Source organism: Micropterus salmoides, unplaced genomic scaffold (assembly GCF_014851395.1).
Source record: "Micropterus salmoides isolate LMB-PRFRI ecotype aquatic unplaced genomic scaffold, ASM1485139v1 Ms_hic_scaffold_14, whole genome shotgun sequence".
Lineage (NCBI taxonomy): Eukaryota > Metazoa > Chordata > Actinopteri > Centrarchiformes > Centrarchidae > Micropterus > Micropterus salmoides.
In genome coordinates this window covers 14,709,069-14,850,826 of record NW_024040485.1, presented here as the reverse complement: position 1 = coordinate 14,850,826, position 141,758 = coordinate 14,709,069, and the positions used below count along the sequence as shown (strand labels likewise).

The 141,758-nt window shown below is 40.2% G+C and overlaps 9 protein-coding genes across 14 annotated transcripts; 3 read left to right on the top strand and 6 right to left on the bottom strand.

Moving 5' to 3' along the window:
- Positions 1–51,492: 51,492 nt before the first annotated feature.
- Positions 51,493–62,377, bottom strand: mylk4a (myosin light chain kinase family, member 4a). Of its 3 annotated transcripts, none has more exons than XM_038717915.1 (15): positions 61,288–62,377; positions 58,779–58,916; positions 58,423–58,519; positions 57,725–58,148; positions 56,700–57,043; positions 55,725–55,830; positions 55,130–55,223; positions 54,651–54,760; positions 54,275–54,416; positions 54,094–54,164; positions 53,866–53,994; positions 53,640–53,792; positions 53,454–53,532; positions 53,105–53,159; positions 51,493–53,014 (listed from the first exon to the last, which is right to left on the bottom strand). In XM_038717915.1, exons 1-14 carry the CDS (start codon positions 61,816–61,818, stop codon positions 53,106–53,108), a joined length of 2,472 nt encoding a protein of 823 aa, XP_038573843.1. In that variant the 5' UTR covers positions 61,819–62,377; the 3' UTR covers positions 51,493–53,014; position 53,105. The 3 variants fall into 3 exon arrangements, with proteins under 3 accessions (XP_038573843.1, XP_038573842.1, XP_038573844.1); XM_038717914.1 differs by having other exon boundaries at positions 51,493–52,857; positions 61,288–62,375; XM_038717916.1 differs by lacking the exon at positions 58,779–58,916 and having other exon boundaries at positions 51,493–52,857; positions 61,288–62,375.
- An 11,063-nt stretch (positions 62,378–73,440) lies between these two features.
- On the top strand, positions 73,441–83,519 carry LOC119902035 (ATPase WRNIP1-like). The gene is made up of 7 exons (XM_038717912.1): positions 73,441–74,118; positions 75,369–75,563; positions 76,746–76,984; positions 78,161–78,381; positions 80,291–80,446; positions 82,595–82,674; positions 82,814–83,519. Exons 1-7 carry the CDS (start codon positions 73,465–73,467, stop codon positions 83,096–83,098), a joined length of 1,830 nt encoding a protein of 609 aa, XP_038573840.1. The 5' UTR covers positions 73,441–73,464; the 3' UTR covers positions 83,099–83,519.
- A 53-nt stretch (positions 83,520–83,572) lies between these two features.
- LOC119902036 (chymotrypsin-like elastase family member 3B) lies at positions 83,573–85,422 on the bottom strand. The gene is made up of 7 exons (XM_038717913.1): positions 85,288–85,422; positions 85,001–85,172; positions 84,654–84,779; positions 84,284–84,420; positions 83,989–84,131; positions 83,752–83,904; positions 83,573–83,642 (listed from the first exon to the last, which is right to left on the bottom strand). Exons 1-7 carry the CDS (start codon positions 85,325–85,327, stop codon positions 83,625–83,627), a joined length of 789 nt encoding a protein of 262 aa, XP_038573841.1. The 5' UTR covers positions 85,328–85,422; the 3' UTR covers positions 83,573–83,624.
- A 1,300-nt stretch (positions 85,423–86,722) lies between these two features.
- Positions 86,723–95,876, top strand: LOC119902034 (ATP-dependent RNA helicase DHX30-like). The gene is made up of 19 exons (XM_038717911.1): positions 86,723–86,909; positions 87,119–87,255; positions 87,346–87,456; positions 87,566–87,835; positions 87,924–88,073; positions 88,164–88,316; positions 88,606–89,067; positions 89,514–89,894; positions 90,023–90,104; positions 90,232–90,333; positions 90,441–90,616; positions 90,753–90,959; positions 91,066–91,147; positions 91,268–91,461; positions 91,576–91,735; positions 91,853–92,010; positions 94,761–94,864; positions 94,953–95,089; positions 95,205–95,876. Exons 1-19 carry the CDS (start codon positions 86,738–86,740, stop codon positions 95,462–95,464), a joined length of 3,498 nt encoding a protein of 1,165 aa, XP_038573839.1. The 5' UTR covers positions 86,723–86,737; the 3' UTR covers positions 95,465–95,876.
- Positions 95,868–111,888, bottom strand: LOC119902033 (alanine aminotransferase 2-like). Its single transcript, XM_038717909.1, has 12 exons — positions 111,750–111,888; positions 105,331–105,507; positions 105,159–105,248; positions 104,907–105,015; positions 102,467–102,600; positions 102,117–102,360; positions 101,948–102,027; positions 101,707–101,843; positions 101,264–101,438; positions 101,006–101,161; positions 100,745–100,857; positions 95,868–96,056 (listed from the first exon to the last, which is right to left on the bottom strand). Exons 2-12 carry the CDS (start codon positions 105,394–105,396, stop codon positions 95,966–95,968), a joined length of 1,395 nt encoding a protein of 464 aa, XP_038573837.1. The 5' UTR covers positions 105,397–105,507; positions 111,750–111,888; the 3' UTR covers positions 95,868–95,965.
- Positions 105,515–117,015, top strand: LOC119902032 (ranBP-type and C3HC4-type zinc finger-containing protein 1-like). 3 transcript variants are annotated; one of them, XM_038717907.1, is made up of 9 exons: positions 105,516–107,528; positions 111,756–111,930; positions 112,329–112,421; positions 112,524–112,665; positions 112,773–112,863; positions 112,947–113,232; positions 114,055–114,158; positions 116,016–116,114; positions 116,208–117,015. In XM_038717907.1, exons 1-9 carry the CDS (start codon positions 107,037–107,039, stop codon positions 116,259–116,261), a joined length of 1,536 nt encoding a protein of 511 aa, XP_038573835.1. In that variant the 5' UTR covers positions 105,516–107,036; the 3' UTR covers positions 116,262–117,015. The 3 variants fall into 3 exon arrangements, with proteins under 3 accessions (XP_038573836.1, XP_038573835.1, XP_038573834.1); XM_038717906.1 differs by having other exon boundaries at positions 105,517–107,528; positions 116,013–116,114; XM_038717908.1 differs by having other exon boundaries at positions 105,515–107,528; positions 116,016–117,015.
- A 494-nt stretch (positions 117,016–117,509) lies between these two features.
- Positions 117,510–123,932, bottom strand: gpaa1 (glycosylphosphatidylinositol anchor attachment 1). 2 transcript variants are annotated; one of them, XM_038717904.1, is made up of 13 exons: positions 123,809–123,932; positions 123,310–123,427; positions 123,043–123,222; positions 122,631–122,742; positions 122,397–122,544; positions 122,207–122,308; positions 121,920–122,116; positions 121,585–121,781; positions 121,322–121,475; positions 121,077–121,148; positions 120,782–120,978; positions 118,432–118,602; positions 118,067–118,310 (listed from the first exon to the last, which is right to left on the bottom strand). In XM_038717904.1, the coding sequence occupies exons 2-13, from the start codon at positions 123,381–123,383 to the stop codon at positions 118,067–118,069; spliced, it is 1,848 nt and encodes a 615-aa protein (XP_038573832.1). In that variant the 5' UTR covers positions 123,384–123,427; positions 123,809–123,932. The 2 variants fall into 2 exon arrangements, with proteins under 2 accessions (XP_038573833.1, XP_038573832.1); XM_038717905.1 differs by lacking the exon at positions 123,809–123,932 and having other exon boundaries at positions 117,510–118,310; positions 123,310–123,383.
- Positions 123,933–124,873: 941 nt separating this feature from the next.
- exosc4 (exosome component 4) lies at positions 124,874–126,863 on the bottom strand. The gene is made up of 3 exons (XM_038717903.1): positions 126,658–126,863; positions 125,500–125,706; positions 124,874–125,398 (listed from the first exon to the last, which is right to left on the bottom strand). Exons 1-3 carry the CDS (start codon positions 126,826–126,828, stop codon positions 125,039–125,041), a joined length of 738 nt encoding a protein of 245 aa, XP_038573831.1. The 5' UTR covers positions 126,829–126,863; the 3' UTR covers positions 124,874–125,038.
- Positions 126,864–128,408: 1,545 nt separating this feature from the next.
- On the bottom strand, positions 128,409–139,079 carry prkacbb (protein kinase, cAMP-dependent, catalytic, beta b). Its single transcript, XM_038717902.1, has 10 exons — positions 138,736–139,079; positions 134,851–134,912; positions 134,640–134,768; positions 134,280–134,378; positions 134,100–134,182; positions 133,860–133,986; positions 133,675–133,770; positions 132,740–132,862; positions 132,417–132,581; positions 128,409–129,959 (listed from the first exon to the last, which is right to left on the bottom strand). The coding sequence occupies exons 1-10, from the start codon at positions 138,779–138,781 to the stop codon at positions 129,834–129,836; spliced, it is 1,056 nt and encodes a 351-aa protein (XP_038573830.1). The 5' UTR covers positions 138,782–139,079; the 3' UTR covers positions 128,409–129,833.
- Between the last annotated feature and the right edge of the window lie 2,679 nt (positions 139,080–141,758).

Below are 141,758 nucleotides of genomic sequence, written 5' to 3'. Positions count from 1 at the left end.
AATCATTATATACGTTGTTGTCCTGTTTTAAAGCAATGTCTTGCCTTAAATTTCTCCTTGAGGGATAAATATAAGTAATTAGAAGTGAACTGAATACAAGGAGGCCTTTTTTGTGTGAAGTGAGCCACAGAGAAGCAGAGAAAGAGAGAAGGAGAGACTGATTTTTTACACTTTCTGCACAATTTCCTCTCTATTTCCTCCCTGAAGACCCTTGTCTGCAGAATGTGCAGAGTATGCTTTCCATGGACAGAGGCTATGGAACCTGCCAGAACAAAAAAATATGAAAAAAAGGGAGAGAGAGAGAAAAACGTTCCTCCTCCCTCTTTCACTGCAATACAGAAAGATGGAGTTATTACCCAGAAAACCTCACCGCCTTGTTTTTTCACTTTTTATCCCAGAGTTCCCGGAACACTGAGCTACTATTACGACCAGAATACTTGGACCGCACACCGGTTACCCGCTCTGACGTTGAGGGAGAAGAAAAAACAAATGCTCCTCGTAGCAAAGTGCAACAGCCTTTATTTCTGTCCTGCATCACGCCTAATTGGTATTCATGTGACACAGCCAATGGTAACCTGAGGCTGATGTTCAACTGTGGGTAGAAATATTAGAATAAAGGGATAAAGTTCCCAGCCTGCCCCCTCTTAATGGTCTTAAACATTCGTCTTGTTTTTAGGTAATGACAGTGAGGAGGCACAATTTGACTGTACACTGTGAAAATATCCATGTGAAGTTAAGCTAGTCCTAATATGAATCCCAATCAGGAGCTTTTGGAGAAGTATAATCACATAAATGTTTGAATGTTACAGAAAAATACGGATCATGGTCCATATATAGGCCTGTTTTGAGTGAGAGTGTTTAGAACATTACTTCTGTGAACAAATGTTAACAACATGTGAAAGCATTTTATGTTGTGGGGCCACTATCTTGTTTGTATTTCAACAACAAACTGTACCTTCAAAATTCTCTCCCATATTAAAACATTTGGTGAAAGAAAGCACTTTCTTCTTTCAGTGGAGTGATATTTTCCGCCAATTTGCGATACTGGCCCTTCTTGCTTGATCATGTCTTTAAAAAGTGCAGTTTAACGCGACACTATTGCAGTGTTAATAGTTCAATAGTTTCATATTATTTGACCCTTAAAAGTCAGGATGTTAAAAATTGCTGTAGACCAAGTTGTTCATGCTAAAAAAAAAACAAATAAGCCATGTGCCACAATCTATCCAATGAAATATGATGAAAAAGCATGCTGTCTTGCCCATCAGGTACCACAAATTTCGTTTCTGTATACTTTCCACTATTTACCACAACCAAGTTGTTCAACAGTTCTTGGAACAACATGTTTGCCCTTGTGACAATCAGTGAAATAATATTTGTATTCACTGAAAAAGCAACATCTAACTTGGTCTTCTATCAGTAAGTTATTATCCATTTTGGTCCATTTTGGAGGACCTATCCCAACAAGGACACAAGTTTTCACTGACTGATTCGTCCTTTAAAGCCATGGTCAATGACGGCTCTCGGGCCAATGTTTTCACCCTCACAGCGCTGTGTGTCAGGACAGGTGGTGAGAACGACTGCAGTTAGTGGCCATTTGTCCTGAACAAATTAAAGCCGAAGTCCAAGGGCCTCTTGAAGCACCTTCTAATATACACTCGGAGAACCCGTGAAGCATTGCTTTGCAGATGGGTGTTACAGAGAAGAGGAAGTTTGAGTTAAAGAAGGAAGGATGCCCTCTTAAAAACCAGGAAATGGGACTCCAGGATGCCAACTGCTCACCACCAAGGATCAGGTCAGAGAGTGAGATACTTATTCACTCTGCAGTGTCTATTTAACCTTCTGTGGTGGCAGCACACCTCATTTTAACACACGTCAGACAGCAGCGAACCACAGGAATGCCACATTTAGCCATCGAGGTAAAAAAGTGCTTAAGGTAATTAATATTTTTAAAATAGAGTTTCACATGTCATCATGCTGTGCCTCAGGTTATGACAGGTGTGTTTTTATTTGGATCACCTTTGTTTCTCAGACAACATAAAGTAGCCTATATTTTCCTCCTTTTGTAATGAGTCATCAACCACTGCTGACCCTGGCTGTCAATAAAAGATTCAGATGCTCTTAAATCACACAATCACCGCAAATTGTAAAGCAGCTTAGTAATAACGTACTCCCATCTAGTATAATACAAACATACACACACACACAAATGTAATGACAGAACTCAGCTCTGGATATTTGAACAGTGGGAGGATGCAGGAGCAAGGCCAAGGGCTGGGAAAAGGGAGAGGAAGGAGAGGGGAGATGGCGAGATAGACAGAGTCATTAAGATAGCTTGGGTGTCAATGTAATTCATCAAGTCTGATAAGGCCTTGGCCCACTGCCAAGGAGCAAGGTGTGGCACTTTCCCTCACCAATCATTGTCAATGGTAGCGTCCCTCGTAGCCAGTTTGTTGTTCTTACTCTTGCTATTAATATCAATATTGATTGATTGGAAATAAGAAGGCATAGCAGGCACATCAGGATCATTGATATTATTGTTATTGTTAATACATTTTTAGATAGTTCTCTTCATACTTTAATGTCCCATAAATTTAATCTGATTTATAGAGACAATTTTAAGTCTTTATCACACAATACCCCATAAACCCTCTGGAGTCCAGGTTAATTCTGGTTAATTTGCTGACTTTCTATGCATTCTTTTCTGTTTAGCAGCTTTGAAACTGTTCTTACCCGACATGCATGGTATGCTTTTTCTCAACATGAACTCGGCTATGAGTCTGACTTATCATTTTGTCAATTTAACAGAAGTATAAGGCTGCCAGAAACCCAAATAAACAAGGAAAATGACACAGGCTCCTAGTAAAAATCTTCAGTAATAATCAAAACATTATTATTCTGTAGAACAGTTCGAGGTTTTAAATGATATTATTTAACTGTTTATATATATAAAAAACAAAAAAATGTAATAAACTATAATACAGTCTATTTACATGTAAAGTGCTCACCCCTGCTTGTTTTGTGCCTGCTTTATTGAAAGTCTATGTAAGCCTGTAAAACACTGAAAATTCACAGTTTAACATTTTCCTTCAAAACAATGTTTTATGGTTGACAGACAAGAGATACTGTGTGAAAGCCCCACATTGGCACTTCCAACTGGTTTCCTCAGCTTGTCTCTACATGATACATAAATAAGTTTGTTACTATAAATAAAACATGCTCAGTGTATTCACCAACGAATAGACATGGTTTTGAAAGAAAGGCAAACATGCACCAATATAGGGAGTGTATGAGATATGTACACATATTGTGACAGACATTTTGCATTTTTGCCTTTCCACTCCTTAAATCTCTTGAAACAATGAAAGCAATGAAACACAACCAATGTAAAGACTGAACTGTGCCTCCGCACTTGACTTTCCACCCATGACTGAGATTTTTGGAAACCAATGCAGCTTCGTTGCACCTGAAGCAAAATCTTGGTTCAGATTGTTGCACAATCTGTCAAGTACACACACACGCGCCCACAAAGTCAAACCCATCCAAAAACGAATCAGTCGAACTCTTACGTGCTGCAACTTAAAGGACGTAGCTTAACGGGGTGGGCTCCGTGTGTTTTTCCTCTTTAAATTACCCAGAAAATGATGTGCGATCCATCGCTGTGATTACTGTCTTTCCAGGCGATGATGGATGGATCCATCAGCCACACTGTCTGCCGATTAAGTGGCTTTATCTAAACACAACCTCCAATTTGCCTATTTGACTCAGTAGCAAACCACATCTGATTGATCTCTTGTATAGTGTTTTCTCTCTCTTCATTCATCCATTTCCTCCCTTTCTCTCTCGTCGGCTTGTTCCACCTCCGTCCCGTCTAGCACCACATGACCAAGGTGCACTACTCCCAGAGTGGCCTGGCTCTCAACAAGTTCTGTAGAGTGAAAAGCCACACAAATGGTCATTCATATCAATCACTAAACACCATCAAACAGGCCCTCTGTTTCCAATGGCATTGAGGCAAACACACCCAGTCCTGTTCTTAAATGAAAAGTTGCCTATGACCGAAATTCAAGGTGCTAAAACGGTGCTCCAACAAACTCAAAGGCCAGATTCTCTCTGCCAGTTTTTTATCAACGCAGCGGAATTGAAATTTCAGCACCTTCTTGATAAAGTTTGCAAAGTATTTCATATGGTTTGTGATGCGTTGGTGAAAGAGAGCATTATGCTGATCTCCAGGGGTGTGCTGAGGAGGGAGGGGGTGAACAGAGGGTTTGGAAATTAAGTGGAGGAGAAAGCTAAGGCCTCCTGCTACATTTAGGAGGTATGAAGGGCTGTCCAGGTTCCAGTGATCAGCATCTGTCCCCTGAGCAACAAGAGAGGCTATGTGGGGACCAACTTACCTCGTTCCACAAAGGATGTCCTGTGTTTTCCACACGCGCGCACACACACAGGACCCCGAAGTGTTTCTTTTTGTCAGAGGTCACATGTTTCTAAGCCCCAGCTTACAAATACTTGTTTGCTGACAGTATGCTGGTTTTCTGAGAGTGAAGAGCTTTAACCCACATCTCTTTCCCTCAGGCTGATAAAGTGCTCTGATAAGCTGCGAGGTGCTGGTGAAAAAGTGTCTGGCCCCCAGCCCCCAGGGCCACAATATGAAAGAGTGGCTTGTCTGGAGCAACGCAGAACAGAAAAGATGATGAGGCCAGATGAAAAGCATGTAAAACTGGAAAAACAAAAAAAAAGTCCAGAAGAAAGGAACTGGATTAATGATGAAGTAGTCTGGGTACAGTGTGTGTATCTGTATATGCGTATGTGCAAGTATGCATGCATGTGTGTGTGTGTGTGTGTGTGTGTGTGCATATATTTGTGAGAATTTACGTTCGCCACCAGCTGTGGGCGGTGAGGGGGGGGCAGGGTGTGTAGAAATGGGGGAGCCCTACCATGTGTTTATGTTGACTAATGAGCTAATTACCCAACCCCTAATCTACCTCAACTTGTGTCATTTCACAGGAATGCTGCAGCAGTCAAACGCTTGCAGATTATGGGTCATTTCCTGACAGTTAAAGGCAAACTACTAAAGCAGTAATTCCTCCACACACCAGGCGTTAAACCACAAGTGCTGCAGCCTCTCCATTTGCCGCTTCATGAATTTGTTGTCCCAAAATGTGACTACAGAATTTAAATTTACCCACGCAAATTTTTTGTTAGAAGTTTTGGCTCTTGGTGTATTTGTTTTAGCCATATCTGTCTTTGTTATCCCTACTTTGTATGCATTAGCCAAGACTCTCATCATTTGTACAGTTAAAGGGCATCATAAGGTTTTGGATTATTTCATCAAAACTGGCTCAAATCCATGCAATGCAGATATACTTTAGTAACCCAGATGCAAGCATAAGCATTCTACCCAGATTTAACCACTTACATGTATTTTGAAACTCAGATTGTACTTGTTTTGAAAAGTAGTACAAAAGTTGACTTATTTTTCTTTGCTAACTTCAAGAAGCTCTTGAAATCTCATCTCTTCCGAGAACACTTTCTCTTATAACACCTCCAACCCCTAACCGTCTCTATGCACTTCCTGTGCTCTCCTTCTTCTTCTTACCCCTTACAATTGCCTTGTATTGATTGCACTTGTTTGTTAACTCATACTTATTTCCCTTGGTATTTACCCCATTGATGCCATATGTGCTATTAACTCTTACTAGTATGTATTGATGCTCTTACTAGTATGTATTGTCAGTTGTAGATCTTGTGTTGTATTGATGCTTTGTTGATGCTTGTATCGTGTTCCTCAAATGTAACCCACTTAGGATAACAGCGTCTGCCAAATGAGTAAATGTAATGTGATTTTTCAAGAGTGAAATCCTTTCATATTTTTGCTGTGACCTGTTAACAATGTAGCATACAGGGACCAAACATATTAATTTAATTGGTTTAATTACTCAGTTAGAAAGTTATCTGTGTGTAAATGCATATCATCGTTGTCCAGTGAAAACCAAATATCTCCAGATGTGGTGATTTAGATTTCTTTTTTCTAAAGGAGTTCTAAAGGGGAGGAAGTCATCTCCTTCTTAAGCTATATAAACCATTTAAAAACTTTTTGGATTAGCTAAAATGTCATAAAGCTGAAAATAGGGCTGTTTTCGCAGGACAGCAACAAACTGCGAATATATATTAAAGGGAACTGCACCGATTTTACACATCAAAGTCTTTTTACAGGTCTTGGGGAGTACTACTGTGACTTGAATCAACTCAGGTTGGGGCTGAAGGTACAAGTGTGAAAATTTAAAAATCTGGAGGTGTGGAGCTCCGCATCTCTGCTTGAGGCTAGTGACTTGAGGCTACATTTACCGCTGCTAGCAAAACACACCTGAATCTCCAACCTCTCTGGTTCTGCTACATTGATTTTTTAAACTGTCCATCATGAGTTTGACAGTGTTATAGGAGTGCAATGCTGAATCAGTGCAGTACTGTTTTAACTCAAATAAGATATCATCAGAGTACTGTATAGCCAATAGCTATTATGTAAACATAGCTTTTGAAAGCGCTTCATGGCTTCGCTGAATAACTGCCAATGTCAGGATGTTTCAGGTTTTTGAGAAATATGAGGTAGCTTGACATTTAACAAATTACATTACATGAAACTGGAAAAGCAACATATCGGGATAAAAGTTTTCAAGTGGGTCAGGTGAGTGTTGACTAATCCGCTCAGCACAACATCTTTTGAAGTATTGCTTGCTTTCATCTAAGATGTATTAAGAGAAAACATAACTGAAATATCTACCGCTGTACACTGCAACTGCCAGTAGTAAAGTAACTCATTTTAACATATTAATAACCTCTAGAAAGTCCATATTTTTCAACTGAAACAATGTAGATGAAAGCAAAAGATTTGAGCAAAAACAAGCAAAAGTTTAAAGACCTTTAGAGGACAGAATCAATCAAATTTCTAAGTCAAACAGCATGGGAGGTCTCCACCCACAGCGAGAGAGGTGTGAGTGGGGATATAGTGAACTCTCCCTGCCCACCCCCCTCTGTTCATCATCCCCCTCCCCTGGGGTGTATACTGCTCTGCTCCCCCTCAACAAGCTCCCATCCATCACTCCTAAGATTTCACTTTAATAGGTGGTCCTCTTCGTCCACACACCCTTATGGGAAAATTTGTCTAAGAAGAACAAGACAGCAAAGGGTGAAAAGTAGGACTTTGTGTTGATTAAAATTTAATTCCAATAATGTTTGGTGCCAATACAAGACCTGAGTTTCAGTACTGATGCTAAAACAATGGCTGTTGATAGCTGTTGATGTATTTTTTTTTATTTACATATTTATCCATTAGACATTTTATCATTTTTAATGAAAGTGAGACACATTCTTTATTTGTGTTTTTGATACTGTTTTTTGTTTTTCTGGTACGTGTATCTGTTCATACACCGTAGCACAGAAGGAACGCAATTCCCCTATATACCGAGTAATGCATATGGAGAGATTGAGAATACATTTTACCTTGAACAATATGTTCTGATACCTTAAATCAAAAAATATAAAGATATATATATATATTTAACAAAATAAGCCAAACTTGTTAAATGTGTTGCTGTTTAATTTTGTCTTACAGTGACACAAAGCTAGAACTCTGCTGTAATAAAATTTGCAACATTTAAATCAGGAAATATTGAATCAAAGAAATGAGTCAACAATAATAAGACTCTAACCAGGTATTCAATGCCAACTTTTGGCACTTTTTTGATACCCGATGCTGCGAACACACAGCTTTCTGTTTTTGGCGTGAACAACTACATACATTATATTTTATTTGCTGAAATAACCACCACATTGGTCCACATTCATAGTTCAGAGGGCTGTGCACGTAACACCAGCATGCTGGACGAGCCCGGGCCGAGCTGTGCAGTAGCTCCTCCATTCAAACAGAAGGCAGGTTGGTTGATATTTAAATGGCCTCTGTTTGTTTTTCTTCAGGTCCCGTGTGTGCATGTGAGCCCAGTATAAAGGACTGTGTCCTTTTGAAGGGGATAGCACCAGGAAAGTAAGGGGGAAGGAAACTTTGCTTTGGTGTTTTATATATCACCGGAATGACTTCCCTCAAATAAAGACGTGCTCCGTTCTGCCGGTCGGGCTGGAACAAGCTGCTTGTTTCCTGTCCTGAAAACTCGCAGCGTGTTGGAACAATGCGCCCGGCCAGAATAGAGGAGATGTCACGTCTTGAAGATGTGGCATGGTGCTTTTGTTTGACCCAAGGTTCAGGCTGAATCATATGTTTACAGTATTCGTGACATTTGAATGAACCAACACAATTGTGCCATTTGAATTATTTCAAATACTGAAACAACAGACAGCAGCTTTTGAACTGTCATCTGGAACAAAAGGCAAAGATGAAAGTATTTCCTTTGGGGCTGTGAAGTGTCTTCATACTCACTTTGCAGCCACAAACAGTAGCCACCCACTAAATGTGACGATGGGGATAAAGACAACTCTACTAATTCATAAATGAATCTTCCTCTAAATGTTCACATTTCTGCCAAATGCCATGTCCACCCTACAGACAAAGGCTTCTCTTTGCCTCTCTCCGCTGGGAGCTGGCCATGCAGAGTTTCTCACTTGCGCTGCCCCCTCATCAAATTACAGCCCTGCTCCCTCCTGTCATGTTGGCAAACAAAGGTCTTAAAGCGCACTCCCAGTGTAATTGCCTCTAATCTCAGACATAATGTGGTCTTTCATGTCAACTGCTCGGAGAGAAAAGAGAGCTGTTGTTCTGTCTGCCCTTTTTTTTCATCCCTTGTGCTCTCCCACTTTCACTTTGAGGAGCACAGTTAAATAGTCTTGCTGCTCTTCTTTGTTATCCATTATGAAGAGGAAGGAGACTTTTATTGTGATGCTGTGTAAACATTTTGACAATGAAAAAGTTTGCTTTAAATGACTGGGACTTAAATACTTGCCTTACAATACTTCCTCTGTTGGTACTGGGATTAAAATAAACATGAGAAATGTATATGGTAGTGCAATAGTTCTTGGTGAGCTCCACCACCTTTGGCCTGGATTCTCTCCGTGGTGAGCATCAGGCAGTCTGCAGCTGGAAGTGTTTCTGCGGTTTGGCCAGGTGTCTCTCTGCCCTGCCTGGGACAAGGCCTCAGCGGGGCCTGGGACTGGATTCTGAGATCAGGCTGGAGGCGCTGAGTGAGCTGGCTGCCCCTCCGTGATCTAAAATGTCCCGCAGACCCACCTGACTGGTGGTCAGCTGTAATTGATACAACACGATAGCAGCGCTGGAGGGGGAAAAGAGAAAATTAAGATGTGTGTGAGCATGTGAGGAAGAGACAGGGAAACATAGAGCTGCGGAGAAAAAACGAGAGAAGAGGAAAGAGGAGGGGAGAGGGGATAATGGAAATTTTGGACAAATTCAACTGAACCTCTTCAACTAAAGAGGCTTTTTGGTTAAAAAATATGGAACGCAGACTTTAATATGGTTTCCAGGGGCTTTGGCAAGCAAAGATGAACGTATCAAGTAAAAAACACAGTATCTGATATCTGCGCTGTGCTAGATTTTAGAGCGAGTGCAGGGAGAGTGCAGGGTAAGAGGAGATGCAGTGTTTCGAAAACCATTCCGCTAGGCTTTTTTAAGGGACCCAGCTGTGCGCCCTGGAGGTCCTGAGTTCTGACTGTGGCAAAAATCAGCACAGTGAGGCCAGGCTGTAGCTTCAGAGTCTGGTTAGCCATGACCTGATGTTCCAGGAGCCTCTGTGAATTGATGGGGCCCAGGGGAGTCGTCAGAAGGGTCCTCGAACAATCACGCATTCATCGCTGCAGCCACAGCAAGAGGGCAAACACTTCATTCTCACAAATGTTGAAAAAGCTGTTTTTAACACTTTAAATGTTACAGGGTCTTGTTTTAGATTTGAGAATTTGATTTTGAAAGAAGTTGTCATGTGAAAGACAAATATGGATCATTTGTGCTCCACCACCTACACTGAGATCCTCAGGAGAGCAAACTCCATTTTAAGTTGTGAAATTTTAAGAAGAACATCAAATAAGAGTATTCTCCCCAGTGAATATATTTTTGGATAATGTGGCTGAACTGGCTCAAGCCCATCACGCCACATCTGCCGGTACTACACATGCTGTTACATAAGACAGCTGAGCCAGTCCAGACATCTAGTCCCTATGTGTACAAAAATGGGTGTGTTCACTGTGTCCCCTAGCCCAAATCCATTTACCATGACTGTATCAACCATCTTTTCTCCAGAGTTGCCTCTTTTTCAAGTCCCTTTCACTCTCTAAGATTAGAGGCCTGGAGGTCAACTGCACATCAGTTACATTTTTCTGTGAGTTACCGGCCAGTTATTTATAGAGCAAGAACAAATATACAATGGAAGGAGGATTGTGGTTTGGGTAGGAGGCAGGTTAAGCCCGGGGAACATCTGTCCTTTCAAAGGCATCTCTGCCTTGGTATGCTCAGAATCCACTCCAGGGGTGTCGACGCTTCACTGGTAGTCACAGAGCTGGCATGCTTGTCAAAACAGAGGTGAAGAGGGGGGAGTGAAGAACCTCATCCAAGCCCAATCTCCCATATCACCAAGCACAGTACATGTTCCCAAAGTCACCTGACTTCTGACAGTTGGTCTTACTGAACAGAAAACACTGACCATTGTCTGGGCAGAAGAAACAGAAAAAAACAGCAATATTTCTGCAAGGAATGATAGTTCAAAGCAGAAAAGAAACCTGAATTATTGTTTGATAATGAGGTGTACGGATCCTCAGTTCCTCAGGTGGGGAAGATTCTCACAGTGTACAGCCTTAAATTATTAAAATGTCCTATAGGCATGTTTTTTTCCCCATGTTTAATGGAGTTTTACCTTATTATTTACGGATTAGAGGGCACCCAGCACCGGCTATATAAATAAAATTCCTGTTGCTATCCTTTTAAGATATATTTGGTACTACGAAGTACGCAGCCGATAAACAAACGTATAACTGGACAACAGGTACAAATATAATTTATTACAGGATTTATCTCACTTATTCATCAGTTGGCCTTTGTGTTATTTTTTATGTGGACAGTCACATGACATCTTCTCAAGGCTAGAACAGGCCTGAAGAGTTATGTGCATGTGTGTGTGTGTGTGTGAGAGAGAGAGGCTGACACAGTCTCTGTTTAGTCTGTCGGCGTCAGAGATGCTTCGTTACACACTCGTAAATTCAACCGCGCCAACACTCCGTGTCCGACCTATCACTCTCTGTTTCTCTGATTCTTTCTGACATGCATGGAAACAAACATGCACACACAGACAAATGTACACACAAACACATGGTAGGACAATGTCAGCACTTTTATTTACCTCTTATTTTACACTAAAAAAGTGACACTTTTGGTATTAAAACGCTTGCACATTACAGTGTAAAAAAATGTAACAATCCTTTTTTGTTAGAAGACAAAGTTAGAAGACAAAGTCAGAACATGTACTTACAGGACAAACACGCTACAGTATTTCAAGATGACATAAAATACAAATGATAATATTTTGTAAATATCATTAAATAATTCTTCAAATTTTAACCTTTTCAAGTTATATTTAATTCTGAAGTACAATAATACTGTTTGTTATATTTATATTACTCTAACTAATCACTGGTTACAATTATTATTGTGTTGTCTGTAATTTGTCAGTAAAATATTTATTGTTTCTACTTTATCTTGTGTGGGATTTTGTGAATGTATGACTTTCAGTAAGATTGTGAAACTACAAAAAAAATTTAAAGAAAATATTTCTTTCTTTTCTTGTGGACCTGGTGTGTTTTACTTTCTCAGCCTTGCTTTGCAGAACAAGTAAGGAAACTTTGAGGATGAACAGCAGACTAAATAAACTTACTGAAAGCAGAAATATCACTGGCTGATAGATGTAGTATTTCTGAAACTTTTCTAGGTTTCTGGGTATTATTTTGCACAGGAACCTGTTTCTATTGATATCAAATGTTTATTTTTTTATGTAGCAAAACAATTACTGATACATATTTCGAAAATATAACCTTTTCAATCCCATTATTTCATCCATTGCAAAGTTATCATCCATTACAAAGACAGGACAAAACACTTTCAGAAACATCAGCATTTCATTAAAATTTTTAATAAATTCCACATTTTCAAAAATCCCAATTATGTCAGGCTCAGTTTTATGAAAATCTGTTTAAATTGATGCGCAAGACATGAGAATATTACTATTAGATCTTCCTGCTTTGTTTAAATCTTATGACTAATGATCAGAATGATCAGAATTTCACATTGACAACTGACGTCTATAAATAGGTAACATCACAACAAATAAGATTATTATTTCTTTGGTTATGATCAATTTATTTTGACTGGTTTATTTTTTGTACTTTTTTATATTGTGCAGCTATCTTTCTATTTCAAAGGTAACTTTATAATCTAAATACCTTGAAACCCAATTCACCTCATAATATATTACATATTTTCATATTATTTTATGTAATAGCCCATGGTTGCTTACCTAGATACTTTGGTTTGTGCAGAAATGACAGCAGCGAGGTGACATGGATCAATTAGTGACTGAATAAAATTCTGGATCTGGATCAGCGTTCAACGTTCAGGTCTGACCTTTATGGAGAGGTATCCTTGCTAAATGTGTCCAATCCTTAAAATATGGATGTTTTCACTGTAACAACATAAATCATAAAGGAGAGAGATAGTTAAAGAACTTAAACATAAAGGAAATATGTAAATAAAAGATCAATGCTATCTTGAAACTAAACCTTTGCTCAATCAGGTCTCTTGGGAGTTTCATTTAAATTTCTTAATTGTTCAAATACATGAAAAAAACCTATGACATTTCAATAAAACATATATTTGTTCAGAGTGGGAGGTTTTTGGTTTATTAAATAGTCCCCACAACTTCCCAGCATTGTATAGGCCTCTGCCTTCTAGGAGGAAATTAGTTATAATTGTTCTTGAACAGTAAACCACAAGTTGCATCATGGTTGTAATAATGTTCGTTATTTCCCATGACAGACTGATTACACATACAGTACATCCTGTAAGTCTTCAGGCACAAATTATAAAAAGGTTTGTGTGGGGTCACAAATGCAGTGCATGATGGGAAGTCTACAATATTTCTCTTTCAAGCCTTCAGTTTTCAGTTTGTTGGATTGAATCTTCAATTATTGATTTGATTTCACAAAAGATAATCACTTGATTTGAAGTGATAAAGTTTCACTTTATTGTACAGAGGGACTGAGATAGTATTTATTTGCTTAGGTGACCTGTATAACATATTAAAAAGCTAATAATTTCACCAGAAAAAATGGAAAATATTAGGTTTAACCTGGTAGGTATTTACTATGCATTGATAATCGGCGTATCATGAAAAGAGAAACGTTCAACAAAGTTGTCCAACGCCTGTGCAGGAAAGGAATCTCCCTATAATTAGATTTTAAGAGCAGAGGAAGCTGTAGGCCTGAACCCCGTCATTTAGCCAGTATTAAATAAACACAAGCCCCATCAGCGTCAGATATGCCCTCACAAATTTGCACTGTATCTGGGGTCATGATCAGGGTATGTGAAGAACAGTCATGGTAGTAAATGCTGATATATTAAATGTGGGTAAATCATTGAAGCGCCTAACTTTTTTTTAACATATTATCAATTTAGTGTGCCATCAATCCATATTCATCTGTCCTAAAGAAAATGTAAAATCAGTCCTGATCAGAGTATGACACCAGCAATAAAAGATGCCAATTATTCAGCGCGGGAAAATATCAGAAAGTAACATGTTGCTACTTGTCCTAATATCTGTCTTACTGTGAATGATGGCAACCGCTTTCTTATAACAAAAACTTTACTTCAACGGTGTAACAGTTATATATATTGTCACTGATACAAAACAATGGTAATTATTGGAGGGAGTAATGTGTTTTTCACAGAGAGGTTTGCAGGATTTCCACAGAACTGAAATTTGATATCTTACACATGTCATGGAATTTCTATTCTTCATTTTCCCCGGCTCGCCTTTGATGCCGTGCCAAAACCTTCAGCATAATAAACCTCTAAGAACCTATGAAGATATGCATTACCAGGGGATTACACTGATTCAATGACAACAACAATTATTGTGAGTGAATTTAAGATCAAAAGCTAAAAGTTGTTCAACAACAGTGTCAGGCTGTGATTCCTGTCTCTATCAGTATAAACAAATCATTAATTTTTGAGCATTATTTTGATTTAAAAAAAATGGATGACATATTTTTGTGATGTCTTACTGATTGCCCATTGTTAACCATCATTATTTACTATTTCATCTATTTTACTGTTTAATTTCTAATGATTAAATTCATAAATCATGTCAAATCAATAATTTCCACAGCATATTAATTTAAAGAGGTGGTGATAAAACAAACAAATTTAACCAAAAATAAAAAAACACGCTCATAAAGGTCAGTTTAGAACAGGGAAATAAATGTTTTAATATGTGTATTTTTCCAGTGCTAAATGTTGACGTACAGCTCAATCACACAGACATTAGACGCCCTTGTTGAGCTCTGTCCCTCGCCAGTTGTAGCCTCATGATTTAGGATGACCTTCATAACCTTAAGGTCAACATCAACATTGTTTCAAGGTGTCCTTGTGTGGGCGAACGGTGTCGATGCTCTGTGACACAATAAAGCATATTTAAATTGGACATGAGAAAGACTGCAACTTAAAAAAAATCTCTCAACAACTTTTCTTGTCTTATCACAAAAGATTGTCTTCTCTACAAAAATGCCACCACAAACAAAAGGAAAAAAGACAGGACAGATTATAAAAGGAATGACACAAAATATCTGTAGCATAGATTCTATTAAATTTCTACCTACTCTACACATTAACTAGATTGTGACTTGTTTTCAATTTTCCACCCACTAATGTGCCTCCAGAGATCCCACGCTTACAGCCTCAACTGTGCAACGTACCAAATATTTAGAGTAATAGCCGGTTACTGTGCTATCTCTACCTCTACAAGCTGTCAATCTTTGCTCTGGAGCTAATTAAAAAAGGCCCTGGCGCTTTATTTGTTTGCACACACTCTGAGGGCAGACTGGAACAGTCAGGCGTGGGGGCATGACAAGCACGCCATGCCCCCTTAAATCACTCCCCTGTGCCAAAATGCTGACACCACGCAAGAATCTTGACAAAACATTTGCAGTGTCCCAAGTGTGGGTGAGACACCGGGAGAGAAAAAAAATCATGATGAGGATGATTTATGTGCACTTTGTTCAACATGCAAGAAATTTGCAAATAATCTGCCTTTCTTTATATTTCTTTCCTTCTCAGCTCCAATATCACCCAGTTCTCGTCCTTTTTTTCTTGTGTTATGTCACACAGAGTCATACCCTGCTTGTATTCCCTTTCCACAGAAAGTACAGGAGACTTTTACAAAGTACAATTGGTAGAAAGCATGCTCTAATTACTTACCATATTGTTCCAGTCCTGCATCCCATCCCTTCTTCCTTTTCTAGTCTATATGTCTTTTGTGTCACTACTGCTGTCGCTGAAGTGGAATGCTACTCTCTGAAATCTGGACGACCTGAGAAGTGACACAAAGATGGAGCTGGCATGGTATAAAAGACACATACATTTTAATTATATTGCAGTGGGACCCTGGGGCATCAGCTGCTGTTGCCTCATGGCTCTCTGCTGCCACCTGTCTGTCTGTGGAGGAGCATGTTAGGACCTGCTCTGAAGATAGACCTGCAGAATTTGCTGAGTAATGCTTGGGGATCGTGTTAAAATAGCTTAACTTCTACTAGAATCCTTTTCATTTTTGTTTGATTGTTATATATGCAAAGCCTTCTTAAGTTCAAAGAACAGCATGTTTCAACCAAAGTGAATAGTGCACTATCATGATGTCAACTATTCGTGTATCTTTCCTGGAAAATACCAGCATGAAAGTGATAATGTTGAGTGGCTAGACTTACTTAAGATAAATCATTTGATTGGCATTCCAGAGGACAGCAGTAAGATTGTCTTGATCCTGATCAAATCTAGTGTTTGGAGAGTGACCCCCTGTTTTGTATGACTTTACGGCTCAACAGGAAGCTGTTGAAACTCTAACATAAATAGCAATCAGGTAGCGAGTAAACCAATCTGCAGCTTTGTTTCAAAATATGCAGCAATCAATTAGCAAATGGCTTTCCTTCCAAATTAACAGACCGAATCAAAGCATCTCAGGAAACACGTTACGGCCAATCTACAGTTTGTTTTGCTCAATTGAAGACCTAGTGGCAATTTGTAGTCTCAACTTTCTAGATTTTTATTCCTTAACATGTCCATGCATAGCAGAGGTTTAATCATTTGATCGATCATCCAGCAGCTATTTCGTTTCATGAGAATATTCCTAAGTAGCACCTGTTGAACTGATGTTGAATTGACATTTTATCTCATCGTCCTATACAATGTGATGTGTGTGATGAAAAACAATAGCTGGTGTTCTCTTGTCCATTACCACTCTTTGATTAACAAAAAAACTGTTAAGTTTCCTTACAGGCTTTTGAAGACAGCCTGTTGGCCTCATATGTACTCCAGTCCGACTCACACAGCTGTCTCCCAGGCTACAGGCAGAGGTCCATTCACCTGCATCCAGCTGCAAACCACAAACAGATTGAAGTATTCCCCTAGAGGGGGATTTTGTGCAGTCAGGCCATCATCGTCACGGAAGATGAAGAGGCAAAATATTAAGTAAGACTGGCCTCATTGTCCATTAATAAAGGACAGTTTGCATGACTCTAAGCTTTGGTGCCAGCAAGGGCTGATACAGTAGTAGCTAGGAATGTTGTCTGAGCATGTGACAACATTTCCCAGACCACTAAACATTGAAAACAGACCAAGGAGGCAACATATTGCATTCATTTAGTCATTTGACAAATAGCTTTGGAATGAGTATCCACGTCCAGTCGTTTGTGAGTGGCTGCCATATAAGTAGTGGATTAAAGGAAACATGGTCTCTTATTTTAAGAACAGGAAATGAGACAATGAAAGGAGACAAACTTATCACATATTGAGATGATTGTGGTAACCGTGGTGAGAAATGCTCTCTGGATGGTGTCTTTATTGTCTCTCCCAATGCTGAAGCCCTGATGTGGTCGTCCCATTCACAAGATTTTCATTGTATCTGGTATACTGCTGCAGCTCATGTCCACATGTTTACAGTACTGAAGAATTTTGTAATAACCTATCTGAAATAGATAACATTCTGTTTTTTCTTCTCTGATTTTCTGCCACATTTTCTCATGTGCGAGACCATTGTTGAGTCTGTGTTTCCATTTTACCATAGCTGTTTTGAATATAGCAGGTTAACCAAGTTGTCAGAGTACTTCTACTGAAAGAATGAGGGTCAGCTTTCTGTGGCTGTGAGAACCTGAACTTTTAAGTATCCGTGAGCTCTGAATCCTTATACCAGTAGTTGGGACTTTGGTGTGTAGCCAGGCCTGTACTCTGAACTTGCTGGAAGCAAGCAATGGAGCAAGAATTTCCTTGTGTGAATCACTGTGTTGTTTTTCTTTTATCTCCCTCAACATGCAGATACTGCTATGCCGATTTTGGATAAACATTCACATATTGTGTGAGATTTCATGGGAATTATTCTTAATTTTACAGCTATAAACATCCCATATTTGAATTAAAAAATTGTATATTGCACCTCCCACACCTGCTCTAAAGTACGTAAAGTAAGATTAGCTCTTACATTCTGCATATAGGCAATCAGCACCAAACAGCCATCGAGGCTTGCAGAGTTTGGCTTGTCAAAACACAGTGATTGCTCTCCATTTAATTTTCCTAAACCCTGCAAACTCCAGTGTGGAACTTCTGTCAGCGAGAGCAGTGCAGTTGAGAAAACAGGATTACTCGCTATGGCAACACCTGGAAGCAGCACGTGCAAGCAGGAGAGAAAAATGATCCTGGTTAACTGCCACAGATAATGACACTGCTATATTTATATTTGTCTTTGGCAAGGGACGACTCAGCCATTCCGCTACTAAACACAGCCAGCTTTTCTTGTCTAAACAGTGCCAGTGTGACTCTTAACTCAGTGCTGGAGAGAAGTGTAACAGAAGAGTTTCCAAATACTAACAGGGTCAATGGTGTCAAGTGACTCTGAGTCCTGAGTTTTTATAATTACTAGGGCTGGTGTTCAACAGCATGTCAGTGAGTTAATGCAATAATGTGGTTGACAAAGAAAGACTTGGAAAGTGAAGACAATAGAGGTGTTTCATTATGTAAGTGACATGGTCCATGCTTTCTCCCAGGGTAACACATTAAAGACACATTCATTGATTGCACTACAGCACCTACAGAACATCATGTTTCTGCCGGACATCACTGTTTATGTTTTTTTTTAACTGCCTGACATTAACTTTAGTTTGATTTGTTAGGTTTGTCTGATATATTGACATTTTTCGGGGGAAGGACCCAGCTGAAGAAAAGCTGGCCAGGAGGTAGTTAGTAAGTGTGTGGGTGCAGAGTGGGAACACAACCTGATGCACTGATGCAAAAAGGCATACAAATGCAGGAGAAGCGTGTCCTCCTATTTCCACATACACCAAAACAATAATTTTTGAGGCACAATTGTGCTCGTATTTATACTGTAGTAATAGTAGTAGTAATAGTACCGCAATTCTTTGTTTCATATCTTAAGTATTTCTCTACATCATTACATTTGTGTATTTGTGATTAAATAAGTGATGACAAAATTCAAGATCCCCTCCAAACATGTGTTCTGACATAAAAATACTCTGCTTTTAAGAAAGAAAGAAGAAAGTCTTCATGTGCAGGAGTAATAAAAGTTTGGATTGTACAGCAGTTTGATTTGTTGCTGCATATTAAACACTGCAGACATTAGAGCTGTCTTAACAAGGCTAATTCTGTAGAAAATCAATGAAGCATCACACATTTCATCACAGATTTCTCCAGAGGACGACCCTCCTGATTTATTTATCACTCCCATTCAGTGCTACTGATAATGCCTGTCTCTCTACCCTCCCAAGGCCTAGGTCACTCTTAGGTGGAGCTTCTGTTTGACGCCATAAGGCCACGATCCCAACCTGACAGACCTCTTTTTTAAAATAACTCTGTGGCTCACAGACCCCAGACAGTACGCCAGGCTGTGTACTGGGGCTCTGTTTCCAGTCCATCACTGTACGCATTGTGACAAAAAGATGGCAACTATCAAAAGAGATGGAGAGGCCGAGGTGAGAAAGGGCAAAGAGATGTACAAACAAAGGGAGCGAACTAGAGATAAGGTGTCAGACAACGAGATAGTAAAAGCAGTGGAGTGAAGAACGTGTTATTGCCGGGCCTGTTCGTCACAGGCTCAGGTCAGAGGGGTGTGAGACATGAGTTGGCAGAGCTAAGAGCAGGGGCTTGTTGGAATATGTGTGGGGCCATAGGAAGTGCTGTGTGGAGAAGATAACAGTGTGTGTGTGTGTGTGTGTGTGCGTGTGTGCGTGTTTGTGTGTGAGATGGAGGGGGGAGGAGGCACAGAGGGTGGAGGGTGAGAGAGTAACAGTGTCCTCAGCCCTGCCCTGCTTTCCTCTATTCACTGCCCGCATCCTGTCTGTGTGCTGCTCCCTAATGGCTTTTAATGAGCCACCGGTGAATCCCTCTCCTTCCTGCCTTCACACAACATGCCAGGCAAGAGAGCAAGGGACAGAAGCAAGAGAGAGAGCGAGAAAGAGAGAATTGACTAGGTTGATCTCAACATCACTGCCTCCAATGGTGGTCACTTGTTCTCTTCTACAGGGCAGCAAGGAAATAAAACCATCCATGAGACAATGTGTGAAATATTTCAGTCGGGGGGAGTATCACCTTTCAGGGGCACAATACGCTTAGTTTGACAAACTATATAATGCCATCTAATTTTCCTTAAAAAAGGAAGAAAAAACAGTGGTTGAGATTACTCCACTTATTTCCAACACAAATCGATGTGTTTCAGGTACAGGTCATTTTCCTTGCGTACACAGTGGTGTACCATGTTTCAGGACAAAGCAACTCATCCCTGAAATGAGGACATTTGCGGGTAAAAGTCAAATATTCAAAAGCATACCTTGCAAGTTTAACTAGGATTTACTGGTAACACTTCACAATATGGTACATAATATATTGAGTAGTTGAGATTGTGATATGTGCTGGCTGGTTGCTCAGATTTGAAATGTGTTAGTAATGATCTAGTGAAGGCAGATTTCCAGTAACTAATAAGTATGTACCACTTTGCACCACGCAGTTACTAATATCTGTGTAATAAGTAATTCATTCTGATTTTGAGATCTCGTAAAGAAACTAGTCAATATGCAGATTCACACATATATATAATCAAATTATTAGATAAGGCTTTATTAACAATATTCTCAAGTAACTTGAAATAAAAAAAAAATACTCATACTATCTTCAATTCAGAGTTATCATTTCTTTTTGAATACTGGTACTTCCAATTTCTTGGTAAATACTCAAAATGTTGTGCGCTATTTTATTAAGTGTTACTGATTAATGTTATGTGCAGCATATGACTGTAAAAAATCACAGCAAACACAGGAATTAGCAAACAGACTGACACACCAGACAAATGTTGTACAGGTTGAACATTTGTAATTGCTCACTTGCTCACATAGAAAGGTATGAAACACCACTTAGCACTCCCTGAAATGTGACTCTCTCATTTTCTGTCTTCATCTCCTGTCATGGCTGGCAGAAATCCACTGCTCAGAGTTGTGTCTCATCACTGTGATAGATGACAGGTGAGAGAGTCTCTCTGATCCCTCTGACACTCTGTAATCGAGTTAGGAAGGCTGGATTAGAGGCTCCTTTTGAAAAGGGCTGAGGTCAGCTCTCTATTCTGCCTGATGCATAGCTTCAGAGAGCAAGAAAAGGCTTGACATTGATTGCAGGAATGTGTTTGCATGGGAGAGGGGGAGAGAACGCGGGAGACAGTTATAGTGCTTGTGGCAAGCGGGCTTTTCTTTTCAAGTTGACAACTGTAAATTTTGTCATTTTATCAGCTGTAGTTGTAGTTGGTTGAATATTCTGTGTCCAGCTGAGTTATTATTGTTTCCAGTGGTTTTGTTTTAAACCATAGCCTATGGAAGAGTCTTAAATATGATGTCTACATGTGCTGAAATGCTAATAGACTGAGCCTTAAGTTACAGGTCCCAGTCAGAAAGCCAGCTCATGATAAAGGAGAAGCATTGTTCGTGTATTACAAGGTAGAACTTGTTAGCCCTAGCTTTATAGTACAGTAGGCTATTATAAATAAATATATTTAATTCACCTTGGATGTAGTAAGATGTGTGCTTTATAGTTCATATGCTCAAACTATGTTCTAAGAGAAAAAGATTTGAGGATGAGAAATGAGTTTGGAAAATGAACGCCGCCTCATTGGAGTTGCTGGAGTGTAAACAGAGGACAGAGGTACTTGTTAATTTAGACTCTGGTATACCAATATCTTGGATTTATGTTCCAGTCCTGAACAGGTATTTTTATAATGTAACGTGTTACCCATCAACATAATATTGTTAGTTAATGACATGCCCTTCGACTTTGGAAATACTGGGAGGTTACAATTGAAGGTAATCCTGCTGGACAGATTTAGTAAAAGCAGAAAAAAGACATCACCCTCCAGACTTTTTTAGATAATATGTATCTCTATTATTAGAGTTCCGTGCACACTGTTTCAGCAGGTGGCGACATCCAAAGCTGGACAGGACTGCTTACGATTGCTTAGCTATGACTGAAACGTTCCTGTGCGCTCTGTTACTACCTGATCATCTCCCCTTTCCTTTTTGATAAATCTGTAGCAGAACATGCAGACAAGATGGGAGTTCATCATGTGGCCTACAATTCTTAAAAAGCTAATGTTACACAATTATAATTTTCTATCCATTATAATACACAACATTTCATATAATTCAGTCTTATAATTTTTATAACCTGTAGTACATGCTATGACCAACTTAAAATTAATAAATCCTTATTTGTTAAGGGTTAACAATTGGGTAGTGACAACAAACACCCCTCCAAAAATCCAGCCCTCGTCCTCACAGAGGGAGGTTGAAACAAGTATGTGCTAGCCAAACAGGGTGATGTAAGGCGGGATGTTTACTGCTCAGGCTGTTACAGTCGCAGTGAAGCCCAGATTGGGTCTACTCACAATCCTGGTGAAGCTGGGTGTGCCGAACCCCTGCTGAGTTGATAACAATAATTACAGGAAAATCTACAATGTCCAAAGAAATAGAAAAGCATTGCACTGTGGATTACCAGTGCTTCACAATGAGAGAAAGTTATTGACAGCAAATATATAGCACGCTGTTGTGTGTCAGTGTACCAAAATCCATCCATACAGCTTCTGCTTCCAGTGCTTTCAACTGTAGTTGAGTAATAGAGGGAACAGTTGTCTTTTTATTCCTTAAATTTCTTTGGGAAGAGCTTGAAAACAAATGGCTTGGACTTACAGCCAAGCCAGTGCTGTAGTGGTGACAGCACCCAACAGATGGTGGTTAAATTAACATTAGTCATAATAGTCATGATGGCGATGATGAGGACAATAATAGCTCCAGCAGCAGACGACAACTACAGTTACAGGTGGGGGATGCGAAGAGGAGGAAATGTGTATATGTGTATGTGTGTGTCCATGCAAATACCTGAGTGTCTTGGCAACCCTCAGAGGAAGGGTCCCGGTCATCGGACATCCCTGTTGCAGGGCCCACTCCCTGCAGCAGAGCCCCTAATCAGTGCAAACAAAGGGGGGAGGGCGTCTAACAGCTCCAAAATAGCACGAGGTGTAGGAGGAGTGGGAGGATGTAGGGAATCTGATGCAATGCCTCATAGTGCACGTATTAGTTACAGTCAATGTCGACTAAAGAAACAGTACACCTAGTAATATCTGCCTTATAAAAGCAAAATGCATCATATGCAGGAAGCCAAAAGGATAAAAGGAGAACAGAAAGTGAGGCTGGTGTGGGAGGATTCATTTTTGTTTACCTTGCTGTGAGTTTGATAATGTGAATCTGCTGGATAGTTGTGCATGTGTGTGTGTGTGTGTGTGTGTGTGTGTGTGTGTGTGTGTGTGTGTGTGTGTGTGTGCGTGTGGTTGTGTGTGACTTCCTCAGCTGTTCATTATGAAGTGACAGCCTGACAAACTGCGGCTCTAGTGGTTGCATCAACTTCCTGACCCCACAAGCCACAGTGTTTTCCCTGATTGACTTTTCCTCTTAGACGCCACACAAGATGGGAAAAGAGAGTACAGTCGTAGTTTCTCGGGAGGATTACATCACCAATCTTGGCACAAATTTGTTATGTTAACTACAGTAAATATACAATTCATTTGCACTTTTTGCAGCCCCGGTTGCGGTCATGTCAGAATAATTTTATTACATGTTTTAAAAGATAATACCCTCAGGTCTTCACAGAAATCCATTTTGATGACACGTGCAAGCTTGCTTGTAAGCTGCCCTGGCTGCTTTTTCATGATAAGTCCCTGTCCATATGGAGAAAGGCCCATCAAAAGCAAGAGATGATAAAATGGACAATAAGCGGGGGCCACCAGGTCCCCCTCCTCTGGGGGCCACAGATTAGGCCTCCTGCACTTCCTTTGGAAAACAGGCACCGGACCCAGAGGAAGCTCCTGTCAGCTGCGCTCCCTCACCTCCCTGGCCTCTCTTGCTCTAATTTCTAACTCTCTCTTCTCCACCTCTCTCTCTCTCACTCTTATTCTCTCTGTCTAGGAGATGAAATACAGGCCTTTCCATCCACAACTTGCCACCGTACTCCACCCGGATACCACAGGCCAAGCTTCATCGGGCTACTGCAGCTTGTCACACTGACATTCTCTTTTTTTCTCTCTTTTTGTATCGCCATCTTTTTTGTGCATGGCCTTCATCGGTACATCATAAACCATACCATGTGTGTGATGTGTGTGCAGGGAGTGCAATTACAGAGGAACACAAATCTGTGAATAGAACAGCAAAGCTCCTGATGAGAATATTCTTCGTTCTGCTGCCAGGGCTGGACAGTCAGACAGGGGAAGGTGGATGGGGGAGGGGGGTGTTCAGGTGGCGAGTAGTGATTGAGTATGGACACTCCCTTGACGTTAGAGCCAAATCACTGTTGAAGTCATCATCGTCTGTTGCCTCCACCCGTACTGTTTTGAAGATGACCCAGACAGCTATGGTAGGACTAGGTGGGTCTTTGACCTTTAACATCGCAGGCATATGTTAGTCCATGTCATAGCTCTAGCATATTTGTTGCAATCAGCATTTGTGTATTTGTGTATTTTGCACTTTTATATTTGAAAGAAGACATGACAGTCTTCCTTTTACAAATGAAAAGTTCTTAAACAACAAAACACAATGGGGGTTTTGCACCAAAGCCTTTCCTGGTCTTGTGTGACCTGTCACTTGTGGTTGTGTGGTCAACTTACCCTTAGCCAGGTCGCATAATGATCAAGTCCAGCAAAAAGCAAAAACTGAGAAATATTCGTTGATTACCTTTTTTTCACAACATAAATGTCACCTTTGAAAATAATAACTATGACAAAATGTATTGCATATATTTTCAACAAATAAATAATAAATGAGATTGTAAAAGACAACTAAGTGGAGAAATGAACTACTTGCTGTTTTAATGCAAGACTTTTTCAACAATCAACATGCATCTGTGGAACCCCACATTGTATCCTCTTGATTAGTAAAACCCTCATCTGCCACCCAAGAATATCTCCTCCGTCATTTAACTGCTGGACCTGTACCACTAATAAGCAACATTTAAGTGACATTATGCCAGCAATGTTAGCCCAGATGTCACCGGTTCTTGGAGAAAAAAATGTAACAGATCTAAGGACTATATTCATCTACAATCCCACTGAAAAATTGCCAAGAAGTGGCAATAAACAGCTGAGGTGAGCTAGAACAGCCAGAGTTCAGGAATGACAACTTGATTTACTATGGAGAGTCAGTCTGCTGCATTACCGTAGACCACAGTGAAATGACCACTGTGTGAAGCATTACAGTCTGCACGGTGTAAACAGTGTGATTGATGAGAACGACAATTTTGTGAAACTTCAGTATGTCATTAATTGCTTACAAGTTGTAAAGAACAGGTCAGTCACAGTTATTTGGAAGGGAAAACCAATCCAAATGTGAACTTATTATCCAAGTCTGTTGTAAACCTTGTCCGTTCTTGGATTTCACCACTTGTTTTAGTCTGTTGTAACTGATAGAGCCAGTGGCCCAATATACAAAAATCAAACCTAAATTCAAATAAGTTGTAGTTTTTCCAGCATATTCAACCTTGATTTTTGCTGAACTTGACTGTAGCTGAGGCGATATCCTGTCTGGCACACACAATGCAAAAAATCATGCTGAAGTCACAGACCCTGATGATTGACATGTTTAGTGTCACATCTGTGGTTATTATTCCATCCAGGGGTTGAGTTCTGGTCTTTGCAGACATGACAGGCATTTCTGAAGACTGCAGCACTGTAGGTTCTATTTCCAGCAGAACCGCCACAGGCAATTTGGATCTCCTGCTGGCCAAGTAGTGCGCTTGGTGTGGGCACACATGGAAAGCCTAAGTAGGTAACTTTGTCAGGTTTCCCTGCAGGCCCAGTGGCCACTGAAGGCTGGCGCAAAGTGCCCTCTTCACCACAAACACTGCCACAGGTAATGTTTTCCTGAAGTCATGCCAGTGTTTTAAGACTTTCCACGCATTGAGGAAAAAGACCTACCACCCCCCAAAATACAAGCAGTCTTTTCAGCCAAGACCAGCACTAATGTAGTCCGCCTTTACAGACAGCGTGCAGACTAAAGCTCTCCTGTCTTGGACCCAAAGAGGTGAGAGGATTAGGGCTTGCCACAACATTTAACGACACTGAACCTTGTTTGATTCAATCAAAGCAGGCACAGACGACTGACCCAAACCTCCTGTTTTTGACCCTGCCATGCATGGTTGTGTACATGTATATGGGCTTCTACGTGTGTGTGTGTGTGTGTGTGTGTGTGTGTGTGTGTGTGTGTGTGTGTGTGTGTGTGTGTGTGTGTGTGTGTGTGTGTGTGTGTGTGTGTCTGTGTGCACGCGCTTGCATGCATTTGTCTGCTGAGCGAGAGACTTTTGGCACTTTGCCACTCCAGAGGACAGAATGATCTTGAATCATGTTTTTCCCTGACAAATATGACAAATTCACAGGAAAACCCCATCATTGGTAATGAACATGCACCTCTGATGAGATTAAAGGTGAGACACTGGTCCTTTCAGAGACACACTTACTTAATGTCTGAATGCTAAACAACCCTGTGTTTTTATTTACACAAGTCATTTTAAGTCTGAGAAAAAAATAATTTTACTGCTTAATGTGTCAACTTTGTTAATGCTAGATCGACATTTTCTAAAACTATGTTATTAAAATGTTTCTCACTCTTTCTTTCAATTTCACATGAGCCAAATGCCAACCTTGCTACCTCAATACTGTTTATGCATTAATTTCCTGTGTAGGACAAAGTTAAGTTGTTTTTTTTTTAAATGATCCTCAAACATGGAACAGGCCAACTGAATTTTACTTTCAGAGTAAAAGCTCAGCTCCTGACTGAGATGTGTCTTGCTATCATTCCTTCCATTTCATATGTGCCAAAAGCCAGACCTAAGCCAGATACCAATACACCCTATGTCTCTGGAGACTGGTTCCGTGATTTGACAGGGTCTGGGCCTCAATCTGGTCAGGCCGGAGCGGAGCGAACCGCAGAGGAACGACATGTGATAAATGGGTCTTATCTGGAGGTTGTGATGTTGGGAAGCTGACTCTGTTTCCCTCCGATTGCATTAGCAGGCAGGAAAATGGGACGGCTGGAATTCCATAGAACTGGGGGCAGACGCATGTTTTCACTTGTTTGCCGACTGATAAAGAGACCAGGAGGAGGCATGAAGGAGGTGGGCCGGACACTGGGTCTGGGTACATATGAGTATTATTTGCCATTACTGTAGTGTTTTTATTTGATGATTCATAGTATAAATATTGTGAAGAGAGATATTGTGTTAAGTAATTTCAAGTTTAGTTTATCGGAAAGTACATAATGCCCACACTTTCATTTGTGTTGGGGGGAGGTTTTTGTAAATGAACGGTGGACACTATATGTGCTGCTCTCTGCTGACCTTGACCTTAAGGAATAACAACAAACTGTTTAGAGCCAATATCCTGGTGATAGCATGTGGCCATACCGGGTGATACATTACTAGGTATCAACGTGACACCAGTGCCACTTGACTGCACTTGCATGGATTGTTTCCCAGCCGCAGACCTCGGTTTAACATCGGTGTCACAAGGTCATGTACCAGCAGTATATTGCTCACAGAGAGGGACAGAATTACAATGACCCGATACACACAATGAGAACATTAATAATTTGGGATATTTTAAACATATAGTAAGAGAGTAGTAACATCTGACATTGATTATAGCAATGGTCAAGGTTAGTAGGCTAGGTTATCTAATTATTTGTAGGTTTCAAATTGCAAGTCTTTCCTACAAGCAACTGCATCATCACTGTGTTCTAGACATCATATCTATGTTTTTTCATTTCTTTTTAATATGGTCAAGTGTATTGTATATTCAATTTGAAAATATAAAAAGATTTATGTGTATGCATGTAGATTTGCATTTGCCCCCCTTGTTTCACGTGCTGATAATGTTACATGAAAATCTTTGTAGATGACAACTCACTGGCATCATCCAGTTTCTGCACATATTTGTCTCATCTGTGCTCTCCAACTAATCATAAAGGTGATGTGTTGGTTGAAATCTGGGTGCTGTGCTCTAGCGTACATGAAAGCCACAGTCATGGACCTAAATAAAGCTTTGAGGCACAGATTTGCTGTATTGTCCAGGACGGACCCATGGATTGATATCTATGTCAAACTGGGATCAAGATTTCATTCTTGACCCTGGAAGTGTGATAAAAAATGTTCTTACTTACTAGGCTGTAAACATGTCTTGCGGCCTTCATCATCAGCTCAAGATGTTGCAACAGAAAGTTAGATTTAGGCTAGATTACGATTTTCACTGGATCTCTGTTTTTTGGCAACCTTTGTCTGTAAAACGTTGGACAAAGCGGTGGCAAATTCCAACTTTTTGCAGCTGTTTGTGTCAAACTGAATATGGCCACTGCAATCGTATCATGTTCAAAGTTACATACATCATATCATATGTCATAAATCTTGACTCTGCTATTGGCTAAACTGCTTTATACATATTGCTAAATATTTTATGTATACATGACTCGGGAGAAAGTGGTTTCTTCAGTTTTCAGGGGCTATACTTTATGCATTATTTTGTTGTCAGGTTGGGAACATAAATAAAAAGAAAACATTATTTGCCCTGTTGCAACTTTTCAAACTCTCTCTGAAAAGAAATAACATTGTTTCAAGATTATGGAGAGATAGAAAACAGAGATATAGTGTGATATTGAGGGAGATGGAAAGAAAGGAAGAGAGAGCGATCGAGATAAGAAGTAGGCAGCAGCCCAGACAAACATGGCGTGGTCCTTCCTTACTGACATCCTGAGGAGGAAGCTGTGGTGCTCTGGCCCCTCTACTCCAATACCTCAGAGACAAGCTCCTCCAACAAAGTGAGCCAGGATCAACGCTTATTAACACTTTCCCTTCCGCTTTTTCCTCTCTCTGACTCGCTCGCTTACTCATTTTTTCTACTGAACTCACCCTTCAGATCAGTACGTACGAGCAGTCTGCCTTTTTGTCTGTCTGGATATCTCGCTGCTCGTATCACACTGGCGTTCTTGCTTGCTTTATTTGCTCCCACTATTTTCTCTTTTGTTTCCCATCATTCCCTTCTCAACCTCACTTATTTTCCACACCTGCTTGTCATGGTTCTGAATGTAAATCATCTACCAAATAACTGCAGATATCCACCAGACATGCAGGAGAGCAAGCAGAGGGAAAATGTTACTCCTGGCTCCATAAATCACTATTCAGACAATCAAGCTAATTGCTGCTCAAATGGCCTCTAGTGAAGCACTAATTGAATAAGGTGGCTGGTGCATTTAAGCAGTGCAGTAAGCTGAATTCTGGAAAGGATATCTTGGAGAGTGTGTTTTTAAGCAAGGCAGGCCTGCTGGCACCAGAGACACAGTGGTAAACGGCTCAGTTTAGCATTACAGTGGTGGCTCCCTGTGGGCCTGTCCTCTACTGCAGCAGCAACCTGAGGAATTGCAGGCACTCGGAGAAAAGGCTGGAAAATAAAGAGTGAGACCAGAAGAGAACCAGGCTGTGCCAGTAAAATATGTACGGTGCGAACACCCAACAGTAAGAGAGTTACACACAAACTCGAAAGTGCAATTTTGCTACAAAAGACAAATGCGCCTGTGTTTATAGATTTCTTTTTATTGCTTTTTCTTTATATGTTTTGAAAGAAATGTGCTATCAGCTTTCTACTACTGAAGAGTTGATAGACATGTTTTGAAGAAGGCGTCGCCGTCAAAAACACAGTATAGTCCAAAAAACAATGAGCAAATCACTATTTGTCTCCATGTTGGGTAGATATGACTGCGCTGTGTTGTTATTCTCCCTTCATTTTGTTCTCACATCTATTCATCCTTTGGCATGGTTATCTGCCCTCTGCATGCCTGTCCAGCACAGCAGGGGTCCCCCGGGAGAACAAACCCACACCAGCGGGTATGGAGCTGTCCCACAATCCCCTCTCCCACCCCTTTCCCCTCTCCCATTCTGTCTGTCTCCTCCTGTCCCACTGTGTCCCTGCCTATATGCCCCGCCAGTCTGCCTTGTGACCTGGTTGCTGATAAGACCAGAGGCCCCGCAGTGCCCAGTGCCTGGTGCCAGCACTTCCCTCTCATACAAAGTCAGTCGTGCTGTGTCACAGATGAGATAGGTGATCAAAAACAGCAGCCCAGCTAAAAAAAAAGAGAGTAAAAACTATTAGACAATAGGGTTCCATGGCATGGTAGTAGGACCCTTTTAACCCTGTGTGTAGCTCCTTTCTCACCTTGAGGTATTTCTTTTTAGACATGCTAGCAGCATAGCTCTAGGGATGGCAGTTGTTGGTATCCCAATTATGTGATGGATTGCATTGAAATTCATGGTTCCCAGACACTACTGAATTTGGTTATTCCCTGACTTTTCCTCTAGTTCCAACATGATGGTCACATTTGTGGTTTTGAGTGAAATGTACAGATTTGAACAGATTTTGATGAAAACTGATATATTCCCTTCAAGATTAATGGTAATAACTTCAGTGATTCTCTGACTTTTTTAGCGCTATAATCAGGTCAAAATTTCAATATTTTTCAATACTTTATTTATGGCAAAAGAAATCACATCCCCATCAGTCTGTAATAAATGCTAATTAACACGTGTTAGCATGCTATTATGGTAAAGTATAATTGTGAACATAGTAATCATTATACCTGCAATATGTTTTGGTTTTTTTGTGGCAAAAACAAGTTGCACAGACTGACATATCATCCCTTTTTAAGTTGATATAGGAAACTTGTTAGCAAACAGATGCTTATTTACAAATTGAATAGTTACGGAGCAGCAAATTATTCATTAGGAGTCATGTTTTTGGCCCCCTGGTAAATATAAGTCCAATATTCACTTTCTCTTTTTCTAGTTCTGGAGCAAAACTTATTTTTGCACTGCACTAACACCTACACAAGGAGGCACACACCCTCACACACGCTCCCACTGATACATGTTTACATACAACCCTTGACTCATTCCCTTGCTCAGTCACTCAATAATCCCCTCATAAGCACACCTATTAAGAGAGAAAGAGTGTGTGTGTGTGTGTGTGTGTGTGCGCGCGCGCACCGTCTGGCATGGCTGAGTGAAGTTACTATTTGTCTGGACGCATATAACAAGGCTCATCAATCTTCTTCAGGGACTGTTCGGAGTTTGGATTAAAAACACCTGGGCCTCCGCGGGCTGACTCATGAGGTGGAAACACGCTCCTGCCCTGTCAGAACAGAGAAGAGTGGTCAGTCTAACACAACCTCAGACAGATAGAGATGGAGACCTGGGCAGACTACAGAACCATGCTTCAGTGCTCTGGGAGCTGTCTGAAATGTTATCCCTTCTTCCAGAGCACTTCTGGAAAGAAAAAGGAGCCCGACATCTTGGCATATGAACCTCTTTATTCAAACCCACGTGTGCTGGTAAAGAGTAGATTTAGAAGAAAGCAATTTATTGTACACAAGCAGTCAAAAACATGCACTTATTGGCAATACAGGTGTGACTCACTATGCACCTTCTACTGGTCCACAATTGAAGCAAAACATTAGAGAGACCCAGCAGTGAGAAGGATATTGGCTTCCTTTGTGGTCTATTTGCCTTCCTGAGCTGTTCTTGGCTTGCACAAAGATTAAGTCAACCTCAGAAACAAGAAAGGTGAGACCTGAGGTAGACTTAAAAGTGTGCCCAAGTTGAAAGGTTGGTATAATCCACTGAGGAAGGAAGAACAGGCAGTCTAAGGGTGTTTCATAAACACATTCCTGACAAAGCTGAAGCAGTGCAGGCAATAAAATGTGTGTACAGAGAAATTTAAGGCAGCAAAGAAAGATGATAAAGACATAGTGTATCTGTGTGTGACTATAAAGCTGCAAAGCTGTGCACATGTGATCCTGTGTGTGTGTGTGTGTGTGTGTGTGTGTGTGTGTCTGTGTGTGTGTCTGTGTGCGTGTCTGTGTGCGTGTCTGTGTGCGTGTCTGTGTGTGTGTCTGTGTGGGTGGGTGGGTGGGTATGTGGCGAGAGGTGCTTTGACCCCGGTCAAGTCACTTGACTTCTCGGCACCTCTGCCTACCCCAGCTGTATCAACACATCCCTGCTCTACCCAGGCAGGCAGTCAGTGGGCCGGCAGTGTGTGAGGAGCCTGGCTTCAGCCCATCACACAGAGACTGACTGGGTGTTTGTGTGAGTATGGGTGGATGATTAGAGAGTGGTGGAAAGCGACCTGCACCCTTCACAACAACTCCACTCTATGGAATTCAAATTATTCCTCTCCACCCCCGATGTACCCCACTGGCAACCATGCCCTGAGTAAACAAGCAGCTGGGGTCAGGGCCAAAGCAATCAGCACCACTGGGTAGCTCTTAATGGATTGCTGTGTTTGGTGACAGGTGGCTTGTTGGTGCCTTAAAATCAATATGGAATCAGAGGCCCATTTTTATGTCATTTTGTAATGCAACAATGATGATGTTACATTGTTCGTCTGGACATAGAAAACCTTTCACATATGTTAAAAATGATACAACAGCAGGAAGTACATTTAATTAAGTGTTAATTTAGCACACAATTGTTGTTCCATGTTGTTCTACAGAGTCTGAAATCCCTCTTTTTTTCCCTCATTCACTGTACATATGGAAATTAAATGAGCTACTTTGACCTGCTTCATTTGATATGAACTTCTAATAAGCTATCGAGAATTCATTGTTAAATGTCAAGTCAAGGTCATGAGTTTGTTACTTTTAAATTATAAAATAAAATTAATTGTTGATAAATGTATTTTTTGTCCTGGTGCTGTGCAGCTTTTTTCAGAACTCAGCTGCCAGGCTTTGCCAGAACAAAGAAATATGACCACATTACCCCTGTTTTAGCTTCATTACACTGGCTCCCAGTATGTTTTAGAATTGCCTTTAAAATGTTATTGATCACTTTTAAAGCACTTCATGGCCTCTCGCCTTGTTATATTTCTGACCTTTTAGTCCCAAATACACCAGCACAATACTCGGGCAGAGGTCTGCTGTCTCTTCCAGAGTCTCCACTGAAAACTAAAGGGGACAGAGCGTTTGCTGTCAGGGCCCCGAGGCTCTGGAACAGCCTGCCCGAGGAAATCAGGTCGGCTGAGTCAGTGAACTCTTTTAAGTTCCTTCTTAGAAGATTTTATTTGATTTTATTTCATTGTATTTCATATATATTTTATATTTAATTTAAATTTGTATTTTAGTCTCTTAAGTGTTTTCTTGCTTTTTTCATGTATTTGTTTTTATGTCTTTACACTTGTTAAAGCACTTTGTAACTTGTTGTGCTCTACAAACAAAGATTATTATTATTATTATTATTATTATTATTATTATTATTATTATTATTATTATTATTATTATTATTATTATTATTTTTCAATAGCTAAGTCGTCAAACTGTCCATTGAGGGTTCTTCATGATTAATGGAAAAAAAGTGACATACTGGAGAAGTCACAACTGTTACAACTTGGCAACGCAGAGTATGTTTTTCTTAATTACTGCTCTGTAAAGCATTAGTAAAAGAGCACCTAGGAAGTAGTATTCATGATTACTTTAGTGAACCAAAATATTGTAGCCTGGAAGTCTAGGTTATGTTGCAGAATTAAGAAAAGATCATTCAAAATCACACTGACATTTATTTGTTTTAACACAAACTACTAAAATTCTTGTCTTGCAACATAACCTTACTCAACAGTAAGTGTGACTTACTCCATATGTCTAGAAAAGTATTATACATTTAAAAAAATCTATATCCAGTATCATTGTTTATTTAATTAATTAATCTGTTTTTGGTGGCCTTTACCCACAATCCTTTACCATGAGCCCTAGACTTTCCTGGGTTAAATGTGACCAACTCAAGAGGTTAGTCAAGCGGTCACAGCAAGTAGCAGATTACAAATGTTTCAACTGTAAATACTGAGTGTTGACAGTCACTAGAGTAGATAGTTATCAACAGTAAACCCGGTGTACACATTTCATAAATGCTCAGTAAGAGATGACATTAAGTAACAGAAGCTGGCACTTTAGGATGTTTACAGCATAAGGTACATAATATACACACTTTATTTTTCATTCCATTGTTGGATTTTTTTTGCATCAAGTTCTTGATCACTCAGATAATGTGGTGGAAAGTAAATGAGAGCAAACACAGTCACTTGGGACGCCACCCCATAGAAAAACACCTCACAGTTCTCCACTTACTCACCTGAGATCTTAGCAGTTTAATAGCCTTCATATCATATATGACTCACTCACTACTGATGGTAGCCGGAAAAGGGTGTGGATATGGGTGGAGAGAGAAAGTGGAAGAAGTGCACTCTGCGGGGGGGGGGTTTGTCTAGACATATTATATAAACACCAGAAATCTGTGGAATATGGTGAATCTCGCCTTCATACGATAGAAAAGACACACTATCAAATTATTTCTGGATTTAAGTTAGAGGGTCTTGTTTAGTTAACTTCTAACATTTTAAAAAGACCCTGCGCCTTTTAGCAATCTGACTACCTCACTTAACCTTAGTTTAGGCTAACTCCTTTTCCATTTTTACGAGCAGATTGGGTAAGATAATAAGACGCTTCTTTAATTTTCAAGGGTGACACAAATGTCGCACCACAGGAAGACTGGCTTTCTATACAGGCAGCTCTGCGTGAGCAGATGTTAAAGATATGTTTAATTTCTATCCACAGGGTCCCCTTTCAAATGGATTTAAGGATGTTGGATGCCCTCAACAGTGACATTAAAAGAAAAAAGTCTGCTACTTTGTTAATCCTCTCTGAACCTCTAATATCATTACTGCGGTAAATTCATCTTGGGGGAGGAGGAATGAATGGGCCTCTTTGTTTTATTATTATTATTTCTGGCACAGAGAACCACACACACGTCTGTGCAGCGCTGACCGAAGGTCTTTACCCAGATGGCAGTGGTGCTACAACTTATTGTACAACAAACACATCTTTCAGGCTTTCCAGCCAGCTCTGGCCTCACTATGGGCTGGGACAAGGGCCAAACAATGCATTACCTCTCACCGCCTAACCTCCACTGCTTCCATCCCACATAGTTAGCCCTTCTCTGAACAGGAGCATCCCAATCCCCAGGCTGATTTACTGTCTGAGGGATGCTATGGGTTTCCTGCTCCCGAGCATACAGAAGCCACAGTAGGACACAACATTCAGAAATATATCCTTTCACACAATAGTACGATCTATAGAGAAAAGGGAACACTAAGACTTTTAATTGCTTATCAAATATTGCATGCTTGCCATTAGATGACAAATGCCTATTTGGATTGAAAGAGTTGATGGGGCCTTGAATGCTTGGGTGTGCGGTTCTGTAAAGTCTGTGTTCTGACAGCTGGCAGAGGAAAAAATTAACCTGGCAGAAACCTGCTCTCCACAAAAAAAGCAGTCAATAACAGGAACTCAATCAAACTGCCCTGGTTTCCGGTAAGCTATGCACTCTGGACTGCCTGGTCTGACAGAGGCTGGCTTGCTGAAAGACTGGTTGGCTGCAGGTCGGCCCCCACCGCAGCACGGAGAACTCTCAGTTGGCTCTGTTGTGCCACACTCATTTGTACCTCATCTGAATGAGGTTTCGTCTTTTATTCAGCTGGGTAAAAAAAAATGTGCCTAACAGTACAATCATTTGCCAAAGAAAGTACTGGGCCTCAGCCTAAAGTTAGGTTAATGCAACATAAAAATATGAGTTATCCTGTGCTTGCTTTTCAATACACATAAAGTGATTAAAAATAGAACATTTTTGGAAACATACACTTGCTACATATGTCAGAGAAAATAAAGAGAAGGAGAACTGACTTTTTAAAGTGATATTCCATGAAAATATATCTTTTGAGAATGAAAGGGTGTGTCGAGTTGAAAGGCTTCAGGTTTCATGGCAGAAAAAAAAACATCCATAGAATCTTGTCAAACCACTCCTGCTACATAATCTACATTTCCACTGTCAACATGTATGTTCTGTATCTTGCAAACTGCATTACGCCATTAGTTTAGGCTTGTTAGAGGTCGCCTCCTGCTCTTTCAGTGAAATTGTGGCCCTCTGTCCTGACTGAACTCAAACTCTTGGAAATTACATTTATATCCCACAATTTCACACAATTACGTTTTGTTTTGAAATGCAAAAACAAATTGTCAAAAATACAGTGGCAGTGACAATTTGCATTTAGCACCAATGTGTCAGATTATATTTATTGACAATGGTTTCTCATTACATTAATGCATTCTGGACAGCATTACAATTTGTTCAAACCCTGTTTGCTGTAGCAAATTAGTTGTGTATGAATGTAAATTCTAGGAGTTGCCTAGCTCACACAGTAGCTAGCCTGATTGCTTTATTGCCAAAAAACTAAATGAAGCATGCCTAAATTGAGTTTATCTTCATAAATGTAATGAAGATAAGAAGAAATTTGAGAATGGGAATCAGAGTATTTTACACTTACGAGGAATTTGCTTTGGTGTTAAGGTGCTACACGCATACAAACATACAGTTGACATAAATAAATGTAAAATTATATAAATACATAAATAACTTTCTTCCCCTTACTTCCTGTCCACATGCTATGCTCGGCTAAACCCGCCAATTCATCTTTATTTTCTCATCTTTCAGTCAATAAAAAGCAAGACTAGACTTGTATTAACTGATTTTTTAGTAACAAAACGAAGCTGTAAACATAGCATTGATGTATCATTGCCTTTTAAGTTGATATGGCAAAGAAAACAGTAACCTATTTACAAGTCAAGCAGAAACATTCAACATTTGAAGTTGTGTCCAGCCACCTGATGAATGTAAGTCCAATATTCACGCTCCATTTACCTCCATTTTTGATTTCCAATAACACATGAGAAGAATAACTCAGCAGTTTAATGCGCCACTATGTTTGCCAGTCTGTTTGTCTATCTTCTATTTGGTGCTTAGCCGAAAACAGCTGCCTGCTGTGGCCAAAAACGACACTATGAGAGCAGTGAGAGTACCCAAAGCAGCAAAGCTGCAGGCTGAAAGACATCGAAACACTCTGTAGGGCTGAGTGGACTTGCAGTCAGGGGAAAATCATCTGTGGATTTGAGCAACCCTTTTCACATTAAAGCAGTCATGTGATCCATTGTTAATATTAAAATATTGATTATAGCTGCCTCAAAGTGCAAAAAATGGCATTAAATGGGATGCAGCTGCATTAACATGTCTGGATAAAGCGGTGCAAATTGAGACAGATAGTAACAAGCACAATGGTGGTCAGGAAAGGGCTTGAGGTGGATGTAGTGGTACACGTAGCATCTAATGTCACAGCCAGTAAACCTCCAGAGTGACAAGCGGTGTTGGCAGGGTGAGCTCTCCACGCTTGGATTCCACAAGTCCTGTCATCACCTCCACCTTGTTTAGTCTAAGTGTCACTGTCTATCAGCTCACCGTAACACAGAAATATTCCTCTTTTTTCCCTGTGGACAAAGGAGGGGGCAGTTCTGTGAAAATCAGATCCAGAAGTAAGAGAGACATTTGTAGGAACACTAAATGTATTGTAGAGATTTTTTTTTTTTCAGATTTCAAGCCACCATCCAGGATCCAGTGACTCCTCAGTTGGCCTCATGTAGGTCATGTAGGATGCAGGAACTTTCTATAACTTTGTATCTGTATTATTATTTAAAAAGTGTTATTTTAATAGGTAAAGTTGATCCATAAACTCGCTCTGACATGCAATTAATATTTACAATGTACATATGTACAAGTAGTTTTGGTTATACAGTTAATAATTGACAATTAAATTTAAGCACTCATAATTTAAGCAATTCCAATATACATTTCCACTTGCAAAGAAGTGGTTTGTATTATTTTTTCACACCATGTATGATAATTCATGGCGTGATGCCCTGCGATGTCACATAAAATGTTCAATGATCTATTTCAAAAGTATGACACAAACACCCCTCGTCCACCAACATGGAACGGGTTTGTTTCCAGTTTAATAGTTTGGAGTATTTCTACCAAAAATAAATTGGTTCAGAACCTGAAAAGTTGGTTTCCAGCTGGAACGAAATAATAGCTGGGTTTCCTCGACATAAAATGCAAACCATGATGACATCAGTGGGCGTGTTAGGTTGGAGAGGGCAACAAAAGAGTGAGAAAGTAGAAGCAGAAGAAACTACTATTAACCTGTGTTGTGCATTGTGTGATACAATGCTTCTGCTCAAAACTAGTGGAAACAGGCTGGTTCGTTTGAGCCAGAGCTAATTAGGTGGACACTGAAAGAGATCCTTTAGGTCATCATGGCACTCCGGCCGTCTGTCAATTCATTTTACTTTGAACCATGGGTGCCCAGTGCCCCCTGACAATAGCTCACGAGGCCCTTGAAACAGCAATGCTCTGATGTGTTTCAGATCCCCTGTCCAGCTCTGGGGCATGAATAATTAGTTTTCCTCATTTGGTGGAGCTGTTAGTGTTGGAGGTTTCTCTATTTGTGTAACTTAATCTTTTGGACCGCATCACAATTACATGGTAACAACTAACAATAAAATATTTATCTCGCTTTTCTGTTGTTGTCCTTATCACTTTATAGTGTTGGTCTATACATGGAAATAGATGTAAGATGGTTGAACACTGGCTGGTATTACTTTTGTATGTTTATGCAACATGGAGGCTTTATTATCCCACAAATAAAGTACAGAAATAGTGTTAGTAGAGTAATACATTTAAATTACTCGTTTTACTTTTTTTACTTGTATTTTTTTACTTGTATTACTTGTTCTTTGACTGGGTTTTTATATATCATTTGTTACAAAATTTGTAATGCATGAATTGTACCACAGACATGTGATATTTAGCTGCATATATACCTGTATAGAATTTTCCTTGAATGAATGGACTAAATGAGTATGATTAGGCTTTTATTGTGAATATATAGAACTTTTATTTTGAATATATAGAACTTTTCAGGGAATTGAAGTCCAAAGTTGATAACTAGGGCTTCAGGTAACTGAACAGCAGACTCAGGGTGTGTGGTTTGGGCTTTAGGCTTAGTGATGACCCCTCTGGAATGGGTTGCAGCCTCTTGGGTCCCTGTTATCTAACTCCCATAGTTATTAACATCTACTTACGAGGTGTCATACAGGCGCCACCCTCTGGCAGGAAACCTCATCTACACTTAGCAACAACTTCACAACAAAATATTTTCAGTCTCTCAGCATTTCATCTGCTTGTCTCAGATGATCCCTGCTTCATCACTCCTGCGTAATAAAAGACACAGAATGGGTGTGTAAATACGTAATATAAACAGATGCAGCTCCACCAGCAACCCCACACCATCACCTCCAACATACACACACACACACACGCACACACACACAGACCACCATCCTCTCTCTCCACACTTTCTCACACTCCTTCTTGCCCTACCATGTTTAGGCCATGGCTTCAGACTAATTGAATAAGCAGCGACCCTGTGGACTCTGAGGGATTAGGATATGATCTCAAAAGAGCACTCCTCTGAGGGCAAACACAGCCAATTTAGAACCATTTCATGCTCTGTGCTCCAGCACACGAGAGGCCTCCATGGAGGCCACACACACACCAGAGAAAAGAAATTCATGGGCTCTCAAATCAAGCATGCTTTAAATTCTGGTCTTTCTCTTATGAAACACAGCTGTTTTTTTTTCTTTTCCTTTTTTCTTTTAGTGTCTCTCTCCTTTGCTTTCCCAAACACAGCAGAGAACATTAATTATCAAAAACTACCTTGGTGTGCGACACCTGAATTCCTCATGTTCATATAAAAGCAATTAAACGTTAAATAATTATTACGATCAAGATCTCAAAAGTGATGCATTTGTAGTTTGAAAAAAATAATGAACCACTATAATTTTGTTCATGTATGTCATGTTAATTATTCGATTGGAATTTCAAATCTCAGTATTTTTGGAGTCACCCAGCAGTAACCCCTCTAGTGTTTTCACCCTTTTGGCTCTACGCCAGTGCTTTGTTTCATCAAATTAATTGTCTGAATCCTGTTTTTAATGATGCTTGCTTCCATTATGTTTATTAAAGTCCCCTCCAAGTGAAAGGATTTTGTTTAAAGATAAGAATCCCTGAAGATCTTATGATTCAAAAAAACGATTAAAGTCTATGAGCATTGCAGAATGATTTTCCAGTTCTGCAGCCTTTGCTTCAATTTCTGTCAGGTGTCCTAATTGATATCATAATACAGTTTTAAAAATCCTCTCTTTTCATCTTAATTGCAGCAAAACCATTGAAACCATGGCTGTACAAATTATGTAATGATGCTTTAATGAAAATATTCATTCTTAACTTCATCAGTGGGGCAGTCACAGTGAGAAAAGTTCTGCTCTTCTCTAATCCTCCAGTCTTTTATTCTTTTCACCTGCCTGCTTTGGCTTTTCACTCCCTTTCGTAAATATGAAATTTATAAGCATTCACATCACCTCAAACACCATTTCTAGGGGCTCTAGGGTTCAGAGGAAGCAAGTCAAACAGTGTGTGTTTTATTACATGCCTCAGTAATCCAGGAAAGGGGAAGCACATGTCTCAGTGAAATATGATCGAATTCAGATTATCTGTGGATATTTTGCCCCATTTTAACCTCTCACATAAAATGAATCATATAAAAGTCTGTCCTAATTCAGTATAGGTTATTTGTTACGTGAAGAGTCTTCTTCTTCTTCTGAGAGCGGCCAGTGCAGTACTTTATGTCTGCCTCTCTTTTTCCAGCTGCCTATTAGGATTGTGGCTTCCCCTGTGGCGGCGTATTTCTCCCCCCTGGCAGAAAGAGAAGTATGCCATTAGTTCACCAGACCTGCCATTGCTGTCAAAATATGAGTGGGGAGTAGATCTATTAGATACCTATATTTCCTGGTAGAATAGCCTCCGTCTTTGCCTTTCCCCTTGGCACATTAAATAGAGAGACAAAACCCAGATGACTGGTTCAGAATCTATGAAAACATGGACTAAGTACACTGCTTTGGATGTGGATTCTGAAAGAAAATAATGAAAAAGCCATCGGTGGAAAAAAATTGTTTCTCAAAGGACGATTCAGTTGAGAAGACACAGTTTGCTTCCATCTGTAGATTTCGGGGGGGGGGGGGGGGGGGTTGTTGTTTAACTGTAGATTTTATTTGTTTTATGTGTGTTGCACTGTGTTTGGAGAACTTTTATTAAAGGAGCTTGACTGCAAGAATTAAAGTTTAACTTTCATCTTTCCTACAAGAAAAGTAAATCATTGTTCCATGACAGCGCCAGTTGCAAATCCTCCGTGCGATTTCACCTCATCTATCTTTATCATTAGAGTCAAAAACAGTTGGAAGCCATCTATGGTATTTAGTACTGGGTTTCAGTTCCACAATGAAGCGAGCCTGATTCCTTAAGTAGCAGAGGGAATGGTGCAAGAAAGATTTGTAATAAAAGCCTGCACAGGTAAATCACTTTTCAACCTGTCATCACCCGCAAGGGTAATATTATTGGAAACAGGCGGTGTGTATAACATGTGGATATTGGCTACTCATTTCACGGTCCCTTAAGACTTGGGCACCAGTGAATTCCACACTTCTTTATGAATTATCTTTAAACCTTGATTTGGCAGACAATTTGATGTCTCTTTTAGTAGCTCACCCCTTTAAGTATAAACTTAAAACTGCAACTTCTAGCATCTTCAAGTTGTCCATTGTCAGTGGTGGATCCTTAGAGGACAATAGTAATACTAAGGAAAAATACTGCATTAAAGCACTGTATGCAGAAAATATGAGTGTTATAAAATAGCTCATTATTTATTTTATTATTACTGATGCATTAATGTGTAAGCAGCATCGTGTTGTTGTAATTGGTTGAGCTGGAGATAATTTGAACAGTTTGTATACTGTTAAAAATTTAGTTTGGCTCATTATAGCACAGATGCAATACAAGCCAAAACTTTACCAGCACCAATGGGTTGTTTTTGCCTTGTGTTAATGTTGTTTTTATATTTCTGATTAACTAAAATATGGTTATTTTAGCCCAGTGTTCGACACAAGTTTGTCCTTAAAAATGACACAGATGTATCGTACAAAAAGATGTGGGTATGACACTCAAAACTGCAAAATAAAATATAACTATCAGAAACAAAAAATGACATGTAAGTTGATAGTTTCAGGGGACAGCCATATTTTAATGTGTGTAGATAACCCAACAATAATAACACTTACACTCGGTCAAAAAATCTTTTTTATTCTTTGGTTTTCTACCCATGTGTATTGGTAATGTTAACACATTATTGCATTGCTGCTATATTGACCCAAATTTTGACCCAGTTATATTTAGTGTGTATAACAATCATATGTTTCGTATGAAGAACCTTTATCTGAAAATTAGCTAGTAACCATAGCTGTTAAATAAATGTAGTGGGGTCATGAGTACATTGTATTCCTCTAAAATGTAGTGAAGTAAAAGCATAATGCCTCAGGTAAAGTACAAATACCTCAAATTTGTACTATAGAACAGTACTTGAGTAAATGTATTTCGTAATATTCCACCACTGTCCAAAGAGAAAGTTTGGTAGGTGAAGAAAATATATGATGAACTAATTCTGTTGCTGAAATATCACACAGTAAACAGACCAAAACTTCTTTTCTCTAATAAAATAATCAAATCTAATTAATCGGCTTCTGGTGAAAAAGTAATGTTTGTGCTCTCAGGAAAATTAATTCAGCAGTTATTTGACTACCCCTTTTGTCTGGCCAGAACCTTATCCACTAAGCTGAGTCTCAGGGCGGTCCACTGTTTGTGTGAGCTCTGAATCTGCAGGCTTTACAGGCTTTCCTCTTCCCCAGGCAGGGCGGAGAGGCTGCTGACTCCACATTCTCATCCCTCTATCCCTCTTCCTCCATCCCTCCATCCCCCAGTGTCCTGTTTACTCTCTGCAGCCCTGCGGCCATGCCACCTCAGAGACGCTCCAGACCACCAAGGTCCTGGCGGCCGCCTCGGATTGGCCAATGACGGCCTTCACCATGGGAACAACGGGGAGAGGTCCTGTAGTGTGGGGGAGTGGTGCTGACGGTGACTTAGTGGTGGGGAGTTTTTTATGCTGTGGACCAGGCAGGAGGGTGAAGGTATGATAACATGTGGCCAGGCCTTGACATTCAAAATACATAGGGATGCTGTTGCATTGTGACCAGGTGACCTCTTATATGGCTTCTCCATGAAAAAACAAAACCATTATGAAAAAGAAATGGCATTTTACTGTGACTATGGAGAACAGTGAACACTTATGAAGATGTTGCACCTCTAGGTTACACAGGCATTAAGTATGAAGAGTTTCTCCTTGCAGATTCTACAGTTACATTTTGTCTCAGCTGTGGCTGGCAGGAGGTTTTCATACCATCCTTCTTAAATTTCCTCTATAGCCATGAATGTAATGGGAGATGTTATTTTTGACACTCTGAGAAATCAGGAGGGAGGTCATGTTGGCCTAATAATGTCCTGGGATTCTTCCCAGAGCTTTGGTTGCCCTCTGCTGGTCAAAACTCACATTGTTCTCCTTTTCCTAGTCAGCAATAATGTGGTGTGTTTGCACAGAACTGCAGCCTACCACAAAAGCAAACCATCATGACATCTATTTTTGCATGGGTGGTCCCCATTACATTGTTGAACTCAGTGACAGCAAGCGCTTGTGAATGTAAAAAGAAAGCCCTGCTTAGGTCAGTCTGTCAGCGACCCATCAAAGCAAACAGCACTGGCCAAGCAGTGCATGCAGCTATTGAAGGGTTTTCTCAAAACGCTCACTGGCAGGACATTGTATTCTCTGCAAGAAGGCTACCAATGTAGAATAACAAGGGAGTAAAGAGGATATTGGTTTCTATTTTGGAAGCGTTGTATATGAGGTGTTCAAGGGCTACTTTTTGGGGGCAGACATCCAGATGGGGAGAAAGAGAGACTGCTGGAGAAGGAGAGGCCGGCAGGGGAATAGAAGGGGGGATACAGGTGTTTGTGCATTAGCCTCAACATGGAGCCACTCTGCATTAATTTTCTGCTGAGTTTTTGGAAAGTGGGTTCCCGCTCTGAGGCAATCAGCAGTGTTTTCCCCATGCTGATGTGTGCTGATGTGAGCTCTCCGGGCCTGCAGATTGAGATGGCTTCTCCCTTTCAGACAGGGGGGAGGGGTCCGCTGAGACAGCACATAAAGGGAAGGGGTGAAGCTTAGAAAGGTCCATGATCGAGCAAATTTTAAAAAGAAATCTTGCTTGTGTTTGTGTACTTTTAGTAAGCAAGACTCCTACTCAACTTAGAACTTTTGAAAGGGGTCTGCATAAAAATGGATTGCTGAACTATATTCTGGTAAGATTCCTGTATTCCCCAATGAGCAATCTTCACTTGTGTCCAAAAACGAAGCTTCCACAACAGAGGCATGTAGTCTTTTAGTTGAGATTTCTATAACAAGACTGGGAAACTCAAAACAAAAAACAAGTTTCTAAAAAGGTCCATGCGTCTTACAACAGAAAGGAAAATGAAAGACAGCTTTTAAGTCTCTACAAAATCTCGCCCCAAACTGAAACAAAACCTGGAACACTGAGGGAAAAGGGGGAATTGTGGGCTCCAAAGTGTTTGTGTAGGGTCTTCAAGATTTTGACAGCCACAGGAAATGTGTGGGCCATTGTTAGTCACTCTGAGTGCTACCTCAATGGTACAACTTCCTCCTCTTCCACCAACTCACACACACACACACACACACTGCATGCACGCATCAATCACAAATATGTATATTTCTGTGTCATTTATTTTCAAAAGAGTAAAACTTGATAATTGTGTTTCATTGTCATACTCAAATGTTATTTTTTACTACTTTGATTTGTAACCTTTTTCATTGAAATGTGAGATAGAGACTTGACGTTGCAGTATTTGCTGCATTGATATTTACGTTTATTGAATGAATCAAAAGTTGACTGAAACTAAATTGAAAAATATTAAGTTAAGTGAATGAAAACATTTTATAATAGAGTACAGTAATACAGTAATTATCCCATATTAAAGTCGGATTCTTACTTTTGATTTGATTGGACCAATAAATAAATTTAAAAAACTGAACTATGTATGAGTAGTGTTTGAAATCAATCTATTTCTAGATGTCTTGTATGAAATGTAGCTCTTTTATAATTTACATTAATGATTAATAACAATAAAGCTTCGGTCAAAAAGCTCAAAATGTCTGCTAACACAATTCTTTAAAATGTTTCTTAATCTGTAAAATATGTTGCTATAATACTGACGTCGACCTGAGTTTATGCAGGTATTGCAATGTATTGTGTAAATACATATAATACAGACATTAAATCTGTATCTGAAATATGAAATTAGACTGTTCTTCAGAATTGTTTATGTATTTGTCACTTTGGTAAACTGTTAAAATATAACAGTGTCAGTGTTGTCAGAAACATCTACCTGATAGCATTTCCCAACTGCAATAAATCTTCGGCCTCTGCTAGTAAGAGCATGAACATCATCCAAAATGCCCCTGAATAGACACAGACACAGTAAATTTTTTTTGCTTGCGCTGCCTGCCACACAACACATAAAATGTCTCCCTCAAAATGGGCTCTTTGTGTGGTCAAGTGAATATGGCCTGAAGAATGAACCACAGCACTGTGACTCTTTTCCTGTTTCCCCTGTCTAAAAGCAGACTGGACTGAAATGAGGGCAGGCCCCAAAAAATGCCAAACCACCAGAAATGTACTTTTAGTTTAAATATGGTCAGATATCAGTGATGCCCACGAAGGTTTAACAACCCCCCAATTTAAACCCCCTTGGATGTTAATGTTGCTCAACAATAGTACAAACAAGGTTATCTGGTTGCTGTGGTCGTATCGTGTTTCTTGAAATATGCAGTGTTACAAAAGTTGTACTATTTTTTTTTTTTACCATGCTGTTTTTTTTATGTCTCAACAAGATACAAACTTTTCAAAATGAAATCATTACATCTTCTTCATCATCTCAGTCTGGCCCTTGTTTCTAACTTCAGGGTTGTGTCATCCATCGAATCCTCCTCTTCTGTCTTAAATCGTGGGAAACATTTCACACTACAATAGCAGCAACAGTACAGGTTGCCATTTGGGTGCCTTGTGTGGTGTTTTTGTTGGCCATGGGAGCTGTTTTTGGGAGTCAGACAGAAAATGGGCTAAGGCCTTTTCCCCTCAGTACTGTCCCTACTGCAGAGAGACCGGGGCGCAGCTCATCGATCACTGTGCACAGGGAGGGAGGACAGACGCTGTGGGTGGGATGGGAGAACAAAATATGTACAATATGGATAAAGCTTACGTAGGTCTATTTACTCTGCTGTGACATTTAAAAGTTGTGTGAGCCTACAGCATGTGTGTGTGGGGGGTGGTAGATAAAGGGGATTTAATAAAACATGATGCCGTATATTGTGGGCAGGAACAGAAGATGTTTGCATGGTAAAGGGGTCAAGGAGGAGCTAATTTGTCTGGCTGGAATGGTCTGATGTGATAAAACATGCACACAAGCAGCATGTTCATACACCCACGCCTACACACAAGCTTGTACTAACACACTATCGTCAGACACAGAGAGCATGTTCCTTCAGTCTGTTTGAAAAAGACGTTTGGCTCCATTTAGTTCCTTCAGCAAAGACTCCTCAGCAAGAGCTAAAGCATAAAAGAGCAAGGCATGTACACATACGGAGGGCTGATGGATTATGGCTCTCTCGGCCACAGAGGCCTCTCAGCAGGGCTGGCAGACTGAACAGAGACCCCGTGCAGGTCGAGGGGTGAGCCAGAGGGACGAGTAAATAGAAAGCTGATGGAAAGGGCCCCATTGTGGGACCGCCTGACCAGCAGTAGAGCCCAACCTGGAGGTGATATGGAGCCAAGCAGATGACCCAACAGCGGGGAACCTCCAAGATCATTAAAAGGCTTCAGCGTGGCCATTTGATCAGTGCTGAAACCACTGACTGAAAACACTGAACACAGCAAGCTGCTGTGTTTCCCCCTTGTCTGGAAATCAATCTGCGTGTGGGTGGGAGATGGCTGATTTCAATCCAAAAGTCATGCTGTACTGTTACTGAAAAAATGGGTTGCTGAATAAAAGCGTGGAGCACATATAGACTGATCACATAAGTAATAGTTATTGTAATTATAGTCTACTTCTAATACTGGTTAGACATTTTACACATTCTAACATGAACTAACGTGAAAACAGAGAATCCCTCATAAGAGTGACATCCAGGTTCAAACCTGTTATAACTGATTTTTTGGCTCCTTGGGGAAAGCAGAAACCATCAGTAAACACAGCATTGACATGTTATCAACTTTTAATTAAGCCTTGTTAGCATAGAGTTGTCTGTTTACAACATATCCAGCAGTTACGGAACAACATCGCTGTTCACTAGGCGTCATATCTGTGGCCACCTGACAAATGTAAGTCCAACATTCACTCTGTTAGCTCTGTTTTTAGTCTCCACCAACTCTGAGGGGGAGCTCTTTAGCTGCTAAATGCTCAACTATGTTCACCAATTAGTCGCTACAGTCTTGAATCAAAATAGTAAAGTTGCGAGTCAGACTGACTTTTGCCTAACTATGGCCACAAGTGATAATCACTGGATAATGGCAAATAAAATGAATTTAACTTGTTTTCTTCTCATGCTGTGATTTAACAACATTATACAGATGAAGAAAAGATCCTCAGTAAAGGTTGGACATTATCAATGATATCAGGTTTAAGATGTCTACTGTGGCGGAAAACCATAAAGGGATAATTGGACGTTGTGTTCTTGTGGGTGGCAAACCTCAGCGGTGTTAAAAACAGATCACTCACCCAGCATGTTCCCACCACTGGACGTGACGACACGTGTACTGCCATTAACTGAACATAAACGTGGTCTGTTCCCCCCCTTGCAAATCAGAACCACCTGCCCTCGGGCCCTGAGAACTGGCTGGTCCTCTCTCCGGACCTCCTTGGAGAGAGAGAGCCCCTCTTGTTTGGACAAACGTATGGGCCAGCTCTGGGGCTCTTACATGAAACGAAGAGTGGAGCAGAGAATCTTACCCTTCACATAGCCTCCTACAACCCTGGGCCCCGTCTCCTGCCTTCTGAGCAGGGCCCAATATTTTTTAATTACATACAGGAAACTCCTGTTACAAAGGACACTTTCTTAGTCAATCTGCAGGGAGGCTGTGAGGAGATCTGGGGTCCTCTTTTTTCTTTTTTCTGTCCTTTATCACTAAGTGTTTGTGGGCGGTAGGTGTATCGACTAACAAACTGGAGAGCGTGCCACCCAGAGATTCGGGTCACTGCTGACAGCCTACCTTCCCAAAGCCAAGAGCCTGGTCTGTGAATGCAACCCCCTCTTAACACACACACACCATCAACAAAACTATACAGCAAGCATCCCCACCACTTACCATCCCCTCTCCAGTGTTTTTTATGCTAATCTTGTTTTGTCTTTTTTTACCATGTTAAGTGCATTTGAGTACCTTGTAAAATGCTATATAAATAAAATATATTATTATTATTATGGCCCTGCAATGGACTGGCGACCTGTCCAGGGTGTACCCCGCCTTTTGCCCGATGTCAGCTGGGATTGGCTCCAGCCCCCCGCAACCTGTATGCAGGATAAGTGGTTGACGATGGATGGATGGATGGATTATTATTATCATTATTATTATTATTATTATTATTACAAATAAACCAACTCCAACACCAAATTCTTTGTTATATTCACAAATTATGTATTTTAATAGCCTACTTGTCAATATTAATAATATTTTATATAGCAGGACAAAGAAGTAGACATGTCAGTGAGCTTTTTTTCACCCTCAGTTTCTTAGCTCCGGTGGTCTCTAACTGACAGGAACTCAGGCACTATTTGTTATCTTTAGGCCCAATAAGTCCATCTGGTTTTGGTTTGGCTCCTCAAGATCGCCCCTGGAGATGTGGATGGAGGGGACTTAGGGGTGAGGAGGGGTGGTGGTCTAGCAGGCTTTTTTCTCCTCTTAAATTTAATTTCTCACCATTCCAACCTGGGCCTTGGACCAGGGATAGAGCGAGAGCTTGCGTTCGGCTTCCAACCCTCAGGCTCCCGAAAAGTTCTGCAAAAAAAGTAAGAAGGGGGGGGGATACTTGGAAGAAATCAGTATCACCTGTTTTGCCAAACGACTTGCATGTTCGGAGTAATGGCCATTAACTGACTGTGCCTGTGTTTGTAATAGAGGAATGTATGAACTCTCTCTGAACCATTCTTGACATGAAATCTTTTGTGTCTGATGAAATGATGTGTGAAAATAAGCAAATAGTAGACCAAACAAAGCTGTCAGTCCAGGGAAATTTATATTTAGGGTGTTATATTTAAATGTAAAAAAGAAACACCAGGAAATTTCTTTTCCTGGTGTTCAAGAACTAACCTTTGTAGCAAAGGACCATATAGTGTTGATGTTGATATTTGTACAGTAGCCAACATAACAATAATCTAGCTCACTAGCTAGCTACATCTAGCTAGGATAGGTAGTTTAATGTAAAACGGATATATTTTTTAAAGCCAACCTCTGTAGCGAAGATATATATGATAAATCCTTGGTCACCATTCCACACCCACTAAACATTATATTTGTTTGCAGCTCATTTACCATGTGGTGTGGCCAATCCCACTTCACAGTCAAACATTTGACTCTATCCACATTGAGCAACTCCCACAGCCTTTCCTTCCTGTCTTTTTTTGGTCCATCTGAGGTTGACGTTGAACGTAATAAATGTAAAACCCCAACCCTAGCCCCACATTGGGCGCTCGTGGCCATTTAATCCTTTTGGCTGTTATTTTGATATATTTACTTTTACTTCTGTGCTTCCGTTTCTAAATTCTTAACAGAAAAATACAAAAATTAATGAATTGAATTTGGTTGAAAGTTTTGGTCACTTTTCATTTTTTGATTCTAACAAAGACAGAAAAATGTCTCAAGGACCCCTAACACAGTCAACCAATCAATCTGCCACAGATTGTGTTTCTTCCCAAGTGTGCCATGAACCCCATGTATGGCACTGCCTTTTTTGTTTGTTCTTTTGGTTACCTTATCTTATATTTTTGCATTATCCATTATAATCATTGACCACACAACATGTCTGGTAATATCTCTTACTTTTTATTATATTTTCATTCTAAGTTGGCTTTACTCTCTAATTTTCTGTAAATATTCCTACGGCAGTTTTCCATTTTTAGCTGCACATCGTCCACTTACTAAGAAGAAATTCCACAAAAGGAGCTTGAGCTCAAGTCAATTTCAGGTTTTCATACGGATGGAAGACAGTTTGTCTCCCCATCTCTTGTCACAGTCCAGTGCAGGATATAAATCAAAATGGAATAAAAATGAAAATAACCCAAAACTGTGAATTATTTTGTTGGCCCTTACAATTTTATGGCCATGACAGTCTTAAACTACTGGATGTAGAAGTGGACAACTACTGGGTTTCAATGCTTTTTGGTGGTACAGTTTGCTTTTCTGGTATTTCTGTACAATTAAATACATGTTTCTCATGGTACTCCCCCATAAAGTCTGCACTTATCCCTGACTAACCCTGTGGCTTCTGTTAAATAAGACCATACTGTCTTTTAAAGAATAGCACAGGCTGAAAGTTAAGGTATACTTTGTGGAAATATAACTTGAAATGTACCCATGCTCCTCGCAAGCTCACATCGCTGTTTCCTCACTGTCATTCTCAATTTTTTCTGCATCAGCCCTTCCTGTGACCTTTGTAAAAACGGTCGATACCTTTTTTTCTCCAATATATCTGAGCCAAAGCCCCATTCCCCCAACATCATCATCACCCCGCGCACTCAGTTTATTTTCTCAGGTGAACACACTGTATTGCACACACTGGCTCCCTCAGATGCTCTTTATTAGGCTCCTGGAATCAGCTGTAGCCTACTTTCATCTTGAATAAGAGGAGAGTGTTTGTGTGTTTAAGATTTAAATAGACCTCGTCTGAGATTGTAAAATTCTCACCAAAAATAGTCCACTACGTAGTCACAGATGTCACAGAAAAAATGCTTCATGAATATTGTTTCTAATCATACATGGATGTACTGCTATAGTCAGAGTTTAAATATATTATTGTAAAAACACAATATACCAGAGGCTGATTTTAGACTTCAGCATTAGGAGACCCCAAATAGACTTATTTGTTATGGAAAGAGTGTATTGTCACCTCAGATGTATCCTTGGCTTTGACTATTCGTAAATGTTACCACATTGACAAAAACATAACATTTATTTTCAATCTAATATATAAGAATAAATTATTCGTAGATACGATTCAAGATATCATCTAAAGTGTGAGGTTGCAAAGGGGTCTTCACTAAGACCTCTATACCTTCGGCTATAAAAAGGGCAAAGGCAGTCAAATCCCTATGTTCTAACGTCACTCCTCGCTGACAGAAAAAAAGGTCAAAAATATTACACCTAAGGTTCAAGAGGACAAAAGTTTTCTAAATGACACAATAATTAAACGTGGATTAAAGAATAATCACATGGTTTCTCTGCCTCTTTATGGCTACTTGCATTTATTATTATTTATTACATTTTCTTATTTTCATTTTGCCCAATTCATGAATATGTATGTTGAGGCCCTTTTTACATTTTTGGATACCCACAACTGTACTGTTATTATAAAAATAAACTTCAAACAACTAATAAACGGAATCACACTCTCATTTAAGACACAACTTAAGTTTAATGAATGTGTACACACTTCACAAATACATGCTGAATTTGAAATTGCTAACACTCGGTGACAACAATTTCTTTACTAGCACTCTGTGTTCAACAACAACTAATGTAACATTCATTGTGAAGTTAAATTAAAAACACATAAATGTAGTTCTAACAACATTGTATCAACTTAGGCAACATTAGGTAGTGTATTACTTTAATTTAGTGGACCTTCACAGAAGGCATTTCAAAGAAAACAGTGTTCTGTGAAAAAAGCATCTATAGTAGCATGAAGAGTAGCACTAGAGTGGTATGACAGCATACAGTACAAAAAAAAGACAGAAGTTTAAAAAAGTTATTTCTCTGTGAATCAAGTTTAACCTTTAATAGCTGATAAAACACATAGAGGCATGCAACAAAGAATCAAAATAATACACATAGCTGATAAGACATGTGTAAAAACCTGGACAAAGCAGGATGAAAAAGATGTAGGAAATATGGGTAGATCCAGCCAAACAAGCTTTTTAACTGGAACTATGGTAGCTTCATGTATAATCTGTTTATAAAAATATCCTTATAAAGTGCACATACCACATCTTGTGACATCGACCACACAAATTCCATTCTGTCCATACCTATAGTACACAGCCAGCATTTAGATGTAAGAAAATCTGATTTTTAATCTAAAGTTCAGCATTTATATACAGTGCCCCTAAAAAAGATATTGGATAATATTTGAGCGCGTAGAAATGCAACAGTCACATAATACGAATCATGCCTTCATACAGTAGCAGTCGAGGTATGTTTCTAAACATGTAAAGTTCATATCTATCAATAGACAACGCAAACAGTAGCGATCAATAACAGCACAATGTATTTGGTTAGAGATTTGGTTAGACAAACAGCTGATACAAAACAGTCCAATACAACACTACCACAAACAATCTAAACAGGTGATTGCCCATTGCTCTCGACGGTAACTGAAAATTGTGAGCTTCACAAAGGTAGCATTTATTACATGGCAATTTTACTGGATTGATAAATGTTATAGGATGTTCTTGTTATTTTATTAACCCTTTGTTTCTCTTGCATTCCAATAGGAAAATACATTTTCATGAAATTACAGTTTACTCCATGGTGGGACTATCAACTTTTAAATTAAACAAATCTGTTTTTGTCTGTATATTCTTTTTTGTATATTGCTTGCGTTAATACAACACAGTGGAGCACATGTCAGGAAAAGGTTTGTGGGGTGGCCAGAATTTCCCATTCCACAGGTGCATGGACTGAAATTTGGTAATTTACATGGACAGGAGGGTTGGTCCAAGTGGCCACAGCTGGAGCCATCACATTATGGCAGCCCTTAAAAAAAACAATGTAAATGGAGATTATTCTCTCAGAAGGCCGCAGTAACTGTATATCTGTAACAGGCAGGTACTGAAACTCCTGTTTTTGCTGTGCCATATCCTGCACAACATTTGAGGCATGCTTCCCCCTTGTGGATGGTTTGAAAGCATTCCTGTGAGGGTTAAATGTTTGAGGTGACACTCTGATTTTTTTTTCCAAATATAAAACACTTAAAAAGAAGAAGAAGAAAAATCAGACCAACCTCAACTATCGGTTTTGGGCACACATGATGATCGTCGTGATCTGCACATAGTTTTCTGTGAAATAAAGCAAAAAAACAAAAAAAACATCAAATGATTCATTCAACAAATGGAAAGGACACTGACACATAAAATTGGTTTCCTCGCTCCATAAACATATTTTATGTCTTTTATTTTGTTTAAAGAAATTGCATAATGTATTTACTGAAGTTTTTCTACCATATTAAAAAAAGCCGTCCAAGACTTTTGTTTGTTGCTTCAATATTTTTAGGAGACTTAAATTTGTTTAAAATTAGCAACCCTTTGTATTTTCTCAGTTTAGTTATGATAAATGTGGACCGTGTATTCTACCTTTGTGTGAAGGCGATGATGAAGGACTGGGTCAGATAGCCACGGATGTCTTAAGGCCTCAGATGCCCCCATCCTCCAACTAATGACAAACATATTGACACAAAAATATTATTCGTATGTTCAAAATCACCGTATGTTAACCTGAGTACACAGAAAGACAGTGAAACAGAGCGAGGAGGTGGATACCTTTTATTCACCATAAGGAGTCTGGAGATGAAGTCTTTGGCTTCTTCAGACGTATCTACAAACTCTTGTTCCTCAAAGTTCCACTTACAGGCCAAGATGTTATTCAGAGTCTCATTGTCATTGTCACCAAGGAAGGGGCAGAGACCACTCAGGCTAACGGAGAGTGACAGACGGTCATTAACATTAGTTTGTGCATGTGTGTGCATGCGTTTGTGTGTTTACTTACAGCATGTAGGTGATGACCCCGAGGCTCCACATGTCTGTGTTGAACGACACAAAGTCGTAGTTGATGACTTCTGGAGCAAGAAACTCTGGCGTGCCAAAATTCACTCGCAGTTTCTCCCGCGGTTTATATCTGTGTGCAAACAGAACTGAAATTCATATACATTACCTTTACATTTTATATGACTACTTCAGTCAATAAAACTGATAATAAAATAGAACCGGTACTCACATCCTAGCAAGACCAAAGTCGATGATTTTGATCTTATTTGTGACTCTGCTCACACACAGGATGTTTTCTGGCTGAAATTTATAACAAAACAAAATAACTTAAGTTATTGGTTGATTACATCAAGAATGTGTGAAGTGTATTTTTTAAAAAACATTACAACAGACATAAGTGACTTTGGCACCTTTAAGTCCAGGTGTAGGATGTACATTTTGTGCATATGCTGCAGGCCCTCGCAAATCTGCCTGATGAACAACACAGCGTCCAGCTCCATTAAAGTGTAGTTTTCATCAATGATTCTGTCAAACAGCTCCCCTCCACCAACACTAAAGATAAAGACAAATGCATAAAAAAACACCCCAATTTTAAAGCATTTTAAATCTTAAGTGTTGTTTTATTTTAGCGTAACTATCCACACTATCTAATAATACAGCTGTCAAACAAGTAACAAGAAAGAAAGAAAGAAGTCTATGAAAGACAACTTCTCGGAACAAAGCGTACAATAAGCTGTTTTGAAAGAAATAAACATATGTACTGAAAGTATAAAAGAAGGAGCATACTATTCAAGTACAAGGATGATGTCATTCCTTGACTCATAAGCTGCATAGAGCTGGATCAGGTTGGCATGGTCCAGATTATTCATGACCTGGATCTCATTCTTCACCACCTCCTACCAAAAACACAGGCGCAGACAAACAGACAACGAAATGCAGAAGCAGGCAAACAGACACAGATGCAGACAAACACAGACACAAACAAGACACAGACAAGCGAGCAGACACACACACACACACACACGATGAGAGGTGTCAGCTGTTCTCTGCTATGGGACAATGCATCTTCTCTTCTAGGACAAATATTTCTCACTTAGGTGAGAAGTATTCCCTTTGCTTCTGTTCCAAGTGGCCTTGTAGTGTGTTAGTATGTACAAAAAATTGTAACTGAGCCTCTGCTTTTTATATCATGTGGTGTGGTTCTCACAGTAGGTATCAAAATAGGACTCATTTATTATCATTACACTTAATGTTAGGTGCTGTACCTTTTCTTTCTGGTTCCTGGCTTTGATGACCTTCGCTGCCAAAGTGAGACCGGAAGAGTTTTCAACACATTTGTGCACCTGGCCAAAACGACCCCTTAAAAAGAGGGTGAGGAAAAACACTGGTCGTTGCAGAGTACAAGTCTCCAACTCTATTACCTTAAAATTGTACACCCTAGCAGCTGTGAAACAGGACAGTGATAGTGTTTCCATGACAAATCAACAAGTTTTAGGACAGTGTTGTGATTAATCTGTTATTTTATTAAATTGGAGCAGTGCTGTGTCTCCTCTTTGAAGACTTGGATTAACACTTGGTGATTAGCTACCCGCTGGTTCCAGGGATACAGTTTCGCATACCACTCAGTCCTGAAGTAAAAATAACTGCCGTGACTCTGAAGTTATGAACCAGAGGGGGGAGAGGAGAGGAGAGGAGAGGAGAGGAAAGGAAAGGAGTGGAGAGGGGTTTTGCAATTAGGCTATGGGAACTGAGAACCTCTTTCTCACTGCCTTTGATCTGTGATAGATCAACTGGTCATAAATAGCTGACTTTTTTTCTTTTTTTTACATCACACAGAGATTTTTAAAGTATGATACTCACCCGCCCAGGACCTCCTGCCAGTTGATGGTGTAGAAGTTGATGATCTGGTTGGGCTTGGCAGAAACGATGCGGTGATTGAAAGGAGCCACCGGAGGAGGAGTGTTGTCTAAAGTAGGATGGGGGCCAGAGAGACAAAAGAGATAATCTGTTTTAATAAGTTACGAGGAATGTGAGAACACACATACATCAGCTACAGTGATGCTTTTCAAAGGGTCCACGGCTGTTATAATAAAGTTAGCACGTTGTGTATTTACACGCCGTGATGAAGTACAGGCGCAGTTGTTGTCTAAATATTAAAGAGGAATAACAATACTTCAGCACAATACATATTGTAGTCCAAGTGCCAGACTTCCTCAAGGGCGTTATCTTACTTCATACCACTCTACTGTACAATTCACATCTTCTGTGAAGCTAGTAAGGAAATTATCGACAGACATAGCGCTATATCTGTGCAATGAGCTAATATCAACCCATATACAAGCCTGGCCGATTGAACAACCACAGACTATTTAATTCAAACTACTGTACAGTATTCAAGCCACACACGCACAAGGTCTCCAACATGTAGATCTTATAATGATTAGCTTATTCTGGCACTACCTTACAGTGGACTTTCTGGACTGAAAAAACTCCCCTTCACATCCACATACTGAACTCCATTACTGCGCTTAAAACCCTTCTTTTTAAACTTGCTTACTCAGTTTAACAGCATCTACTCTCTTATTTTACACTGCAAAATATCAATTTTGTTTGAATGTTGGTGTTAATGAATTATTGTAATTTTCTTATTGCTGCTTGTTGTTTATTATGTTTATTGTATGTTTTTATTACTGATTTTACCTGATGGTGTCCTTGAGTGCCATGAGAGGTGCCATTAAATGAAATGTATTTTTGTTATTAAATAAAACTCAATTATTCCAAATTTCCACTTACTTTAACTTCATACTTTGATAGTGTCAAGGAGTCCTGACTCACCAATAAAGTACCGCTCTACATCTTCTTCATCCACCTCCTCTGCATCATTTTCTACATCGTTGTCCTTTCTCGATCTTTTCATCCTTTGCTTTAGGTCTAACTGGAATTCAACTCCGTCAGCCCTGAAGACGGCCCAGCCCTCAGAATCAAGCCTTTGTTCGTCCTCCTTGTTGTCTACCTTCTTCTCCTCCTCTTCAACCTCCTCCTTCACCACCTGGCTCTTTACGTGTTCCTCCACTACAAAGTGTTCATTAGCCACAAAGGACTTGGTACTTGTGCAGCTGACTTCTGATATCCTGTCCTGCTCAGCCTCTGGAGATGGGGAGGCATCTTTTTGGTCATCGCTGCAGGAGAAAGTTATGGTGTTTTTACTCATTCTTTTGTTTGTTTGTTTATTATTGTTTACTTTTGTTTCATTACATCGTGTGTAGTTTATGGTACATTCTGTAGATGTGGCTAAAGGCACAGTTTAATTGATCTTCGCAAACACCATTACACACATTACACAGAATTAAGTCATAATATCAATGAAATGTCTTATCTATATTATTGGCCAAGGCTAATCACAAATAAAAACATTAGCTGTGATTTTTTTTGTTGGATGTCCAAATTATAATTGTATCCATTACAGATAATGAGGCTCAATTCGACTGAAATGTTAAAAAACTAGAAAAAAATAGTGAGGTGAGGCAATATACTTAATATTTCTGTAGTCTAATCTGTAATCTGCAAAAAAAAATTCTTGATTGATTGTTTGGTTTATAAAACATCAAAAACTGTAAAAACAAAAAAACAAAAACAAACCACCTTCGTGATTTGCTAGAGCACAATCTGACATCATCAAATGTTTCTCTAGGTCTACCAATAACCCAAATAATTTACTAAATTGCAACACAAGGAAAATGAACTCATTTTCACAATAAACATTTGATGTTTTTGTGTAAAAAAAATAACGTAAACAGTTATTATCAAAATAGTTGGATAGTTATGGATTAATCAGTTTATTGGGGTTAAAAATAGACTACCTTGTAGTCGGTTCTTTTTCATCGTCATGGGCAGCAGGGGACTCTGAGGGTTTGGTTTCTTCAGCAGGAGATTCAACCTCTTCCTTCTTTTCCTCTGGGACAAATAGATTCTCTTCCTCTTTCTCTTTCTCCACATCAAGCTTGGGTTCCTTTTCTCTAACCTCTGCCTCATGCACCTTTTCCCCAACCTCCTGCTCACTAACCGCCTCGACAACCTCACGTTTCTCAGGCACAGCCACATGGGAGTCCTCACGCAGGTACAGGTAGCAAGCGGGGGCATCAGGCTTTTGATCTTTAGGGGACACTCCAGCCTCCAGATCCAGATGTCCAGGGGTGAGATGGTGACTTGATTTCTCTGCATTGTCCCGGTTGAGTTTCTGCACCTCTTCAAGGAGCAACACCTGCTTCTTCAAGGAGATATTTTCTACAAAATGTCCAAATACAAATTGGATTGAGCCCCACAATATGTTAAACATTACTTATAGCTTTCCAACATATAAAGAAATGAATTGTGAATTGAATTATTTTGTATCAAAGGTTATAGGATATAAATCTTTCTCCCATAGACGTTTTGAGGGCAAATTCAGGTTTTTATTTATATATTTCTACTGCTGTGTCTTATTGATCATTTTATCTGGACACCAAAGTTTAAGCACCGACAGATCTTTGCAGATTTGACAGTATGTTGATCTCAGCACCTGCTGTGTCTGGGGGCTTCATCTTCTTTTGAGCTTTCAGACCCTTGGGGCTCGAACAGGGCTTATCTGTCCCATCTTTACCTTTGTGGTCCTTCAACTGTGAAATACAAATAAATAACAGTGAGAAGAGAAATGATGGATTATATATCAACATTCAGTTTCATATTCTCAAAGCAATTGTCTCAGTTAAGATGTTATATTAAAGGACTATTGTGGCATTTAGAATATAATATATAATATATTCACAGTATGGAGGCAGCCTTTTAATCTAAAACACAAAGAACAAGGTGACAGCCTAGAGCCAGAAATGCAAAAGCACAATCAGTATACTCAGACTGTAAGCAAAATAAACCTACAAAGTTTCCACATTTGCGAGAGGAGAGGAAATTCTTTGGTCCTTGGAGCTTTATCTTGTTAGAACGCTGTGGAGAACTGGGCTCACATGCAGGAATTATCTCCAGATTCCCTTTACTGGCTTTATTAGAGGTAGGTTTCTAGTAAAAAGACAAGATGGCAAGGCTTAGTAGGGTTATATGAATGCACATGGAAATATAAAAGATAACATGTTAAGACTTGTCAACAAGAGAGAGAGGAGGTTGATATGATGAAGTTAGGGTCACATGTGATACACACAACAGGAAAAATGAATCAAATCAAATTAATGAATCAATGAAATGATTAAAAAATATAAGCAACACCTTTTTTAGATTAGCACATGTAGGCCTATATTGCACTTCTCCCAAGCACAGACTGACTCGTATAATGGCATGCCTTTGATTATTCATGGCAGATGGATAGACAGCAGCAGTGCAGTGAATTTATAGCTTATCACTTGTCGCACTCAGGGATGGAACGCAATGCCAACCCTGAGCGGAAAATATTACAAGCAACCGTAGGCTGTTGTTCAAATTTCTCAGCTGAGGAAACTCACTAAACACTCTCTGATCAGGTTAGCATGGAAAAACCTGTCTTGAATGCTGTCGTGAGGTAATCAGTAGAGGGGATATTTCGAGTGCAGTGTTTCCCCAGTGATAGCAGTGTTTTCTGGAGTTCAAAACTCTGATTGGGAGATTGGGGAGAGCGTGGAGAGGCCGTAGTAACAGGAATTACTTGTAAGGTATCTCACACCTCTGGGGGTGGCGGAAGATGAAGCCACCACCTGACAGGTCCTCTGACGACCACAGAAATTCCCTGAAATGTGAGTCACACGGAAGCCATCAGATAGGTATGTGGTATAACGTAGCCATACAATGATGATCCAAACTTTTAGTTGGCTTGAATTCATATTGTAGTCATATCTTATTTTAACACAAATATGAAAACGGACTGCACTGTTGTACACCGTGCCCTGTAACATAAGTACTCTTTCAAGTATGTGATAACCCTGTCACATGATGTCATAACCACTCAGGTAAGTTTGCTCTTTGCGTGTAGGTCATAGAAGAAAAGAGATATGACTCTAACCTCCGCAGCTACACAAGTGATAAGAGTGTGGTGATAACGTGCTTTAGGAAGCCTGTAAGTTCAATACCAAGCAGCGCTTAGTGACCTTTATACAGGGTCTGACTTATGATTGTATAATACATATTCTATTCAGCTGAGCCCAAGTTTAAACTTTTAGACATTCATTTAAAATGTAAATTCCGCATCCTGACTGACAAGTGCAAAGCACAGTGCAGCAACATTAACCTCACTAATATTTACATAAGTACATATTTAGTCCTTTACTTCTCTGAACATGTACCAGCAATTCCTGGTCCTACAGACATTTACTGGAACCTCTAAATCAAAGGTGCTTTGACAGCATTATCAGCAGGACTCCCAATATAATTTTATGTAGAGCTATTTTGCGCTGCAGATAGGTTGCAAAGAATCACATGGCACAGACCCACTGTTACCCACTTTACAGTAGAGGGTAACTAGTGATGTAAAACACACCATGTCCGAACTGTGACAGAAGTAAGACTAATAGAGTTCACAAGGCAGATATGTGACTTGTTTCATTGAGTCAGTTGCAAATTATAAAGAGAGATGGGGAGAAAGACTGACTCATCGCAATTTGTTGACACCTGACTCCCGGTGAGCCCTTTTAGACTACAAACACTGCAGCCCCGATCCAAAAACAGCATTTCTAAACCGGGACACTTCACATTTCACCCCTGGCCTCACACCGGCCCTCTCGTGCCTTGCCCTCCCTGGGGGAGTCCCAGAGTGAGCCTTGTGCCAAGGAGAACATGTTGCACTCAGCATGGATAGAGGTCCAACAAGTTTAAGTGAGAGTTAAATCGGGGTTTTATATAAGCTATGAGTGACATATTTATTGAGCAGTAGCTTACATAACACTATAAAATTAACATTCTTAATTACTTTGCTTTCAGTCAGCAGTTGGCAAGTGTAAACATGGACAAATCCCAGACACTACCTATTACTCCAGCCAATTATATGGGGAATTTAACACGCAAGCCAAGTCACATTCATCGGCATGAGAACTGTTGGTCAGCTTTGCTGCTATGATCATTTTCACATGTTCTGCCAAGAACAAGATCTTTGTAAGATCTAAGAAATCAAAGTCAGCATGGAGCATCTTATGCTGCACAGACAGGAACAAGACTAGATGTTCATATTGATGGATGGGCTGCAATACCTGGCAACAACTTTAGAAACTTGAAAAATGTCAAATGTAAAATTGGAATCTAATATGGCAAAATAATACCCTCAATATTGTGATATTTTGGTCAGTATCAACAATAACAAAATTTGGATTCATGCAAAAGCAACACAATGCAGCATTTTCACATTTGGCTGTACAGTAGGTACACCCTTGAAGCAATTTTGAGTTTCAGCATGTTATTTCCTTAGTCTCACCTTGTCAAGCTTCTTGTTAATTGTGTCTGTAGAAGATTTCGTCTTAGTTGCTTGTTTTCCTTTATTGTCTTTGAGCTTGGAGCCCTTCCGAGCTGCAGGGCCTTTGAACACCAACTCCATAACCCTGGAACTCTTCACCGTCTCCCCAATGAAGCTGATCACCTGCTGCATGCTGAGGACCAGTTTTTCCATCCCTTCGAGCTTCTGAGCCTGCTGCTCGGACCGCTGGTTCACTGCCGACATTATGGTGCTCATCTCCTGACATATCTCCTTCACCTCTCCACCCATGACCTGCGTCTGGTTCACCATCCTGGGTGGAAAATGGATCTCCTCCTTGTCAACCTTCAGATTCTCCATATCCTTTTCAATGCCGTCAATGTCCTGAGACATCCCTTCTAGTCGGTTGAGGACCTTCTCTTGAATGTTGATGAGCTTGTCCATCTTGCTGCTCAGTGACTCAATCCGATTTTGGATGATGTCAAAGCTTGCGCTGTTGCCATCTCCTACTGTGTTCATTACCAAGGAACTCATGGCTTACGGTGATGTAAAACTCACGTTAAGACACCAACTTTAGACAAAAGTAGGACCAATAACGTCCGTGAAACAGACAAAAAGACTTTTTCAAAAATTGTAGCCAGCTCTGCCCTTCAGTGCTCCCCTTTGGTGCACAAACTAATAAAGAAAAGTGGAACAGTGGAACAGCACAGATTCAAACTCAAAAATAACCAATCACCAGCAATGCAACTGAAGATTTGAAACCTCTACAACTGAAAACTCAGATAACGTGCTCTCAGTTTCTCTCGCACTTTATCCCTGGCGCCTGCTTCTCTCCACACTAGAAATGGTATTAAGAGTGGAGTGAGCCGGTGTCCCTAAATGTAAATGGACAGCCGACGTCAGCAGGGGTCAAGTGTTTGGGGTGGGGGCTTGGCACTAGTTAAGCTATGAGACATTTGAGAACCTTTAAGTGTTAAGCCCTCCACCGTCACTGGCCTGCTAGGTGTCAAAATGGTCACTGTACACAGTACTTCTTCAGTGTGTAAGACAAGCATGACAATGTGCATTCATTATTAGTGTTTTTCCTATTCATTCGACAAAGACATTAACTGCTTGTAATAGATACGTCTGGTCCACATTCTTGAGTTGAATGCATGGGTGTCCAAAAAAGGAGAAGGAGCTCACAGGTGGGGGTATTAAAGTACAAAAAGAGATTTTACTGTTCAAAATACAAGTTGTGCTGACAATGAAAAAGTAATATTCAAGTAAAATTCATGGCAATGGGAAAGTCTGAAAGGACTGGGCTGCTGGATATTTGGCACTGTTGTATGTGGGTCTGTCTGTGTACAGTTGTGAATGAGAACCATGTTGCAATGCAAATTCCCTCTTTATCTCTTGAATGCCTGTAACTTGCACGCAGTGTCAGGGGAAAGAAGAAGCCTGTGACTCCTGGCTAAGAGGACTAACATTAAGATGTTTAGCCCGTCTGCTGAAAGAAGAGATGGGTGATGATATGTGGATTATGTATACGATGCTCTACTCACCGACAAAAACATCCACTGATAACCTTCCTTAAAAGAGTATGGGATCAATTATAACTTAGCTCTTGTAATATGAGCGGAATACATGTTACCTATAAATCAAAATATGTATGATTTATTCAAACAAGTGACATGTGTTTATGTCAACTCACAGGTTAGAAACATACATAAAATTCCTAAGCAAACAAATAAGCACATAAGAGAATAAATGCTATAGTCCAAATAATTTAAATAAACTAGACGCCGCAATGCACCTACAGTTAGTTATGCAAGCTATTTCCTGGCAGTTTTGCCTTCACAAACTTCACAAACAAATTTCGCCCCCCTTACATTCATGGATGATAGGGTTTAGAAGGGAATCCAGCTTTTCTCAATCCACTATGAAATACTTTTGACAACAGAGGCACAGACTGCAAACTGACTCACAGTGACCAAACTCGCCTCATTCAGGGTGCAGGAACCGGGGAGGGGTGTGAACTTGGCAGATAAAGTGGAGTGGAGTGGGTTAGGTGAGGGAAGGGAAGGAGTTTACCTGTCAGCTCACATTTCATGACAAGTCATCGGATCCCGCTAGCATATTTACTCTCCTTCACTTGCGCAAGATGGCGACAGCGGAAAGAACAAGTAACTCTGTCGGGGCAGAAACAGATGGAAGTGAAACCAACCATCAATCACTCAGGGAGACAGAGACGCTCACACCTGTCGTTGGATGCCAACAGATGACAGACAACGCAGGTCATTTGCAGCATGTTGTGTCAATGCATGAACAATCTTTCTTTTGCAGTGGTGCGCATGGAGCAGACACAGAAACAGGATTATTTCCACACAAGCACTGGATTTAAAATATTTCTTTCCAAAAGACCAAAAGAAATGGATTCTGCCACACAGCATTTTCAAAAGTGTTATTTTGCTACATATTCATATTGTATCTTTCATTTCTTAAAGGTAGGGGGGAACATTAAGGATATCCAACCCTGCAGGGGATATAAACAGACCCTTGGCATCTGAGGCCTATGACATAAAGCAAATTATATCACATTCACTTTACAGTGAAACTAACACCAAAGAAAGTAACAGCATCATGATCGGTGCTCAAAGTCCTCTGTCACCGTCTTTGCCAAGAAGTGTGTGTACACACAGCCTGAGCACACAAGGTGGCAGCTGAGCAGTCACTGCCTTGTCTACTGGTGCATGATTAAAATGTTGTTTAGTTAATCTGACAGCAAGATTATTGGGATGTTTTGAGGCATTTGTCAAACTACATGAATGTTCAGAAAGCAAATAATAAACAAATAATTCCATATTTGTGTGTCTGTGAGGTGTGTGTGTGAGAGTTCTGGTTGACCTTGCAGTTTGAACATCAAGAGTGGAAAAAAGTTAGGTAAAATGATAGCTCTTTTAAATAGTAAAACTTCCAACTTTTAAGGTCACCATGCATCCTTTGCAACCCTTTAATTATAAAACCACTGTGATGTTGTTATTTTTTTGCCATCGTTTGATGATGAACTAATTGTTTTTTCATAGGTCAATGGACACCTGATTATAACCATAGAAAATTCGAGATCAAGACAAATAATAACAAAAATGTCAAAATCAAGGCCTCAGGGACATTTTCATATAACAGACATTCATTTTTTAATTAATATACACAGTTTTTATTTACCAAATAAAGTCATTGAGCCGTGATGGTAATGCTTCTATAAACACCGGTGAGAGCACATGGGAGCAAAAAGGCAAAAAAGTGCACTTAAATGCACACATTTTTCTGTACTTTGTCTGATCAGTACTTGTGGGAGGTTATATGCATAATGTGACCTGCATGGCCCTTGGCACTGAGACAAGGTGAACTGTTAAACATGGAGCACGACCTCCCTTACAGAGAACACAATGTCCTGGGAAGCATCGGGGCTGTGTGCTGTGGCTACTGTCCAGTCACCTCTCCAATCTCCACTCACACATCGCACAGGCTGCCAGCTCAGGCTATACTTTCCCTTGGAAACTTGTGGGCTTAAATGTGTGGCAGTGATGAAACTTAACTCCACTTGCTAATGTCTAAGACGTCTCTTCGGTTCTTTCCCCTTCATCTCGTGTTTTCTCATGGCATGTAAACACGTTTTGCTACTGCACTTTGACAGACTTTTTGGTCTCGAGTTTTTTCTAAAACTAACCAAGTAGTTTTGGTGCCTAAATCTAACCAAACCCACGATCTTTTCCTAAATCTAACCAAAACCATGATCATTTCCTAAACCTAACTAAAACCATGATCTTTTCCTAAATCTAACTAAAACCATGATCTTTTCCTAAATTTAACCAAACCCATGATCTTTTCCTAAATCTAGTCAAAACTATGATCTTTTCCTAAACCTGTCACACTGTGGGTGTGTCTGCTCTGCTTTGGTTAGTTTTCAGTTATTTGTAGTTTCCAGTATCTGTTATATAGTTAGTCTGTGTTTTGGGTTTCAGTCATGTCTTGTGTCTAGTGTACTCTGTGTTCTGGTTCTGTGTTCTCGTTTGGGTTTTGTCTGTTATGATCCCTGTGTTTTAGTTGGTCAGTGTTTGTCTCTTTACATGGGTTTCTGTTATTGTCCGAGTTAGATTCTTGTCTGGTATTTTGTTACATGTGTTCTGTCTGTGTTGGTTATTATTTTGCCCCATGTCTGCCTGTCAAGTGTTCCGTCTGTTCCCCCCAGTTATCACTCTTTCTGCCTGCCTCTCTCTCTGTTTTCCCTGTTGTCTCTCTGCCTGCCTCGTTAGCCTCATGTCACTCACCTGTGTTGTTCCCGCCCTGCTCGTTAGTCCCTGTGTATATAAGCCTGGTGTTTCTGTTTAGTCTTTGTCTGGTCATTACAGTGGGTTGCAGTTTGTTACTCCGCCAGTCCTATGGTTAGTTGGAGTTTGCCTTTTGAGTTCTTTTTGGATTATTTATTTCTTTTAGATTATTTGGACTCAGCCACTCGGTTTGTAAGTGTGCTCGCTTTGTGTTGCTATAATAAACCTTTTGAACATTACCTGCTCCGCTCTGAGTCCTGCATTTGGGTCCACAAACCTGCTCACCACACCGCTCCCTGACAAAACCTTATCAAAACCATGATCATTTCCTAAACCTAACTAAAACCATGATCGTTTCCCTAACCTAACCAAACCATGATCTCTTCCTAAATCTAACCAAAAACCATGATCGTTTCCTAAACCTCACCAAACCATGATCTTTTACTAAACATAACATAAGTACTGTTTTACACATACAAGGAATTTGAAACAACAAATATGTGCAATGTGCTAGATTTGTGCATGATATGAAATGAAGGAAAATTTAGATGTGCAGAGACATTTGCGTTATTTGAAAGGGGGGGAGTGTCAGTGGGAGACCCGGACCTTGTTAATGAGGCTAGCTGCGGACGGGAAGACGCTGTTTTTGTGGCAAGAGGTTTTGGTCCTGATCGTTTTGGTCCTGATGGACCACAGCCTCTTGCCAGAGGGGAGAGTCTGAAACAGTTTGTGTCCAGGGTGGGAGGGGTCAGCTGCAATCTTTCCTGCTCGCTTCAGAGTCCTGGAGGCCTACAGTTCCTGAAGTGATGGAAGATTGCAGCCAATCACCTTCTCTGCAGAGCCAATGAAACATTGCAGCCTGCCTTCATTCTTGGCAGTGGCAGCAGAGTACCAGATGGTGATAGAGGAGGTGAGGATGGACTCAATGATGGTGGTGTAGAAGTGCACCATCATTGTCTTCTTCAGCAGCCACAGGAAGTACGTCCTCTGCTGGGCCTTCTTGGTGAGGGAGGTGATGTTCAGCTCCCACTTGAGGTCCTGGGAGATGTCCACAGTGGTGACTGGGGAGTCACGCAGGAAGGACTGTCATCAGAGCATTGAGCTCCAGACTGTTCTGGCTGCACCAGGTCACCAGATGGTCAATCTCCCACCTGTAGGCAGACTCATCCCCACCAGAGATGAGCCCAATAAGGGTGGCATCATCCGCAAAATTCAGGAGCTTGACTGACTGGTGAATGGAGGTGCAGCTGTTCCAGGTGCTGGAGGATGAAGTGAAGGGCGATGTTTACTGCATCATCTACAGACCTGTTGGCTCTGTAGGCAAACTGCAGGGGGTCCAGGAGTGGGTCAGTGATGGATTTAAGGCAGAAACTGCATCTATACCATATATTAAGAAGGAGTTTCATTTGGACGCTTAAGTCCATAAATTAAAAAGGGTACGCTTTGACAGGCTTTCTCAATGCGTCGGTATTTGACACCCTGAGATAAGAACGTTTTGGCATTGGAACAGCAGCAGTGTTTTTAGCCATATTAGCATACACATGTAGCTGTAGAGTAAATGGTTATGAGGCAGGAGTGGTACTAATTTTTAGTGCATTAGATCTGCAACTCAAGATTATTTTCATAATTGATTATATAGCTAACAAAATGACTGAAAATAGTAAAAGTAAAATGTCTGTAAAAATTTCTTGGAGCCCAGGTTAAAACGTTTGTCTGACCAACAGTTGAAAACCCAAAAGCACTTCCATACAGGACTGCGAAAAGCAGATATTCACATGTGAGAAGCTGAAATCAGTGCATTTAGGGCATTTTTGTCCCCTACTATATTTCACTCAATTGATTAACTAATTGTTTTATCTCTATGGTGCACCACGGAGTTTCCCAAAGATTAAGTAGGCCTATATTTATTTTCAAAAATAGCTACTGTAGTACTTTTATTTCTATTCAGCACAACCGATCTTACTTGTACTTGAGATATAACTGCAGTCAGGTACAGTGCCTCTACTTGAGGAAGATATTCCCAGATACACTATTATTACCAGTAGCCTATGGAAATGTAAGAAGCGCTTTACACTGAGCATGTCATAAAGGATATTAAAGGTTGGTGACAGAATGCAAAGAAAGCTTAGTTACATACTCGTGGATCTACTACAGTAAATGTCAGTGTGGATCTCCTAAATGCCAAGAGAGGAATGGAAACACGAGAGGGTGAGAGGGCTTCAGCTTGTCTCTGAGGCGTACTATCATGGCATTAAGGATAACTGCAGTATGTGTTTATTTATAAAGATGTGTGGTGTGTACTCATACTGAGGCAAAATTCTCTCTGTTCAAATAAGCAGTCTACAATGTGAAACAGCTAAAGTGAGGTTGAGCCATTTCTAAAGGGTAACGGAATGCTAAATAGTATTCAGCATAAAAGCACTCCTGCGCTGATCTGTAAAAGGTTAATGTCTGTAGCTTTTCCTACCACATGCAATGCAATAGCAATGTCTCCATTCTACTACAGATACAGCAATGCTACATGACAGAAGCAACGTGGACATTTTTAATCACTAGATGGCAGCAGAAGCAGGATTTGCAAGCTGTGTTTCATCACCTTGAAACACTGCAGTGTGCCTGTCAGGCTCAACCGCCAGAGCTCACCGTACCGTCTCTAAACTCTGCGCTCATAAACACTACCAACCCCTTATCTCATGTTTTATCCTTCCTGCTGTTATCAGCAAAACACACATGAATCATAATTAACAGTCTCACATTTCACTGCTGAAAGGATAACCCACCATATGTTGGGCTAACTAATTCAATTAGATGTGATATTGAGCTGGAGCATACTATAGGAAAAGGGAGTACAAAAGTAAGCATATCATTGCCCAAATAATGCACAAATGAAATTAAACCCAAAACAAAGCTAAGAGCCTACGCTACATGAAATTTGATGCTACAACACAACAGCACCATGCCTCTGCTCCCTGCTGGCAACTCGTGTCTAATAGAACATGTGGGCTGGATCTTGCCCCTAGAATTCCAAGTCTTGTCGTGCATGAGTTATAAATCACGTATTTAAAGCCAACTGCACATCATAGCCTCTTTCAAGGAAACTAAGTATAACATCTATGAGAATAACTTCAACAAATAAAGAGAAAGCGAGAACACCAGCTGTCTCTGGTGCCCATTTTAATGACATGGCTTTAATTATTGTATGTAATTCTTCTGCAAAGTGCCATCTTTAACATACATTATTTTTTATGTTAGTTTTTTTTAACACACTGATGTTACAACTCTAGATGCTTCTAAGAGATGTAGGCAGTAAAAATGATGTGCAGTGCAATAGGAGGAGACAGAAAAAGAAACAAAACAATGTGTCAGTAAAGACTTTTTGAAATGACTATTCTTCCAGGACAGTAAGATTATCAAGTAAGGGAGGATGTTAAATGTTGGAGCTCCCCTCTGAAGATAGTCCAACATAGTTGACAGGATCTATAGTATTAGTTACTGATCAAGGCATTCCGTATAAAGTCCATCAAGAGGCATTCACACAACCATCCAATATTGTTCCATATTGAGAACAATACAATAGAATACGTAAGGTGATTTTCTGCAGTATACACTACATTCCTTACATACATTTCTCTGATGCTTACTGTAAAGGAACAAAACAATCATAAGTTTATGCCAACATGACCCAAACATGTTTTCTTCTAAAAAAACTTTTAGCAGCATGATAGACCTAGCATCCTATATGCATCTTATGCAGGTGTTAGCAAATCAAGCAAAGTCCTGACACAGCTGAGCTTTTGATCTGCATTTTCTCAGTAGGACTCGTAGTAACAATGAAATTACATGGATTTTCAATGGAATAGAATAGAAGAGAATACAACTTTACAGCCCTCAAAGGTAGAAAATTGTACTGGCCCATCTGGAAGTTCATTAAAACATAAAGACAACACTGACTATATGAAAGAGCATACTGGGAATTCTTGGTCCATCCAGCTGGTTCATTAGCTAATGTTTGAGTATTATTCAACAAGTCAAACGGCCTTGTATATACCTGAATGGCAGGTGGAGTGGATGCTCTGTGCCTCCTCCTGTAGCAGAGTAAATCGCACAGCCTGTGCCAGATGTAAGAGGCGACCAGACACATGCTGTTGACTAGCCAAATCTCCCAGCCTGTGACAAAGTTCTCCATGGCTTTAACTTTACTCTTCATCCTTCCTGCTATAGCCTTGCTTTTCCTATATTTAACTACTATGGACCTGTTGGAGCTTAGGGAGAACAGTCTCAAGTGGAGAGTTGGCGGAGATGACAGTTCCTTCCTGGGGTAAAGACCGCCCAAACAGTAATGCTTCATTATCCTCTGTTAATTCAGTCAACGCCCCACTCCCATCAGCACTTAAGAGCCAAAGGACGGTCACTTTGTCCTCGTGACAAAAAAGTGACAGGTGCCAGCAAAGGGTGTCTGAGAGACAAGTTCTCTCTCACTTTATCTTATCCTTCAATATTTTATTCTCCTCACTGAATAAACTATAAGACACAGTCCACCGAAAACCAAAATTACATTGAAAACTGAGAGAATTGTGATAGGGGGTCTAGTCTCCCTGTCAACACAAACACTTGGCTGTGGTGTAAATAAATAGCCTGTACTATTGGATTACCGCTCCAAATGTCACACAGACTGTGACATGGGGGCTTATACAGTCTCAACTTAGGCAATATTATATGAACTATTGTTTGACTCCTGAATGATAGCATGTTGTGTACATACAAATATAACAAATATTATTATGCCAATCCAAATGAACATTTAAGGCATAGGTTATTTAATAAATGGTATGGGATGGTATCTCTGAGGAGTCAAACCACTCTGTATTGTGCAACAATGATACTTTTGGTGTGAAAGCCATAAGGCTACAATGCATGCAAGAAAGCATCTTATGGCTGACAGTAGCCAATTACAGCTATTTACAGCATTTCTGGAAATCTCCCCTCCTCTGGCTTCACCACTGGCTCTGCCAAATAAAATAATGAGCTCACTTTTGGATGGGAGCTGTGCTCTCACTGCTCAAATGAATATCTTGGCTGCCATGGAAAAAAGCAAAACTGGTCTTTGATTACACACAATGTCTCAGTTTGCTTTATAGTACACTACTTAAATTACATCTGCGACATGTGATTAATTGAATCCCAGACTACATGCTTTACACTATTTTTGCCCACTCAGTTGGCTACATACCATTGATGAAATTGACATATTCAAAACTATCAATTTCCCCTGACCTTTGGCACTTACAGTATGTAGTGTGCTGAGTAGGTGTTCAACATCATGGTGTCATTTGTTACTATGGTAAATATTTATTTATTTATTAAATAATTTCTAAAAATACCTGTCTCAAATTTTTATTTGTACTATAAAGAGAGCATCAGCAGTGTAATTTCACATACACAGGTACAGCATTCCTCTTATTTAAAAATGTGACTTTTACCACCCTCTGCTGGTGCACCTGCTGGCATAGCATGAGTATCTTTTATATGGAATTTGGGAGCTACATGAATACCTCTGGATCAAACTTCATCTCCCAGAAGCAGCGCATGGTTTTCACCTTCTCCAAGTAGGGGAATAAGGCCAGCTTGGTCATGTTTCGGCTGTTGGCACACTGATGAACTGACTTCAGCTTGGCCATTCTCTCTGAGGGGGACACTTGGCTGCCAGCACTTTCCTTCTAAAATCTCTCTCCGCCTTTCCAGCCTGGTTGACCTCTCTGGTGTGTTTCTCTTGGGTCTTTTATCTGAGCAGAGAAGTAAACAGAGAAAGGCCGCCGCTAAGTACCACTACGTTTGTACGAAAATAGCTGCATAAAATCAGCCTTCCTACAAATGCTAAAATACTTAAGTACCATAATATTGTAAGTTTGTAGCTTCTGTAAAGGAGAACCTTGAGGGTCTTGCATGGCATTGAAACCAACAGATATTTAGCCATTGTTAAAATAAAGCAAATCTCTGATGAACTGGCCTTGGATGATTCATGAAAAAGATAATCAAGCTTGTAAAAAACAAAATTAATAGAAAATCTAATGGAAATGCAAATTAAAATTCTACTGGTTAAAGTCACTTATTTCTCTTTTCAAATTGTAATTTCATAATGGGTGTATGTATTAATTAACCTCTCTTTTAATTGGTTAATGTCACTATTTTTACATCCCTTTTAATGTAACCTATTTTTCAATGAATAAATCCCCTGGTTCATTTTTTAATTACAAATTTGAATTTAAGCTTCTAGCCTTTTACCCCCGTTCTTCACACTCTCAGCGCAATTTGTAATATTCTGTAATACTAGGTTTGCTGTGTAGTAATTTGATTAAACACATAGGTATATGCAACACACAAGCACATAACTCCCTCAAGATTAGGTAATAAAAGAGCATCCATAATAAGGACCTTATCATTTCAATTCATATTACAATATGGGTTGTGGTGGCGATCCACCATTGTGTCCCTTAGCAAGACACTTAACCTCTAGTTGCTCCAGAGGTGTGCGACCTCTGACATATATAGCAGCTAAATGAATAAATGTAAATCTCTCCGCTTTCAACAATACTTGTACTATAGTATTTTCTTCTCATGCCACTTTATACTTCTACTCCAAGACATTTCAAAGGGATATACAGAACCTTTAACATCAGTACAATTATTTGACAGCTGTTACTAGATATTTTACAAATTAAGCAGCAGATGAATCCATAATTAAAATAATCATTAGTTGCAGTCTTAAACAAAATAATTAAAATTAGCTCCACCTCAATAATTATTTTACATGAATGAAGGAGTAATAATAATCTAATGATATAATAGTATAAAGCTGATGATACACAGAGCAACTTTTAGAGCAATGGTGCTGGGAAATGTTGCCGTCAATTCTAATGATTAAAGATTTCTACTGTAATCCCCTTCCCCCACCACTCCGCCACCCACCCCGCCCTCCGCTATCCGTTCAAAACATAGTCAGACTTGCCACCAACAACATTGCTCAAAAAGTTGCCCCCCTTGTATCATCAGCTCAGCAGTCGAAGGAAACACGTTTCTGCATTGAGTACCTTAACTTTTAAGTACATTTCCTTGATTATACTATATTTTTACTAAAATGGACAGAGTATTTGTAAGTTTGGTATCATGCTATAGGACCACCACTGACCTGATTGGTAATCTAGCCAATCACATATCAATTAATGCTTTAAAATTTGATTTATTGTTTGGTTAAATTGTTCATTTGTTAGGTGTTCTATCACTATAAATGTATTTTTTATTATGAACAAACTTGAATAGCTTTATTATTTGCAAGAACCCTGAGGTTCTCCCTTTTGTCTTTTTTTTTTACACAGTCTAAGGGTCCTCTATGCTCCAGGCCTGTTAAAGTTGCTGCATTCAGGTACTAAAAGGAAAAATAGTATTCCTTGACCCCCATTAAACACAGTGCGTTACAGTCACACAGTTTATTTGCAACTTTAGCAAGACTTATACTCCAAAAGGTTTAAACAAAAACGACTCCTCTCCCACTCCGGGGTGTCCATCCTTATGTAACGTTGGACTGGTGTTTGTTCCGAAAACCATAAGCTAGACCAAAAATATGCTAATGTCGGACTATTTCATCAGCACGCGAATGCACACAGACAGCGAAGAAATGAAAGGAAGTCCACTAAAAAAAATAATTAACAAACTATTGATATAAAATAAATAGTAAATATTATATTCAACTAACAAACGTTGCGTTTCGCAATAACGTTTAGACAAAAACAACTTTCTCTGGTTAACGTTAGTGTTAATCTCCCAACAGTGTTTGGTCACGTGATTAAAGGTCAAAAGTTTAGCGGGAATCAACATGGCGAGCGACATGACATCTAGCGTCACAGCACCGGACTCGGTGCAATGTCCCGTTTGTTTTAAAGACTTTAAACCTGCTACAATTAACGGACACCTCGACGCGTGTCTGATGAAAAGCGACAGCAGTCAGTCTACAATGAACGAGAGCGAGCCTCCTTTAAAGAAAACTCGCATCAGCGCCGAAGCTGAACCACCCAGTCCCAGTGTCAACAAAACTCTGGCCAGCTCCTCCTGCGTGGCTGGGACGCCTTCATCTTCGGTATTTTCTCTATTTCAGGCCAACAAGAGTAAAGTTTCAGTTCAAAGTGAACGAGGCGGGATGTTTTCAAGTAAACAAACTGCTGCCGCTGCTGTCAACAAGGGAGGTAAAGTGAACTTGCTGAGCGAGGCAGAAGCTGGACCAGCAGGTACTGAGAATCTAAAGAGCCAACCCACAGGATCAAACGGACAGACTTTGAAGTCATCAAATGATGTGTCGCCACGGACGCTGCTAACAATAGACAAGCCTTTGGCTGAGATACTGAGACCAAACACACTGGAGGAATACTTCGGTCAAAGTAAAGTTGTAGGCCAGCAGACACTCTTCCGGTCACTGCTGGACTCCCAGGAAATACCATCCCTGATCCTCTGGGGGCCACCTGGATGTGGAAAGGTGTGGTGATGAAGCACCCCCTACCCTCAATTACTTCCCTCTCTGTTTTATGTGTAATACTACAACAGCCTACTGCTTTAAAAACAATTTAAATCTTGAAATTACATATACTCCTTGCTCATTAAAAAAACACTACACTCTATGAATAAGTAGGTAGGTAAATAATTATCTTCAATTTAGTCAGTTTATATATATATATAACTGACTAAATTGATCCTGTAACAGCCGTAACTTATTATTTCCATCATTGGTTAATCTGCTGATTGTGTTATCGATTCGTCACTTGGTCTACGGAATGACATAAATAGAGAAAATGTAATTTGCTTGCAACATAGATTATTGGCATTGTCTTTATTTTAATGGAATGTTCGATTATTTAATCTATCAAATGTTAGGAAATAGGTTTAGAAAATGTCCATCATGACATCTTTAATGATGAGCGTCCCTCTAACAGTTCAAAAGCAAAAGATATTTCATTTACAAACTTGAGAGGAGAAGCAGCAACCAGTGAATGTTTTTTCTTTCTTCTTGCTTTCTTTTTTCTTGATAAATTACTTCAACAGTTAATTAATGATAAATATTGCTGTCAGTTATCTATCTAATTAGTTCACCACTAAGTAGCCAGTAGTTCCTACAAGCAGTAGTAGTGCTAAACAGTATCCTGTTTCTTCAGCTAATTCACATAACTTAAAACACATAACTTACTCTTTATTCTTTAACTAAAACTTAAGATACTGCATTTTCACTTATTAGCATTGATTTCTTTTCTCTACTGCATTTGATAAAATGAGAGTTGAAAGAGTAAGCAACCTGAATACAGCATGTTAATGACTTCCCTGGTATGTCAACCTACTGGGTTGGATCGTCATACAGCAGCTCGCCATGCTCAGACGTTGTCACCATGCTTCAGTTACACTTTGCCTCTTTAACTCCGTCTGTCAGTTGTCTTGCAGTGTTCAGGTTTCACAATTGAGGCCTTATTTTTGGAGCTTGTCAGAAGGATTTGCGGAAGACTAGATTTACGAGTAAAGGGAGGTGTATTATATGACCAGGAAGATCAAAAACTGGAGATCAAAGATGCTACATAGGTGTTAATAATTATTAACATACTCCCCACATTGATAAGAAGGAAATGTTTTTCTTGATGTGTGGTAATGATGGTTTTGGAGTTTAGATTCCAGAAGGCATAGCAAATGTTTTTTTGTTTTTAAAAGTAATCTAAATCATTTCTATGTTTTGTTGTCTTTCAGACCACTCTAGCTCACATAATTGCCAGCACCAGTAAAAAGAAGGGAACAGCTCGTTTTGTCACTCTGTCCGCCACCAGCACGTCCACCAATGAAGTCCGGGAGGTGATTAAGCAGGCGCAGAATGAGCTCCGACTGTGCAAGAGGAAGACCATCCTGTTCATTGATGAAATTCACCGCTTCAACAAATCCCAGCAGGTGTTGAGTCAGAAAGATGTTCTCTGATGTGTTTGGATTGTGAGCTGCAACTCCAAATTCCAGCCAGTATTTAAAATAACTATTGCGGCAGAATGAAAAAAATGGTTTTTAATAATACAGTTTATTATTATTATTAAGCTTGCATTCATATTTTTCTTCAATTTCTGTGTCAAATAGGTTGAAGGAATAGTTCGCATTTTGGGAAATATGCTTATTCGCTTTATTGTTGGGGGTTACATAAGATGATCGATACCTCTCATGTCTGTCAGTTAAATATGAAGCTACAGCCAAGAGATGGTTAGCTTAGCATAAAGACTGGAAACATAGGGAAACAGCTAGCCTGGCTCTGTCCAAAGGTAAAAAAATAAATTTAAAAAAGAAAATTACAAGTTGTGGTTCTAAGTAGGAATGTGCTGAGCCCACTTTTTCAGTCCTGATACTGATACCAATACCTGGGCTTTGGGTATCGGCCGATGCTGAGTACCCATCCGATAAGCTGTATTCCTCACTGTGAGAAAGTGACAGAGAATCACACATGTAAGGCTTAACTTAAACATTGCTTCTTAACTTTGTAAAACAAAAAGCTATGTAGCCATCCTAGCAAAATGTTCGGGTCTACCGGCGCACTGCTGACGCATCATGTAGTACGCGTGTAATTGAACTGATTAGATCGGCCCGCTTTTCACCGATACCCAATCCAGCTATTTGAGTCAGTATCGGGCCGATATCAGTATCGGATCGGTGCATCCCTAGTTGTAAGGGGTTACATGCTGGGCCATTAACAACTATCATGAGAATGTGCTCATTTAAAAGTTAAATTGCCAACACATACAGCAGCTCATTCAGGGTCTGTATGCTTCCTACACTTTAACTTTCTAACTTCCTACACTTTAACTTTTTAACTTTAATTCTTAGACTGTGTGTAATCTTGTGCTACATGACAGTAAATCCCTATGTCAGCTAGCAAGGATGCTCAGTCATGCTTAATGAGCTGAAAAGAATGAAAGCATGAAAAGACGTAGGAATGCTACTGTTGTCAGTTACTTTCATCATCGTAGGCAAATAAAACAAAGAACCAAGAGTAATGATAATAGTCAAACAAGTACTTACTATCTTGTCATTTCATAGATGGTCACTGTTTTCTGTCTCCTTTTCTCTCTGTCTATGTATGTGTGTCTGTAGGACACCTTCCTTCCTCACGTGGAGTGCGGGACGGTCACTCTGATCGGGGCAACCACAGAAAATCCGTCCTTCCAGGTGAATGCCGCCCTGCTGAGCAGGTGCAGGGTGCTGGTTCTGGAGAAGCTCTCCGTGGAGGCGATGGGCTCGATCCTGGACAGGGCCGTGGCCACGTTGGGGATTAGAGTCCTGGGACGAGATCCAGCAAATCCCAAAGATGAAGACCAATCAGATGGACACGAGTAAGTGCTCCCCTGGAGATTGAGCCCTTAGTGTCCTTCATCATGAACAGGTGTCACCCTGCAGCTCAAAATCCTTTGGTTGAGTGGGAGGCTTGTTCTCTTCTGTTCCTGGCTTATCCTTCAGTTGGATAATATATATGAGGAGTGTACTGGTTGTGATTGGAGCAAGAGCAATCCCCCCCAGCTCTGATCTGGCCTGATAGGCTGAAAGAGTAGAATTAGCAAATGAGTTGGAGACAGTGAGACAAGTATTAATGTCTGGTATGTGATGATGAACCCCACAGATATAATCAAATATCTGTGTCATATGTATTATTTAGGATATACTTAAACCTATACTTAGCTAACTTGTCATGTTATTGGATTTCTCCAGAATGGTAAACCCCCCTTTAAGTGTACATTATCATGCACTTTTATAAACATCATAAAAGTGCAAAAGCATCAAACCTCTTTTAAGTATGTGGTTGTGGTCTTATCCACTATTATTATCAGTTAGGTAGGGTAGATAAAAGAAACACCTCTCTGAATAGCGCAATACAATTCACTAGCAACACAAACTACAGCCTCCAACAGCTCTCCAGAACTGTTTCAACATTTAAACCTTCATGAAGGTAGGATTTGTTTATTGCAGGACTGATTATTAGACTGCATTAGTTCTAACCAGGTGTATCTAATAAACTGGCGACTGTATATTATTTTATACATGAAATTGAATATACATTTGAAATTGTTAACTGTTATATGGTGATGGGAAAACAAGTCTAATGTACCTTTTCCTACACACTAATTTGTTTGTTTTTTGTGTTGTGTTGTGTGGTTTTTTGTTTTTTTGTTTTTTTTGTTGTTGTTACACTTGAGGAGAGTGCAAGCATTAAGGCAGGCACGAAGGATATTGATGATGCTCCCTGTGCATACCTAAAGAGAGTCGCCTGTGGGTTGAATTCTATCGCCCTGTGAGGTACTTTGGGTTTTCAGGAGCTAAAAATCAGTGAAGTCTCATCAGCAAAGACAATTTGAGATGAGGATGGTGATGTCTTTGGCACATCTAATGTAAAATTCAAATTTCCTTGGTGGATTCCTAGAACAATTGTGTAATATGCTGCTACAAAAGGAAGAATATATTTAAAAGTATTGACACTGATACAATGTATCCGATATATGTTACCATTTTCCTAGGCCAAAGATTTTCATTGAACAAAAAGCTCTGGACACCATAGCCTACCTTTGTGATGGTGACGCAAGAGCAGGACTCAATGGTCTGCAGCTTGCTGTTCAGGCTCAGGTGAGCTTGTCCCGGCCCAAGTCATTAGGACAAGATGGTTCTCGGGAAATACTGGTGACGGAGGAGCACATCAAGGAAGGTCTTCAGAGGTCCCATATTCTCTACGATAAAGCTGGTAAGGCCAGATGGGCTTATTTTGTCAATGTTGCAGTTGTTACTAACCAAAGTAACCCCTGTGAATCCCAATGATCTGAGGTGCAACTTTAGGGCACCTTGGATTTACCAAAGCACCCAGTAACTTATAATATATTTGTAGTAAAGCACTTTTACACGGTTCTTTTCTGTTATTATTAAGTGTTCCTGATGAGGACAGGAAAAAAAATTATTATTATTCTTTTTAATTTGGTTCCCGATTACCAGCTTTCTCTTTGATAAGAAGGTGCAAAATATTTTTTTGTTCCAACTTTATCTCGAAATGTATTGCTCAAATACCCAATATGACCGCGGTTTAGGGCTCGGCAATTAAACAATAATGATAATTATCGCAATATAATTTTCCTCAATAACAATATAATAAATGTTCAATATATCATCATTAAATATTTGCTTTAATTCATTTGAATCACAAACCAATTAGCACTTAATTTTTCTATTAAAATATTTATTTTGTTGAAAAAGATACCTCAGACTTGTGAAGTGATCCACTGTTTGGCATCAAGTGTTTGTCACATTCTGACCATAAAGAAAATTTAATCATTTAACCATCTGGTTTCTTCAGTTTTCACTCAGCAGCAAAAATCTGCCTTTAAACTTGAAAGAAATAATGATTTGACATATCGTGATAATTATCGATATCAAATGATACGAAATGTTTTTATCGTGATAACATTTTTGGCCACATTGCCCAGCCCTACCCGGGTTTTATATTTTACTGTGATGTTTACAGTTTTGTATATTTAAAAATTTGTACTTGCGATGACAGATTGGATCACAGGCTTGTTCAAATACGCCTGGATGGAAGTTAATGGCCATCTGTAATTTATAAAACACTGACAAAGCCCATTTTAAAAGGATTCATGCAATAGTAGGCCTGGTACAAAGATGGTTTCAACAGAATCAAGAAGCGCCTTTTAGGATTATTAAAGGGGGCGTGTGCCAGACAGTTATCAAAAAATATTTCTGCACATTAACACAATGCTACATATTTCACAAATCCACATCTTTAAATCCAGACTGTTTTAGTAGAACACCTGCCATCAGTAGCTTTACTTTAAACATCTAAATAACTTGAACTTTTTAACTTAACAGCCGTATCATATTACTTCCCAGAAACTGTGATCGCTGTTCTGTCACAGGACTTTCACGTGAAATGCATTGAATAAAAAACTCAACAATGCTTATAACCTGGGGGTGTTTATAGCTGTGCTCATGGTTGGTTAGGAGTGCCACATGTGTGTTCTGTGTGTGTGTGTGTGTGTGTGTGTGTGTGTGTGTGTGTGTGTGTGTGTGTGTGTGTGTGTGTGTGTGTGTGTGTGTGTGTGTGTGTGTGTGTGTGTGTGTGTGTGTGTGTGTGTGTGTGTGTGTGTGTGTGTGTGTGTGTATTATAGTACACACATTTAAGTAGAGCCCCACAAAATGATATATAAAACTATGACTGTGCTAAAGATTGCTATGCTGTACATCCATAAAAGAAGAAAACACTATAATTTGGTATTTTCTTAAATGCAATAGCTAACTAAGGTATAAGATCAATGTTATTTAATCTTTCTATGGATAACTCTCATTCACTCTTTCATCCTCTCTAACTTCATCTGTCCTCTACACTCCCCTGTTACATAACACACCAGCTGTCCCAAAAGACTGAGATTTACTGTTCCCTTTACAGGGTCATGAAACTCTGCCTCAGCTTGACTAATGACTTTAATGGATTCATTATGGCTGTAAATGGTCTGATCTGATTGTTCTTTTGTTTCTTTGTGCGTTTCTTCAGACCATTGTGAAAATGCCACCTGAAGAATGACACGTCTCATTCTCTTGCCACATGTATTGATGTTTTTGTGTTTGTTTGTGTGTGTTACTCAAAGGTGAAGAGCATTACAACTGTATCTCAGCGTTACATAAGTCTATGAGAGGATCCAATGAGAATGCGTCTCTCTACTGGCTGGGCCGCATGCTGGAGGGCGGTGAGGATCCTCTCTATGTGGCCCGCAGGCTGGTCCGCTTTGCCAGTGAGGATGTGGGCAAGTGAAATGATTAATTTTATCATCATTACTTTTGGTCATTTACTGTATTGTTATCTTTCAGTATGTAGCTGGCAAGTGGACTCACCACTTAATAAAAACGGCAGCTGTACAATGTCTATTTTTGGTTGTTCAGAGTGATTATTGCAGATGGTATGAGAGATTTCTTGTAAATGTTTTTCCAGGTCAGTGGAACTTTATATCATCTGCCTGATGGCAGTAACTGGAAAGAGTGGTGGAGGGGGCGAGAGGGGTCCTCTGTGACCAGGGTGGCCTTCCTGATCACAGAGCGGTTGTACAGTTTAGATAAGATGGTTTGGGAACACAGGTGGAATCCAGGAGGTGCTGGAACTACCTTGTGAAAACTCCACCTAGCAGAGTGGAGCATTCTTTGAGCACCCTGCCTCTGAGCCTGTCAGGGCTTGCGGCCTTATGTGTGTGGACCCTTTGTAGGAAGGAGGTTACCAGATGATGGCTTGGAGGGAGGATCTGGGGGTTGGGCAGTTCAAGGTGGTTTGAGTGCTGCCACTGTTGAACAGGGTGAAGAAACTGTTTAACTGCTCTGCAAAGGGTGGGATCTGTTTGGGAGCTCTGCCCATTATGGTGTTTAAGCCCTGCCATGCCTCCTTCGCATTTTCAGAGGTTAGTTTCTGATCTACCTTGTTCTATCTTGTATCCTAGCCAGCTTGTTCTTCATCCTGAACTCCTTCTCCAGCTCTCTCACCCTGAGCTTGTCTCCTTTCAGAAAAGCTTTTTTTATCTGGCCCAGGAAGATTTTCATGTCCTTTTGTAACCCATTTTTTATTGTTTAGGTAAATAGTTATTTTCTTGGTGGGTGTCCTCACAGAATAAAATGTAAGAGGTAGGTACATATTTAAGGGCATGTGAGTCCTCACCACAGTCCTTAAAAAGACATTCCCCAGTCTCATTTCAGAAAAAACCCTTACATTTTCAGATGTTTCTTTATTCCAGACTCTGATGGATTTTGGGTTCACCTGTTTTAAGTTGTGATCTATATCTTGGCAGAAGTAAAATGGATTGTGATTTTGAGATGTAGGCATTTGTGATGCCAGTATGGTCTTCAGTCTGGTGGGAGTTGTGACATATTGCTCTAGGTTGGGTAAATGATTGGTGTCCACCAGTTGAAGCACTGGCTGTTCTCCAGTCTGACTGACAGCTCTGTTGTAACTGTCAGCTATGTGTTTTGCAGCTGGATTAAAATCGGGCCCTGGTACATACACTAAAATGACAGTGATCTGAGAAAACTCTCGGGGTAAGTAGTGAGGTCTGAAGGACACAGTCAGCAGCTTATAATGCTTACAGCTCCATGTCTCTGTCACTGAAAAGTTTGTTGCCCACTTGCTGTTGACAGCCATGCAGAGCCCGCCCCCAGTTGACTTCCGTGTATCTCTGTCAAAGCGAATGATGTTAAAACCATCTAGTTGAAAGTCTGTATCCTCAGAGAGCCATGTTTCTGTAAAACAGAACAGGCTGGTTTGCCGATAATCCCAATTGTGCCTGACGAGCGATGAAGGTTCCTCAGTCTTATTCCATAGCGATCTCATGTTTGACAGGGTTATCTCAGGTAGAGATAGCCGGCTGCCTCTCCTCCTTAGTCTGTTGCATATCCCTCCACTGGAACCTCTTTTCCTTCGAATACACTTCCATTTTGTTCCCAAAATAATTTTATTGGTTTGGATGGATACGTGTGCTGAATCCGGCTGAAGGCTGTTTAGCTCCAACAGGTGATCCCATGAGTAGGTGAGTCTGTCTGGGTTGATGGTGAATGGCGGTGCTGGTTGTACACAAAGTCCATTTGCGTGCCATTGACTGGTAATGATGAGCCAGAGGAAGGCCAGATAAAATACTGTTGCTGTTAACGTCCTGAAAAGACAACGATAAAAACCCACCATAAAGACAATTAAACCTACATAAAAACATGCACACACCAAGCCTTGTCCGGAGTCGCTCTGGCAGGGTAGCACCCCCTACACATAACCATTAAACTGTATGGGAACACTATATGAGACCATGGACAGCTAGTGCTATTTCAGGAAAGAAAAATATTACTCCGCTGAAATGCAGCGGACAGCGTATCTTTTAATGTAGTCTGATTGGATGGCCTCCGTCTCATGTTGTCTCTCTCAGGTATGGCAGATCCCTCCGCTCTTCCTCAGGCTGTGTCCGCCTTCCAAGCCTGTCACTTCATCGGGATGCCTGAATGTGAGGTATGCTTACCTGAGCAATCAGTGATGAGTTTTTGAGTCTTTAACCGTGACAGATCAACCTGATCTCCAGCCAATCTTACAATAATTCCCGGTGTCTTTACCTCTGTTGCCCTCCTTTCTTTCATCCACGGCCCAACAGGTGATCCTGGCTCAGTGTGCGGTCTATCTGGCACGAGCACCCAAGTCTGTGCAGATCTACAAGGCCTATGCTAACGTGAAGGCCTGTTTGAGGAACCACAAAGGTCCCCTGCCTCCTGTCCCATTATTACACCTTCGCAACGCCCCCACCAGGCTGATGAAAGAACTGGGCTATGCTAAAGGCTACAAATACAATCCAGCCTTCAGCGGCCCAGTAGAGCAGGAGTACTTACCTGACGAGCTGCAGGGAATCGACTTCTTCACCTGGACTCCTTCAGAGCCATGACGATCTGTTGTAATGACTTGCTGCAGCGTGTTGAAAACCAAGGCGGGTGAATGAAAACAATCTTGTCCAATGATCAGTTGTTGGGATATAAAGTACATTTTATGTACTGTAGCTGCTAATCCAAAATCAACCATCATGTTCTGTTCAAATTTCTTAACAATTTTACTTTAGTCTGTTTTTGAGTACTTTATAAAAGATAAACAAACCATATACACTTAATTTACTTCTAGATATGTTCATAATAAAGTCCATTCCAGTCCATTCAAATTAATAACAAAAAATGTATAATAAATATACACAGCATGTCTTTGTATTTCCATAACAGATCTTTCATTTTTTATAGTGTTAAATATGTTTTTGTTTCTTTGTTCTGTCCTTTTTTCCAGCATTGTTTAACCTGATTAAAATGTTTGTTTCTTTATGTTGTTATCTGTATATATGTTGATTAAATACAAGAGAAATATAGTATGAAAATGTCATTAACACAGTTTATTGATCAGCCACTTCTTCAGTTGTGGAAATGTCTTCAGTTTTGGGCCATGGTCTGAAGGGAAATAACACCGGATTAAGCCTCTACACTTCATACATAGCAGATATTCACTATGTCGTCATGTAAAGTGATTGCGTATTGCTATTTATGTGGCTTCCCTCACCGCACTGATCCAGGGGATGAAACTGGCCACCCGGGTAAAGACTGTGGGCTTCCGAGGGGTATTACAGCCCCGTCCGTCAACAAAACTTGTCACTCCTTGTACATACCACTTACCATCGCTGCCCTTACAGTTCAGAGGGCCTCCAGAGTCGCCCTGAAAGACAATGGAAGATATTAGAGCAATTCAGAACAGTGTTTGTTTCACACAAAGAATGTCGTTGTTTGGGTTGTTCCTCACATGGCATGCTGACTTGCTCTCTCCTCCTGCACAGACCATTGTTGTCTTTGCTGAGCTACCCCACCAGTCACTTTGACCACAGATACTGTGATCCACCACAGGCAGTAGGGCCTGCTGTAGTGTAGTTGCCAAAGGACCACTAGCTAAAGAGAAAATCACAAAAGAGCAACTGGTCACTTAAATAATATTTGATACATTTCTGCAGATGTCAGAGCAATGACATATTTTGATTTGCACAAAGGTGCACTACACCCCTCATGAGCTGAGTGTTAGCAGACTGGGTGGCAGGTCTTACAGTAGAGACGACCCCAGCCTGTGACATGGCAGGGCTGGTTGTGGGCAAGAGAAACCCCATTCTGTGGCAGGCAAGCCAGCTGAACTTTGTCATTGATAACAGCACTTTTCTCCAGCTTAAGTAGGGCAATGTCATTCCTACATAACAGGATGAACACACAAAATGTCCACATGTCAATAATTATATAGTTTAAATTGCTTAGAGAGTACTGGTAGATACAGATGGTGTATTCATTTACATTTACAAAACTTCTATTTACTCAGCTGCTGTTCAACAGAAATTCTCAGGCTTGGCACCTTTTTCAAAGACATATTTACTGTGTTTCTTAATCTACCACAGAGCTGGAGTGGTTATGTTGATGACAACCTACCCACAAGACACACAGTTATTGTTCCATTTGGGATGGATGAACATTTTTGCCACCATAATGGACTGTTCAGGTCCCTCCTCCTTGTTCATGTCATGCTCAGCAAGAACCACCCTGTACGTGTGAAATCTGAATAGGAAAATAAAAAACTATATGTCTTGTTAACACATTTTAAAGGTTAATATCTTTAATAACTTTACATAAGGAAGCGACTAGGTCAAAAAACCTAGAAATGTAATGTGACTGATGCTAGAAACACCACTTTGTTATTTTTTTTCATTCTTGAACCCAACATGCCATTTATTTTAGTTTTATAACAACTGTTTATCCACAAATAAACTTTTCCTCACGTGATGCAGTGTGCAGCAGTCAAGACCCAGTTGGGAGCGATAAGTGTTCCTCCACAAGTGGGAAAGAACGACTCTAAAGAAACCTGCCATGGCCAGCTGTATGGAAGGGCTTCTTCCCCGTTCACCACACGGGTGGTGTTGGGCTGGTAGATGGGTACACCACACCCAGACACTTTATTACAGTGAGAGACAGAACCAAGAAATGTATGTGACTTTCTCCCAAGTCAAATAAAAGATTGCTTCAAATTGACTTAAAAAAAGTAAAGTAATGTTTCATGTGAACTCACCGGTTGTAACAGCCAGGAGGAGGACAAGCACCAGTTCCATCTCTTCATCCAGAAGAACTGGCTCATCGCACAGTGTTATTCATGGGAAGCACTCCAACCAACACCAGTCACAGCCTGGGAGATTTCCTTACATTTTCCAGGTGGCTGCTGTGTATCAACATTGCGATTGCAGGCAATACCACTGTCACATTTTATCCACACCAATTGTGGGTAAAAGACTGTGGCAATCCTACAGTTGTTGAGGCTCTACCAAAGATTATTTTTCTAAACAGGACTTAAAATAACTATGCTTCTACATTTTAAGACTTTTTTCCAGGTTTTTAGAAGGGGAACTGCACAATTTCTTATAACAGCACTAATTAAGACAGAATCTTTTAAATAAACATGCAATTTAAGGGGGTTTGTAAATGATGATTAAGGCAGTTTGGTTTTTCTGATGGGCCATTTATTTCTGGATCCCATAGCAAAACACATGTCCTCATGGGTAAATTAATGAAAGGGAAAGGAAAGTATCCCATAAACTATTTTTGGCAATAAGGGTGTTTTAATGGGTTTAGTTTTTGCCTTTTAAAAACGTGTATACTGAAAATATATTAATATGTGTTAAAAAAAACCAACTCAAATTGATAATCAAGATTTTCATAACTAAAGGAACATGTTCGTAAATGCCTCTGAAATGTAGATGTTTTAAGGGGTTTGCCCCTGAGAACTTAATGATATATTAAAAAGTTAACAAAAGAAAACCCGGCAAATTCATTATTGAGGGATATGACAAATGTTCTCAATTCATGTGTCAATTAAGGGGAGTCTGGTACCCCTTAAAATCTACGTAATTTGTTAACAGTTTTTGAAATTAAGGTGTTTTTATGGGGTTATGTTTTTGTCTTTTATGAACCGCTTGAATAACCATCCATCCATCGTCAACCGCTTATCCTGCGAACAGCGTCGCAGGGGGCTGAAGCCAATCCCAGTTTACATCGGGCGAAAGGCGTGGTACACCCTGGACAGGTCGCCAGTCCAGCGCAGCACTTGAATAACTTCATTTAAAAAAAAATTGATAATCGAGAGATTTGTCAAACATTTCAAAATTATAAGCCCCATAAAAATCTACTTTGCATGTTAATTAAGAGCTTTTGAAATGAATGTATTTTTAAGGGGTTTAGTTTTTGTCTTTTAGGAAAAAAATACAGCTTATTAAAACCATATATTTACAATTAAGGAACTTGACAAATATTCCATATTGTTGTGTAAATTAAGGGGAAATGAATAGCAGAATTAAATATTAATTTATGTTATTTTAAGGCATTCGTTTCAATAGTGCTTACTGAGTACCATAGACTATAAAAAAAAAAGATTGATTTATTTAAGAATAATTTACACTTATGCCAACAGTGTCGCTGTGAGCACACGACTTCAGCGCACTGCCAGAAGAAGAAATTGTAGTTTAAAGATGGCGCTACCCGGTGTTTTACTCGTGCGGCTCAGAGCCCTATGCAATATTGCCAAATGTGTACATACAGGAGGCAAAACAGCGTCCAACTGGGGAAGAGAAATGCGGTGGTATCGGACAAAAGCAAGAAGCTTTCAGGAACACGATACATCATATTCCCAGGTTAAACGAGGTGAGTGAAAATGGCCGTTAGCAAAACTTAGCTAACAGGTGACGGCTCGCAGCAGCGCTAAAACTCAAGGGCATCCATCGTGTTAATACAGTCTGTGGTTAAAACATGCCATTCATGCTTGTACCTCTGGGTCTTAATGCCTAAGGTAAGAGTGGAAATAAAATATCGTTGGCCTTGCTGTGTGCCTGGCCTCTGTTGTTACTGTTTAGGTAACGTGAGCCCAAACCTCTTGAAGGAGTTTCCAGATCCTAAAGGTCTCTTGAATAACACCATCTCCCGTTCACTGGGAGTGAACGACCTGTCCCAGTTCATCCAGTACAGCTGCACGGAACATGAGGGTGTCAAGGTCAGAACAAATTTCACAATGATATAGGGTTTTCTGGACACGCCATGTCATTGAGAGCAGAACTAAGTTTTGTTAACTTTATTTCTGTAGAAAGCCACTGTCACACTACTGTGGCCCTGCAAGATTGAAGAGGAGGGTCATGCCTCCAAGAAGATCGATGCAGAGCGATTTGCTGCAGCTGCTGCTTGTCTCAAGCTCCGAGTAAGCTGCAGTGACGTCAGACTGGAAAGCAGACACTCATTTTTGTCTTACCCGTATGTAGGGATATTTGCTCCTTATCACTCCCCTTCCCCTCTTTCTTTGTGTACAGGAAATGGGTGTCATTGGTCCAAATAATCAGCTTCCCAGGAGGAAAGCCGGCAGGGGGAGAGGGGGGCTTCATTCGGCTCTTTATGAAAACGAGTTCGACTCTCAGACAGAAAATGTCCACGTGTCTACAGCGAAAGCAGATGAACAAAAAAAATGGCTGTTTCCCGAAGAAGACACCTCCAACATGTCTGAGGCTCTCTCCCTGTTTCCTCAACCTAAATCTCTCCTCACCAGGGTCATCCAGGTGGCCACATCTTCCAACAGAGTCAGGGTTGGTAGCTCTCATCCTTTGCCCAGGGAAGGCTAAGCACTCTTAACTCATCATGTTTTCTAAACCTGTGACTCGCTTATCATTACAGGAGCTGATGCAGTACAGGACAACAGGAGGGAAGCTGAAGAAGTGTGAGCTGACCCTGCACTGGCCAGAGGAGATGACATTCTCGGCCACAGCGAGCAACCGAGTGACGGCAGAGAAGAGAGCTGCGGCTCTTGCCTGCGTCAAACTGAAAGTGAGGATATCTTGTGGAAAACCACTATACCTATTTTAACCTGCATGTTAGAGCTATGTTGAAATGTATATCATGTCACACGTGGTCTAGGAGATGGAAATGCTGGATAAAGACAATAACCCGCTGACTCACGCAAAGTACCATCGGGAGAAGGTGAGGGAGGCTGGAGAGCGAGAGAGACGCCCCCTGACTCTGGCAATCCCAGAGTACCTGCAGGAACACATGAGAGATTACCTTTCACAGGTCAGTCTTCACTTCATGTCAGAGAGATGGATTGAAATAAAAGTTTAATCTGTGTACTTTTTGTCTGGGCTCGGTTTGTGGCACCAATATAATGCTACAGCATACAACTTGTTCATCTTTATTGCCAAAAATAAATGGGTTTCCAGCTTGACTGGCCTACACAGGCCCCTGAACTCCACCCCATGTAAACACCTTTGGGAAGAATTGGAACACTGATTGCAAGCCCGGCCTTTAGCGGGCATTTGCCATGGCTTTTTTAATATCAAAGCTAACATCTTATCTTTATAAGTACCCAGTGGCAACAGAAGTACAGAAGCTTTGGGAGGAGGAAGAGACGAGAGGACAGCAGACCGTAAACCAGGAGGATGAGGAGGACTTGGTGACAGACGCCATCACGGGCAGGCCATACAGGCCTCTGTCTGAACAGGAGGCCCGGCAGCTCAACGCTCACCTGCAGGATGAATGGGAGAGGGCAAACCCTGGGATGAGTGTGGAGCTCCCAGTCGATGGCCACCGTCAGCGTGTGGTCTCGTCAGTGCAGTCCTCCAGGGTGGTTGTGATCGCTGGTGAAACGGGATGCGGAAAAACGACACGGCTCCCACGCTTCCTGCTGGAGGAGTGTGTAAGGGGGGGCAAGGGGGCCGAGTGCAACGTCCTGGTGACGCAGCCTCGACGGATCAGCGCTGTGTCCGTGGCCCATCGTGTTGCTCATGAGATGGGCCCAGCTCTAAAACACTTTGTGGGATATCAGGTAGATGCAGGTTTATTGTATTTGTTATTTATTTATATTTTGTCAATAACTGTTTTTTTTTATTGCAACAATTGGTGACAGCCTCTAGAGGGAGCCCTTTTATTCTGATCTGAGAAGTAGTGGCATGCAAATAGAGATGGCAGAACCTATATTTTTTTTTTTTATAAACAGGCCAAATATAATATATAATTTGCTGTACTGTATGCTATTTGGTTCAAACTACCAATAGTGTTTGATTTAAAAGATGAATTTAAATTAATAAACCAGATTATTTGATTAAAGTTCAAGAAGAGAGATTGTGACTGCTTATCATATAAAAATTCTACTAGTAGATGTGTTCGGTCTTTTTATTATGCGGTTGTTACGGTTATTCACATTAGTAGATAAATCTATGAATATTTTTGGAGGTTTTGTACAAGAAGTAAGTCATTCTTTTCTGTGCACAGGTGAGACTTGAGAGCCGACCACCAGAGCAGAGTGGAGGAGCCTTGCTCTTCCTCACAGTCGGCGTCCTGCTCAGAAAGCTGCAGTCGAACCCGTCCCTGAGGGGAATCAGCCATGTGGTGGTGGATGAGGTTCATGAGAGGGACATTAACACGGACCTGCTGCTGGCTCTGCTGCGCTCCACGTTAAACGAAAACCCTGACCTTAGAGTGGTGCTTATGAGCGCTACCGGGGACAATCGGAGGCTGGCCCAGTACTTTGGAGGATGCCCAATTGTTAAAGTACCTGGGTTCATGCACCCAGTGAAGGACCGATACCTGGAGGATGTGCTGAGAGAGATGGGACGCCCACCGTCAGTCCAGAGAGAGGAGACGGACAAGAAGGTGAAACTCGAGTCTGCCAGATTTGTCTTTTTTTTTTTTTTTCATGTGTTTCATTACTTTACCATTCATCCCACTTCAGTATGTAGTGTGCATAGGTTTCTACAATTTGTATTTTATCTTGTTTAAAGGGAAGAAGACATGAGGTTACACCAGATCTTGATTTAGTAGCCGACGTAATTGAGCACATTGACAAACGTGGTGAGCCAGGTAACTAACAAACTACCTTTTCATTTCTTTTTCTTTTTCTTTTTTTTTTAAATTATGCTTTTATTTCATTGTTTAAGACGATGGGCCTGAATCATATTTGTTTAATAATCTTTCCCCTCATGCTTCAGGTGCAGTTTGTGTTTCCTCCCTGGATGGCAGGACATCCGGGCTGTTCAAGAGAAACTAGAGGCGAGGCCCCACTTTTCCTCAGGCTCACAGATGATCTTGCCATGTAAGAGAGTACAGAGAAATTAACAAAGACTGGTTGTTTGTCCTATAAGTATAGAGATAGGATTTCTCTCTACAGTTGCATTTATGATTTCTTTCCCTCTCTTTTAGTGCACTCGAGTTTATCAGTAGCAGACCAGCAGGCAGTGTTTCAGCGCCCCCAAGGGGGGCAGAGGAAGATCGTCCTCACTACTAACATTGCTGAGACCTCAATCACCATTGATGACATTGTCCATGTGGTGGATGCAGGAACTCACAAAGAACAGAATTATGACCCCCTGACTAAGGTTAGTGTCAAAGTATCCGTTTCATTGTAAACCATTTCAGATCTGCTAAAACTATGCTTGTGGTTTGTTGTATTTTCTGATGGGGAAATGAGAGCAAATCAGTAACAATCTAATCTGTTTCCTTTTGGTGTTCCAGGTCTCCTGTCTGGACACAGTCTGGATATCTCATTCTAATGTGACTCAAAGAAAGGGGAGAGCAGGGCGATGTCAGCCCGGACAGTCCTACCACCTGTTCCCACGAAAGCAGCTGGAATCCATGACTCCCTTCCCGATCCCGGAGATCCTGCGCACCCCACTTGAAAGTTTAGTAGTGCAAGCCAAAATCCACAGTCCTGACTGCAAGGTATTTAAAGAACAATGGCATAATTTATGTATTTATTTTTATTGGGGGGGAGGGTTTCCCTGCTGTTATTGAATGCCATATTTTTATTTTGTGTGTATGTGTGAAGGCTGTAGATTTCTTATCCCAAGTGTTGGACAGTCCAGAGCAAGAAGCTGTAAGAGATGCTGTCCGAAATCTACAAGACATTGGTGAGTGACTCACAACTAATGTAATGGATTGGCTAGTGAGGTCACACCATCGTGTCTAAATTGAATCAATCGTTAAACATTTAAAGTTGATGTCTAAGCCGTCAATGTTTCCTTCTGTAGGAGTTTTGGACAAAACAGAAACCCTGACACCTTTAGGAGAGCGCATTGCCTGTATATCATGTGACCCTCGTCTGGGCAAAGTGCTCGTCCTGAGTACCATGTTCAGATGTGTTCTGCCCATGTTGTCTGTAGCTGCTTGTCTGACCAGAGACCCTTTTCACAACAGCCTGCAGAACAGAACACTAGTCAACAAGGTGAGCCGTTTCAACACCCACCTGTTGATCCATGTAGTTTTAAAATAACGCAGCATAAAGTGTAACCATGTACTTATTAGTAAGCATTCAGTCATCTGTGTTCTGTATGTCCAGGTGAAAGATGCTCTGAGTGGCTGCAGCTACAGCGACTATTTGGTGTTTATCAGAGCTGTGTTGGGCTGGAGGAGAGTTCAGCAGGAGGGGGACAGAGAGGACAGAGATGAATATCTGAACAAACACACTCTGTCCAGGACAGGCCTTCGATTCATCAGTGGTTAGTTCTGAAACATACACACTAAATCACACTCATCACACATTTGTTTTTATTTTGTCTTCTTTTTACTACTTTTCATAAAACAATTTGTGTTCTTAATGTGCCATCATGTTGCAGGTCTCATGTCTCAGTTCAGCGAGAACCTGCACGAAGCCAAGCTGGTGTCTCGTGCCAGTGAGTGCCAGCATCACGCTTCTCTGTACAACGAGCACAGCAACCAGGATGAGCTGCTTAAAGCTGTACTGCTGGCTGGACTCTATCCCAACCTCATTCAGGTACATGGCAACAAAGGAGTCCATTAAAATATTACTTGAGGTTTATATATGGGCTCTTGTGATATTTAGGCTGCAGTCAAACTAAAAAAACTACTACTCCTAACCATTTTTCCACAATGGAAAATGTCATGAGGTCAACGAAAGAAGGAGAATGTATAAGGACCCCTCCAAAAGAACGGTAAAGCAAATTCTTTTTTGTTGTTCACTGAAGACATTGGGGTTTAAGATCAAAAGATGACTATGAGACAAGAGTTGAGAATTTCAGCTATCATTTCCTGGTATTCACATCTAGATGTGTTAAACATCTCAGGACATACCACCCACCCATTTTTTTTCAAGTGAGCAAAACTATTGGAACGTGCAGTGTTTCCCACAGAATGACACTGTAACTGTGGTGGGGGCGGGGTTGCGTGAAGTCTGTATTGACTACCAGCTATATACAGTGTGCTAGTGTCAAACCCAAGTGTTTCTAACATTAAATTAGCTCTCCTTATTAGCTAGGCTCCTTACATGCTTGCTAATAACTTTTTAAGCTGGGTCTCCGACATTGACAGTGTGCAGCTGTGTTAATGAGAGAGAGAGGGACGAGTGAGACGATTGAGAGGATGTGCTACGGCGCTCTGCAATCAAATACAATTTTAAATAGGCCTAGTAAAAAAAAAGGACAAAAATAGGTCAGCGTTGATATTGTGGCGGGCCGGGGGGGGAAACACTGATGTGACTGACAGATGTTTCTTCAGAAAGCAGGTTCAATAACTGGGTTGACGAACTTTTGAGCTGTCAAACTCAGAGTTTCCGGTTTCAGAACAGGTGTTTAAAATTAGTTCAGTCAACTGAGTATGTTGAACCAATCATCAATGGAGCTCCGATGGTACGATTCACCATGGCAACGGGTAAATAAAGGCAGAGCCTCCATTTTAATCGGGCGGAGCTAGAAATAAGAATGTCAACGCGGACCATGATTGGCTCTAAAACGCAGGAGTGGAGGAAGGATCGATACGTTAACAATATTACATTTTATACAGCGTTGCTCATTCCTCATTTACCAGACTGGAATTTCCTTAGTTCCTATGAACAATATGATAAAATAGTCACAACATATTTACTCATCACAAGAGATAATGTTTTTCAAATTGTGAATGGAGGTGAAGATGTATCAGAATAAGTTAGTTATCAAAAGGAGATCACCGAGAACAGCCTACAGGTCTATAAAGTTACGATTTGTAAGTGTTTTACACAAGAAAATAACTTTTACATAAAGTAAACCCTTTATTAAAGGGGCAGTCAATTTGTCAAAGTTCATGACATCTTACTGGCACACAAAGCGTCAGAGACGCAGATTTTGGTTTTTTTGCCAAGAAGGTCGCAGTTAGCCAAGCACTAAGTGCACCACTGCAAACAAGGTTTTTATAAGATAAATATGCTTACCCGTCATCAAAGGGATAGGTAATGTTAATCCTTCTCATCGTAAGAATCAAAACAGTCAGGTTCAGAAACTCAAAGCTCATCCTCGTCGCTGAAATTTGCAAAGAAGTACAGAGATGAGCCACAAAAGTTATAGAACATAATCTAATGGACTGAGACAAAGATTAACCTCTACCAAAGTGCTGGAAAGGCCAAAGTGTGGAGAAAGAAAGGAACTGCTTATGATCTGAAGCATACAAGCTCATCTGTGAAGCATGGTGAAGGTAATGTCAAGGCTTGGGCATGCATGGTTGCTTCTGGAACAGGCTCATTAATATTTATTGACGTAACTGATGATGGTAGCAGCAGAATGAATTCAGAAGTGTACAGAAACATTTTGTCTGCCAATTTACGGCGAAATACATTGAAACTAATTGGGTGGAAGCTTATCAAGCAGCAGGACAATGACCCAAAGCACACTGCCAACAAAACAAAGGACTTCATCAGGGGGGAAAAGTGGAAGGTTTTAGACTGCCCAAGTCAATCACCTGACCTTAACCCAATAGAAACACCCCAAAACAAACAAGAACTGAAAGCCGCTGCAGTAAAAGCCTGAAATAGCCTCACAAATGAAGAATGCAACAGTTTGATGTTGCAGGCTTGAGGCAGTTATTGCAAGCAAGGGTTATGCCACCAAATATTAAATGTTATTAACTTTAAGATTATTTGTTCCATTACTTTTGTTGTGGTCTAATACAAACTAACCCTAACCCCCCCCCCCCCAGTAATCAACATGAATTCCAGTTATTTATGTAAATAATACATTACATTTACTGAAGAGGTTATCTAGCATGATCCTTGACTTTTTGTTGACTGTAGACTGAGCATATAATGTTGACGCTGCAACATTGTCCTCAATTTGATCATTTTACAAGAGTAATAACAGTCATAGCTCACATATGGACTTAAATTTTTGTTATTAGCAAGTTATGGCATAAAAGAGGAGGCTTAATAGCAGGTGATCGACGTCCTTTATCCATCATGGTGTAAAATGTTGCTGCCTCGAGGAATTTTGGGATGGCATTATCTCCTTTCCTTTAAAGGAGTGTACACTATGCTAAAAGAGGTAACAAAGGAAGCACTGAAGCACCTTTTCTTAACATTTAGAGACTTCGACCAGATCTTACCATGGCTGCCTCTTAAATAAATAACTTCAATTAGGACCTTTCGACCGCTGTGGTAGTGGAGTCTTTAATTGTCTGTTTGCAAATACCATTTTGTTATAATTGTCATTTTAGAGGTGAACATTTAGACATACTTTTTTTTTTTTTTTTCTTCTTCCTCAGGTGAAGAAAGGTGTTGTGACCAAAGGAGGACGCTTTCGCCCCAACAGTATGACTTTCCGCACATTTAGTGGGCCAGTACTGCTTCACCGCTCCTCAGTGAACAGGTTTGAACATGCTGGAAAATTCAACCACAGCATACATTTACTTTAATATGAAGTATGTAAACTTATTGTCTTCCTTTTCGTGTTGCAGAGGAAAAGAGCTGCCTAGTCGCTGGTTGACCTTCTTCAGCGCTGTTAAGTCCAGCGGGAATGTTTTTATCAGAGACTCCTCTGCGGTCCATCCACTCGCCTTGCTGCTGCTGACAGACTGTGATATCACAGAAAGGGGTAGGACATGTACTACCAAAAAAAGTAACTACAATATATTCACCCTGTTAGATTTGCAACTTGCAGTAAATCATCTTTTCATAAGTAAATCTCTGTCCTGTCTCTCATCCCCCAGTGAACGGAGACAGAGTGGAAGTGACGCTTCCCGGACGCTCTCTGGTGCGCTGCGAGTTGCCCGTCGAGACCTGGGAGCTGCTGTGGGAGCTACGCACTTCAATTCAGACCATGATGTACCGCAACCTCAATAATCCAAGCAATGCAGTCACCAACTCTTCTCAAGATGGAAAGCTCATCTCCTTACTCGTACAGTTGCTCAACAATACAGACTCTAACCCTTTTGTTCAGAACCATAACAGTGACGGTGAGGTGGACTGATGACATTGAGCACTTTTTACATGTTTGTTCTGCTGGCTGGTGCAGAGAAACCAAAAAGGATGGTGGGATTTCATTTGTATGAGTTTATTTTTTTTAAATATGAATCGGTACTTAATGTGCTAAAATGTTCAGGACTCTTGAAGAGCACAAATCCACAGTGGACTGCTGTCTGCTACTGTTACCTTTGGGGTAAATGATAAACCTCCATGTGGTGTGAGGAAATCCATTCATCTGGATTTTGGACTGTGGTTTATTTATGGTTATTTGCTTTCTGAAAATCAGAAGTTTAAAATTTACTCTTAACGAGTAAAAACAAAGGATCATTGGCCAAAGGTCATTTAAAAAAAGACTGCCTGCAGTATGTAATATCAAATTTATCACAATAAATATTCACATGCCAACATGAGGAAAATGATTGGATCCTTTTTATTGTTTGTAATGACCTGCAGATCAGTGGAAGTGAGAGAAGAAAATAGTTCAACTTTTTCAAGCGCCTTTTGTTTAAGAAAAATCCTTCATAAACTGTGTGTGAAAGCAGGCCAGGCGTCTCAGTATTTCTTCCATAGTTTCCTCAGGGGTCTCAATGCAAAATCTGCAGGGGGGAGGAAAAAAGGGGTTAAATATCTGGGGTGTAAAATGTATCCATTTACTGTGTATAGTTACATTTAATGTTCCATGAAATATGCAACTAACTCTAAAATAGACCTTGCAAGGCAAGTTTATTTGTATAGCACTTCAACAACAAGGTGATTCAAAGTGCTTTACATAAAACATAAAAGCAACAGGGAAATATAAAAAAGTTTAAAAGCAAAATAGGGAAACTGAAAAAATACACATTTAAAAAAAAAAGTGTAAGTTATCAATCTACTAGTTAAAGGCAGTGGTAAAAATCTAAAATATTTAATTAAAAGCAATGGTAAAAAGAAAAGTCTTCAGTCTTAATTTAAAAGAACTGACCGTTTCAGCAGACCTGCAGTTATCTGGGAGTTTGTTCCAGATATACGGAGCATAAAAACTGAACGCTGCTTCTCCTTGTTTAGTTTTGACTCTGGGGACAGAAAGCAAACCTGCCCCAGACGACCTGAGAGGTCTGGATGGTTCTTAACGAAGCAGAAGATAAATGTATTTTGGCCCTAAACCATTTAGTGCTTTATAAACAGCAGGATTTTGAGCTCAATTCTTTGACATACAGGAAGTCAGTGTAAAGACCTCAGAACTGGAGTGATGTGATCCACCTTTTTGGTCTTAGTGAGGACTCGAGCAGCAGCGTTCTGAATCAGCTGCAGCTGTCTGATGGATTTCTTAGAGAGCCCTGTAAGGACACTGTTACAGTAGTCGAGTCAACTGAAGATAAATGCATAGATAAGTTTTTCCAGGTCTTGCTGAGACAAGACCAAAGTCCTTTAATCCTTGATATATTCTTCAGGTGATAGTAGGCTGACTTTGTAATTGTCTTAATGTGGCTCCTCAGATTCAGGTCTGAGTCCATGACTACACCAAGCTTTCTGGCTTGATTTGTGGTTCTTAACATTACAGAGTGAAGTCAAGCGCTGACTTTCAATCGTTCCTCCCTGGCTCCAAAAACAATAACGTCAGTTTTATCTTTGTTCGATTGAAGAAAATTTTGGCACATCCAGCCGTTGACCTGCTCAATACAGTTACTCAGCACCTGTATGGGATCATAGTCCCCTGGTGAAATGGTTATGTAAATCTGTGTGTCATCTGCATAATTATGGTAACATTTTGTTGTTTTTCATAATCTGAGCCAGTGGAAGCATGTAAATGTTAAACAAAAGAGGCCCCAGAATGGTGCCTTGGGAAACTCCACATATCATTTTTGTCAGCTCAGATGTGTGATTACCTATAGACACAAAGTAGTCCCTGTCCTTTAAGTTGGATTCAAACCATTTTAGTACTGTGCCAGAAAGTCCAACCCAGTTTTCAAGTCTGTCTAGTAATATGTTGTGGTCGACCGTGTTGAATGCAGCACTGAGATCCAGTAATACTAAGACTGAAATTCTGCCGCTGTCAGTGTTTAAATGGATGTCATTGAAGACCTTAACAAGAGCCGTATCAGTGCTGTGGTGTGGTCGAAAACCTGACTGGAAGACATCAAAACAGTTATTTAGTGCCAAGAAAGCACTAAGCTGTTGAAAAACAGCCTTTTCAATGATTTTACTTAAAAATGGGAGATTTGATATTGGCCTATAATTGCTCATTAGTGACCTGTCTAGATTGCTCTTTTTTAAGAGTGGCTTAATGACTGCTGCAGTTTTCAGGGCCTGTGAGGAAAAAACCTGAGAGGAGAGACATGTTGACAATTTGTAGTAAATCTGAGGCCATGCATTTAGACACATTATTGAAAAAACCTGTTGGCAGAATATCAAGGCAGCATGAGGAGGATTTCAGATGTCGACCCGGGTGTAGATGGCTTCCTTGACACCTCTTTCAAACCATCCATCTTCTCTGTCTAAAATGTGCACCTGGTGGTCCTCAAACAAGTGTCCCCTGTCCTTCAGATGTAAGTAGACTGCAGAGTCCTGACCTGAGGAGTTGGCCCTTCTTTGTTGAGCCATGCGTTTGTGTAGTGGTTGTTTAGTCTCCCCAATTTACAGGTCTGTGCATTCCTCACTGCATTGGACCGCATACACTAGATTGCTTTTCTTGTGTTTGGGTGTGCGGTCTTTGGGGTGTACCAGCATCTGTCTTAGTGTGTTCATGGGTTTAAAAAACACAGGGATGTTTGTTGAAAATCCTCCTGAGTTTCTCTGATACTCCAGACACGTATGGAATCACAATGTTGTTGTGTTTGACTGTCTTTTCCTCCTCCCCTGTAGTTTTGTTCTTCTTGGATCTTGTGGCTGTCTTCACAAAGGTCCATTTAGGGTATCCACAGGCTGTAAGTGCCCCCTTCAGGTGGTTCTGTTCCTTCTCTCTGGCTTGGGCGCTTGTTGGTATGTTTTCCGCTCTGTGGTGCAGTGTTCTCATGACGCCTAGCTTGTGCTCCAGTGGGTGGTGGGAATCGAACAGTAGGTATTGGTCTGTGTGTGTGGGTTTTCTGTAAACACCAATCTGCAGGCTCCTGTCCTCTTCAATGTGTACAGCGCAGTCCAGGAAGGCCAAACTGTTGAACTGTTGAACTGTGAACATCTTCTCGTGTGAACTTGATATTACTGTCCACAGAGTTGATGTGTTCTGTGAAGGCTTTCACTTCCTGGCTTTTAATTTTGACCCAGGTGTCGTCCACATATCTGTACCAGTGGCTCGGTGCTGTTCCTCTGAAGGAGTTGAGGGCTTTATTCTCCACTTCTTCCATGTAGATGTTTGCCACAATCGGGGATACCAGTGAGCCCATGGCACAGCTATGCTTCTGTCTGTAGAATCCTCTGTTGTACTGGAAGTAGGTGGTGTTTAGACAGAGGTCGAGTAATTTACAGATCTAGTCAGGGCTGAGGCTAGTTCTGTTGTCCAGGGTGTTGTCTTGTGTTAGCCGTTTCCTAATGGTTTCTACTGCCTCTATGGTGGGGATGCAGGTGAACAAAGAAGTCACGTCATAGGATACGTTGAGGGACGAAACGTCTTCCAGTATCTTCAACCAAGTCCAGTTGCCCTTGACTTTAACCTTCGTTGGATAACTATGACCTGGATGACTGAGAATCTTCATAGATTTCTCAGTTCTAAATTATAAATGTGAAGTCTCTCTTTATAGATGTCATAATGAACCTGGAGATTTGTTTTCCGCCACCTACGTTCAGCTTTTCGACACTCTCTTTTTTGAGTTCTAACCAGCGTGGCATTTCTCCATGGAGATCTTCTCTTACCAGAGACCACCTTCACCTTGGCTGGTGCAATGGCATCAATAACATTTGTAATTTTAGAACTGAAATTATCTACAAGGTCATTGACTGAGACCCGTGAGAGGGCGGGTGTTGAGGAGAAAGCCTCAATAATACTCAAAATACTAGTGTTTTCAGTGATATGCTGTTTTGTGATCACCTCTGTTTTAACATTTGTGTGCACACAGATAGCACTCTCAAAGAAAACACAGGAATGATCAGGGAGAGCAACATCAGTCACCACAACCTTGGAAATGTTCAGGCCCTTGGAGATGACTAAGTTCAAAGTGTGCCCCTTATTGTGTGTGGGCTCCGTCACATGTTGGGTCAGTCCATAAGGACAGCTGCACTGTTATCTTGGTCCAACCAAGTTTCAAGATATGTTGAGTGCTTCCTGTTTCTTAACACATTCACCATGCTTTTTCTGTTACCTGTCAAAACAGAGATGGAGAAGACTACCAGCACACTGGGCCCCGGCTTGTCCTGGGAAGAGTCATGAGTGCTATTTTCCTTGTAGCCTGGACCCAGCATATATCAGACAGAGCTTACTGGGCTTTTTCGCCATTTCGGAGCGGGAAGGCGGGTTGTGCACTGTATTTGTGACACGTGTCAAGCCTGGAGGACTTAGAACCAGTGGTGGAGGTGGACGGTGAGGGGGGTTTATGGTAGAGAAAATGGGAGTGGAGCGAGGGAAGGTGCGGGGAGTAAATTTGGTCCTAGCTCTAACCAGGTCTTCCATGTGATCAGTGAAGTCCAACAGGGGGGAGAGGGGAGAAAGGGTGTCTGGAGATAAAGGTGACTTAGATGGGGTAAAGATGGTGAATCCTCACTGTTGGTTTTCAGTGAGGATTGGCTTCCTCTTGGCTCAGATGTCTCCCGTGATCAGAGCTCTCTTCCGGCGGCAGCTGAGGTGGCTCTCCTTCAAGGTTTGAAGTCTCTTGTCTCTTGTCCTTGGCAGAGGGAACAGATGAGTGACGCAGAAAGTAAAACAGGTTGGAGCTGAACAATTTTACTCCTGACTTGTTAAGGCAAAGTCCATCTGCCTTAAAAAGATCTCTGCGGTCCCACAGAAAGTAAAAGTTTTCGATGAAATGCACTGAATGGACAGTACATGCCGTTGAGAGGCACGTGTTCAATGCCATCAATCTGCTGAATCTCTCAGCTCCTCTTCGGATTGGCAGTATAGGGCCACTGATAAACACCTCAGCATTCAAAGAGCTGACTGTGTTCAACAGATTATTAAAGTCCTCTTTCAACACTTCAGACTGTTGCTTCGCAACATCATTGGCCCCTATGTGCAGTATGATGTTTTTCACAGTAGGATGTTCAGCCACGATATGCAAGATTCTTTCTGCCAAGTCTTATTGGGTTGTTTATGGAAAACATGCTTTTTGTGTAGTAAAGCCTGGAATTTATCTGCATTTAGAACATGATATGGGTATACCTGATGTGGTGGGTGCCCTCCTGTTGTCCGTAGTAAGAACCAGGAGTGATGAACACACCAGCCTCCTCCAGTAGTCTGATACAGTAGAACGTATCTGGTTGCATTCCCACTTCCTAAAAGAAGCAAACAAAAAAAACATAATCGGATCGGAAATATTTTTTGACTGAAGCACAAGATAAGACTTTTTTCTTTTCTTTTTATGGTTATTTTGCTCTGGTTTTGCAGTGTATACTTTGTATTCTTAAAGGTAATTGTCGTAACCTTGGCTTTCTGAATGGCTTTAGGTGGAAGATGAAGTCTGGGGAAGGCAAATGCTCCTCCTCCCACTGGTTGGCAGCAGAAACCTGGCAGGCTGTTAACAACCTGATGGACTATCTTCACATTGTGAACCACCGTGGACCTGAAGTGTTGTGTCTCCTGCAGAAGAGGGTGTTAAAGCCAAGCAAATGATCAAACTGGGTCCTAGAGGAATGCCATTTTTAAATGTCTTCATTACACATTGCATATCTCTGGTCTCACTGCTTTATAAAGGGGGTATGAGGGATCTCCTGGTTGTGGAGGGTTCGTCATCAGATCCAAGGCAATCTGACCCAACACAGGGGCACAGTTGTCTTTCGAGAACAGCTTGTAAATGTTTTTCAGAACAGCGGGGTCCAGATTTACCAGCTCCACATATCCACCACGCAGACCACATCTGGTAGGAGAAACACAAAACAGTCCAATCAGTAGCTGTTCTAAAGCTTTCAGTCAAATCGCATGACCTTCCGCAGCAGATGGACATTGCCCAGTTGTCATGGTAACTGTAAATGTTCAAAATCATTTTTCATTTTTCTGACTTATGGTGATTTGTCTAAATGACAACTTAGCCTTTGTCTAAGGTTTCATTTCTGTAACTTTTATGAGGGTCACCCAGCACAAAGTAGTTGACGCACTTTAGAAACTCATAAGACCTGCAAACCTACTCTCCCATGAAGCCTTTGGATGCTGAGTGGAAGGATGCCAGCTCCACCGTGTCTGAAAGAGGAGGGCCCATCTCAGACAGGACCCTCTTGTAAGAGACAAACTCACTCCTTTCCCCATAAACACAGTCCTGATAGACCTGTGGTGGAGAACACAGTGATTTAAAGTGTCCATTTGCACGTTTCTTAATGTTTTTAAATTTCTCATTGTGCATGGAAAGACTACAATATATTAGGACTTCACCTCATCAGCCAGAAGGAAGAGCCTCTTCTCTGAAACAAACCGGATCACCTCTTGCATTGATTTTCTGCTTTGAACATGACCTATAGGCAACGTGGCATGAAAACAACCCTGTGATACAAATTCTTTCATACAAAATTATACTCGAGCTATTCCGGTGACATTATACTACCTGAAGGATTTCCAGGGTTGATGACATACAGAGCTACAGGGTTACAGACTCCCTTTGCAGATTCCAGCGCTCGATGTAGCTCTTCTAGCTGCAGCTCCCAGCCCTGCTCCTCGCTCAGGTAGTAGGGAAAGACGACTCCTCCCAGTTCCACTATGGACAAAATGGTAGTGTAGTGGCATGGCGCTGGAGTCAGCACACCTGTTCTGCGTGAACCCTCGCTATTCACCAATACTTTGAAAATGTTCTAATAAGCACAGTAAAAGATTGTGTTAACTTGGCGATGATGATGATCTACAGGAGGAAGAGATTGGATAGAAGATTTACAGGATGTCAGACATATTGACTGTTACCGTGAGTGACCACTGTGAGCCTGGGCTGATGTATATGTTTTCAGGGTAAGATGGAACTCCTCCATCTCGTCTCGTTATGAATTCAGAAACCCTCTGGACTATTTCCGATATACCAGCAGTAGCAGTATAAGAACCTGGAGAAATAAACCAGATTCTGAAACGTTCTCAAAACGCACACGAAAGCATATATATGAAGCGAATATGTTCATGATTGTATTTATTTCAATTATACACCGAACAGCCATGACATTATGACCACCTGCTGGTCATATGTCTCACATCGTAATCATTTTAGGGTGACTCTTACCATCTGTCTAGGGACTGCAGATGAAAAATAGCCTTTAGGCTAATTCTGGCATATTGACAGAAATGTTTATGAATATGCACTGTCCCTGTAATAAATAAATAAAAAGAAAAAATAATAATAATCTCCCTTTTGCTGCCAAACATGTTCACTTGATGCCTGGTATATCCCACCCACCAATAGATGCCATGGCAACGAGATAATGAGTGTGATCATAATGTTATGGCTTATCGGTGTATAGTAGGGGAGAGCAGGTAAGTTGTCTCATGTGTAAGTTGTCACACTGCTCATAACTCCAACACTAGAGGCTCTATGACAAAAATCAAATTTTGTTGCCATTTTTGTGTGACTTCTTTTTCTATGTTCAACTTCCTGTTCCCTCACCTGTAATCTGAGGTGATCACAATTTTATTATTTTTTTGCTTCAAAAGTAAAACATTTGCACCAACCTTATTAGGTGTGAATGTTCAAAATGATAACTTTACACAAAGTAGAGGTGACAATAATGTGTCTTTTGATACTTCAGCTGAAGTGCTATGTTAAGCTAACCTTGAGATTTAGCCAACATTAGCACACGTCAGTTTGAGGCAAGTTGTCTTAATGACTTTGGGGCAAGTCGTTACATGTGATTATTTCCCCCAGTACAAATAAACACATATAAAATGCTCAAAAAACTATGTGAAATTGTACAATTACCTCTGACACTAGTACTAGTAACGTGTTTTTGAAGGAAGGAAGAAAATTATCAACTGAAGACAGAGAATGACAGTACACCACCTGACATAATGTTTATTGCAGTCAGGCAGGTGATGTTGAAGAACAAATCAATTAGAAATACAGCTCAGGATTTTGACATAAGCCGCTGACATCTCTTTTGGCCTCATCTATGTGGAGCCATTTTCATACAGTATTCCAAAGAACACGTGGTTTAAGTTTAACACCACATCTGTTTAGTTAAGAAGTTAAACATTTAAGCAAGTTATCTGCAGCATTACATTCAATTACCATAGATCTATTTGCACAGCTCCAGAGAATGTTTGATTTTAAAGTTCAAAGTAAAGAGGTTAAAGTGTGCTCTGCCAACATTTTTGTTTTTAATTAAATTATTTATTTTCCAAATTCTCTAGGTTTGTTTTTTGATGGATTTTACTTTTTAGTTCTGTTTTTTTTAGTTCTGGTTACAATTTGAAATTGAAATCAATATTCACAATTAAGTTTTCTAACTGTTTGATAATCCAGTGTGACAATTTACCTGCCGATGGGGCAAACTGTCACAAGTGCACAATCTCTATTCAACAGTCTAAAGCTCCATCGTGAGATAAGATAGGAAGACGTAATACAAAACTTCATTCTTTCATTTGGTATGACATTTGTACCATTGTGATGTACGGTGCTCAGTAAATATTAGACAGTGTTACACAATGGGGTTATATATATATATATATATATATATATATTTTTTTTTTTTTTTTTTTTTTTTTTTATACAAAATGTTCATTGCTTAAAGAGTCCACTCCACAAAAAATCTTCCTTACATACTTACGACTAGTGGCATCAGGCCAAGCAGATAATGCTTGGCCTGATGTCTCTAAGATTTCTGCACCATGTTATTACCAAAATAATTAAATATTACACTTAAAAAATTAAGAGCAACATCTTTTTACAGAAACAGTTACTCTGGACAATCCAAATGCAAATAAAGGACAGATTTCAACAGTCTTTATCTGAACTATTTCTTTAGTTGGAGGAAGTTCCCATGAAAACCAGCCAGGTTTGTAGAGTAAGTTGCTGTTAGATCTCATCCCTAAGAGAGGGAATCCTACTGACTGGTGATCTCTTTTCCTCCACCAGCAGGCTTACATTTGTTTGTTAGAGTGAAATATTTCTTATAGTATGACTTCTTCATAGTGAGCATTAAAGCCTCAGAGCCGCCAGCGTGGCAATAGACTCTATGTCTTGTTTACACTATGAGCACTTCATGCAAAATTCTGTTCACCCTTGTTGTGTTGGGGTTGTGGCAGAAATCTCAAAACATGGGCAAATACAACCAAAACGATCTGCTTGGGGAGATACTAGCAAAAGTCAGTAGAAAAGTAGAAATTATTTTGTAATTTGATTTGGCCGACTATTTCTTACCCACACTCCCTCCTGCACATCCCCCAAGCAGCTTCTGGGCCCTCTCTCTGACGTCCACAGGCAGTTTGTCACTGTTCACAAGCTGAGGGTAAAGACATGCTGCAAGAACCTGCAAAATATGATAGTAGTAATAGTAAATAACGGACAAACAGCAGAGAGTAGAATTTTTTTAGCTGGAAGAAGATGTGTTAACTTGCTCATGCAGTTTTAATACACTTAAAAGATGAGTAGTCTTTGAAGGTCACAGATTACCTGTCGAACGAATGTCAGAGGCTTCACACCTGCCCTGTGCGGGTCACCCCAGGAGACATCTATCACCTTGTTGTATGGCTTTCTCGCTCCCTATGGACAGTTGGATTAAAGCAGAGGTTCCAGATATCATCGCATAAAATGAATCTATATTGCAGATATGTCAATAACTTACTTGTCTGAGCTCTTCCATGATCTGGTTTGCTCGTCTGGCCAGGACTGCATAATGTGACTGCTTCATGTTCTCAACATTTGAACTGATCTATGCAAGAAAGACATCTCTGTATTTGCTCTTCACCTCTATCAGACCAGCGTGTGGGCTGAGCTGAGCTGTGTCTTGCTGGCCCACCTGCTGCAAGTTTAAATATTTGCATGTAGACAGGATTTGTAGTTAAAGATTTTTTAGATGCCTTATTAATAGACAGTTCAGCGCTGATATCTGTTTTAAGCATATGGGTAATTTTATTGCATTCATTCACTTACTTTAAAACACTAACTGAAGAAAAACAGTACGTCTTTGTTGTATATTAACTTTTAGTCCTGACCGAAGTACATACTCTCTATAGACTATATCCACTAAAGTATCAGTCTGTTGGTTTAGATATAGTTTATAGTCATGGAAATCTTGACAAAGATTTGAATTCGTTAGCAGTTTAGTATGATCTATATACTGTATAGATTAAATCCATGTAAAGGGATATTTAGTACACATCAGGGACAAAAATTTAAATCAAGCTAATCTCATTCATGTTCAAGGGCTTAAAGTTACAAAGGAGAAGACATATGCTGCATTAAACCGGTGATAAATAACTCAAATGTCTGTAATACCTCGCTATTACATAATAGCTTACTTACACACTAGACCCAACTACTGCAATTCATTGCTCTCAGATGTTAACAAAGTCTATAAATCAATTACAGGTTTAACTGGCACCATGCAAACAGTGTACATCATCCCTGTTCCAAAGTCCCTGGTTCCCACCTAAACTAGATTGATATTTTATTTCAATCTTTCCTTGCAAGATATATTGTAAAAATTGTGACACATAAAATAAATGCTTTTCTGTGTGCCATGCAGCTTGCCATGTGCAGTTCTGTATTACAATGACAATCACTTGAAAGCTAAGTTTGGGAAGGGGGTGACCAACAAACCTCTCATCCCAGCTCTTGAAATCCTATAACTTATCTTTGTATACATCATGTTGCATGTTTTCAGAATCAGAATCAGAATCAGCTTTACTGCCAGGGATGTGACATACAAGGGATTTGACTCAGAATTGTACTCATACAATAAGTTTTCTGTTATATGTTTTATATTTCTCACTAAGCATCACTTCTTAAATGTGGTTTTGCCTCTACATTTGTAGAAAGTGTAATTTTTTTTTTTACTCCTTCCTGTTTGTTTTGTGCAAGTTTGCTTTTTGTCAGGCCACCAGCTTGTACTGATTTTCATTACTTTGTGGTTTTTCTTACTAATAAAATAAAGGCCAGGCTAAAGCAGATATTATGACTGTTATCTGCAAACAGACTGTTTTCTTTGTAAAGAGCAATAATAATCATGCCTTATAATAAGGAACCAGTCTGTTTGCAGAAAACATAATGTCAAAATATCTACTTTAGGGTGGCCATTCATAAAGTGAAGTACAACAACTAAATATTGTATTTTTAAACTTAAGAAGCTTAACGTTATTTTGCCCCTACATCTGCAGGAGGTTGTATGTAATTTGTTTTTTTTATTACTAATTGCTTGTCCATTGCTCTGCTGTTTAAAAAATGGAAATAAATACATACATTTCTAATTATCTTTGAGTGTTTCCTTTTGGCATTTATGCGAGCTCGGCTGTTACACGTTCCAAGTTCCTCTACGGACATAAATAAGAGATGTACCCCTCTACTTCCTGTTTTGTTTTTCTTTTCGCTCCATGTCTGCTCGGGTCGGGTCGATATGGAACAATTTGCGAGTCGAGGAGACATCCACAGCCTGCCCGTGAAGAAACGCGGTCTTGTCAAACACTGTTGGACCTTATAAACCAAACAGAAGCAGCGGGCAGCAGTAACACCTGCCGCGGGACTTCCGACACCCTCACTCCGCCTCTGGTGTCCGCGACAATGGCACTCAGCTCGGGCGGCTGGGCTTCTCAAGCCCCGGTTCCTGCTTCGTCCCAGCAGGCTGTATGCGGCGGGCCTATGCTTGCGGCATGCTGCAGCACTGTTTTAATGTCAGTCCGGGTTTCGGTGTGCCATTCCGGGATCCGGCCCCTTTGCCTCCCCGGAGCAGGAAGCGAGGCTTTGCGCCTACAGCTCAGCATGGACCCGAACCGGGCCGGAGAGTTCCGACTGGCGCTGCGAGATACGAGCGGAAACCGCAGTGTGGTAAGATTTCACACATACACCTGCATATTTAGTTTTAGAGGGTGTTCCGTTACTCTGTAAGAGATGTTTGGGATGAAGCGCCTCGCCGAATCACATTTACATTTTATGCCAGCATAGGCCTGTACACGCCATTTTATGGAGCTCTCAATCCCCAGTGCTGGAAGCTACACAGACCCAGATTTGGGGATAAAATCACAGCAGGTTTCATGTGGCAGCTGCAACATCACCCAAGTTCTTCCTCTAAGTGTTATAAGGATCTACTTTAACATACACCCCGCCAAAGACCAACAATTCAGCTGCATTTTTAAACTTTCCTCTTCATTTGCTTCATAACTGGTACTCATCTGGCAATAACTCAAGTTTAGTGCTCAAACATTGATGCCTATATGATGTTTAAAGCCTCCCAGTGTTTTTAGAGACAAATACTATAGTTAAGAGGGTCATTTAGTTTCACTTTCATTTTCAGTCATGCCATGTTCACTACATATTCAGTTTTATTAAAATAATATCATCAGGGGGGAAATCCTTCAAGTGGGCATCATGATAAACAGCTGCAGTAAGACTTTCCTGGTCTTAATGGCAAGACAGATGGGGATTTTCCCTCTCAGTTGTCAGCTCAAACTACCGGTTTTCATTACATTTAATCATTTAGCTGACGCTTTTATTCAAAGCAATTACAATTGCTAGGTCAGCAGCATTTAACGCTTCTGGAACAACCAGGGGTAAAGTGTCTTGCTCTCCCACACAAAGGCATGTATCTTATCCACTTCCCCATCGCCACCCACCGGCCTGTATTTGTTATATGTAGCGTGACAAGCTTATAATACATACACCATCTTGTGTGCCACTGTTTCTTGTTGAAAGTCTGTATTTTGGTCCCAGAAACTCTCCTCTTTACCAGATAATGGCGAGACTATGAAACCTGAATAACTGAGGTTAGACCTTGAAAATTATGGATTTTACATTACATTTCAGTGGTGGCTTGTTTGGGGGTGGTGAATAGAGTCTTTCAATGACATGAGATAAGAGTATTGACAAGTGTTATTATGATTGTGTCTAACAGATATTAATAACACAGTGGAACATTAGTGGGCTTAACAGGAAATTTTGGCATGCCACACACCCACTTTCAACACAGATATTTAGATCATTTACCTGCTGTAGGTGCTTTACCACGGCCTCAGCTTACACTCATGTCACACAAGGCTCAATGTTTGTTTGAAGCAGCAACCAGCAATAAAGAGTTTATGGTAAATGTTCTGCTTTCATAAAGCACTTTTCAATGTGAGCAGGCTAAACTGCTTTACTCTGGCCTGAAATTGCCATCTCATTTTGTATCTACAGACACTAAGCTTGATTTGCAATGCTAACTGAGGACGGTTGAGTAAGTCTGACAGTGTAGAGCTGAGACTGACAAGCAGGTTTGAGGTGTCTTAATATGAGATGTCGGTACAGAGGGTATAGCCTTTAGATTCAGCTAACAAAATACCATTATTATGGTGCACCCTTAAGGCCAATTTTAATTTTTTTTGCCCATCTAGATGTTGCAATGTTTTGTCTTCATCTTTCAATCATCCAAGAGCTTTGTTTTAGTGGTGTGTTAATGAGCATTAAAGCCTTGCAGGGCCATCAGTGTCTTAAAGGGACACTCCCCATGATTTAGCTTTGCACTTTCATAAATTTGGGGACTCACAAGAGACAAAAAAAGGAATGTTTAAAATTGAAGGAACATAGGCAGAGGGATCCTCTCTTTTAGTTTGTAGTAAGTGTCAAGCTCCAAAAACATCAGGTCCTACAATTCCCGTAATGCAACTAAAAAACCTCCCTGCCTGGTTTTTGCCTGCATCTTTCAAACTCCCAAGTTCATTAGCAGACTTTCTGTTAAAATGCTTAAGTCTCAAACCCAATCAGTGATAACCTCTGACCTCATCAGGGGTATTTTTCCTGACATCAGAACTGAAAACAGCAGTTTTAACAGGTGAGTAATATTCAATTCAGTGGGGCTTTATTGGCATGGGAAACAGGCCCTTACATTGCCAAATCAAGTGTGAAATAAAAGAATAAAAGAAAAAATGATCTTCACTTGGCCACTGCTGGAACTTTTTTGACACCCTTTCCGTTAACTCAACAGCACACCTTGCTGTTGGCTTTGTATTTGCTGCTCTACCAACCCTCTTTTCTTTGTTGCAAGCAAGTTGCGTTTATCATATTCTTGGCCTTTACGATCTTATTTCAGTTTCTCTACATTGAGTCTATTTTTGAGCACATAACAACGTCTTTGGAGGGCAAATTTACTCCGTTGTAAAACGATCAATAATAATATAATAATGATAATCTTTATTTGTAGAGCACTTTTCAAAAACAAGTTACAAAGTGCTTTAACAAGCGTAAAGAAGATCAAGCAGAAGATTAATCTGCAACTATTTTGATAACAGACTTTTCATTTCTTAGGCAGAAAAATTCCAAACTTTCGCTGGTTAAAGCTTCTCAGTTGGGCTAATTTAATGCTTTTCCTTGTCATATCTGATTGTGAACTTAGTATTGTTGGGGTTTTGAGATCTTGGTTGAATAAAGCAAGCAATTTGATTGCATCATCTTGGGCTTAAAACAATAACAATAATTACTGCGATATCATTTTCCTCAATATAAATACAACAAATAACAAATGTTCAATTAATGTTTGATATAATTCATTTGAATCCCAAACGAATCAGCACTTAATTTTTCTATTAAGATATATATTTTGTTGAGGAAAAGGTCCTGATGCATATTTGAAAAAAGATGTTATCATTAAAAAAGTTTTGAATGTTCTACCTCAGATTTGTGAAGTGACCCACTGTTTGTCATGTTCTGACCAAACAATAGCACATTCTGGTTTCTTCAACTTTCACTCAGGACCAAAAAACAGCCTTTAAACTTGAAAGATATAATGATTTGACATTTAGCGGGATAATTAACAATATAGATTAATAAAATATTATCTATTAAGGTAACTATTGGGCTGCTCTGGTCAGACCCTGTGGGGCACATTTCAGTTCACAAGTTATTTCTTCTCTTTCACTATGATGGGTGATTACTGTCAATGGACACTTCAGTCCCAACTGTAGACACGCATGCTTGATCATGCCTGAAGTTGACCTTATTTTGCACTCTGCATGTCTCTCCTCATCCTAACTTTACTCTCAAATCTGTCCTTTGTTTGTCAAGTTCACAGTGTGCCGTCTGCCTAAAATCTGCAAGGCTCCGAATCAGCTTTTCATCTTGTTAGAATCAGAAGTCAGACCGATTTCCCCCTGACAATTGAGATGCTTCTTGATTTGCATGGTTTTCCTTTGATCTCAGCTTCTTTTAGCTCGTCTGTCTGAGCTAGCAGACTTTTCATACACAGTCATATCAGAGTGTAAATACGCACTCTGGCAGGAGGCAAATCCCTCTTTGCTGCTTTCGTCTACTCTTCAATGCTCTAATGATTCCCTCCACTGCCACAGTGAACGTTAGTGGGCAGATTATGTGTAAAATTTCTGTGCTGCCAAACTCACTAATTTATGAAGAGACTTCCCCTGTCAGAATGAGTATTTGACCTGCTTTGACAGATTTCAGGAGATTATTTCCTATTTCTCACAGCGTCATACCTAAAGTGTAAGGTGTAAAGTGTACTGCATTTAGCACTCACGTTTTGGACTTTATTTATTTCCATGCTCATGTCAAATTCAAAAGTCAGCAGTGTGCTACTATTTAGGTGTATTTGCAAACGTCCAAAGCTGCCTTGAAGGCTTAAATGTAATTTTGCTTTTTCCTAAAAAACAAAACACATAGCTCTAGCACAAAAACATAAAGTTCATTAATTGAAACAGGAAAGTGTTTACTACTTGTTTTAGCCATTTTTCAAGTAAAAATGTCTAAATTGTTTCCAGCTTTTCAAATGTGAAGATTTGCTAGTACATGGAATATCTTTTGGATCTTGGACTGTTGGTCAGACAAAACAATCAGTTTGCAGATGGACTCTGAGACAATATAATGTGCATTTTTCACATGACATTATGTAGATTAAACGGTAATCAATTAATAAAGAAAATGATTGGCTGATTAATTAATGGAAATTATACAATGGCCACTGGGATCAAATTCTTTTGTTTTATTTTTGTAAAAACAAATTGAAGAACGTTTGGCCTTGCAGAATGACAATATGCATTTAGAGATGGACTTGTTTTTGTGTTTTACCCTCAGTTCATTGCGGAGTTTGACCTGCGCTCGGTGCAGTATGAGGTCAAATCCCCTCGCTGCCATGAGATGCGCCTTGCTGCTCCGCCCCACGACTGCATCCGCTTCAACTTCCGCTGTGACCGTGAAGCCGAGGAATGGGCCACAGTGGTGATGTCATCACTAACAGAGGCACATAGAGGTCAGTTTGACAACAGTTTGGCCTTCTCTGTGACCGATTGTGTTTTCTGTTCAAAGGATATATCAGTTATTAATCAGAATACTTTAATGATTCCCATTGAGAAACTGTAATCAACATAACACTATATTATATAATAACAATAATGTCAATTCTTGTTTCAACTGTAAACATGGACATGAGGATATATTAAGGAATTATTAGTTTAAGTGTAAATTGAGTACACACAAGGAAATGCTATGCATGTGTCTGTGACCTGAATATAAAATCCGTGTTGTTAAAGGGATTTGCTGATGTATACGTGGGGCCTTTATCAGCAAAGTGCAGCAGGAATAAATATCAGTTGATATTGGTGTGTGTGTTGACACCCACAAGTCTCTATTTTTTTTTTCTTCTGACAGTTGCAAATATTGACACATGTGAATCAGATGGCAGACACAACCACACAGCAGCAACCATGGAGCAGTGGAGCTCAGCCTCGCTGCCGCTCACTGGTGGGTGTCTCTGTTTACTCTCGTGTGTTTTCTCCTTCTCTACCCCAGAACATGCTCTAAAAATGTCACTTTTGATTGCCACCTCTTTTCGTTTTTTTTTAGAGGAGCTATGCTTGGAGCTTGCCAGGGCGATTGAAGCAGGTGACACTCAAGCCGCATCACAGCATGCGTCTGCTCTGGCTCGGCATAAAGCAGTGCTCACAATTCAACTGTCTGAAAAGAACTACGCAGACGGAGAGATCAGGTAAGAAATTAAACCTGTTGAAGATTTATTCAAGGTCGCTGTGGCTGATGTTTCTTCCAGCTTATGTGGGTTTTTTTGCAACATACTGTGCCATATCTGTGTTGCAGTTTGTCTGTGGTAGTGGAGGATGTTTCGTCGTCCTGTTGTGTCACAGTGAAAGTCTTTCCTTACATGACTGTGGCCGCACTCAAGCAACAGGTTAGAAAATTCTTAATTGGTCAGTAATTAAATAGGTGAATGAGGTTTTCATTCACTAACTCCCACCGCTCTTGTTTCTTCAGGTGTTTCTGGAGTACGGCTTCCATCCTCGCGTGCAGCGCTGGGTGATTGGTCAGTGTTTGTGCACCGAGCCAAGGTCACTGGCCTCCTACGGGGTGCAGAAAGACGGCGACACGGCGTACCTCTACCTGATCTCTGCACGACAAGCCCGCATTACTCGCCAGCTGTTCCAGCAGGACCTGGAGAGCGCCCTCCTCGCCCCACCTCTCCCCCCAGGCAACGGCCCCACCTCCCAGGACTGGAGGGGTTACAGCACCCTGCCCTCGAGGCTTCCTCACAACAACCAGGGTGAGTATAGCACTTGTATTGCTTAGATTGTGTATGTCTTTCTGTGTGAAACTCAAACTCATCATTTGAGGATGATGCAAATGTAATTTCTTTTTGCTTGCACACTGACAATAAAGTTGTTGAATCATGAATAAATGTACCCTCACCATCACAGTTTGGGCAAGAAATATTATAGTGATCTCATTCTTTTGACTCCAGGACTTTGGATTTAAAACTAATAAATATGAGGTGAAAGTGCTACCTTTCAGTTTTAAGGGTGTTTTAGCATTTACAGTGTAGGACTTATAGCCCTTTTTGTACATAGTTCCCAAGACAATGCATATCCAAAGCAGCTTTAAGGCCAAACACTGCAATGTTCTGCGCTGGCCATCTCATTATGTGCCTGACTTGCTGAAGAGCAGACTGAAGGCAAAGTATTTCCTGAAACAAGCAGAACATCACCAGTGTCCGGTGTGTGTCAGATGCCTGTGGATTAGGGACTTCAGTCAGTGTAGGTTTATGTTAACTTCTTCCTGCAGTGTAAGAATCGTACCCCTACAGCGTACTACAGTACTTGCTTTGTCAATGATTCGCAACATTTGTTGTCGAAGGCCGAAAATCTGCAACATCTGTATGTATCTTTCCTTCATTGTCAACCTGATTTGGATGTAAACACAGTCATAAACTTAAAGTCATTGTTTGATTTCAAATCCAATGTGCTAATGTACAGCAGAAACAACAGGAAACATGTCCTAATATATTCAGACTCATTGTAAAGACTACATTCAACACAGTAAAAGAATTGCTTTATAAACTGGTTTTTGTTGCTTTTGTCAACTTCAGGGAGCACAGGTGGAGGAAGCGATAGACCAGGTGACATCAAAGATGTCCTCGACATTGAGCATCTACAGCTGAATGATCATACCAACAAAGCCAGTAAAACACAGGTATGTCATCAGTCTATACTGTTAGCAAAACAGTAGAAAATACTGGGACGAGGTCATGGGTGCCTTTTTTATAATATCAGCGTGCAGTTTAATCATAGGTGTCATTTACGCTGGGGACATGTCTCCATCATTTTTTGAAAGTATTTGTTATTAAAGACGTTCTGATAAATTACTTGCAACAATAAATGTTAGATGACAAATAAAAATGCTTTGAGAAAGTTTTATTTGCACCATAAGAAAACATGCAATGCTGCGTAAATATAGAAGAAACAAATGTCTTGTCCAATTGTCCAAATGAAGTAAATTACGCTAAAAAAAAAGCTATCTATAGATTACTGTATTATATTCCATTATATTTTGAATTGTCACCTGCCACCTGAATTTTGTTTTTTTTGTTTTTATATAAATGAATACATTCCCACCATAAATTGGTGCTGAACATTTCTCGAGAATGCAGAAAATTAAGTGTTTAATGGTCAACCCAATATTGTGCATTGTCAAGTCTTGTGAGCTAAGTGTATTGTCACTCCCCTAATCTGAGCCCTTATGTGCCCACCCCTGTTCAACACAAAGTGATGCACTTGAGTTTAATGGAGTGCTGAATCGCAGCTTAAAGGTACTGTGTGGATTTTCTGACCACTAGAAGCGCTATGGAGTAGTGTTTTTAAGAGTGAGGCAACAGGTCCGTTTGACTACATGAGGCACTCCGCAGCGGTGACTTAACTTTATGCATGCTTAGAAATTGTGTCCAACTTTCACTGGCGCTGCAAAACGTCACCATGTCACATGACATTGAAACCTTGTGGGACTAAGGCGGCTGCAGTCGCCAAGTCAAGCGGCTGCAGTTGCTTTTCTCCGGCTACATAAAGTTGGAACCACCTTTTGCCTGATCTCGCGGCATTTTTCTTTGCAAATGCAGCAAGATCAGTCGTTGTTCTAAGCTCACGCAGGTAAAATGTGTCTGACTTGACGGCGCTATTTTTATATCCCGCCCCTGCAGTCACCTGCAGCTCACATTTGACCAGTCGGAGAAAGTCAGCCGCAGTAATTTTGAAGGCACCTATCGTTTTGTTTGTATGTCTCGTGCACACACACAAGGATACCATTGAACAAGAGAGGGTGTCGCAGACAGTCCTGCTGATGGGTTCACGCTTTTCCCATAACCGTCAGTTGTTGGCAGTAACACGCCAAGACATATAGCAAAGCCCTTACAAAGGCGAGGAAGAAGAATGCTAGCAAGCAATCATTGACGTACATATTGTAGGTTGTTCCTCTGCAAATGTTTAGGAAGAGGAGGGGGGAATGTTCATTAGGCCTCTACGATACACACAATCCGTTTGCTGAAAACGGTGAATGTAAACACTGAATAGAAAACTCCATATGGTACCTTTTTTTTTTTTTTTTTTTTTTTTTTTTTTTTTTATACTAGGACCGACAATCAAGTAGTACTTCAGCTTAAAAGCAGGGAAATAAACCTCTAAACTTCTCTTAAGACAAATGTCCTAACTTAACTATGTTTTGTAATCTATATATTTGAAGAGTTACAATTAGACCCTTAGCTAATAGAGAAATATCATGCTTACATGCTCCATGTTTGATGAATACAAATAAGCATATTTATAGAATCTATAGTTCCCAACAAAACTGTTAAATAATACTGTGAATCTTTAAGAATATCTGTTAACATTTGCTACTGCTACTTGATCCTGTAAATATCCAATATTTGTGCTGAAGCTTGATACATAAAGAACATTATGTATGAGCTTTGTCTGACTTTGTCTGGCTAAATGTTTATAACAGTATAATTAGCCAAATCATTTATTTTTAAATCTGTGTCAACTCACATCCTCTCAGCAGACAGAGTGGGCTTGTCCCTCATGCACTTTCATCAACAAGCCGTCCCGTCCAGGGTGCGAAATCTGCGCCACGGCCAGACCTGACACACACATCCAGCAGGTACTGCATAATATCTGGCAATCAATACCTGTTTGTAATCTTTTCCCTCGGTGACAGTCGCCTTCTTTTTATGTCTTATATTCTCTCACAAAGGAGAAAGGAAGGAGAGAGGATCGAGGGGAGTCTGGTTTAAGCAGCAGCAGCTGACTGCCCATCATCGGTCGCCATATCGCACTCACTCACACACACATACACGCACACACGGAGTGAGGATGCTAAATCTGCAACGTACATGTTGACAAAATACTCACACAAAGACTGTCAAATGCACTGAGAGTCCTCTGACAGCTGGTTGGCTGCTGAAGACTGCAGCGTTTGAAGCACTGTAGCATGACACAGAGCTGCACAGGTCAAGGCTCAGAACTGCAAACGGAGAGCGTCAGCTTTGACCAGTTAGATGGACATAACCATGACCTCTGAATTTGGCCTGACCTACTTTGTTATTTATTTTACAGGGTGTGTAAACAACACAGAGGGCTTTATATTTAATTTAGGGGAGAGAGACATGATGCGTGCTCTTTGCATTTGCAGCAGAAGATGAAGAAACGTTCAGTTTCTGCCAACTGTGAAGTGAGGGGAACGTGGTGAGGTGACGCCTTGTGCAGAACCCTGTTCTTTTTTGTTAGTGTGTCATCTGTTGGTGCCATAAACAATGTTGGAAGCCATGGCTGAGAAGGTGCGTCACGTTTACAGGGTTTGTCAAGTGCTTTTATTTTTTTACAACATTGTATTAAGTGTATTATTTTTAACAAGATGCATTGAGTAATTGATGTACATTTTAGCAGTTGATCTAATTTTACTCAATTCTCTCTGAGCTGTGACAGCAATGGAATGATCAGTTTTAGTACATAATACTGTAAAAACTCGCATTAGCTGAATAAACATAACGGCACTAAACAAATTCTGTCTATTGGTCTGTTCTTGTTCTTGTGAGATGCAGTAATTGATGGATTCAAGTGCACAGCTTAAAGCAGTTAGTCAGATGAAGCTCAGGTTACTCATCAGGAGTACTACTCAACCTGGGATACACTTGTATAATCTTGTCTGTGGAGGGAATTTACCATGGTTGGTAAAATAATCATCTTGGATTGGGCTATATCTACGTTACTACGTTGACCCACACTAGGAACTATGTCAGGACATTTTAGTGTATCTCTTGAGTCTGCCAGATTAAAGAAGAAATGTGGTGTTTTTGACCTTAAGTGTAGTTCATGTCCTCCATTATTGCAGTTTTTCCCACGCAAAAGCCAGCATTCCATAGCAGGTTCAAGTCTAAGTTGAGTTAATGCAGGTAGTAATGTTGCATTAGGTTCCATACTTTGTTTTCCCAACCATCTCTTTATGATCTATGACTCCACATTGTTTGTTTACATTAAGCATGAAACACGAGAGCCAAACGTTTCAGTATTTTAATTTGGCATTTATAAATATGAAAAACATGTTTCAAAGAAAGTTTTCAAATAAAGTATAAAAATATTTAATGTAGTGACCAACAGATACAGGCGTCTTAAAAGGAGGCAGACTAACAGGTAGTTTCTTCCATTTCAACAGCCGTTTCATTTATCACCACCCTGCCTGATAAGATAAAAGGGCTATAAAACAAACAGTGCAGTCGTTTTCTTTATGTACCACAAAGAAATCATTAAATCAAATTACACAGAAAACCACCCAACTATGTTATATATGGGTAAAGATCACCCCCTCTTCCACACATTATTTGTAAGTGAGATGTACAGTACAAAACAGTATTCTGCTTAGTTTTGTCAAGAAAACCAGATTTTTCTCCTATGTTTTAAGAATGAAATATCAACAAAATGTCCACAGTCACTGCATTCTTTTCACGTCTTTTGCAATTTCTCACTCTCTGGATTTAACGGTCACTCACATTTCCCCCAGTGAAGACAAACCTGAGAACACCATCAAAGCATCCATTAGTCCTATATGGCTGGCATTTACTTCCAGAAGAGGATGTTCCAGAAAAGCAGCCAACAAGGATAGACCAGCAGGGCTATGAGTGGGTAAACCAGAGAGCCGTACAGGGAGTGGTCCAGGATGCCCTGTGAAATGACTGACAGGTAGAGCAACCAACCTTCCTGGAAGCTGACAGGCACTTCCTGCAGCTCTTGGAAGAAAAAGACAGAAAAGAGGAGCGTGCAGGCTGGGCTGAGGATGACCAGGATGAAGGCTGATAGAATCCTAAAGAGAGGAGGGGAGGGGGGAGTGGGGGCAGAAGAGAAGAGGAGAGTATGGTTTTACTTTGACTAACAAGTGGCAGTACAGAGCTACAACAGCCAAAGAGTCTGTCCAGGTGTATTACTTTGGTACGTGGGGTGTGACGAAGGCAGCCACAGGAACCAGTGTGAGGGCCAGGATGAAGCCCAGGGAGAAGTTGATGAGGGCGGTGCAACCCAGCAGCACAGCCAGATACAGCACAGCTACCAGCTTCAGCACTCTCCAGCCCTGCTCCGTCCCCTCGCCTGACAGGAGCCTTCAACAAACATGACAGCAAACAGCTCACTCTCCTGCAACACAGTCCTCTTAAAGCAGTACAAGTTGCTCACTGTCTCTCAACTAGCTCTTAAATGCTGTGCATGTTGTGGTTGTTTTCAGCTCGTTGATGGCAGAACTATGGCCTCAATAAGATTTTGAGTTTGGGATATGATGCCCGGGATTCTATAAAAAAACAAAAAAACAAAACGTACATTTGAAAATAAAAAGCTGTACCCTTATTCAACAATAAGGTGACATGCAGACGCACATATAAAAATCGTTCTTTATTGTGTGTGTACGCATGAGTACTTCACGGTCACAGTGTGGAAACTTTGAGTACAGTTTTCTGCTTTAAATTTGTTCTCGCGTGTTATTTCGTTCAGATTCATTGTGTAACCTCAATATTAATATAATTGGTACCAGAGATGCTCACAAGCGTTCAAACCAGGCTGCTTATAAAATTGCATAGCTATAAGGAATTCTGTAACCAGTTTTTCCCTTACAGAGCACAACCATGTAGCTTAATGAGTCTACAATTAATGACAGCTCATTACCTGTAAGTCACGCATCCTCCAAACTCCCAAACCCAGTGTAACGTTAGGCTACTAAATAAAACTTTAACATTAATACATGATCAACAATAAACCTGTAACCTGTTTGCAGCCGACGTTAATAATTAACGTGGTGGCAGCGGGACGTTAATCGACGTTATCCTCCCGTAGGTCATAGCTAAAGCAAGAAGCAAGCTAACGTTAGATGGCCAATGCTGAGCTAAACAACTTCTTTGTTTGGGTCTTGTTGTATGAAGTTTTAAAGCCAATGTTTATGATGAATGGCACAGCAGCTGCCGGTGCTCTGACAATTTATGCTTCCTTGTCGAAAAATGCAACCTTAATGCAAATTGCGAACATGGGAAAGTAGCACATCTCGATAGGTAGCATAAACAGGCAGAACACTGGTGTTTGTTGTCCTCTCTCACGTGTGGCCGCACGCAGTTGATACTACGTGTTACGTAGGCACGTTATAGGTAACAGAGGGAGAGGAATGACAGCAAGCTCATTTCCTAAAAAATCAACATTGTTCACGAGTCCCCCTCCTCGAGTTAGAGTCGAGTCTGAAGTCTTTTGAGGACGAGTCTCTGTGTATGCGCACTCAAGTCGGACTCCCCATCTCTTAATATTTTATGCTAAAAGTTTGGGTGAAAAAAGCCATTAGCAATGTGACTAACATGGTAAAGAAATTAGGTTTTGTTCATTAAAGTCTAGTGCTGACCAACAAATCATGTTTTCATAGTCATCGCGATATGAATACAAGCCGTCTCGAGCAATAAGCACACCACAAGGGAGTGCCTCAAACGCCATGAATAAGAAACTGACTGAAGTATTTATTATCACGATGCAGACTGCCCTATCGTTATTTTACTCCGCTAGGCAAGCATTATGATGCATGCTACAAAGTGAAGGACAGATTACGGAAGTAAAGGCAGAACTACAATTGAGCTGTTTTCAGGCAGTTCAGGAGCAGTGTTTTCTGTGTGAGATGGCAGCTCCCTTTGGGTTGGACTTAGGGCTTTTTCACTTTGCAAACCTCAATGTTTATATAATTGGTACCACAAAAAAGATATATAACACACTAAACGAAAGGGGAAAAGCCAGAAAGCATAACATGACTTGTTTAAAAAGTGGCACATTCTTGGAAACTTAGTTAGTGGCTGAGACAAACAAGCACTTCCTCTCTCTACCACTGGTACCTGCAGGCAGGGAATCACATTAGCAGAGGGAGGAGGACAAGAGGAAGGACTAACTGAGGGAGTTTTTCATTCTTTCTAAATGTCAGTCAGTATTTTGATGGCAGGAATTTCATTTACATTTTAGTTTTGTTTCCAGTGTGATAGAGTTTATATAGTGACTTTGCTGTTGTAAACTTCACTGTAATTGCTCTAAAAACAACATTTAGTTATATTTAAAATATTATATTCAAATCCTGTTCTGAAGACAACAAGGCTGACATAGAAACCGTATAGCTAATAAGCACAATTCACACATCATTATCGCAATATTGAACAATGTTACTGCACATCAGAATACTGTAAGACTTAACATGTGATGCTGTCGATAAACCAATATATATGTAAAAAATCAAAAGGACTGTTTAGTTTTGCAGGTGTAAGTAGCTACCTGTGCGTGTTATGAGGCAAAGCCAGGCCTGCTGTGTAAACAGCAATAGCCGTCAGGACCACAGCCTCTGTCTCAGACACCGGGAAGTGTTCCACAGCCATCTCCTGAAAATTGATTGGCAGGGTGTACAGAGCCACCCCAGTCAGATGGCTGATCACCAGAGGAGTTAACACTGACAGCACTCCTGGACTGGAAGGCTGAGAGGAAGCAGATTTGATTAAAGTGGGGATTTAATTGACTCAAGATAAGTAAATAGCTTAATTTCTGACCCGTTTTGTCGTAACATGAGTCTTACCTCCTCAGTGTCAGCGATTCCATCTTCTGTTCTTGGCGGCGGAGTCGCAAGTTGAACCCACAGGTCTAATGCCTGTATCATAGTCAAGAGCAAATCTGACAAGTGCATATCAATAACAGTGTTGACATTTAATCAATAACCTGGGCTGCAATCAGGGTAGGTCTACATACATGCTCTGTGTGATTCATTTGCTTTTCTCTGTCATATTTTATAAGCTAAATCAAACAAAGTGAAATAAGGGATACACGAAGGAGCAGGATGACGGCGAGGAGGCCGAAGGCTGGCATGTAGTAACCAATGGAGACAAAATGAGAGAGGGACGGCATGAGGTAGAAGAAGTAGGACTGGTGTAAGCGCTCTAGGAGGTTGTTCAGTTTACGATACATTCCTTCCAGGAGCCTAGAGGATATTCATTAAGACAGAAAAAAACAATTAAACCTTGTGAAGGTGGGATCTACAAAAAAAACAACTTAAATACTAATAACAGTCAGTATACACTTGCTCTGACCTGCCAATAGTGGTGGTGTCAGTCTTGTACTGACGGAAACTGTTGATGCCCTTGATGGTGGCAGCCTCAATGTGGTATCGCAGGAAAAGGCCATGATCCCCCCAAGGTCGCCCGCTGGCCTGCTTCATCACCATCAGCATCATGGTCTGGACTGAATGGCTGTAGCCTGACACAGTGTCCCAGTCATTCCTCTGCAGCTGTACAAACAGCCACAGAAACACAAGAAACGCAAAAATAAAAACCAAGACATGGGTGGATTATCCAAGCATTCTGCTCACCAAACACATGGCAGAAGAGAAAATGTGTTTCTATAACATCTCATCACAAGCCTTCACCTTGCCCTGGATGGTGCAAAGGACTCCTATCTTCTGACAGAAGGCATAGAAGAGGTTAGCTAAATCCAGGTTGGGGAGCTGGCCGTTGAGGCCCTCCAGTACCAGGTCCAGACTGGTGATGACATCACTGCTGAGCTCCAGGGACAGAGCTGCCTGGATTGAACCACCACGGCCTTGAAGTGGGGACCAGTCCATACCTAGACGTGCCATTATAGAAGAAAAGTCAACTGAGGATTGCAGTCTTGTTGTTTTTTTTAATCAGTGACTTGTTGAATGCTTGTGACTACCTGTAGTGTTGGTGTGATGGTAGCCCTCCAGCCAGGCCTGCATGCCAATCAGATCATGCTCATTCACGAGGAAGATGATGTCCTTGGCCCAGTAAATCTGATCTATTGAGGAACACAGCAGCTATTAAAACACAAAATGCCACTGCAGTGTCATTCAAATGGTGGTGAGGGCTGTGGGTTCTGTGCTCACTCCTGAAGTACTGTGCCAAGCCCAGTAGCAGCCCCACTGCCTGGTTGTTGTTATCGCCTGGGGTGCAGGGGGCACTCAGCACCAGGGCTTCAGTCCGAGGAGCTCTGGGGGCTCGAAGGATCCCATATACATTTGTGCCTTTTACCATCTAAGAAGACAGAGGACAGAGTATGATAAAGAGGAGCAGAGAGTCCTCAATACAACAACTGCATACATCTTCAATGGCAGACTTACATATCTCTCTTTGTTTTCATCAGGGAAGGGCAGCGTGCGAGAGAAGCTCTGGGTAAACACCTCCAGCCCTCGAGCCTGCATGGTCTTCAGCAGCCAATCCACTGGCATCCCACTGCAGAGAAACAACTCTGCATTAGACTGGTGGAACAGGAGCAAACATTATTGGACTATAGGGGCTTCAGTCAAAAAACACTCTACGAAACCTTCCAAAAAGTCTCGCCATACATTTCACAAAATATATTTCTTAATTTAGTACATTGTCAGAAGCTCCAAAAAGTCCTGGCTGTTCATATCAGTCAGTGCAGACCCTCCATGCTCTAGAAAACCAGTCATCAATATCAAATCACTTTATTATAAACTGACTTTTTAATTCAAGGCATGTCTTCCTTATTTGTAGGGTTGTGTTGCTTACCCTGCTTTCTTCTTGTGAGCTGAAAACTCTCTGGCCATGGCCAACGCCCTCTCCCCTGCTGGAAAGCGCTCCTCCACCATGGTAGACCCCATGGCATTCTCTGACATGTATGTCCGCAGAGTGAACGGCTCAAATGCTAACCCCATGAACCAGGCCACACCCGCAATGTAGCAGACCACACTAAGATGGAGGGATGGGATTAAAATGACAGAACTCATAAGTTATAAGCACAGGTGCATGTTGGGTGTTCAGGGACTAAAAACTTACCAGATTGGGGCATTGAGGCGAGTTAACAGGCTGATCAAAGCCCGTCTTCTGTTGGGGTCAGACAGCAGTCCCATGTTGTTGTCCGCTCTAACGTAATAAAGCCTGGACACACTGGACCCTGAAGGCAGCACGCGCACACACACACACACACACACACACACACACAGTAACTTACTTTACGTTATCAACTATACACTTCAAATACGTGATTATATATCAGTTATTACTGAGGCAGACAGGATATCACGCATTTTATCTAAAGCGGGTGGTCCAATATTCATATGATGGTCATTATCTAGGTTTCCATGCAGCTCGAGCATGGAAATCGTTTTTCTCCCATCCATTGTCACAGAATCTATTGACAGCTGTGGTTAGCCTGCTGCTAACTAGCTAACTGGCTTCGCGAGATGGTAAATCATTGGTTATTGTAATTATTATCAGTTAATGGTAGGTAATTTTTCGATATTTCACATGATACGTATACATATCGTAGACATACCTATTTCCAGTGTACAATGGCTTACATCCACCTGCAGAGGTGGGGCTTGATTCACAGCAGCCGCTGCTAAATGAAGTTTTTCAATTTCCTTGTTCCTGTAGGAACGTTTCTGTGGCGGACCGACTTCCGGTCAATCAATTGGAATAAAATAAAAGTAAAACTGAATTTAATCCCATACAAAAAAGGCTTGCATAAAAAAGATGAAAAAATAATAAGGAATACAGTTTCTTATTCCAACTTTTAAAAAAACGAATTCATCCATCCATCGTCAACCGCTTATCCTGCGTACAGGGTCGCGGGGGGCTGGAGTCAATCCCAGTTTACATCGGGCGAACAGACTGGACAGGTCAAAAGTCCATCGCAGGGCAAAATGAATTCATTTGAATCACATAACGAATCAGCACTTCATTTTTCTATTAAGATATTGATTTATTTTTTGAGGAAAAGAGACTACGGAAAGATTTTACTCATATTTTTTGAAGAAAGATTTTATTATAACAGTTTTGAATGTTCTACCTCAGATTTGTGAAGTGATGCACTGTTTGGCATCAAGTGTTTGTTCGGGCCATAAAAAAAAGTTTAAAGCCAGAAATAGCCATCTGGTTTCTTCAACTTTTTACCCAGTAGCAACAATCAGCCTTTAAACTTAAAAGCAATGATATGACATTTATCCTGATAATTATAGATATCCAATGCTGTGAACATTTTTATCGTGATAACACTTTTGGCCATATCGCCCAGTCATTTACAGTTATATTATTCTTTCCCTATTAAAAATTGTGTTAAACCATTTGTTTTCTGTGTATTAAAGGCCAAATCAGTGCAAAAATAACAGAAACATCCACAATTTGACATTTTCAGTTACAAAGGTCAAGTCAGCATTTTGTGTTTCTAAAAGACATTTTAGGTTGTGTAAATATCCCTGTTTTATCCCTGTTTAACAATGCTGACATTTCACAGCATCTAAAACATGAAGACTCTTTTGATAACAAATAAGATTAAGCATTGCACATTTAAATACTTGAATGAATTATGCAATCACTCAAAAATGAACAACACACGATGTAGGGTTGACATTTTTAATGTTGGCTTCACCACTTGTATAATTGTCATGAATACATAAAAAAAAAGAAAGAAAAAACATTCACTCAAAGATTCTCACATCAATCCTTTCCATTAAGTCCAATAATACTGGTCTGCAACCAAAACCAATTCACCCTCCTCCTTGCATCACTCTCCAGAGAGCACAGAAACTTCTTGGAGATGTTGTCGCACCACCTCATCCAGCACCTTGCTCACTCCTTTACAAGCCGTCATGGCAGCTTCGATCAGAGCCTCTAAGTGGTCCTGATGCAGTCTGGCATCCATCTGCAGCAGAGCGATCTGTCCGCCCCGGGGGAGCAGTGCTAAGGCCAGAGAGCTCACACCTCCACTTTCCTCTGCATAGCAAAGATCAGCGAGGGGCGTCTCGTCCACAAACCCGACCGTGCTGGCACACACATAGTCCCGCATAGGGATGCCAGCGTCAATCACCGCCAGAGTGGCTGCATTTACACACACGCTGTAGTTCCCTCCATCTGACTGCAGAATCTGTTTAGAAAGGGACGTTTAGAATTTTAGTTTAAATTTTTCTCATGATGATGATCACTATAAACACACATCACATCCACCTCTCACTGTTCCACACTGACCTTGACATAGATGTCTATTTGAGAGCGTGGGTAGAGCTGGGTCATCACAGCGGCTTCAAACGTCTGCTTCAGGTGGAGGCTCATCTCAGTAGACTTGCGGTCCCCATGAGGTCTCCTCTTCCTCTCTGCTGTGCTGAACGTGGCCATGCTGTACTGACAGTTGATAATGGCTCGGTCATGACGAGTCCGGCTGCGTGAACCTCGCATCTACGGGTGACAATCAATCAATCAATATTTTATTTGCTGCTCCTAAATAACATCACCAAGAGATAAGTGGCTGTTAATTCAGTATATGATCATTTGTCACCTTTATTTGAAGCGTAAAATTTCTAGAATTTTTCAACATGCACAAATGATTTCAAGCTAATTCTAATTACAAACGGGAGCACAGTTCATTGCATTGACTATCAATTTGAGAAATGTGATTGTGCCTACATTTGGCACACCCTGACATACACTCAGTGGCCACTTTATTAGGTACACATGTAAACATCTAATGCAATGCGACAGCTAGAGAGAGATATCAGAAACACACCACCACCAACTATGACCTCAGTAATAAACGTAAAGTATATTTGAATGAACACCCCTCAAAAGAAAATTCCCATTAAAAGCTTTCTAAAGGAACATTACGTTCTCGCTATCAAAAATATGTGTATTAATAGTGTGATCTTGACTATCCAGTCATGGATATAATTACTATGTATAATACTATATCTATTTAGCTGTTGGTTACACAAATAAGCAGTCAGACTTATGTAGGTAACTTATGATGGGCATTATTTGACAAAAACCTTAATCCACTATTCAAGTATTACTGACCTAAACACTTACACTAGATTATGTTTTCATCCTGATTAACCTTTAATCTTAAACGTATTCTCTGATTCAGCATTATTGGAAGTGTATTTCGTGTTTGCTGTTCTTGGACTGTGCAAGACAACATCAATAACCTGCTATTACTTTGAATGACACTTCCTCTGGAGTGCTTGCTCCGCTGGATGAACAGTGGTGCACAGAGTGACACGCATTTACCATTTACCCACTTAGGGTTGATGAACACCGTCCTGTTTTACAGTTATTAATTATAAATACTTCCTGCAGCGCTGACCACCGAATAACCCATGCATGTTTTCACCAGCCTTCGCCCCTACTTACTTCATGTGGACCGTACACCACTGCCAGAGCTTTCGTGTTTCCCTGCTCCAAATACGCGGAGCCGTCGGCCTGAGCGAACACACCCATACGGGCCTGGACTTTCCGCAGCTCGGTGGCCTTTCTTCCATCTAAACGGTATCCCTGGTCGGACAGAAGCTCCAGGCCCGCCATGCTTCCGCAAACTTCAACCGTACAGCGACGCAAAGCCCCACGTGTCTTCCGGTGTACTACATTACCCAAACACCCACTCACTGGAAAGACTACGGCAAGATGAAAGGCCCAAATATATCCCAAGTTTGGATTATTTAAAATAGTAATAGTAAAATAGGCAAATGCGGTTTTGCCATCTTTGCAAAAAAAAACCCCAAAACATTTCACTATGTATGTATGTGACAAAGTCAGAGTACAAAAAGTGGCCTTTGCAAGTATTGCGCTTATAGTTATAATTCAGTATAATAACTATGTATATAATACCTAACTTGTTTCTCTGCATAAAATTAGTGAAGTATTTTGGTAATCGTTCATTAGATGAAATAATGTTTTACTCATTTATTAAATAAAAAACGGCTCTTATTCTTTTTAATAATCTTTTTTTATTAATTAATTATAGTCTCTCATGCCTTTGACATTTTCATTTTGTAATTTAGAATTCTACGCTCAATTAATCGGACAATATCTGCCTGCACTCACTAGGCCGATAAACACAAAAAAATGTCTATTCTGCTGATACATCTGCAGGCAGCTGTGTCAGTGTGTATGCTGTGGAACAATGCTAGCGCTCCTTCTTATGAGTCACCATTGTCTTTTCTAACAGTTAATGTGCTTCTCCCATCCTAAATGACAGTAAATCTAATCTAAAACCAATACTGCCCAGCGTTAAATATATATATTTTATACTGTAGAGAATAATGCAGTTGAATAAGGTCACTTCTAACAAACTGTGTCCCACTCTCCCTTAAACACAAGTCACGCTCTGAAATCTACAGTATAACCCAATGTATTTTTCTATTTCATTAATTAATAAAATTCCATCTAACACAACACATTACTAGCTAAGATAACCATGTATATTAGATTGTACTCTTCTAATATCTCTATCTACATTACATCGGTCATTGAAAAACTCTATTGGTTAACCACTAGTACTAGTACATTTTCTTGAAAAGAAATGAAAAGGGGTGAATCCTCATATAATTGGCAACTATATTTTTAAAAAATTACTGTATTCACCTACTTTTTGGTAATTGCTGTAGATTGGTTCTGATAATAAACAATAAAAAAATATTGTTAAAAATTTTACTTTGCATTTCATGAGGGAGTGTTCCCGAGTACCTACTCAAGGGCCACTGGATATATCAAAATGGAACAAAAATACTCAATTATAAATACAGCTGTTTTCACACTGTTTTCTTCATGTCCAGGTTCCAAAATACACTCTGCACTGTCTATATTTGCAGGGACGCAAGTGAAAAGTTTGTATTTGCACTCCTTTGCTGACTCCCAAGGACTCAAAAGTAAACAGTTATTGCTCTGGGTGGCCCCTGGAAATGTGTCAAGGACCCCCCACACATTAGGATCCACTACCCTGCAACAAGGAACTCAAACCCTGTGTCTTTATTACACTTATCACCTGCTTTGGACTGCTATGGAGGTTAAATTCTGACCCGGCGATACAATTTCTATGTAGGTGTGCTAGTGAACAGAATGGCACAACAGTCGGTCTCACAATGCACAGAGTTACACAACTTCAACACTTTTAAAAATAAAATTTATTAGCATCTCTAATGTGTATAAATAAAAACATATATGAAACAATGTATATACGTATGATGTAATGAGTTTAACAATAACAGGATTACATGTGGTACAAAGGAGCAGTCTTTATTTTAGCCAGTGTATGTGAGGAAAACTGTACCTTCAAATCAAGCTTTCAAATATGCATACCTATAAGTTGCAAATCTACATTCTTGGATAAGAATGAAACAAAAAAAATCAGTTTAGGGGGTGGTAACAGGGAGAATACCGTAAATATGCAGTTTTGCTTTCCTGTTTCTCAAGATTTCATAACATCTTTTGATTTAATACATAATAAATTCTGTACTTTTTTTTTTTTTTTTTTAAAGGTTTCACTAACAATGTTGAGGTACTCCAACACTAGTCACACTGACCTTCTCAACTTAACATTACACTTGATAAAAATCCTAAAAAGGATTTCACCTCATTATTCTCCTTTTACTGAGGTCACATTGTTCCACAGACTCATAAGAAAGGGTCTTTATAAGCAGACCTGAAATCTAGGGACAATATGACTATAATGTTAGACAAAAATAGAAAGATACCAAATGACAAATTTTACATGTAACTAACAGATCCAAAAAGGATCAAACAAACAACTCAATTTGCATTTTACTAATGTCACAAGGTTTGTCTTTTTCTGCGATGGCTTGCTGTGCCTGGGTCAGAACACCGAGAAGACAGTGAATGGATGCTTCTGTGAGGGGGTCCTAGGGTTTGGCTCTCTAGGCAAAAAGCAAAGAAAGGAAAGGACCTCTCTTCTTGTGTCACCCAGCATTTTCTATTTGGTCATTCTTTCAACACTGAGCGTGTTCAAATGTCTTACAAAATTGACAGTTATGCACATATGACGAATGCTACCTCTGGAAGCTGGCCAGATTTTATTTTTTTTTTTTTTTTACAATAGCCAATGTGATGTGGACTTGTAACAGACCATTAAATATACACCGCTGACGACAGGGAATAGTCTACAACCCACACAACAGTGTGTCAAACTGCCATAGACAAGTCAGTTACAATATGTGGACTATTACTGGCCATTGTCTCAGTTTCTCCTTGTAAATTGAAAAATATCACATTTAAAAAGGGGATCACAACATCCAAGACTAACTGCTTCAAAGTAAAAAAACAAACAAAAAAAAAAAACCAGTGGGTAGGTACAAAAAAAGAACATAAAAAGAAAAAGTGGTGTGTCTGCTTTATACGCAGGTGTACATGACAGTGAGAGGTTATCGGCACCCAAGGATCATGGCGACCTCATTCAGCCTTATGGAATGAAGGGACTATGTAGTAGATCTGAAAAACGGTCTCTGCTCCATCCCAAGTCTTTAGAAGAGTGCAAAGATCCTCTTATTTCCCTGATATATTCATGTTCTCGCATCCTAAAACTCTGCAAACTCCTTTGCGCATTTTTCCGTTAAAGAAACACGGATTTCCTCCTCCTCATAGTCGTCGAAGTTGCTGGTGTCCCCTGGGCCTCTGCACTTTGGTATGAACGGGGCTTCCACCTGCAAGAACAAGGGCCAAACATATTTTAACAGGCAGGATTTATATATATTTATGTCTACACTGCCAGGCACAAGAACACCCGTGAGAGAGAAAGAGAATGTTATTATTTCTGAGGAAGGACAGACTGTCTTTCAGCAATGTACCTTATACTGTCAAAAAGGCGTCTAGAAACGGGCAAGAACGACTGATGCTAAAATAATTGATTTAAAGGGAGTGCCTGACTTATGGTCAGTGTGGAACCCCCTGCCTCCACACCTTCCCAATGTCTGATTAGGGGACTGGGTCCATCAAGTTTAGTAACTTTCAAAAACCCGAAAATAAGACCTACTTTATAAGTAACTTTATAAGTCTCTCAAGCTTTCTTTTCATTCACCCAACCACGATCATCATGTTTCATGTGTACCGAAATGCACAAAAGTGGGCCCCTTAAAATGTATACTATGCAATTCTAATCCAAAAGACTTTTTTTGTTAAATTAAGTGAACATTTAATCACATTTTGCTAGCTCTTAAAAAAAAAAAAAAAAAAAATCAGGTTTTCCTACTCAGGCCTTGCTCAGTAAATAGAACACAAACAAAAGTATCTTGTGTTTTATCACGTGCTTTCTGTATTTTATTTCAATGTATTTTATAACAAAAGTATCTTGTGTTGTATTCCAATGTATTTTTGTAAAGTGTATTTGTGATTTAGAGTCTCTTGGTGATTTTGTACTTTAAATAAAACTTGATTGATTGAGTGAAGAAGGAGAGATGGCTGAGAAATAGCCAAAGAGGGAAAGGTCTGAAGAGTACGAATTGCTAAACAAGTAACATGACCAGGCAAGGGCGTGTTAGCATCGGTGAGGTATTTCTATGCTGGATAAACCTCGGATTTGAAAGGAATGAAAACCGACGCTGTTTCTGCTGTACAGGCGAGTAACGTTAGCTTTGCTTTTTGTCACACTTTCCACAGTATTGCAAAATACATGCCACCTTATTGAGGCCAGCAGACTGTGGATTCTGCTGTATTTCAGCAAAATTAAGGGTCGGAGCTTTGGGGAGAGCACTAACGGGGTGTGTGTGTTTGTTTGGTTGACTTTGGTTGAGTTTAACTCTACAGAATCGCATAGTATCTCTTTAATCCCCATTTTAATAGTTATCATTTCTTCCCCCTCTCTTTGACAGCGGGCGTTTCATCGCACATTTAAGCATTGCACTTCGAAAAAGATAAACACTTCTACCTTTATACATGGTCGGATGACACTTTGTTCAAACTACTTCATCTCAAGCACACCTGAGGCCTGAAAGGTACCTAATGTCATGGATTTAGATTTGCATATACCTGTAAAATATGACTTGAAGGAGCTTTTGTTTTTCACACTTTGATGACTGAGATCACAAATAGATCATTCCCACTGTTCTTGCCAGTTGTTCATCCACAAGTTAAAGTTGAACTTTTTGCAGATCATTACCAATAACACATTTCTATAGTCACTTAAACCTATTCCTAGTTAAAATGTTGCGATTGCTTAACATTTAACAACTTAAAAACCTGTAACTAGCAGAGTATGACACACCATACGGGCCTCTCTGCTGTGATTCTATTTTCAATTAAATGCTACAACACTCCATTTACATATAGCATCTAAGTTCCCGAAGAATTTTCTCAATGTTTGAGAAAACATGCAGTGTGTTTGGCTGTTAGAGAAACAAGACAAAAGAATATGTAATGACAATAGAAAATTGGTCTAAAATTGCTTATTGTAATAAAACTCCAGTCTGACATTGTCATACAGTTTTTTCACTGAATCGAAGCTCTAAAGAATTTAATTTTTTTTCCCTGAATGCGTGTAAAATCTAACTAAATAGATCTGCTTCTATACTATGTCTACATCACAGAATCCCACTACATGTTGTCATGTGGAAAACACTAAACTGTGGAAGAACATGAATACTAAATCAAAATGGTGCTGAAAATAACAAATCACAATAGGTAGGGTCAGATTTGCAGATGCATTTGACGAGAGTCAGAAAGCTTATAAAACCATTGTGTGATTGTATAATAATAAGATTACACAGAATCAACAGATCAATGACATTCAAGCCTGAGCTAAATATCTACTTTGATTAATCGAAGAGCTCCATTATCAGTGTCATCCTGCAAAATGGCATGTGGCACTGAGAGCTCACAGCCAACAGTGGAGCTGGATGATTTCCAAAAACCAAAACACTCTGACTGACCAGTTGTGATCTGCAAATATTGAACATCACACAGGAAATATGAAAACAGATATCATCAACCGTCCTCAGATAATTTCTATCTAAAATAGTATAGAATAATAATGTTGGGGCATCAAAACTGAGAAATTTACAACTAGCAAAAAAATAATCTATATCAACAAATCAATATCTAATTAACTTGATTTTTATGGGCCTAACAGTGTTTGGTGTCACTACAAAATGTGTATGGCGTCTTGCCTTTCTCTCGTAGATTGCGATCCAGTCTGTTGTGGCAAACCATTTGTGGCCCTTTATGTCATTGACTCCGTTCTTCAGGTTGCCATAACGTTTGGTCAGATCCACCTGCAGCAGGTTTCTCAACAGATCCTTCAAGTCGGAGCTGAAGTGGGAGGGGAATCGTACCTAGAAAGGAGAAGAAATGAGTTTGTAGAATTTCTTTCTACCAGTTCAAATGTCGTTTTGTACATCTAAGTTATTCTTCTTATAGGAAGCGCATTTTCAATTTCAATGACTTTTTAATTCTTTCATGTAGAAATATCTAAAAACAAACCCCAGCTTACCTTCCCAGACACGATCTTCTCATAGATCTGAATAGGTTGATCTGCAAAGAATGGAGGGTAGCCAGCTGCCATTTCATAGATGAGGACTCCGAGGGCCCACCAGTCTACAGCTTTGTTATAGCCCTAAAAAAAAAAAAAGAGTCAAGAAAGACACTGCTGTCACTGAGAGGACAAAAAAAACAAACTTCTACTACTCATAGAATTCAGAAGTCATCTTCCTGCTTCTAATGTATGAAAAGACCAACTGGACTAAATACTAACATTTAGCAAGGGAGCTTTTAAAATGCTTATCACCAGTAATCTTACTACAAAGCACAGTAGGGAACGTTTGAGTGGCATTTCTACGTAAATGTCTTCATACAACCCGTGTTAAAATGAAAAATCCACCCTTCCATAGTCTGAGATTGAATATATTTATAATACAGTGGTCTGTTCTAATTTACTTTCTTGTAACCCACTTTTCCGCTTTCCTCAACATGACTCTCTAACTATCTATTTTGGCTAGTGATTTCCTATATTTTCCAGGATCCAGTTTTACATGCCATAGAGAAAGCTGTTGCAAAGGGGAGTTTTTCCCATTTGATAAAAAGTAAGATTTGCGGGGGTTTTTTGTTGCTGAATTTAAAAAAATACTTGGCATCCCTTCTTCTTGTGGAGTGGATTTTGTCCTGTATGACTGTTCAGAGGGCACAGTAGCAAGTCTGATTTAAGGACACTTGAATTAGCTTGATATGTTTTCTGCTTTAAATGTCCTTTCAAGCTGTGCAGGAAAACCTCAACATGACTAAACATAAACCGTTTTTAACCAGTGATCTACTAGAGGAGCATAAATTACACAACCAAACAACAACCTACTCCAAAAAAAAATGAAAATCACAAAGCAAAAAGAAAAGTGTGTTACAAGAGTTCAAAGGTGTTAAACAGGAAGTCCATACTTTGCTGAGAATGATTTCTGGCGCCAGGTACTCTGGTGTCCCACACAATGTCCAGGTCCTGCCTTTTACCCGCTTGGCAAATCCAAAGTCTGTCACCTAAAGGTCAGGAGCATATTATACCATACATGGGAAAACTTGTAAGACAGAGCAAGCATTACGTATTCATTTGTTGCGTTCCAGCTCACCTGAATGTAGCCGTGGTGGTCAATGAGAAGGTTCTCAGGTTTCAGATCTCTGTATATGAGATCTAGTGAATGGAGGTACTCAAATGTCAGCACTATCTGGGCGGCGTAAAAGCGTGCATGTGGTTCACTGTAGAGGAGGAAATAAGTGGGTTCACAGCTCAAACCTGAAAGCAATCTCAAGAACTAATCAATGTCCGTTATGTAACACACAGCAGAAATGAGATTCAGTGGAAAACTCACCTGAACCTTCCAATTCGTCTTAGGTGTGAGAACATCTCTCCTCCTGGAACATACTCCATCACCATGTACAAATTTGAATTGTCCTAAGTAAAGTAAAGAGACACTTATGCCATGCTCAGAACAGATTGAAGAAATTTCAGTTACTACATTAAAAAAAAAAAAAAAAGAAGCACACTTTACCTTAAAAGCATATTCAAGTTTGACGAGAAAGGGGAAGCTCACAGCCTGTAATATCCTCTTCTCATTTAATGTGTGTTCTATTTGCTTGAGTTTCACCACCTGATTAAAAAAAGAGATAAGATGACCTTGTCATCCAAATCTGACTTCCACCAGTAACAGAGATAACAGACACTAAAAGGAAAGGTAGCTTTTAGTTATTTATTTTTCTTGTGTCTCCTTGTAACACGATGTAATGCTACAAGAATAGGTTTTAATACCATTTATTAGGGAGATAAGAAGGTACTGCACATTTACAGCACATGTCTACAGGGTTATTTATTTGGAAATGTCCCATGAGGCTTGATATATGCCTCCACTGACCTTCTGCTTGTCCAGTATTTTCATGGCAAAGTATTGCTCTGTTCCTTTGTGTTTCACCAGCATGACTCTTCCAAATGAGCCGGTACCCAGGGTCTTTAATCTTTCAAAGTCATCTAGGCACGTCGTGCTCTGTGAAAATAACAACGCGTTAGCCCGTTCTGTGGACGCAGCCACCACAAAAATATGGAGTTCAACTTCTCATCATTATTACCTGTGGTGGGCATTCCCATTTCCGTAAGAAATCTTCTTTGGCTTTGGCTAGAAACTCTTTCACTAAAAAAATAAAAAGAGGAAAGACAAATCCAGTTAGCATACAGCTCATTAACTTGAATTTGTAGCATAAATGCACATTTGGGTTTTAGATGAAAACTAACAAAAAAGACCAAATGCTATCATATTAGAGAGGGAAAGGAACAAATGCGGGGATGTGAATTAATTTGTAAATCAATGGAGAAGAATATGGGAAAAGTCAACTCTCATCTGGATATAAATTAAATGGGATACTAAAATATCACATTCTTTGCTCTAAAGATAAGACAATACACAAACGCAAGACCACAACATCCAAGACAGGCAGACTAGTGATGCATGCCAAGACGCTCAGTATATTTGTTTCTGTTAGTTTTTTAGTAGCCTTTTTCAAAAGGAAGGGGGGAACACAACATTCAAAATTACAGGAAAGGTTTCTCTGAGCAGCTTGTGCATCACTTAATACAGTTTGGGGAAAGGCTAGAAACAGTATAAAAATGGTAAGCAAAGACAAACCAATGTATGGGAAATCCAGATTGAGAGAATGTGGATAACAAAAACACTGACTTATTATCAAAGCACACAGTAAAAGCAAGCACATCTAGCAAGTTGTCACAAAGAGACCAACGCCGTTCTGCCATTCTGGCACATCTTTTGGAGGAATGAGCATACCAAAAGTCTCTATTGATCACCAAGGTTTTGCAGGAACAATCACCCACACGGATGGTGATGATACGGAAGAGAAGACAGAGAGAAATATAGAGTTCATGTACATAACAACAAGTATAACACATCAACAAACATGAAGCATATGCAGTGAACAAAAGAAAAAGGAATGAAAAACAGAGTTGACATTCACCTGTGGAATTTAAATGGACTGACTGACTGCTGTGGTATTCAAAGAACAGGTGTACCAAAAATGCCATGAAGCAGAAATTGAGTCGTGCATATTAGGTCAGACTGACAAGATAACACTCCACACTAGTGAACGAATCACTGAAAACCTTCCGTATGCTGCAAAGATTTAGACTTTTGTGAAATTTGTGAGTGTTTTGGTCTGAAACTTTCTCTCCCTACAACAGTTTTGATATTATGACAAGTGCTTTGAGAAAAATAGAGCTGAAACAAGTAGTCGACAGAAAAAGAATCTGCAACAATTTTGATTTGATTAATTGTAAGTTGGTAATTTAAACATTTCCTACTTTCAGCTTCTCAACTGTGAGGATTTTCTGCTTTTCTTTGTCTTAAGTAGGACTGCAACTAAAAAGTGTTTTCATTCCTGATTAACCTGCCATTTATTTTATAAATGAATCGTCTGGTCAATAAAACTCAGAAAATAGTTAAAATGGCCATCACAATTTTCCAGAGCCCAAGATGATGATGTATAACCAACCAAAGATATTCAACTTATAATGATGGAAATCAACGAAAAGCAGCAAACATTCACCTATGGGATGCTGGAACCATCAAATGTTTAGCATTTCTGCATGATTAAACAATTGATTTTTTTTATACAACAGTTGTTGATTAATATTCTTATAAATGACTCGTAGATTAATTCACAAATGTTACAAAAACACAGTAGTGCTAGTCTGACAACGATTAATAAAGAAAATACCCTGCAGATGAATTCAGTTTAGTTGCAGCCCTAGAACATCATAACATCCACTGTGACTAAATATCTCCCTTCCACTCGCAGACATTTTAAACCGTTTAATAATATGAGGTGTTTTTGTACGCACAAACGTCTCTCTGACATTTTGTACCTGGAGGGCCAAATGAAATGGTCCGAAGCCAGCACAGTTGGCCATTCTTTCCTGGCAGCAATGCCAAAATCCAGACAAGCATAATAATGGTTCAATTATGTCCTGTTACACTACAGTGTGAAACACAGTACATGGGCACAGTGAAATTAAATAGGTGTCATGGCAGCTGTTTTATCTGCCTGTGTAAGTGTGACTGTGTTGGTGTTGTTCCAACTGTTCCAGCAATATACAGTAAACACAGGTACTCTAGTGTATATACAGCACTGCAGGTAACCAGGTCGTCTCGTCAGAGCGGCTATACTCCGGGCAAATCTGCAGCTCAGGGCACAGTGTAAGCTTAAACAGGTTTAACAGATAGCCACGGCACAGGAAGTAGGGATCATAGTTACACTCAAAAGAAATGCTTGGCATGGTTGGTATGTAACTATTGCTGATCTGATCATCTCTATCTGCCACTGGTTGGCACTGTCCGACTGTTGCCTGCCTGGTCTCTCTCAACAGGTCAATAAATCTCAGAGGAACGTATTCACTGCATCATAAAGTGAAGCTACTTTAAACAAACGTAGTGCTCAACTGAACACAGATGGTTCTCTGCATGTTTTTAAGATTATAAAAATGCATGAATAGCGGTTGACAATTTCAGTTCCGAGGTGGGTGATTTTAGACCACCGAATGCAAGCAATTCTGCAAAAAAACAAAACAATAAACACCTGCAGCTCTTACGTTTACAACCAAGCATAGGGAAACATTTATGATTTATAACACAGGATTCTCAATGATGGCAAGCTGCATACATCAAAGTATAGGAGCGCAAACTAACACTAGCCTGGGCCTAGTTACGTCAAACCTTTCAAAGCTTGTAATACCCCTTATCCTCTGACGAAGGTCTGATGACAAGCTGCTCCAGTCAATGACAAGCTGAGTGTGAGAAGGGATCCTTGATGGACCATTACCACAGCAAGATTTTAAAAAAAGGGTCTCTAAATAAACACAAGGGACACAATTCAAGTGTGTTTATGTGTATGTGTGCGCGCGCGGGTATGCCGGGAAGACAGTAGTAGGTCCCAGTTTTATGAATGGAAAGAGAGCATTTGTCATATCTTCACCATATTTGGTCACTGCTGTACAGATGGAAAGCTTTGTTTATGTAGCCAAGAATAAAAATGTGGCAGTGAAGCCCGGGGCAGAAACAATCCCACATCGCCTTCAAGTAAAATGTATTGGCTATTTATAACAATTTACTTATGGGTCTGTGGTTTATTGCTGCAGATTTAAGATCACCAGTGCAAAGTTTTCTGTCTGATAATACAGCTAGCTGTGCGCAGTGAGTCTGCAGCTAAACAGACTGTAAGAAGAACCACACATCCTGAATGTTATTCGCTCCAAGTTAAGGATGACACCACAGACGAGATGATGCTAGCCCTAAGATTTTTAGCCATTTTCTAAGGCTTTAGATGGGAAGCGGCTACGCGTCACGGCTAGCTGTGTTATATGTACAGGCCTGAACAGCTACCACCATCAAGAGGGAATGAAATGACAGGGGCCTTTTGAGGGCTAATCCCCCCCTCATAGCTAAAGTTAGCAGACTAGCAGACCATCAAGCTTCATCTTTCTTGTAACGTTACCCCAGTTGGCTTGCAAAACAGCCTTTCAATGTGTGACATTGATATGTGGGGATTTATCGATAAGCATTGCTTTCGCAGGTCTCCAAGGCTTTAACAGAGTTAACACTGTCAGTGCGACCCTTCCCCGCCCCCCCCAACCCCCCTTGCAGCCAAGAAAACCACAACATCCACGGGGTCTTCTTGCTACTAGCTAACTTAGCCTTTCCCTAATTTTTACGTGCAAAACACACAAAAACAATCCCCCGCATAGTCATTTATCGTCAACTAAAAGGCGAGTGTTTGCAGCGCTGGTGGGATAACTGTGCGGGGGGATGACGGCCCTCCCCTGCTTTACTGTAGCTGCCAGTTCGGACAGTTTTAAGTGTTATAACAGGCTAGCTATCTACGTCGAGGAGGCTTTGAAAGTGTCAAACGCATAAATACAACATAAAACCCCAAACAACAACCCGGACTCACCGCTCTCTAGCTCGTTGCCCTTCTTGGCGGTGGCAGCGTTCCCCATGGCGTGGAAGACACGGCGGTCGCTCCGACTGAGAAGAGATGGCGGTGGCTAGCTAACCTTCCTACGAATATCTCCGAGCTCCTTAAAATAGGTAAACCCAAATGGATGCAAATTTTTAGTCGCTTCAAACGTGAGGGGATGAACTCCAGTATCCCTTCCAGCGGGGCCCCCTCACTCTCCCTCTGTCGTCCCCTCTCCTTCTTCCCTGTGAAAGATTTCCGCTCTTGCTGCTAGTTCAGTCTGTGTGGTTGACATGAAGCTAGCGGTCACTTCTGTTTCGGACTAGTCTGCTCCCCCCCCAACCCTCAACGCTCAGCTCAGCTGCATTCACGGCATGGTTGGGGTTTGGATTGGCCAGACATGTCTGTGTGAAGAAACCAAACTTGCTTTCACGTTTAAGGGGTATTCACGATTGCATTCACAGAGATGATACTTAAGCGCTCGTTTGTCTGACTTTACTACAGGCTAAATATAACTATTAGGCAGGCAGAAATGCGGTTTTCTTTCTTACTAATCCAGGTGTTAATGGAAACAGCTGCACCTTCAGGAGTGTCTATATGGAGCAAAGACTAATATACTGTTGTCATTGTGAGCTAACATTTTATAATCATTAGCTGCACATATGCTTCGATTATGAATTGCTGGTTTATGTGTTTAAATGTGGCCAGCAAGTCAGACAGTAGGTATAGTAACGTTAGTAGTTAAAGGTATAAGTAAAAAAAAAAGAATAGACAGCATTAAAATAGAACTAATTTAACAAATATAACTTCAAATAAATAAATAATACCAGGACAAAATGAAATATTGGGCGGAAACAGTAGTGGAAGAAGTCAAATCAGTTTTATTTAAAATTACAAATCACAAGTCCTTAGATTACCTAATTAATACGATGTCAAAGTACTCAATTACAAGTAAAAGTCCTGCAGTGAAGTAGAAATACCTCAACTGCACTTGAGTAAACATGAGCAGTTACTTTTCTACCACTCCAGCTGCAATTTTAAAAGTGTTTATGGCTCAAATATTAAAATACTGTTGCCAGATTGCGTTTTTAAGCTTTCCCACTTTTAATCTTTTTTATTATTTACATATATGATCACACACACCATTTGAAGTGTATGTATGACACGCATGAAGGACTTAACCGAGAAACAGACGACATTTAGACAGAGAACTTGATAAAAGAATATATTTTAAACAATTCAAAGAAAAAACATAGTCCAGAATAAGTTGAGAATGAAGTAGATTAATTGTATGATAGCCCACAATCACAAATCACCAAATAGCTTCAAAAGACAACAAAGAAATAGCCTACTCATATCTTTTAAATAAAAGTAATGTATTATGACTTAAATTATATGTATTATTACTGCATTAATGTTACATACTTAGTAAGTAAGTAAAATACAGTATTGTTATCAGCAAAAATAGGCCTACATAAACTAAGTACTTATTATGCAGCTGAATGGCTTCTGTCAGTGTTTTGTTATGGTAGATTATATCATTTGATTGTTTTTACTGATGTATTAATGTGTTAGCAGCATTCAGGCTGTTAAAAAAACTGGTAGTTAATACATGTGAAATACTTTCTTAATATATAAAATAAAATCTGGAAGTTGTTCAACTGCCATATATTAAGTTATTATTTCCGAGGCAAAATGCAACAATCTGACACAAATGTTTCCAGTTGAGGGAATTATGAAATGTGTGCTTTGTTGGACTCTTGTCTATTCACAGGCACAGTCTTGATCTCCTCCTCCAGCTACCATTCTCCGAATTTGACCACATTCAACTCAAAATTACATAATTGCATACATTTGCAACTTGATGTAATAACTGGGTGCCTGCAGCGTTCAAAATCGCTGTAGCAACCACAATGAGGCCTACAGGTACAGCTGTGTAGTGGTGGAGAGTAAATACATCAATTTACCCAAGTAATGATGTGCAATTTTGAGGTGCTGGTTCTTAAGTTTAATATTTTCATTTTATGCTACTTCTTCTGTCTGTGTTATGACAGCAGGATTATAGCTATGCTGCAAGCTAAACACACTTCCAATAAAGGTTGAAGGCAGCAGTTGGCCTATTAAGTCTTTACTGAAAGCAACTGTGAAACTATTGGATACAACACAACTAATTAAATTATACTTATTACAAATCATGAAAAGATGAGATGCAATAAACAAGTTAGACAAGCAAACTGGATTCACAAAAGTATACTGTTAATTCCTAGTTAGTTTACAATATATTGTCCCTCATGCCAGGATAAAATCAAGTGGTTTATCAAGTAAAAAGTCCTCATAAGAAGTGCAACACTAATTAATCTAGTAAACATGCAGTAGAGTCCACAAAAGTAAAATAGCCTACATAACATCATCATGCCCAGCAATAAATGAACAGTTACTTAGAATGTTGAAGCTATTAGCAGTAATGGAAGAAGTAGTCATATCTTTTGTAATACCACTCTGTAAAAATACTCTTTTACAAGTAAGTAGTAAAACTACAACAGTATTAACATCAGAATGTACTTAAAATATTAAAGTGAAATTATGTGTTAGGGAGAATGGAGATTGGAATGAATTAAGGAAATTCATTCAGGCCCTAGTGGTAATATTAAATATATCATATTATTATTGGTGATAAAATAAAATTGGACATACTGCTTCAACATGTAAGCAGCATTTTAATGTTACAGCTGGTGGGTGTAGAACACATTTTACATACTTTATATACTGTTGGATAGTTTCATATTTTATAAATTGATCATATATTTTGTTTGTAAAATCTTAATCTGTAGTTACTCCAGCTGTCAGATAAATGTAATGGAGTAAAAAGTACAATATTTCCTTCTGAAATGTTGTTGAAGTATAGAGGAGCATAAAATTGAAAGACTGAAGTAAAATAAAAGTCAAAGTTGTACTAAATTACAGTAGGCTACTTGAGTAAATGGTTAGTTTCCACCACTGGCTATTAGCAACACATT

What these genes read in the sequence shown, in the direction of transcription:
- mylk4a (XM_038717915.1), bottom strand. Translation starts at nt 61,818, where the DNA reads ATGAGTTCCTTGGTAATGAACACAGTAGGAGATGGCAACAGCGCAAGC. An exon ending in TGTAGAGCGGTACTTTATTG is followed by an intron (nt 55,831 to 56,699) that starts GTGAGTCAGGAC and finishes ATCCTACTTTAG; the next exon opens with ACAACACTCCTCCTCCGGTG. An exon ending in CTCCTTATGGTGAATAAAAG is followed by an intron (nt 53,533 to 53,639) that starts GTATCCACCTCC and finishes GTTTGTCATTAG; the next exon opens with TTGGAGGATGGGGGCATCTG.
- LOC119902035 (XM_038717912.1), top strand. Translation starts at nt 73,465, where the DNA reads ATGGCGAGCGACATGACATCTAGCGTCACAGCACCGGACTCGGTGCAA. An exon ending in TATTCTCTACGATAAAGCTG is followed by an intron (nt 78,382 to 80,290) that starts GTAAGGCCAGAT and finishes TGTTACTCAAAG; the next exon opens with GTGAAGAGCATTACAACTGT. An exon ending in CTTTGCCAGTGAGGATGTGG is followed by an intron (nt 80,447 to 82,594) that starts GCAAGTGAAATG and finishes TGTCTCTCTCAG; the next exon opens with GTATGGCAGATCCCTCCGCT.
- LOC119902036 (XM_038717913.1), bottom strand. Translation starts at nt 85,327, where the DNA reads ATGGAACTGGTGCTTGTCCTCCTCCTGGCTGTTACAACCG. An exon ending in AATAACTGTGTGTCTTGTGG is followed by an intron (nt 84,421 to 84,653) that starts GTAGGTTGTCAT and finishes CCTGTTATGTAG; the next exon opens with GAATGACATTGCCCTACTTA. An exon ending in AGGCTGGGGTCGTCTCTACT is followed by an intron (nt 84,132 to 84,283) that starts GTAAGACCTGCC and finishes TTTTCTCTTTAG; the next exon opens with CTAGTGGTCCTTTGGCAACT.
- LOC119902034 (XM_038717911.1), top strand. Translation starts at nt 86,738, where the DNA reads ATGGCGCTACCCGGTGTTTTACTCGTGCGGCTCAGAGCCCTATGCAAT. An exon ending in CCGAAATCTACAAGACATTG is followed by an intron (nt 91,148 to 91,267) that starts GTGAGTGACTCA and finishes TTCCTTCTGTAG; the next exon opens with GAGTTTTGGACAAAACAGAA. An exon ending in ACAGAACACTAGTCAACAAG is followed by an intron (nt 91,462 to 91,575) that starts GTGAGCCGTTTC and finishes CTGTATGTCCAG; the next exon opens with GTGAAAGATGCTCTGAGTGG.
- LOC119902033 (XM_038717909.1), bottom strand. Translation starts at nt 105,396, where the DNA reads ATGAAGCAGTCACATTATGCAGTCCTGGCCAGACGAGCAAACCAGATC. An exon ending in CTCTGACATTCGTTCGACAG is followed by an intron (nt 105,016 to 105,158) that starts GTAATCTGTGAC and finishes CATATTTTGCAG; the next exon opens with GTTCTTGCAGCATGTCTTTA. An exon ending in CAACCCTGGAAATCCTTCAG is followed by an intron (nt 102,028 to 102,116) that starts GTAGTATAATGT and finishes CGTTGCCTATAG; the next exon opens with GTCATGTTCAAAGCAGAAAA.
- LOC119902032 (XM_038717906.1), top strand. Translation starts at nt 107,037, where the DNA reads ATGTACCCCTCTACTTCCTGTTTTGTTTTTCTTTTCGCTCCATGTCTG. An exon ending in CGAGCGGAAACCGCAGTGTG is followed by an intron (nt 107,529 to 111,755) that starts GTAAGATTTCAC and finishes TTTTACCCTCAG; the next exon opens with TTCATTGCGGAGTTTGACCT. An exon ending in ACAAAGCCAGTAAAACACAG is followed by an intron (nt 114,159 to 116,012) that starts GTATGTCATCAG and finishes ACATCCTCTCAG; the next exon opens with CAGACAGAGTGGGCTTGTCC.
- gpaa1 (XM_038717904.1), bottom strand. Translation starts at nt 123,383, where the DNA reads ATGGGACTGCTGTCTGACCCCAACAGAAGACGGGCTTTGATCAGCCTG. An exon ending in ATGAAAACAAAGAGAGATAT is followed by an intron (nt 122,545 to 122,630) that starts GTAAGTCTGCCA and finishes CTGTCTTCTTAG; the next exon opens with ATGGTAAAAGGCACAAATGT. An exon ending in TTTGCACCATCCAGGGCAAG is followed by an intron (nt 121,782 to 121,919) that starts GTGAAGGCTTGT and finishes CTGTTTGTACAG; the next exon opens with CTGCAGAGGAATGACTGGGA.
- exosc4 (XM_038717903.1), bottom strand. Translation starts at nt 126,828, where the DNA reads ATGGCGGGCCTGGAGCTTCTGTCCGACCAGGGATACCGTTTAGATGGA. An exon ending in TGGTGTACGGTCCACATGAA is followed by an intron (nt 125,707 to 126,657) that starts GTAAGTAGGGGC and finishes TGTCACCCGTAG; the next exon opens with ATGCGAGGTTCACGCAGCCG. An exon ending in AAATAGACATCTATGTCAAG is followed by an intron (nt 125,399 to 125,499) that starts GTCAGTGTGGAA and finishes CTTTCTAAACAG; the next exon opens with ATTCTGCAGTCAGATGGAGG.
- prkacbb (XM_038717902.1), bottom strand. Translation starts at nt 138,781, where the DNA reads ATGGGGAACGCTGCCACCGCCAAGAAGGGCAACGAGCTAGAGAGCG. An exon ending in ACCACCACGGCTACATTCAG is followed by an intron (nt 133,771 to 133,859) that starts GTGAGCTGGAAC and finishes CCTGACCTTTAG; the next exon opens with GTGACAGACTTTGGATTTGC. An exon ending in CAGAAATCATTCTCAGCAAA is followed by an intron (nt 132,863 to 133,674) that starts GTATGGACTTCC and finishes TTTTTTTTTTAG; the next exon opens with GGCTATAACAAAGCTGTAGA.